The following is a 113,230-nucleotide window of genomic DNA, read 5'->3' on the forward strand; positions in this document are numbered from 1 at the left end:
AAGGGAAATCTCAGCTGCACCAGGGGCTGCTGAGGTGGATGAAACGGGAGAAGGGTGGATCCCCTCAGGTGGTACAAGAGTGACATAGACAGAGGTAGGAAGACAAACTCAAAACTTTATTGCTGGTGTTACTCATGGAAGGGGAAATCAACTGAATCAAGGTAAGCCCCACATGGAGCATTTCCCAACAGCCAGGCCAGTGGCAACTCCTGCCAGCAGCTCCACAGGATGCAGCGGGGATCCATCTGCAATGGATAGGAGACGAGTGTCAGGGAAAAGGGCTGTGCCTCACCACACACCGTGTGTCCCCCAGTCCTTCCCTCTCCACCCTGCATGAGGTTCCCAGCAACATCTTGCTGTAGGACAGGTCACTTTTCTCACATGTCCATGGCCATTTCCCCACTGCAGCAACCCTGTGTCGGTAGGAGACACTCTGGGAAGCCTTTTGGCCATGTGTGAGGGCAGCTTTATAAATCAGCACCAGCACCCCCAGCTTACCAGAATGTGCCCTGCTCCTTCCTGCGGTTGATGTCTCTCTTTATTTGGCAAACAGAGCACACGGGGCACCACAGGGTGATACAGAAGTCAGAGCAAATGGACCCCTGTTAGGAAGAAATTAGTTAGGGACACAGGCTTCCCAAAAGCCATGTTCCAGACAAGGAAATGTTAATCCCATTCCAGGTCGTGTGCCCTTTGTTTCTTGGCTGGCTGCAGCATCCTGGGTAGCAGACACTGAAGCCCAGGGCTGGTGAAACCCTGGCACTATGGAAAGGAAGAAGAGAGTCCTTTGCAGGTTACGGATAGCTACTTACCCTTTGACTCCTGAGGTTCACACTGGGGACAAAAATGCACACAGAAAGAGACAATTTGGGCAACGTGAACTTGGGCCCCCGTGATTTGCACTTGGCATGGCACCAGTCCACCCCCTGCAGGATGTAAACCCTTCACATATGTACTGTCCACCTTTCTCCCAAATCTCATTACAGATCCTTACCTGTATAACCAATTTCATCTATTTTCAATCTGCCCACAATTATCTCAAATCTCGCCCATCTTTCAAAGATCAAAGAAAGAAGCAGCAGCCCAGGCTCTGCAAGCCACTGTGGTCAGCAGCAGCTGAAGGCAGGACACGTGCCTCCAGTGAAGGAGCTGTGTCCAATTTACATGTGTTGTTGGATACCAGCGCAGGGATCAGCTCAACTGAGGATGTCCCAGCTCCTGTTCCGTGCTCTGGCATCATGCAGGATACGGAAGGGAAAACAATGGGGAAGGGAAAAGCACTGCTGCCCTGTGCTCATCCCCCATAGAATCATCGAATAAACCGGGTTGGGAAAGACCTCCCAGATCATCAAGCCCAACCCTTGATCCAACATTGCTGTGGTTACTAGAGCATGGCCTGAAGTGCCACATCCAGTCTCATCTTAAAAACCTCCAGGGACAGTGCATCCACCACCTCCCTGGGGGTCACCTCGCCTTTCAGCCTCGCAGCAGGGTGAGGGGGCAGGTCACCCACTGACCGGGATGTTGTATCTGGTGCGGTAGAGGGTCCTCATGGCCACGCTGGTCCCACACAGGAAGCACTCGTTCATGTCCCCGGCCACCTTGTACCCCAGGCATGGGTAGCAGAAGCTTCCACAGAGACCTGTGGGACAGTGAGATATGGGCTTGGCTGAGGGGTTCAAAGACTGAGGAAAGGGGGAAAGGCCAGCCAGGAATGTGGCCATGGGAGCTGTGACTCTTGACCTCAGCCAAGAGCTTCTCTGCTGCTAGTACCCACAAAAGTAGGGTTTGCAGAAGGGGCAATGCTGCAGAAGGAGCAGGGAGAACACCAGAAACACATCATGAACCAGTAGCAGGAATGAGGAGTATATATGTACTCACACACGCCGCAGTCGGAGCAGCAATCCATCAGCCCAGTCTGCCACCTGCCTGGTTGTTGGGCAGTTGAAAACTGGGGCTGGATCACAACCACATTTTGAGAGTCCATTGCCAGCACAGCGTTAGGTCCCTCTGGGCAGTTTGTGGTCTGGAAAGAAAAGCCATGAGAGAAAGATGCTGCAGGTGTTTCTGAAGTGGGTATCTTGCTCAGGCTGCTGCATTCAAAGAGAGGGCAACACAGGTCTCAGGGGCATTTCCACTGCCAGGGTACTGCCACCCCCACCACAAAGTGAGGGTTGCAGCACTGCCAGGAGCTGCCGCCGCCCTCTGAAGCAAAGCCCTCCCCAAAACCAGCCTCCCACCAAAGGCAGCAGGACCTCGTCCCCTGCCTGTGCAAGTAAATTGCTTCTGTGAAGGCAGAAGTCCTTTTGCTTCAGAACTGCAGTGCTTCAACCTTCAATCCTGTCTTCTCATCTCCAGTTCATCTTCCATTATTATCTGCTTAAAATGTTTTGGGTTGGGTATTTTGTTGTTGTTATGATCACAGTCTCCCAAAGCTTAGTTCTAGCTTCCCCAGGCTCTCAGTAGTTGTTCCATGATCATCTCAGTCTATTTGCCTCCCCCTCTCCCTTCTTTCTTCACCTGCTTTCTTAGCGGGCTTCAAGGCAGTGGGTTTTCCTTGTTTCTTTCCATCGTTCTTAGCCCAGTCACCAGTTCCTATCCCTCCTCCACTTGACTGATTGTGCCAATGCATCATCCTCCTCTTCCTCAGTCTCCTAGGGTCCCCATAGCCCCTATAGAGGATACTCCCACAGGAAGTCCCATGCAGACACATCCCCTGCCCTATGCCCAAGCTCAGCACCACTCTGTTAAGCAGCACGGGGCTGAGGTGCAAAGGCTCCCATGTCTTACAGCTACGAGAGCTTTCTCCCACTCCCAGCACACACCATACATCCTCAGCAAAGAAACTATCAGCGAGAAAACAGCCTGAGCTTTGGATCCTGTAACTGCAAGCTGCTGCTTCTTGCCTGGGAAGAGTCCCAAGGCAGCACCTCAGGGAAGTCCTGTCCAGCGGCCACATCCTCGCACAGCACTCAGGCATTTCTGCGGCAGTCACTGTGGATGTCTAACAAAGCATCTCCAGGCAGTTCAGGTCCTGCTTGCCCCTGCTCACCTTTGGCACATTTGTCCTGCTTGCACAGGCAGCACTCCCTGTCTGGGTGCCAAGTGGGGGTGCCCACCAAGCAGCACTCCCTGCCCTACCCCTGTGTGACAAGGGAGTGCCTGAGTTTCAGGATGCTGAGAGGAGCAGAAAGAAAAACAGTGGAAGCATTTAAGTTTTGAAGAAAAGGATGATGGCATTAAATTCTGTCAAATTCTGTAAATTAAAACGCTATAAGGGGAAATGGGATTGTTTTCATATAAGAGTTGCACATTTACACAGAAATATTTAACACCAGAAATATGGTGGAACAAATATTTTACTATGCCCAGCACTCAGATGATGCCATTGAGTACATGGTACCCACATCAGGGAGACATAGGCTGTGGTATTGCATTTTTACTGACTATTGCCAGTAGGTGGCTGTCAGGGTTGACAGTGGGTCTGTTAGCTCTCTGGGAGAAGATGCTGACCTGGGAAATTTACGGATGTATCCTTGAGATAGGAGAGGTATGTACGCAGCCCTAACAAAAATAAGACAGCTGTGGAGTGCTTAGATTCGGTCCTGCGAGAACTTAAATTTTAGCCTTGAGCTTTGCCAAAAATATCACTAACAAATAATAGCCAATTAAAATACAGTTACTTGCTAACCGTCTAAAACTGCTGCTTGCTACTAACATGGGATATAAAAAGACTCATGAGAAATAATAAAGAGACTGGTACTTTGCTCGGTACTAGACTGTTCATGTTTTTCTTTACTTTCAACTGCCGCAACAATAACAGGTGGCAAAGGGGTTGATGGCTCCGCCAGCAGCTCCTGTGGTTCCCCACCATTTACAGACTGCCCCAGACACATCCCTGCTGTCAGACACAGCCTGTTGCTGGAGGGCGAACACTTGTTTCTGGCAGTTAAAGGAAGAGGAAAAAATTATTGAATTATGCTGTAAGAGGGAAGAAAGCTGGAAAAAAGTCTCCATGTGGTTTGCCTCTGACTTTTTGCAGCTTTCTGCAGGCAGTGGAAGTGTGGCTGGGCTGTTCCTTTCTGGAGATACTGGCACCTGCTCCCATTTGGTGATGAGTGGCCTGAAAGGGCAAAGTGACAGCTGGTGGGAGTGTCTCAGTCACTGTCACACTGGGGGCTAAAGATCAGGCTGTTTCCTGCTACTGAACAAGGCTATCGAGCTGTAAAAATGCTGTTGTGCCCTCTCTGGGGCAAGTCACCCCACTGCTTGCAAGGAGCGACCTTTGGAGCAAGCTCAGGTAACCCCAGCAACCGTGGGTGCAGCAGGGGCCCCTGCACCCACCATCCCTCACCAGATACCTCCTGGCCCTGCCCTGGCCAGCCAGCCCTGCTTGTTCATGCACGAGATCCCAGGTAATTCCCACCACTTCTGCAGCCAGTGTAACACCTCCTGGCATGCCAAAACAGCAGCCCCTTCAAGGAGTCTTGACACATGACAATTTAAGAATCAGGAACCGGGAGGGGCAGGAGAGGAGACAGACCACAGACAGTGTGCAGTGGGGACACCAGGGAGGGACAGCACAGGGGTCCCACACAGGGACCAGCAGCAGGCATGACCACAGGGAGAAATGTGCACAGGAGCAGCAGCAGGTTACGTTTTAGGGGCAGGACCCCATCAGCCTCCCCTGCTGCTCCTGCACTACCAGATGACATGATCAATAGTAGCACCTCATAAAAACGCAGCCAAGTGGTGCTCACACACACACTGTGGCCTTTGCAGGCAGGGCTGACCACGAGCTTCCCCTCCTCGAGTACGAGCACACCACATCCCTGCACAGATGGAAGCTGCAGTGCAGAGCAGGCAGCAGCCTGGAGAAGCCTCTGGTACACAATCACCTCCCAAGAGGTGGCCCAGTTCTACAGTTCCAAACATTATCACCCCCGGTGCCCCCAGTTCTACAGCTCCATGGCATCGCCAGCTGTGTTGAAACAACTGACAGGAACAAAAGGATTCTGAGAAGCATGCAGCCACATTTCACCCATAACCAAGGTCACAAAGCAGCAATTATAGGCCCATGTATATACGCACAAATGAACAATACAGTGCAAAAAGCTGCTGTCCTATACCCCTGATGCCCACTTCTGTTGAGATGCCCATCAGCAGCATCCAGCATGCCATGGTTTAGCTCTGAAGTAGTTTTCCAGGTAGGTAGAAAACCTCACCTTTGTCTCCACCCCTTCCCCAGCACCACTGTTTCAGCCACAAGCAATTTCCATAGTTCTGTACCACAACTGAAGCAAAGCCATGCCATACATACTTTCCAAGCCGTCCTTCTCCCAGAAGCACGTATGTCCTTTTCCTGGTTGTCATCCCTTATATACTCTCTGGCAAACGACCTCTGCTCTCTGACTCACAGACCAGACTCTGCTTTAGGTGCTGCTCTGTGCAATTGCAGCTCCCTTGCTGCAGCCTGCCTGCCTGCTGCTGCCAGGCTTCTGCTGCCCGCCCTCACCTTTCCCCACCCCAGTATTCCCCAGGCCCAGAGCCCCAGTGGGACATACCGCTTTTGGGAGACGTTTTCAGGGAAGGGCAGTTTGTTTCCAGGCTCCTGTTGTCCTAGTTAGGACAACTGAGACCAGTTCATCAGGGTATGGGTGTAACCCAAAACTGTGTATTCTATAGCCTTCCATGCCATTTCCCAGAAACTGTTATCAATGAACCATTTACACCATCTGCCCATAGAGCCTGACTCCTCAGGCTACAAACTAGGTGTTAAGAGGCCTGTGAGATAGGAGGATGCTCCTGTCCTCACACCATTTGTGGAACTCCCCGCCCTGAGGGAAGTGCTGAGCATTCCTGCCTGAACTGCAGGATATATAATCTTGGAGTCTTGGAACATTTTGGAACCACTCTGTGGGATCCAGAGAAGGACTGCAGGCTCATCGCTCTCAAACAGACGTGGATCACCCTATACTGGACTCCAATCACCACTTTGACCCGACTGCAACAGCTCTCCCCCCAGCATCTCACTGCAATCACCACTTTTTGACTAGACTGCAACAGCTCTCCCACCAGCAGGTTCTTCCCCTCTCCCTTTACTTTGGACTCAAGCGGGGCCCAAGGAACACCACGTTGTTCATGCCCCAGGGTACTGGGTTATACATTTGGGTTTTGTGGGTTAAGACCAATTGTTTGTTTGTATGATTGTACTTACTGTATTATTTTAGTAAATTGTTATTCTGACTTATAATCTCTCCTTTGAGTTGAGTTCATTTCCCCTGCTGGTTAACTCTTAAACCAGCACACCTGTGCTGCCCTAAGCCATATTCTGCTGGAACTGCAGTGCCTTTCCTTCATTAACCCTGAGCATCAGCAAGAGCTGATTGTAACTACACTGGGTGACACAGGTGCTGCCTCGAGGGACATCTACAAAATTGTAACACACTGTGCTGGGATGAGGCAGCAGCCTGGTCTTTTTTCTCCTCTCCCTCTCCACTTTCCTGGCTTTTACTTCTCTTAGGCTGAAAATGCATTTTCTGTACGGCCACGGATCATCCATAAGACTGTTTGGGCCATCTGGAGTTTAGGCAGGTGGGAGTGCCACCACACACACCCACCCCACAGCATGGTCAGAGCCACTGCCTGCCCTTTAAAAGTTTTGTGGTGAAGGTGAAGGCACACACTTAGCACTGGGTGGCCTGCAGATGTCACTTGTCTGCGGGAAGCCCCACCTCTACCCTGTAGTCATAGTCACTTGTCCAACTTCTACAACTTGAATGAGCAACACTGACTCCTCCCAGGTATTCTATATCCTTTCTAAAAGCTGATTGAATAACAAAATACTCGTGAAAATCTTTCTCTGCAGCAGGCAAGGGAAATCTCAGCTGCACCAGGGGCTGCTGAGGTGGATGAAACGGGAGAAGGGTGGATCCCCTCAGGTGGTACAAGAGTGACATAGACAGAGGTAGGAAGACAAACTCAAAACTTTATTGCTGGTGTTACTCATGGAAGGGGAAATCAACTGAATCAAGGTAAGCCCCACATGGAGCATTTCCCAACAGCCAGGCCAGTGGCAACTCCTGCCAGCAGCTCCACAGGATGCAGCGGGGATCCATCTGCAATGGATAGGAGACGAGTGTCAGGGAAAAGGGCTGTGCCTCACCACACACCGTGTGTCCCCCAGTCCTTCCCTCTCCACCCTGCATGAGGTTCCCAGCAACATCTTGCTGTAGGACAGGTCACTTTTCTCACATGTCCATGGCCATTTCCCCACTGCAGCAACCCTGTGTCGGTAGGAGACACTCTGGGAAGCCTTTTGGCCATGTGTGAGGGCAGCTTTATAAATCAGCACCAGCACCCCCAGCTTACCAGAATATGCCCTGCTCCCTCCTGCGGTTGATGTCTCTCTTTATTTGGCAAACGGAGCACACGGGGCAACACAAGGTGACACAGAAGTCAGAGCAAATGGACCCCTGTTAGGAAGAAATTAGTTAGGGACACAGGCTTCCCAAAAGCCATGTTCCAGACAAGGAAATGTTAATCCCATTCCAGGTCGTGTGCCCTTTGTTTCTTGGCTGGCTGCAGCATCCTGGGTAGCAGACACTGAAGCCCAGGGCTGGTGAAACCCTGGCACTATGGAAAGGAAGAAGAGAGTCCTTTGTGCAGGTTGCGGATAGCTACTTACCCTTTGGCTCCTGAGGTTCACACTGGGGACAAAAATGCACACAGAAAGAGACAATTTGGGCAACGTGAACTTGGGCCCCCGTGATTTGCACTTGGCATGGCACCAGTCCACCCCCTGCAGGATGTAAACCCTTCACATATGTACTGTCCACCTTTCTCCCAAATCTCATTACAGACCTGTATAACCAATTTCATCTATTTTCAATCTGCCCACAATTATCTCAAATCTCGCCCATCTTTCAAAGATCAAAGGAAGAAGCAGCAGCCCAGGCTCTGCAAGCCACTGTGGTCAGCAGCAGCTGAAGGCAGGACACGTGCCTCCAGTGAAGGAGCTGTGTCCAATTTACGTGTGTTGTTGGATACCAGCGCAGGGATCAGCTCAACTGAGGATGTCCCAGCTCCTGTTCCGTGCTCTGGCATCATGCAGGATACGGAAGGGAAAACAATGGGGAAGGGGAAAGCACTGCTGCCCTGTGCTCATCCCCCATAGAATCATCGAATAAACCGGGTTGGAAAAGACCTCCCAGATCATCAAGCCCAACCCTTGATCCAACATTGCTGTGGTTACTAGAGCATGGCCTGAAGTGCCACATGCAGTCTCATCTTAAAAACCTCCAGGGACAGTGAATCCACCACCTCCCTGGGGGTCACCTCGCCTTTCAGCCTCGCAGCAGGGTGAGGGGGCAGGTCACCCACTGACCGGGATGTTGTATCTGGTGCGGTAGAGGGTCCTCATGGCCACGCTGGTCCCACACAGGCAGCACTCGTTCATGTCCCCGGCCACTTGGCAGGCGAGGCAGGGGAAGCAGAACATCCCACAGCAGCCTGGCAGGGGGAGAAACACAGCAGGGGGTGAGGATCTGCCTGCCCACTCAGAACTGGGAGAACCAGGCTACATGGCTGGAGCCATTGCACCACCAAGCTGAGCAGCAGGGGCAAGAGAATTGTCTCTCGAGGGTGTGTGACTGACTGCAGCACACCCCTGATGAGGGCCAGGAGAGGGGACTTCCCACAGCACTCACAGACGCTGCAGTCCGAGCAGCAGTCCATCAGCCCCGTCTGCCAAATGCACCTCGAGGCCGCGGGCCTGCCATACTGTGGCTGGATCGTCACGATCGTCTGGGAGGCCATTCCTAGATGCTCTTCTGAAAGAGACAGGTGGGGAACAGTAAACAGGTTACTTAGTGAAAAACCTGTGGTTGGTCTGAACCTCCAACCAAACTGTGGACTGTCACCCTTCAGCAGGCTGCCTTTTGCCCAGCTCTCTTGCTGTTGCTGGCGGTGATAAAGCACAACCATATCTTACCTGCATTTGTGTCCTTTCAATGCTTTTGCATTTTCTACCACTTTATCCAGCCTTCAAAACAGCACCAGGCCACTGGCACTCCCCACTCCACCCCAGAAAGGTTTCGCTAGTGCTTAGACACAGCTCACTGATTTCCCTTGAGCCAAGCCAGGCTAGGCAGTGAACCCAAGCTAAAGGGAATGACTTGGGCATTTCAGTTGTTGAACTTGGCTTATTTTACACAAGATGGCTTTGGTATGGGGCCAAAACATGTGGGAAGCACCTGTGGTCTCATGTCCTCGTACCAAAGCCAGGCTCCATGCAAGAGAGATACTATAGAAAACTCATATCTCCAGTTTCTTTTCATAGAGAGTCAAAAAGACAGAAACTCAAGGCTGTGTCCCAAGTCTAATGCTCTCTCCTTGCCTTCCTGTGGTTAAGCAAGAAAGTAAATCTTGAAAACCAGTAAGCCTCAGATCTAAAATAGTAATAATTATAATAATTATGGTAATGACAATAATGGTGGTGATGATGATGATAATAATAATAATAATAACTACTCTTTCTGCTTCTATCTTCCTGTCCAAGTAAAAAAAGTGCAAAACAGTCTTAGATAACAATTCAAAGAAAGTTTGGCTTTGGGGCTAGGTTTTTCTAGATAAGATAAACTGCCTGCTCACATCTATTAAGACTTAAAAGAAGTCTTTTTTCTACAAATTCGGTTGGTTTGTTTTATCTCTTAGAAACAGCAGCTTGGCAAAGGCAGAACAGTGCTGGCTAATAAAGCTCTTCCCTGTGCAGTTTCTGAGCTCAAAAGCCGGAATAGAAACTGAAATTAAGTAGGGGGTGCTGGGGGAGGGGGAGTACTCTCCACCCTGTGGATTAACCCATGCTTCTCCAGAAATCCCACTCCTGCCTTCACCTGGCAGCACAAGCCAGCCTGCAAGCCCGGTGTGAATCACAGAAATCACAGAAGGTCCCGAGTTGGAAGGGAATGCAGCTGGAGGCAGTACCAAGTGTGTCCAGAGGGAAATGTGAGCGTGTGATGCCTTCGAGGGCTTCCCTCTGCCGATCCACAGCCGTGCTACCAACAAGTGGTGAATCTCTCTACACTTTTACAAATGCACAGTATTCTGTATACGAATATTATTCACATATTTTCTCCTCTCTTAGCTGCAAACATGGAAACAGATCTCCTAGCTGTAAAAATTAAGACTGCAGCATGAAGCTGCTCTTCCCACCAATAGCATACCCCATTGAAGGGACAGCAAACACTCAGGGAGATCAGGCAGCAACCTATAGAAGCGATCAATATCCAACCTGGTGGCAGGACAGCCCGGTTTAAACAGAGAGTAAAGTACCAGTCAGATTCCTTTAACACAGTTATACAATTCTGTCAGCAGGAGAAAGCAGCAAAGAAAAGGTAACTGCTACAGAATTCAGCTTTCATGCATAGCTTTTTAAAAGCCTCCCCCTTCCCCAAGTAGAATTTGCAATATTGTTTGATTTAAATTATGTGCTAAGCAGGAAAAAAAAATCCTTACTTTATTTACTATTATCCCACTTTCCCAGGCTAACAAGTTATTAATATTTCCATGCTTTAAGAGAACCAACCTTCTGATGAGCAGCCTCTGTAAGAGCACGCTTCTTTGCCAGCCGGGACCCTGCAGAAAGAGCTCTGGGGATGGTGAAACTAAACTTGCTCACACTAGGAGGTTTATTGGCAGCCAACAAACAAGTATAGTGGGTGGGAGGTAACTTGAAGGGGGTGGTGTGGACATGTGCCCTGTCGTTAGGGTTACAGATTTAATAAGCCTGCAGAGCACAGATTTCCTTTTCCCAGACTTAATTTTTCATCTTAAAAAATAAAAAAAGTTACATGTTCATTGTCTATTCTTTATTCCCTTAACTCTGCCTCCACGTTGTTGCTCTTCAGGGGAGAACAGCTCTGAATGATGTGCGTTCATTTGGACAGATATTTTTCCAACATTTTTCCACCCAGAAAAATTGTACTTCTCATATCCCGGACCAGACTAACGGCAGAGCACCTCCGACTGCTTCACTCTGAGCTCTTCCCTTTCCTTATGGAAAAAGCTTTGGACAAAGGGGTTGGTGCAGACCTGTTTGCTTTAACAGCAAGGCTTGGCAATGGTGGGTGGGCAGTGTGGTGGCAAAAGGGGCGGTGTCAGGGGGTTCTGGGTGATCGAAACCTCTCTGTGGAGCTCAGAACAGCCCCTGCCCCAGCCTGCTGATGCAGGGGGCTAAACAGGGCACTCTCAGTCAAAGCCAGCAGCAGCTAAACCCACCTGCACCAAGGGGCAGCTCCCCACAGGTCAGCACTCTGTGCCATGACCCTGACATGAGGGGAAGCCCCAGCCCCAGCCATCCTACTACACTTCCATTCAGCCCCAGACAAGGAGGCAGCAGGGAGTGATGACACCTTTGATTTTAATCCCCTTCTCAATCTGCGGTGTGCTCCCTGCTCCTTCTCAGCAGATGCATTTGGGTTTTAATTTCTGACTTAGTAAATACACCCCACATGGAGGCTTTCTAGAAAAATCGGGCTGATTCCCTAAGTGCTTGTCACAAGCCATGTAGCCCAGCCACTTTAAAATTAACTAAGTACTTACCATACACATATCAATTTCCCTCTTTGAGACTCAATATTTACTGTTTGTTCACTAACATGCCCCAAATATTTAACCACTCAAGCCCTGTGCTAGTCACTGAAAGTTTGGGATACACTTCCACCTTATGTAGAGAATCTGTGGCAGCAGGACAGCATTTTTTGTTTCCCAGCAGGATGCACAGATTGTTCAGAGAGCCCAGAGAAGATCAAAGCAAGTGCTTGATCAGGAGCAAGGCAAGTTCAGTGCATCCCAGAGGAAGTGCTGATGGTGTGTTCTCCTTCTCTCTCACCCTCAACAAGAACAGGGAAAGGGGAAATTCAATTAAACTGCAATTTAGGAACTTTGATAACAGGCTGGGATTTATGGTGCTTTAAAGGAAATCTTTTAACAATAGTCCTGAGATAACAGTGAGCCGTGCCCTGGAATGCTTCCCTCGGCTTCCAACAGCTCCAAAGTTTAACTGGGGCTCTCCCTGCTTTAAGATGGGGCTGCCTGGCCACCCCCCAGCTGAATCATAAATGATTCATTTCTTTTTCCAAAAACATTGCAAGAGGCTGTGGGAAGTGAGGTTTGCAAAAAGTTGTAGTTCCTAGAAGAGGGGATACGTGACATCCCACTGGCTCAAGCAAATACCAGCTGGCCTAGGAGAGGAGGGAAATGGGAAGCTGAAATGCACAGCCAGTATGGGAGATAACACATTTTAAAAAAGCACTCATCACCAACATTTTAAGGATTTTAATAGCTCATCCTCCATTCAGAACTGGGGTGAAACTGACTGTCTGAGCAATCAAGCCATGAAAATACTTTTCTTCCACAGAAAGGCCACCCACTCCTATATGCGATCCTGGTTCATCAAGTGTATCTGCTCTTTGTGACAATAAAAAGTCCATCATAAACACCTACCTCAGCTCGTTCCCTTCATCTGGCATTTAAGTCAGACAAAAAACCCAGCAAAAATGTCAGCAGTGAAATCAAAATGTGAACTCCCAAAATTCACAGCAAGAGCACCACCCTTGCCCAGCTGGGCAGGAGGACCCGTTGCCTCCTGTTGCAGCTGGTGTGGCCAGAGCTCACCACAGGGCCCGACCAGGGCTCTGCCGCTGGCTGGTGGCTCCGATGCCCTTCATGTGTGGCTTCTGCAAGTCTGCAACGTGGCTCTGCAAGGAGACATGGTCGGCTGCAAAGTGTGTATCTCTTAGCCACAGCAAGAAGCAAAAAGCAGAACATCTCAATAGCTAGGGAGAAAGGAAATGTGCTAACAAAACCAACCCTGTAAAGCCTTTTTCCAGGTGCTAAGAACAAAAGGCTCCAGAGAGACCTTATACAATTGTCCAGTACCTAAAGGGGGCTACAAGAGAGATGGAAAGGGACTTTTTACAATGGCATGGAGTGATAGGACAAGGGGGAATGGCATTAAATAGGCAGAGGATAAGTTTGGATTAGATGTTAGGAGGAAATTCTTTCCTGTCAGGGTGGTGAGGCACTGACACAGGATGCCCAGAGAAGTTGTGCATGCCCCACCCCTGGAAGTCTTCAAGGCCAGGTTGGATGGGGCTTTGAGCAACCTGGCCTAGTGGGAAGCATCCCTGCCCACAGATGGGGTTTGGAACTAGATGATCTTTAAAGTCCCTTCCGACCTAAACCATTCTGTGATAATTTCCAAGCAGATAATGGAAAAATTCAGCTGAAATTAATATTCACCAGTTTACTAGAGTAAATGCAATATTGATGAAGATAAAGGAGCACAGATTAAAAAAAAAAAAAACAAACACATTTTCTTAACACCTTTTTGCTTTCTCTGCAAAGAACAAAGTATGAATTATGCAGTCTACCATTGTATTTTACAGAGCAGTTGCAACCAGAAAATGGTTTATTCCATTTTAGGCCACTCACATAGAATCATAGAATCATAGAATCAACCAGGTTGGAAAGGACCTCTGAGATCATCAAGTCCAACACTTCATTTTTTTTCTTAATTTTTGGGGTTTTTTTTGGGGGGGGGGGAATCCAGTCTCCAGAAAATCCAGTCCGGGTTTTCCCCCATTCTGTACTCCAGAAAAATCCAGTCCGGGTTTTGCCCCATTCCGTACTCCGGCCAAAATCCAGTCCGGGTTTTGCCCCATTTCCTGCGGAAATCCATAAAATGATTTGGATTAGAAGGGACCTTAAAGATCACCTGTTTCCTGCCATGGGCATTTTATTTGCTTTTTTTTTTTCATTAACGATATAACGTGGAAAGGTTTGGGAGACGACACACACGCTGAAACACCAACACGTTATGTCCCGGTGATGACAAGGGAGCCCGGCCCGCCACAGCCCCGGCCGCGGGCGCTGCGCATGCGTGGGGCCTCGTCGCGGCGCCCCGCCGGGGCCAAGATGGCGGCAGCGCTGCTGTCGCGGCTGTGCCGGGGCCCCGCCGGGCTCCGGGGCCCCGCCAGGCTCTACGCTGCCCGCCCGCCCCTCGCCGTAGCCCCGCCGCTGTTGCTGTCTCGCCGCCGCCCCTGCGAGCACCCGCGGCCGCGCAGCTTCTCGGCGGCCGAGCTGGTGCGCGCCGCGCCGGGCCCGCTGCAGCCCTACCTGCGGCTCATGCGGCTGCACCAGCCCGCCGGTGAGCGCGGGGAGGGCCGGGGCCCCCGTGCCCGCGGTGGCCTCCCGTTCATCCCCCGCTCACGCCACCCACGGGTTTTGTCTCCCCGCAGGGACGTGGCTGCTGTACCTGCCATGCACCTGGAGCATCGGGCTGGCGGCCGATCCCGGCTGCCTCCCGGACTGGCACATGCTGTCCCTGTTCGGCGTGGGGGCCGTGCTCATGCGGGGCGCCGGCTGCACCATCAATGACATGTGGGATCGCGACTTTGACAGAAAGGTAGAGGGGCCCCCGAGGGCTTGCAGAGACGTGGGCAATGCTGGTCGATGCTGCCTCCCAGTACCTGAAGGGAACTTACGGGAAAAATGGGACAGGATTATTTACAAGAGTGTAGCGCCAGGACAAGTGGAAATGGGTTCAAGTTGAAAGACAGTAGGTTTAGCTTAGATATAGGGAAGAAATTCTTTACTGTGAGGGTGATGAAGCACTGGAACAGGTTGCCCAGAGAAGTTGTGGACACCCCATCCCTGGAGGTGTTCAAGGCCAGGCTGAATGGGGCTTTGAGTCACCTGGCCTGGTGGAAGGTGTCCCTGCCCATGGCAGGGGGGTTGGAACTAGGTGATCCTTAAAGGTCTCCTTCCAACCCAAACCATTCTGTGATTCAGTGAACCAAACACATGTCCACTCATCTCCAGCATCACAGAACCATTAGGGTTGGAAGGGCCCTCAGAGATCATCAAGTCCAACACCCCTGGCAAGGCAGGGTCACATGGAGCAGATTACACAGGAACACGTCCAAGTGAGTTTGGAATGTCTCCAGAGAGGAAGACTCCACTTGAACAGATGCTATTTTAGTAGATGGGGCTTTTTTAGCCAGGCACCAGCGATCTTGAAGGCACCGAAGTACGTGAACATCACCAGTGCTGCCTTGCTGAGTGCAATCATAGGGCTCCAGGTTCAGAATCTCCTCCATGTTTCTCTCTGAGATGCATACAATTAATTTGTCTGCGTTTCCTCCTAAAATGGTAGAAATTGTTTTGTATAACATTTCTCTCTAGTACTGTAATAAGTCGTCTGGAGTACTTACCTCCAAATAGGATAAAACACATGCAGTTGTCAGCTGTAGGTAGTATGTAAGTTTATTTCTCAGCATTGTTTTGCATGACAACAAAACAAGTAACACCTTTTTGCTGCACTAAGAATCACTTTCCCCCCCCTCCCCCTTAATTTCAGGAGCAGTGTTTCCTTGTACTGTTAATTTCTTCATGAGAATGGCTATTTAGGGTATCATGCCTAACCCGGAGCTAATCCCCTTCTATTGTGTTGTATTTTTCTTTTATCATCTCCTTTTTGTTCAGGAGAAGGAAATAAGCAAAAGGCAGTGCCCGGTGTCAGGTGTTGAAAAGTATCTTGGTGATGTGTCACTGTTTGCTGGTCCTGTTTTCTGTTCCTATATTGTTTCTCTGGTTTTGGTTTTTGGTGCTGGCAAGAGACAGAATAATGAGCCAATCCAGCATGTGGAGTTCTTACTACAGCACTGTTGTATTGTTGGGAAGGCAGTGAGTCAGTACAGGCTTTGTGGCAGCTTGGATGGTTTAGGCCTTGCAAGATACTAACAACTGCATGTGCTAAACATATTTGATGGGGGGGATGTGATTAGTATGAGGAAATTTTCAGTATAGTGATTTAATTTCTCCATTATGTGATGTGGTGAGATGTAAAGGTTTAAAAATTGCCTCCTTGGCTTTTTTTGATGTACCTTAAAGGCTGCCTTCAACAGAAGTGTGAGAAGCTGAGTCAACAGCAGGATGTTGGCTGGTGTTGGTGATAGTGGTTTGGGGGTTAGATTTTGTGTTATTTATTATTTGGTAAATGGTTTTTTTAAGTGAAATGTCCCATCTCTGTTTGCAATGTGCAGTGGAATTGGTGACAGATATGTTAAGTGAATGTTTAATCTGCAAAAGCATATGTAAGACACTTCATACATACATGATATTCTGTAACAAGTTGGCTTTTGAACCTCTTCAAATAGACATTTTACACTATTTTCATCAACATGCACAATTTCACAGAATCACAGAACTGTTAGGGTTGGAAGGGACCTCTGGAGATCATCCAGTGAAACTCTCTTGCCAAGGCAGACTCACCTGGAACAGGTTACATAGGAACACATCCAGGTGGGTTTGGAATGTCTCCAGAGAGGGAAACTCCACAGCCTCCCTGGGCAGCCTGTTACAGGGCTCTGCCACCCTCCGTGTAAAAAAGTTCTTCCTCATGTTGAGGTGAATTTCAGTCATTTGAGTTTTTTTTTTAATTGGTTGCCTTCGGCAAGTAACTCACCATTCATATAGTTTTAACTTTTTTCTGATATTTGTTTCTTTCTTCAGTTTGCCTTGTATGATTTATTATTCCAGACAGAGTTTTGGAACTCCTTTGTATCCCAACTAGGATTAAATTATTTGTCTTTTCATTGTTATTAACCCTAGATTGATGGGACTGGATTCTGAAAATCCCATTAGAGAGAAACAAATGTAAAGAATAGAACTAGGGCCCTTTCATTTCTCCCCAGAAAATAGAAAACAAATGTTTTAAATTGCCCATCAGTTACTCAAATGCAAATATTTGATGTTCTTTTCCCTGCTGCATTTACAGAATCCGTGCAATAAAAGATTATTAAGGCCATACTTAATGGCCTTATTCATAGTTCCAAGCCAACTTAATTTAAAAATTAAACCTACCAGGCTGTTTGGATGTAAACTGCAATGCTTTAGAGTATATATAAAAAAAAATATGTGGTAACATCATCAATTTCAAGTATTTTCAGACATGTCTTTTCCCATAATTTCTGTTATATCAGCTTTACTACTCACTCTTTCTCTCTCAACTAGACCATTCACCCTTCTTCTAGCAATGCTCTCAGTGTGTTTTTCCCATTCTTGGTTGAAAAACTCTCCAAATGCTACTGTGGTGGTAGGGAGGAGGAGTTGCCTTCCTGGAATCTGCTTACTTAACCAGTATGAACCTCAATGGCCTCAGAGCAAAATCAGTGCTGTCAGGCCATTACAAGACAGCCTTCTGAGATCATTAGACAAAGCCTGACCTCAGTTCTGCCTGCACAGAAGTGCTTGATGGTACATAACCATTAGCTATGGTTGTGTGTGCTTGAGGAGCTCTGCATCTTCATGAAATTTTACGTGGTAATCATATTAAAGCATTTAAGCGCAGAAGTGCCATTTGAAATCAGGATAGTTAGCTCACAACTTTTTAAGTCTGATTTTTTTTTCCCCTAAGGTGATAAAATTCATTATGCAAGATGTTTGCAGTGTTTCTAATCAGCCTCACTCCATACAAGTGGCACCTTAATGCTGCACTAGTTTTTAAAGCCTTCATGCTTCGGTTTTAGGCACTGCTGCTTAGAAATCCTTGATGTATTTCTGTGTTTTATCATTGAAGGAACCCCATCTCATGCATTCTGTGACCTGTTTTTGCTTATTTTCACACTTACGTGCCAATAGTGTGACTGTTAGTTACAAAAGATACTTTGGGATGTGTTATGTTGGATGGGGCTCTGAGCAACCCGGTCTAGTGGAAGGTTCTCTGCTTGGAACTAGATGATCTTTTAGGCCCCTTCCAATCCAAACCATTCTGTGATTCTGTGTTGGATTTGGTGTTAACATAATTTCTGTTTTTCAGGTTGCAAGGACAGCAAGTAGACCCCTGGCAGCTGGAGATATCTCCACTTTTCAGTCCTTTGTTTTTCTCGGGGGGCAGCTTAGCTTGGCACTCTGTGTGCTTCTGTGTCTGAATTACTACAGGTGACGTATGAGTGATCTTTTGGTTTTTAAAATTTGATTCTGGGTCCAGAGTTAATCACAGACATTTTCAGCAGAAAAAGTGTTAGGGGCAGAGGGAGGGGGTTATCAGTAATGGATTGTATTTTAAAGTAAAATAATTAGTTCAGTACTATGTACAGCTCCCATAATGCTGCACTACACCTAGTGATCTTCAGCCTGGCAAACAATAATCCTCTTGGTACTTTTTACAGTATCGTTCTGGGAGCAGCCTCTTTGTCTCTTGTGGTCACCTACCCTCTGATGAAGAGAATAACGTATTGGCCACAGCTGGTTTTGGGTGAGCTGGAAATATTTTTACTATTTTTTTCTTCAGATGTAGTTTTTGGGGTGTTTTACAAATTAGTATTCATACTTTTGCAATCTGATTTTTTATAACTCTATATCAAAATAGAAATACGTTATAGACAAAGCTCTGTTGTATGAGAAGCTTAATTTATAACATGCATGAGTTGATGTGTGGGTTTGGGATTTTTTGGTTAGAAATCAATTCTTTGTTTTGATGGAGTGATAGGAGGAAGAAAGGGAGCAAGAAAATAAATATTTGTCATTTGAAAATGAGATTTAGTTTTGGGGTTATCTCAAAACCTTTCTTAGATGGAAATTTGTCCTGTGTTTCAGTCTTCATCCTCTAAAATAACTCCAGTACAGATTCTGATGATGCTTGTATTTCAGGCTGAGCTACTGAAACATATCTATGTACATTGTCTTTCACATTCCAGCTGTCTTCAGAGTGTATCCTTACCAAAATTGTCATTTTTAGCCTTGAAGTACCACAGTTGGCTGCCATGTAGTGTTTTGCAGTCAGTTATGCTGATACCTTTTGTTATACTGACATTTATGCATTTTAACTTTGGTCCTCTTGTTTGAGTATACTGGAATATTTCTGTGCAAATGTTTCCCTACACTAATGAAGTCAAATTTAAATTAGGGAAAAATGTGTGGCATGTGTATTTTTCCTTGTATGTCCAGAGTATTTAATGCCAAACTAATTATATTTATTACTTGCCTGAAAATAAGTGATAGAAAAATAGAGATCCTGGTATTGTACAAAAAGGTGCTGACATGATATTCCCTTGAACAAATAATATTTAATTATGTGCATTCTTGTAACTTTTTTCTCTTTCTTTTAACTCTTTGTGTTTTTAGGACTTACATTTAATTGGGGAGCCCTTCTTGGCTGGTCTGCCATCAAAGGGTCGTGTGAGTGGTCCGTGTGTTTGCCCTTGTACTTGTCTGGAGTCCTGTGGACGCTGGTGTACGATACCATTTATGCACATCAGGTAGAGTAACACTGAGAAATTTCACATCTCTCTGTTCAAATACACGAGTTTGTGTGTTTAATTACAACATTGTTGTCAAAGAGCAGAACTAACGTGGCAGTTCTTCAGCCTCAGCTGAGCTAAAACAGCACCAAAGAAGTCCCAGCTCTTTGGTGTTTCATTGTCGTTTGCAAATGTTTTATATATCAGATAGAAAGATGGAAGTAAAATGTCCTTTGCACTCTTATGCATTTGCATTGTGTAAACAAATTTGATGTTGGTATTAGCTCTTGGCTGCTAAAGCAGCTCTTAGACCAACCTTCTAATTTAAATTTTAATGTAGAGGCCTACAAATGTACTTAAATTGGGTTCCTAGTAAGAAGCATTGGGAATTTAAGCAAAGCCTCCCTTTTTATTTTCATTATGAAGCAACATTGAATTGTAGATTTTTTTTTTTGCTAAACCATCCTTTCATTCTAGGATAAGAAGGACGACATCATGATCGGTGTGAAGTCAACTGCATTACAGTTCAAGGAGGATACAAAACAGTGGCTTGGTGGCTTCAGCCTTGCCATGCTCCTGAGTTTGTGTGTGGCAGGGATGAACTGTAACCAGACGTTCCCGTATTACTCAGCTGTGGCTGCTGTAGGGGCTCACCTAGCACACCAGGTTTGATGGATTTATTCATACTTTTTCCATGGGAAAGTTCTTAATAAGAAATCAGAGCACTTTTCAACCCACATCTATTCACCATTTACTTGAAAAAAACCAGTTCCTATAAAGAGGACTGAAATCTTCTGACCATAAGCTTGCTTCTCTTAAGTACCTTTTGCAGACCTTTTGTTTCAAGAGACCTTCAGTCCACAGATTGTGGAGCACTGTGTTTCAGTCTGTTCCTAACCAAAAGAAGTGCCTCACGTTAAGTTGTGATCTCAAGGAGATGGTTTTTGTCTCACTCCCAGTAGCAGCTGCTGCTAGAATCCACCTCAATATCCTGCAAGATAAAAAATTTTACTATTCTGATACAGCTGTTACGATAGCAGATGTTAGTATCGTGATTTTGTGGTAATTGACAGTTCTAATTCACAGTTCTTCTTCTAGCAGAGAATAATCTGGTTCAGTCTTACAGTTGCATTAGTTCAGAAATTTTAGTGAATAACAGAAAGAAAGAAATTGGCTTTGTCAGTAAAGGAAGCAGATAGGATCTTGCTACCATGTTCTTTCTGAATCCTAACAACTGTGTTGCACAGTTTTGTAGTAACAAATGAGCCTACACAAGAATCAATTGTTGGTCTTGATGGCAGAGGTTTGTGTATTGCAACTATTGAAAGCATTGGCCGTTTGAGAAGTCTGTGGTTAATGTGGACTTTGTAAAGCACATTCGTTTTATGTTACATTTTTATGGGTGGAGCTCATGCAGGTAATGGATATTAACCACACCTCTGAGTAAGAGAATTCCTGTGGTGATGTAGTCTGGCACTCAGCCACTGCTTTCACAGTGATTGTGCTTGGAAATCTATGAGGGAAAGAATACTATGTCAGCTGCATGACCATTTACAGTTTGAATTGTCAGAGAGGCTTCACACTGTAGTTTTGGCTGAAATGAAAATCACTTTGCTGCAGGGAGGATTTTTATAAGTGAGGATGCAGAGCTATTGAATGTAACTGATGGAGAATGCATGACTGTGGACTGCCAAAGTCACAAGAGCAGCACTGTTCTGTGTACCACAGAGTAGCTTCTTTTTGAGGGATTGTTTTAGTATTAATCCTGCTTAAACATTCTCATGCTTATCTTCTTGTTCAGGGCTTCTGATCATGTGCTTAATGGAGTTTAGAAAGCTGAGTAAGCTGCTTGAGGGCTAGGTTTTCCTTAATTCGCTGAATTTTTGCATGAGACAGAGGAATTTGGGTCATGATGATGACAAATTATATCCCTCTCAAGACGTTCACTGATAGAAACATGACATCTTTTACTTTCTTTGTGTTTCTGAAAGTATTTCTCATGGCTTGGCTGCCGTTGAGTTTTATTTGTCACTTCAGTGTTTCAAGTTCACAGTGTTTGAGGGGCTAACAGGTTTTTAGGGGTGTGGATAACACGACTTTGAAGCTTGTGAACAATGTTTCTGTTTATTTGATCAGGACCCAGCCCTGTTTTCTCTGTACACCCACAAATGGCAGAGAAACTCATTTCCTGGAGAAGGTTTCACTTCTTTTACTTGAATATGTTCTAACTTTTTCAAAGGCTGAATTGCAAGGTTTGAGGTTTTAGGGGGTACTTTTCCATTAATCCTTTCACTTGGTTTGCTTAATATTTCCTCTTGTCTTCATTCTCCAGACATTTGCACCAAATTTTGATTTTGGGAATATTTTTCAGTAACTTTGCTCTTGCTATTCCTTGTGGGTGTTTTTTACCTTTAGCTGTGACTCACAGCAAACAGCTGCTCTGTTGGGTAAGCCAAGCCTTGGTTCTAGCTGCTGTTTCAGGTGTCCTGGTTCTTGTTTGCAAAGGAATTGAATGGACATGACTAAGAGCAACTGGACTGAACCAGCTGTGTGTGACAAGGCAGGGCCTGGCACTTTCCTGTGCTTTCCATCTAGCCTGGTTAACTTCTGGCTCTCCAGTGCCTTGCCTCTACTGAAACGTGGGACAACACCTTGCAGCAGGGATTGAAAGATGTCGGCATGTTCTGGGAGGTTTATCTTTAATTAAAGTTCCCACTGAAGGATTAGGTGGCTACCTACAAAGGAAGATCTCAAAAAGACTTATTGACATGCCCAGATATTTTCATACGTTTAAATATCAAACTGGACACACCAGTAACCAGGCTGTTCATATATTCTTTCATTGAGACGGTCTGGGAATCATGTTCATATGTGATCCTTGGCTTTTCTGCTGTATGTTGAATAAATCTGTCAAACATAGATGCCAGTTATGCAAAAGCTCTTTTTTAAGCACAGGGTATACCTGTTTCTTGTGGTGGTAAGGGTAGACTTTAGAATTTAAGAATAATTTTTTGAAGTTACATACCTTTTTGTGTCATTTTGTGATGTATCCAATATTTACGAGTCTGTAGAATAACAATCCTGTAATGTTTCACTGTGCTTTTGCAGATTTACACTTTGGACATAGACAAGCCTGAAGACTGTTGGAAGAAATTTGCTTCAAATCGTACTGTAGGAATTCTGCTCTTTACAGGGATTGTACTTGGAAATTTGTGGAAACAAAAGGACTTAAAAAATGTAGAAGAGCCTTTAGAAAACAGATAGTTGAAATTATTATAAATACTGATATTTTAGTCCTGCTAAAATGTAAGTACTGTAAGAAGGAAAAAACTTTTAATATAAATATAGCTGCTTTATACTGTTTATTTATAAAAGCTGGTGAAAACATTCTTGTTTCTAAAATCATGCAGTTGAGATGATCCTACAATGCAAGTTTTGATTATCTGTCAATAACTTCAATCTCCGTAGAAGCTTCAATAAGTGAAGCTGCTCTGCTGGTCCTGTGTAGTGTCAAGAGCTTGTGTCAAGCTCTGAAGACCGAATGCAAGATTTTATAGAAAACATATGTCTCTTAGTGATGGCACGTGCAAAAATGCAAAATTATTTCAGGATGTAAATAAAATCTGCCTGTACATGTTTGATGGTCCGGTTTATTACAAGAATAATTCTCAGTTTGAGTTGGAGCTTGCTGCATGAAAGAATTGCAATAGCGGTTTTCATCCTGAGATGTCTAAAAGCAGTCAGGACTTTTGAGTGTGTGAGGTTCATAATAAGTCAGTAGAGAAGTATTTAGGATTACCTTTTGCTCTTGCTGTGATTGCTGACAGCGGGTGCTTCTCACGTGAAAAGAACAGGCTTCTGTGAAGTTGCCTGCACAGAGTGGGCTGAGCTTGTTTGTCAAGAGTGACTTGAACACAGACTACTGACTTCGAACAAAAACAGAGTAGCCCAGAACTATTGCCAAGTGTCCATGACTGCTGGCTGACCCTGAGCTACAAATTTGTCATGCTACGTGTTGTCATACTTCTATTTTTTAATTCCGTTTGTTTTGACTTATGCCTACTGGTTTTATTTGTAGTCTTACAGGAAGAACTTGTTTCTAGGAGGATGAAACAATAAAAATAGCCAGTGCAGGCTAACAGTTAAATTGCTTAAAACTGTTCACGTTTTCAGCTGGCTTATGCTCTCCCAGTTCCACCATGTGCACAGTGTTTAGCCTTTTCTTTGACTCCTGGTGTTAAAGAACTTGTATGATGTGTTGTGAAGTCAATTTCTGTGGAAGGAGGAGCAGGCACAGCTGTTCTGGGATAAGGATACAGCGGAGCTTACCTGAGTTTCCGTACTGGTTGGCAACGCAAGCACACTTTTCTCCATGGGTGACTGTGTATGCCTGCATGTGGGGCTGTGGTTTGGTGATACAGAAGGTTTGGTTGCCAAGCTCATTATGGTATCCCAACCACCTTTCCTGATGTCTGCTCTCCTCCTTGAGTGGTAGGGCACAAGTTTTGTGTGTAGTCACAGCAATAACAAGGCTCAGTACTGCTCTGGCTCCAAAGATGGAAATGATATTATTAAGGTTTTTTAAACCAGTATTTCTGAGAGACCTTGCAGTCCAGAGCCATGTGTCCAGGGTTTGCTAAGGGTAATTTTGCATTACCAGTGATGGTGAACAGGCGAAGCAGCTCTTGGCGTAGGAAAAAGAAAGCATCTAATCAGTCAATGGCTTTGGTCACAGAAGTTCCTTTTTGGGGCTGGAACTGCCAGTTCTGAACACTTCATTTTAATGTACATCCTGTAAAGTTGCTTTTTCTTTTACTATTTGCATCAGTGATGTCAAATACATTTTAAGCAAATCAGAAATAGTAGATTTTTCAGCCTGACTGCATATAAGATAGAAATACATGAAAATATTAGGAAGTGTGACTGCTTTTAGGGCATCCTCAATCCTTACACAGAAATTGTTCTTAAATAAGTTTTATAAATTTGGGGTGGAGGAAGCATTAAGTTAAAAAAAAAAGGACAGTTTAAAAATACTATGTTTCTAAACAATTATGTGACGAAGTTGCGTTTGTAGAGGGAGAATTGGATGCATCCAACTCCCTGTTGAACTTTGTTTATAAACTATTAACTAGTAATTAAAAAGTCTTGTGATGCAGTTAGGATGGATCAGTTTCTTAATACTACTTAGTATCATCTCAAAGAGGTGGCAAAAGTTATTCATCCATTTTTAATACACTGCAGTGTCTTTGAGTAGCTCAGATTTGGGAAGAGCTCCCATTTTGTAGTGCCTTTGAACCTACTGGTGTCCTTCCTTCGATGATGGCTTGTCACAAGCATTTGTCTTGTAATGAGAGGAAGAAGAAGGTGTAGCTAAACAGAGTAAAAATCGAAGTTCCAAAACAGTCCTCATGTCCTAAACTTGAAAATCATTTCATGTTTTCTGTGGGAGTTTTCCAAGTTCATCTCAAAGTGCATTTTACAAAGATAAGCCATAGCTGTGTTTTAGGTTAATTGCCTGAAAAACTAAGGAAGGTTGAGGTTCTAGGCTGTATAGTACTGAGGATGTTATTTGTTTGAGCATTTTATGATTAATACACGGAAATAAGAAGTAATTTTTCAAGTGCAAAACAAAAAAAGCTGAGCTACTTCCTGAGTAAAACCCTGTTTGGCAGGTGTAGGTGCATCTTCTCCTTTCATTCCCAAGCCATTCTATTTCTAATCTTCACAAGGACAATCTTCCTCTCTGCTGTATTTAGATACAGTCTACTAAAAAGTTCTCAAATAGACCTGTCTCTAAGCATCAGCTTTATTATTAGGTAGTGTGCTTTTGCATAAATAAACACTGTCCTCTGGAAGTTTCTCCTCCACTGTCAAACCTTGCCTTTCTTGTTATCTTCCTTTTCCAAACGTTCCTCCACAGGATATTGAGATGATAAATGCTTTTGCAGGCAACAGGAAGGTCAGATGTGCCTGGCAAAGGCCTACTGAAACACTTCCAGTTCCTCTGTGGACCAGAAAACTGGGTAACTAACACCAACCTTTGCCTGTGCGTGCTCCCATTGTACTTTGTAGAAAGGTGTATCAAAGCAAGAACAGCTCTTTGTCCAGGATTAGCCCTACAGAAGTAGGGTGCTGGTTCCTGCAGGGATGCAGGGAGAGGTTGCCAAGGCATCCCTTCATGGTGGGGCTGGATCTTTTCCTTAGGAGCCCACTTAACACAGTGGCACATGAGAGGTTTCACGCTCACCTTTGACAAGGGAGGGACTCTCCATAGGGTCAGCCAAGGCAAACTGTGCCTGGATTTTGCTATTTGTGTGTTTCTTGGTAAATATGGAGGTGGTGATGCAAGGGGGCCAGATTTTTCCCTCCGTTTGAAAGTATTTGCTGCAGGTACTTGGCTCCGGAGCTGCAGGGAGCAAACAGCTTGAGCCAGAGCACCCAGGCCAGCCGGTCTGGCTGGCAGGAGCTCAGCCCCCGGGGCCACCAGGGCAGCAGGTCAGGCGTGTTGCCAGCCACTGGTAACGTGGCTTGGCATTGAACAAAGGACAACAGTTGGTTCAAAGGCACTACAGAATGTGAGCTCTTCCCAAATCTGAGCTACTTAAAGTCATATCACATAATTGTTCAGAAACTTACTATTTTTCGTTTTTAATGAAAAGGGGGCTTGACTAGGTCAGAAAGGTGTGTCTGTGTGGAAAGATCAGAGCATCCTCTGGGTCACTAAAAAGCCAGCTGAAAATTAAGGTACCACATCACCTGCACCAGCACGGCACTGTGATTAGCCAGTATTCAAGGGAGACACTGAAAGCACAACTGTTGTGATGAGGGACTGGTGTGGTAAGCAAAATGTAGAGAATGTATTTTGTGGGCACTTGGTTATTTCCTTTTGGCAAAAGCTGGGAGAGGGCCATTAGTTTATTTCGAAACACTTCACAATACAAATACTGTGAAGACAAGCTCTGTTTAAGCTTCAAAACAAAGCAGACAAGAAAAAATGGGGACATTAACTGGTCATGGATAATGTGAAGTTTTAGGTACTAGCTGAAGGCTCCTGGTGTACTGAAGAGGTGAGTTTCCTGCAGTGCCTCCCTGTAGTTTGTGGCAGAGGCAAAAGGCCAGAGCAAATTTTAATGGAGTGTACTACATGCAGTACCAGAGTTACAAAGAAAATCACAAAAGAGACAATTTGTTTTACAGTACTTCTCTTTTCCTGCCACTTCCAGGCAGCTGTACATATGTGATTTTGTCTGAACAGACCAGAAAGGTCTAGTACAATTAAACCAAAACGAAAACAACAACAAAACCAGAATTCAATGCCAAGTTCAAAACTTCTAAAAATACAGCTTTAATTTCTGGAAGAGGGAGTGTAAATCCACATCCTAATGAAAAACAAACGAAACCCACTCCCGAATGCTTACATCAGCAGAACACAGTTCCTCTAAATTGCAGAGCTTGGCTATGGCAGGTAGAGTAATAAGGAAATACACCTAATATAAAGAAGTTGCTTCAACTGCGTAAAGAACAGAACCAAGCCTGTAACAGGCTGTGAGGGCAGTGGGGAAAGCAATGCCCATTCTGCAGGACCTTGGGGTTTTTTCCTAGACTGACATCAAAGCATTTGGAACCTTCAGCTCTGAATGAAAAGTATCTCGCTCTCAACAAGTCCCTGAAAGGAGGTTGTAGGCAGGTGGGAGTTGGTCTCATCTCCTGGGTAACAAGTGGCAGGAGAGAAAACGGTCTCAAGCTGTACCAGGTGAAGTTTAGATTTGATATTAGGAGAAACTCCTTCACTGAAATGGTGGTTAGGCATTGAAACGGGCTGTTCAAGGAAGCGGTGGAATCACCACCCCTGGAGTGTTCAAAAGGTGTGAGGATGTGGCACTTGAGGACATGGTTTAGTGGTGAATATGGCTGTGCTGGGTTAGAGGTTGGATTCCGTAATCTTAGGGATCTTTTCCAATCTTAATGATTCTATGATTCTATATAGAAGGGAAATAATTTTACCTCCAGCTTAACTTTGCAAGCAGCAGCACGTACATAGCATCAGGGGAGTGTTTTGAGGAGAAGCTTCGACAGCATTAGGTGGCTGCTTAATAGAAAAACCTGCATGCATTTTGTGTTGCCTCTCATGCGGCAGCATGGCCAAATATTTATCAAACAGATTTTCCAGCTTCATCAGAGCTTATTTTCCCCCAAAAGCTGTCATGTTATTAACTGCTTTTTCAGGGGATATGTATAAATGGCAATAAAAGTACTTGAGAGAAAATAGAGGAAAGCACAGATTTTAAGTGCATTACAGTTGTGCTTTACTTAAGGGACCTTGAATTTATTTGCTTAGAGATGACATGATCCTTTTTCCCCCCTACTTCCGCGTGCATGACACTGCACAGTGGGTGCAATAAGGCAGTAAATGACACTGCACAGTGGGTGCACCAAGGCAATAAATGAAAGGTTTGGCAGTCCACTGGAAAGAATTGTGCTGATTGTATCTGTCAGGTGAGGGGCTGGGAGTTCCCTGCCTCCTTCCTCCTTAGGAGGAAGACCCAGGGCAGAAAGCCGAGGCTGTGTAAGCACAGGTTGTCCATGGAGCTGAAGGGGCTGAGGTTGCTCTTGGCTTGGCAAAGGACAGGCTGAAGGTCTGGTGCTGCAGAACAAGGATGTATCACTCATAATGGGCACAAAGAATGCATATTTTATAGTCCACAGAGACATCTGGCAGAAATCCTAAGATGAGGAAGAAACTAACTGAGCCAACTCGTTTCAACTGTGCTGAAACTGCTGCTGAAAGATTTCTTGGGGAGTTCAGTGTCCCTGTAGAGGATAACTTCTTTTTTATTCCACACTTCCTTCAGCTTGAACGACTGACACACTGACAAAAAAAACAAGGGAAACCGTTTTGAACTTTAATTTCCAAAGATGTTGACTGCCAGGAGGAAGTGAAAAATGGAAGTGATGGAGAAGAGACTTCCATGTTTTGCCATTTACTGTTTTAGTGAGCAGTACTTTACAGTAAAATGACTTGCACAAGACAATAAAAGAAATAGTTGCTCAGCTGTGATGATGTGTAATTAATACTATCTTTGTGACCTTGGCTCCATTTCACATTGACAAGGCCAATTGTGGGCTTTATTCAGGTACAGACAAGTGCCTGAGGTGTGTTTGAACACTGACTCCTGGCAACAGATGTCCACAGTCTCTCTGCCTGCTGTGTCCACAGGAACACCGATACTCTGATTTTCACCATGTGGGTGCTCCTCCACAGACACTGTTTTTGGGGGGGTTTCTGGGTGTGTGTGATGTGGCAAGCAAACCCCAGACTGTCTACAGAAAACTTTTAAGGAGCTCATGAAAATAAAGCAAAAAAGTTAACTTACTGCCACTAGATTTATATTCATAATAAACTAGCCTGGCCCTTCCTTGAAAAATATTCTAGGGAATAGCTCATTTCAGACTTCAGAAAATCACCAAAAGCTATTAAGACCTCACTGTCTTGTTTGGCTCAAATCTGAGTTGATGGTCAAATTGCTCCTGACTCTAAGGAGATTATCAGTTTCCTTATTTTCACGTAGAACAAATATACAAAAGTACAAATGTACAAAAGTACAAATGTACAAACTGTACAAAAGTCTTATGGTGCAACTTACTCCAGCTTCCAGGAAGTAAAACCTACAGTAAATCCAAGGCAAGTAATCCGACCTCCAGAGTCAAAAATGCAAAAGTAAATTGGAATGTGTGTGAGATATAATAATTGTCCGTGTTCTCAGATAAGTATACACACACACACACATATTCAAGGTTTGCAACATTCATAGAGGAAAAAAAGCCTCAGAGATAAGGTGCCTGTGGGGCAGGCATTGCTGCTGTGGATGGGCCCTGTGAGGGTGATGTTTGCTTCTGTTTCAGACCGTACCTGTCTTGGTGTGCTGAGATCCAGCATCTTTCCAGTCTCCTTCACTTACCTCCCTCCTGCTTTGTTTGTGTAGAGCTAATGGCTGCTATCAGCTAAATATACAACACTTCATAAGGAGAAGTCACCTGGGTGTGTGTAAGAGAACTTTTTAAGTTGAAGGCGTTTATGTGAACTGTAAACCCCACCCTGTGAAGAACCATGTCCTTGTGCTCAGAGGAGGAGACATGGTAGGGAGCAGTTGTCATTTGCATGCCCGGACATCCCTGTGCCCCTCCTAGTACTTCCTGTGTGCCAATAACCAACACATGTTTTGAGTCCAAGTCAGACCCTGCGGTGGAGGACTTGTGAACTGGTGGTCAACTACAGTTGAAACGCTCCAAACTGGGTATGATTTCTTTCATTTTCATGTGCTTGGGTACTCTTGTTGGTAACCAAAGTACAGGTGATGTATGACCAAAAGAAAAGTAGGGAGTGTTGTGGTATCAGTGTGTCAAAAAGAAGTTTTAAAAAAACCCCAAAGATTGCCAAAAGCTGGTATAAATCACTTTAATTAAAATCTTCAAATATAAAAGTCACAAGCATTGGAATAAACAAAACTGTTAGGAAAGTTCTAAAAAGAAACTACCAGGCAAATAATAACTTTTATGTTTTAGTTGTAAATTACATAATAATAATAACAATAATAATAAATTATTCACTTTATGTAAGACTTTTCACTCCATCTTACACTCTCTTCGCTTCTTTTATGGAACCTGGACAGTGTAAACAAACAGCCTTTCTCATTTCTGATCTGTTTTATCCCCTGATACATAACCCTTCACAGAATGCATCTGCTCTATGGATGCAAACAAACACTCCTTTGACACACTAAACTTTAACATATCCCTTTTATTGTGCAGGTTTTCATCACAGCTACAAAAGTACATCTGTTTTTAAAGTCCTCTCATTAGAAAAGGTTCCCTGCCCTGAGTTGAAACCCCATGTGGCTGGTAGCATCTTTTTAAAGCTTAAAAAGGAAAGTACAGTGGTGTGGTGTTGTTTTTCCCTGCTGTGCTCGCAATATCATAAGGCATTGACAGTGGTAGGGATTACATATCTTCAAGGAAAGCAGATGCAAATAAATGTGTCTGAAGGGCCACAGGTATTGTCCAAGACCTTTTGTTACCCTGCGGACCAGCGGCCGGTGGCACATGGAACTGCAACAGGGTGGGCATGGGGAAGGCACAGCTGGGGGGAAAAGCCACCACCAACACAGATTTTTGGGCAAAATGGCTATTTTCCCAGCGGGAAGGATGTCAGCCTGGCTGGGAGTTTTGTCCTCAGGATCTCTAAGGCCACTGACATCCCTCTGGTGGTTGAGGGAGTGAATGGTTTGCTCAGTCTCTTTACTATTCCATTTCCTCGAAGAGACCTTAGTGAATTAGGGAGTGTAAAGCAGACAGATCTTCACCTGCAAATAGGTTCAGGGAAGTCCTTTCCAGCTGAACTGCCTGTGGGGTGGTGAAGGTTGAGGAGTTCTGAACTCTCACCATGGAGCCCACTGACCACAGAGGGGTGCTGGTGGGCTCCTCTCCTTTCCTCGCCGGGATGAAGCGCGTTACGGCAGAGGTAAACCACCCCACAGGAACGGCCTGCATTTCATGTGTCAAAAACTTGCCTTTGGAAGGCACATGGCCACAGCTCCATCTTGTGACTGAACTCCACCAGTTGGGAAAAATGTGTGTTACTGCCCCAAACCTGATAGAGGACCTGGTTTCTCCGCAAGGTCTTTCCCCCTGCTGGCACCCTGACCTTGGATTGCTTTCCATGTCCACACTTTCCACCCCAAGATGCCCTCAGCAACTACAACCCCTTCTTGGGCTTCCCCACATGGTATGGGCAGAGTCACAGCTGTACAGCTAAAATAAAAACTCTGCTCATCCTTTCCAAAGGCAAGCTTTTGAAGAAACTGCTTTTAGAGCTGTGCTTGCAGAAACGAGAGAGAGGGGAGATTGCAGTTCCCAGGCTGACAGAGCCCCAAGCACAGTGTGAGAAGCTGATGTGGCTCTGTGCGTGTCCTGGAGAAGGGCCCCCTGCTCAAGTGCAGCGACACAGGCTGGACCAAGAGCAAAACCAGCCCCTGCCTGGTCTTGCTCTACCTGGATAATTCTCCTGGGAGCTGAATAAGCATCTTTCACGTACAAAATTACCCAGTGGGCCCTCATGTCTTGCCCAGCCCACAGATCGTATCAGTGCTGCCACATTTGCATCCCTTACCGGAATTAAATCCCATGGTAGAAAAGTGAATTTCTAGGATTAAAATCCCCTACTAGCCAAGTGCTTTACATTTATCCTTTATCCTGCATGTGTGTATTAATCATTTAAATGCAAGCAACAGCTTTGGCGTTTTTGATAACATAAAAGCCGTAAGAGAAGGCTGGGAGGCCGAGTACACTGCCGGGACCAAGGGGCTTTTCCATAAGCTCTGGCAGCGTTTTGTCATCCACCATCCGTAGCACATGGCCATTCAGCTCAATAGACCTGGAGAGGGACAGAGAGACTGTTTGGGCAGCTGTGCTCTGTTTGCCATCAAGCACAAATAGCTCCGGACCTGAGTGTAAACATTAACTCAGCCCAAAGCCAAACTAAACTTCCCTCGAGGGAAGAGCATCTGCAGCACTCCCTCTGCGAGGAGTCCTTTAGAGTGTAGCACAAGCACAATGAAAACTACATGTTTCTTAGTCTTCCAGTGAGGTAAGAGCAAAGCGGGCTTTGAAAAATACAGATTTTAACTGCCTTTTCTCCTGTAATTATTAAGGTATCTTCTATGCCCATGGAGAAGATCCTGCCAATGCAGAAGCCTTAGCGATAACAAAAAAAAAAAAAATCCCCAACATACAAAACCTGAACATGTTGCTGTAAATCAGGACCCAGCATTTGGGAAAGCAATATTCCTGTGCTTGTGCAAAAGAAAAAGGACTTTGGCAGCTGGTCCAGAGCCCTGAAGCCTGCCAGAAAAAAACTTCCCAATTAACATCAAGTAAGTGTCCTTGTACCTTAGAAAGCTTTCAGCAGACTGAGTTTAGGAGACCTGATTACACAGAAGTCAGATTTTACTGAAAAAAAACCAGATGACTGAATGGTAACCTCTTCCTCCCCCTTGCAAATTGAACAAGGGGAGGTTTTAAAGACCATCTACCTCTACTCACAGCCCTTTCCACGGGGACAGGAGGAATTGCACACTTACCTGGAAAGTATATTCTCTTTGCCATGAGGCAGTAAGAGGTACTGATCCACGTGCTTGCTGGATAGGTAATCCGGTAGCTGCAAATGCTGGGTGATGTTGTAGAGGTTTAGGACAAACAGTGTCACATCCCCTTCTCTGTACTTTGGGCTGCAAGGCAGGAGAAGATGATGGTGGGGATCAGGAGAGAAAGAGGTTTCACATAAATGATGTGCGACCTTGCACCGTCCCAAATCGCATTTGTTGGCCTGGGGGTGGCCATGGGCTCAGTTTTTGGGGTATTTGGCCCTCTCTAGAGGCTTACTTGAGGGTGTTTGTGCAGTGGAGGTAGACACGGAGCTTCCTCTCATTGGCTCCTGCCAGGCCGACCTGCAGCACCTTGGTACCCACCAACCTCTTGTAGAGCAGTGAGAGCCAGTAGTCCTGGGAGGCACAAAAACACATGTAAGCCCTTGTGTACATGCCAGGTACTCCACATGGTGCATGACATAAAATGTTATTCATTTTGCTCTAATTTCAGGGGGGTTTCCCCCATAGCTTTCTGCTTTACCAAGTTTTTCACCGTATCTATTGAAATTCTCACAAACAGCATAACTAAAGAGGAAACCTGCCTCCAACCTGCAGAACAACTGTGTTTACAAGGTACCTCAAAGTCATTTTCTCCTTCATATGCAACTATCAGAGCTCTTCCTACCAGGGAGAGACTGTTTAAATCTGGGAAGCACCCTACTACAGGGCTCTCTGTAGCACCTCAGGGCTGAACACAGGGAATAAGCTGACCTTCCTGCAGGAAAGCTTGTGCCTAAAGTACAGACACGATGCTAGGAAGAAGCCCCCAACAACTTTAACCCCTTTCATTAATGATGTGCTTTTGAATAGGTCTCAGAATTGATTTCTGAACCTCAGTGACACCCCAGAATGATGCCTCAGAGCAGGGTGACGCCCAGTGCAGACTCATTTTTTCCAGATCTTTCCAGGCTTTCAGAGAGCTTCTCCCAGCAAATCTGTCTGTCTTTGAGGCTTTTCTAGAAGGAAAACTGTCGTGTTTCTCTCCTGACTCACCATGAGCCTGGGAAATTACTTTTCCTATCAGCCTTCATGCTCAGCCCCTCTGCAAGGAGGTGCAGCCTTCAGACACTGCTGTGCTTCTTTATTTCTGTGCTAACTACAACTGATGGACCTCGGTCCAGATTTCCCTGCCTCAGAGGCATAATTAGCTTGATTAGCATCTGTACTACCTGTAGGTGAGGAACAAGGCACATAGTTTCGGTCCAAATTAAATCTATTTTAAATGAAGGAATAAAAAGCCCAAAGCAACAAGCCTGACAATGCAGCCTCTAGCATAAGGACCAGCTGAACAAGAGTGATGGAAAGTCCCCATATGCTGGGTTTTCTTTCAGGTGGTCTCTATGGCCATCTGTGAAAATCACAATTTGGAAACAGAAAAATGAGAGGAAAGCTAAAAAGAAAGATGCTATCCTCTCACCCCAAGCTAAGTGCTAGTAGTGCAAAGAAACATGCTGTACATGCAAGAACAATGTATAGTTCAAATAATGAAGTTTCATCACAACAGAATGTTATTTCCTAAGGAATCAAACTATACTAAATGTATATTTCAATTTAATTATCCTTCAGCCACTACTGAAGGCTGAATATGCTCATGAGCTAAAAATGCTTGAGTCTTGACTTCATGCTGGCCTGGTTTTTACCTGGGATATAATTTATTTTAATAACTTGTATCACTTCTGTTTAAAAATTACTCATCACTCAGCTGAGGAGTACTCGAACAAAACCAGTCCATCTAGAAAAGCCTTATGAGCTCCAGAAGTATCTGCATACAAACCCGAGCATCATGTCCCACAGATCAGTCTCTGCTGTGCTGAAGAGTGGCTGCATTCCTGCAATTGCAGTAAATATCTTGTATATATAATATTTATGTAATATGTTAACCCATAATGAAACGAGATAACTTTAGGTACAAGGATAACTGCCACTATTCAACAAAAAAAAGGTGCTGTTAAAATAGCTGACTTGTGCCTCCCCAGCCAGTGCTGCCTGTGCAGAAGTACCTGCTGCATTCAGGTGATGTTAGGGGGGTTCCTCACGTACCGGCAAAGGCTCAAAGTTGGCATCCACCAGGTGGTAGGTCCCTGCGCCGAAGAAAACCTGTCTCATCACCACATCAATCCCCTTCCTGGCTGAAAGCCCGAGTTTGTCCAACCACCTGCCAAAAAATGAGGCAAATATTGTGCAGATGAAATTGCTGACCTCAGTTGCACTCTGTTGCCCCTCTCCGACCAGCTTGGGAAGCAGAAAAGCAAGAATTAGCACATGATGATGACTTCCTTAAAATCACACAAGTAATTTCAATTCAAATCTTCCATGATTACATTAAAAAATAATTCCAGACCACCTCTGGAAGTCTGAGTTGGTGGGAACAGTTGCTCCACTCCCTTGTCTGCAGACAGTGGAAAACAGGAGCGGCAGTGGATGCTCCTGAATTGGCCAAAGGTTTGAAGGCTGAGGGAAATCATCACACCAATGACAAGGTTGCCTGTTGTTAACCAGCTTTGACTTCGTGACCTACCAGACCCTGATGAAAACGTCATCATATTCCAATGCAATTTTATCTCCCTGAATGTGCAAACTGATCAAAGTTCTAATAAAAGCATGAATTCTTTAATTTCAACCAAATGGCGTCCTTGGAGAAAATTGTTTTTGTGACTAAATTAGCTTTTGATTGGTTATTTCATGGTGATCAAAGGATGGCATAAGATAAGGACACCTGTGTGTCTTTCTTTCCTCACAAAAGGACAGAGTTGGCGTCGCAGATTTGAGGCCAGAAATACAGCCTTCTCATGCTTCTCATCCCCCATTTCCTGTGGGAATCTGCTATTGCCTGGGTGTACATTGAACCTCAGGCACAGGGGAAGCACAGAGGGAGTGATGGGAGGGTTACAATCCTCAACCCACCCACTGCCTGCACTCCCCAGGAAGCCTGAGGAAGCCACATTCCTCCATGGTGCAGGTACACAGGCCCTTCAGCAGGTAAAATGTGTAATTCCCCCACATCTAGAACATGGCACTCACATAAAGCCAGCAACATAAGTGTTGGACAGTCTGGGAGCTCCCCCTCCATAGGCAGAGCTCGTCTCTCCCAGCCAGACCTTCTTGTTGGGAACGGTCCCATCGACAATCTGGCCAGTGTAGCATTAGAAAAGAAGAGAAAGGGACAACAGTTAAGTTTTTGGGCTGATGAAATAAGTGACATTTTGTACTTTAGCCAAAAGCCTTTGTACGGTGTTTGCATTTAAGGGATATCACCAGATGAGATGGGATATCACAGAAATTTTTATCAAAAAGACTAGAAGTAGATTTACATCCCACTGCCTCCAAAACCCATGTAAAATAAGGCAAACATCGCTAAAATTCAGGTTCTGTAAATCTTCTTGTGCAGAGTAGTGCTGTATTCTAAGTTATAATGTTCTCAGGATCAAAAAATACAAAAAAATGGGGTGGGGGGATGGAACGACCAAAAATCACATCCCTGAGTAACAACTACCTCAATAAATGGGAATGTTGTAGGTGTGAGATGCATCTGGCACCATGCTTGCTGCCTGGCAAACTGTTGGAGCTCATTCATTATTAGTATAGTTAATTTTAATTTTTTATTTTTTTTTAAGTTTACAATGTCAGCAGCAACCAAGCTTTGAGGACCCCTGTTCATTGCTAGGAAGAAATTGTGCTTTATTCTGGAAAGTTTGCTGACCCCCAGGAAGAATGGGCACAGTGTGGCTGGAGAGCAGCCAGGCAGAAAGGGACCTGGAGTTTGGATTGACAGGAAGCTGAACATGAGCCAACAGTGTGCCCAGGTGGCCAAGAAGGCCAATGGCATCCTGGCCTGGATCAGGAACAGTATGGCCAGCAGGACCAGGGAAGTGATTCTTCCCCTGTACTCAGCACTGGTGAGGCCACACCTGGAGTGCTGTGTCCAGTTCTGGGCCCCTCAGTTCAGGAAGGATATTGAGGTGCTGGAGCAGGTCTAGAGAAAAGCAATGAGGCTGGTGAAGGGACTTGACCACAAGTCCTATGAGGAGAGGCTGAGGGAGCTGGGGTTGTTCAGCCTGGAGAAGAGGAGGCTCAGGGGAGACCTCATCACTCTCTACAACTCCCTGAAAGGAGGTTGTAGCCAGGTGGGGGTTGGTCTCTTCTCCCAGGTAGCTCTCAGTAAGACAAGAGGGCATGGTCTTAAGCTCTGCCAGGGGATGTTTGGGTTAGATATTAGGAAGAATTTCTTTACAGAGAGGGTAACCAGGCATTGGAATGGGCTGCCCGGGGAAGTGGTGGATTCTCGATCCCTGGAGGTTTTTAAGATGAGACTGGATGTGACACTTAGTGCCATGGTCTAGTAACCACGGCAGTAATGGATCAAGGGTTGGACTTGATGATCTCAGAGGTCCTTTCCAACCTGGCTGATTCTATGATTCTATGAAACTGAACATGGGAATGATTGAACAGGACAAGGTACCTCCAGGACTTCATGTATGGCTGTGGCAAAGGTATCCAGCACTTCAGGGCTCAAGAAATCCCTCCTTGTTGCACTCCGTCCATTCACATAGTAACTGAAAATAGGAAAAAAAAAACATAGCCAAAATTAAGGAAAAATACCACCAGTGGTACAAAATACCACCAAAAGTATTCAGCTGCTTGATACACTTATCCACAGCACTATTTTTTTGTCCAGGTCTTTTTATTATTTTGCTTTCCAAATGTGTAGATATTTCATTTGTATTTAAGGGACTGTCAGGTATAACTACCTCAATGGAGGCAGGATATCACAGAAATCACCAACAGCAAAAGTAGTAGGTTTGTTTGCCTCTACTCATTTAGAATTAGGAAAACATCACTAGGTAAAAGCCAGCTTCTGCAAACCTTCTCTTGCTGAGGAGTCCGACACTCCTAGATGAGTACTTGCATTACTGTATCAAGTTATATATTAAAAATATCAGATCCCAGCTTCTGTCCCTCTGTTGGAATATTTTGGCCATTTGGAGGGGAACAGGATGTAGGCATCCCTATGGGATGAAGGTTGGCCTTCACTAGGAGCAGTAGAGCTTTTAAGTCTGGTTTGTCCAAATAAAGAACAGGAAATTGGGATCCTTGTGGGTTTTGCATTTTTTGTGCTGTCACTCAGTTCTACCAGAAGTAGCTGAAGTCTTCTAGCCACAAGGGGAAGCTAAAACCTGATAATGCTAAATTAGTAAAGAAAGTAACACATGTCCACTTAAAGCAAAGGCAGCCTCAGGAAGGGCAAGAACAGCCCAGGACGGGGAGAAGACAAGTTTCATGCCTTTCTAGCAGTTCAAAATGCATAGACAAGTCATATATATATACACATATGTATGTAATAGAAGTATGTGCATCTTTTCCCACTCTCACCTGACTGCTGCACGTCACTGTGCTGCATTTGACTCTGGGAAAAAAACCTGCCTTCGCACAGAAAAGTCTTTCAAGCATGAGGGCTTCATGGCAGGTGCCCTGCTGCCAACTTGCCACCTGAGCCTTTTAAACCTGCATATCTAAGCCAGGCATAAGAGCAAAGGGCTGGGACTGTGCCGGTGCTGCTTGCACTGCAGGTGGGATCTGAGGGCCAGTTACCCACACAGAGCCCACACTCACTTGGAGAGCAAACCTAAGGGAACAGGAAAAGCTACTATCCCTTCTCCATGGGTAGGGGTCAGCCAGACCTGCAGGGCTTTTCATTTATATCAAGTAGAAATAAACAGAGAGAAAAAGGCAGCACAACATATCGGCTCACGAGGCTTCTGTTGCACTTTTTAGAAGGAGTTGGGTGCATTTGTCAAGAGGATTATCAGTGACTCCCTGAATTTGCTTTCAGCAAGCGAAGCTTTCACTTAAGCAGGTTCAGCCTTTCTAAAGCCAAGAGAAGAATCAATGTCAGGGGTACTGACTCTGTTTTAAAAGTCCAGCCACCCTTAGGTTGTTTAAAACTTTACATCAAAAACCTTCCGCTCTCACAGAGGTTCAGCAGAGGTATCTCTGCTGAGTAAGCTTGAGCCATCTTATTTTCCTTTTGTACAACACCCCCTTCTTCCCATGGGAAAGTGCATTTTATTTGCAAGGAGTGGCAGGTGGGAGCTTTGAAACAACCAGGACTGCAGCTCAGATCTCACTAGCTTTTGGTACGTGTTGAAATGCATATGCAAAAAGGCTCAACCTCTGCAGAAACTCTCCTCGTGCAGGAGAGAGCCATATGACTGACGTAACCCCTCACGCTCCTGTGAGAAGAAAAGCTGCTACGTCATCTTTTTTCCCACATCCCACTTCTGTTTTTCTCCATGCACGTATTTAGCAAGCAAAATGACTGTCTTGCACACATTGCATTCCCTGCAGCTGTGCCTATGTTACAACCCCCCACCACTGCTTTTGGGTCTCTGCACCAAGTAGCCTCTTTGGAGGTTTCTGCACTTCTCTAGTATGCTCCCTCAATTCCTCTCTTATTCTGAACAGAAAAGTTTGTGGAGAGGCCCCCGAGGAACTGCTGAAAAGGGTATTTCACCCCCCTCCTTCCTGCTGAGATGTTCAAACCGACGTTTTGTGAAGAAAACAGGCAATAATCAGTGACAATGGCATTCAAGTGGTACTTACTGGTGCCACGTGACAGAGTCGATCACCTTCCCTCCCGATTTCAGGAAGCTGCAACCAGAGGGAATGTGGTGGAGAGCAGGGGGTTAGGAGGTACTGGTGATGGGTCACAAGTAAGCCACCATGCACAGCCCTCCCCTCTGCCCCCGGCTGGTACCAGTGATCGTGAATGCTTTGGGACCACAGGCTTTGGGCAGCCTGGCTGCCTCAGCAGGTTGCTGGGTGGATGAATTAATGTTTAACACACAGGGGTTTCTAGGGCAAAAAGCCCTTGTTAGCACAGCAGTACAGCCAGTGCTCAGTGGAAAAGCATGCAGACCACTGACATATTGCCAGCAGCTGAGTTTCAGCCGGCTGAATGTTTAAGTCTTGAGCTCATGCATGCAGGTAAGGCTTTAGCTGTCCTCAGTCAAGGGGAAAAAAAATCCATGTTTCTAATTTAAGGAAATATGCAATGAAATTGTTCTCAAATAGACCAGGTGTGTCCATTTGTACATTCGTACTATTGATTTGGAACAGAAAATCCTTAAAACCCTGCTCAGATGCGTCCTCATGCCCCCTGCATCTGGATGCAGATAAAGTACCACTATCCACACCTGCCCCACCCTGGAGGGTGCTGCTGGTGCCCCATAGCCCTACCTTCTCAGCAGTCTCTGTGTGTGCTTCCTGGGCTGCCCAACATCGGGACCGTAGAGCTTTGCATGCTGGTAGAGGGTGTAGTTATTCAGAAGTTGGCGTAAGTGAATAAAATCTTGCCCCAGCTGGGAGCCGTCGATGTGGATGCCAGATTTCTTCCTGAAGCTGTTGGGCTCTGGGAAAGACACGTGCACATCAACACCCCACTCTAGTTCTGGGACACAAAATAGGGCAGCTTGTTCCACATGGGGAGCACCAGTCCCCTAAGGCTTCACTTGATCTGGCAGGGTACGAGTGAGATATTTGAAGGTAGTAAGCATGAAATCAAAAGCCTGGGGGATGCAGCGTGCTGCTCTCCAGCACTCTATCCTAGCCAGTCTCGATAGGTGACATCCTGCACCTTGAGGAATATCGTTCACCTGATCTAAAACCCTAGGTAGGAGAAGCAAAATCACCTCAATTTGCTCATTCATTGGATCTTCTCATGAAATCTCTCCTTGCAAATTAAGACCTTAATGTTTCTTAATAAAACATCACCTTGCCTTTATGTGCCATCATCCAAATGATTCAAAACTACCAGCCCATACCCTGTGGTGGTACTTTCCCAGGTTACAGCTGGCCTGGCCAACAAGTAGGCTTTGCACTTACCATTCCCGAGCTCCCAGGAGATGTTGTAGCTCTGTGAGGCACAGTAGTCCAGCAGCGCCTGGGCGTTCGAGCTGTCCCACTGCAAACCACCTTTCCGCAGCAAGGCATTGAGTCCAAAGATCAGGTGAAACCCTGAGCAGTTTGCAAAGCTGTAGAGAATATCCAGGGTATTTTCTGCACAGAGGAGAAAGGGAGTATGCTTATCCCAAGGTTACACTGTGCTAGTTGAGCTCCAGCCAAGCAACAATTGTACTACCCATATTTATTTAGTCTGATGCTGCAGATGTGCAAACAGTAGAAAAAGAGTTCTTTGAATATTTTTCTAAGGAGGTAAAATGTTTATTTTTCAGTGGTTTCAACTCCTGACAGCCTACAACCCTTTTACTGTGGGGCAGAGATTTGCACCTCCTTGTTTATAAACCCTACAGAGAAATCCATCAAAGTCTTACTTGTAATGGTGGTGTTTTTGTGCTTTTTCCAGTTCTGCTCAGCAAGAATCAGCTTCTCCTGGCTGGGCCACTGGACCAGCAGCAGCTTCTCAACAGCAGAGAACACAGGTGTTGAGCCACAAGCCTCTGCAGGGTAGAAGGTTGATAGGAATTAAGTCCTCATCTTCATAGCCAGGGTCCAATGCGTGAAGGGCTGCATCCCTCAGGAGGAACCACAATTCCTTGGTTCCAGCCTGAGAGCTGGTCATGCACTTCTATGAAACGCATTGCTACTTCCATAGCATTAACGACATAGAAAAAGAGGGCTGGCTTGATGCATAAATATGTAAAAAACGAATATTTTTCAGTTTGAGGTGATGGAGATAGTGGGGTGAGGGAAGACTGAGCTGTGCTTCTGTAAGCTGGTATTGTGGCAGTCAACCCCCAATAAACTGGTTTTTTGGAGCACCATCCGGAAACCCTCGTTCCAGTGACCTGACAAAGCATAGGCTGCCATGCCCAAGGAGCAGATAAGCTGTCTTGGCATGCAGTGGTGTGGCTGGGATCATAGCCCACCTTGCTGTGGGCACAAACGGGGCAATGCTTCCTGCACTGCCCATCCTGTGCAGAAGAAAGCGCTGCATCCCCCGCATGGCTCCAGCAGCAACGCTGGCAGGAGTCATGAGACACTTGTTCTTCAGAGCTCATGTTTTTTCTTGGCACACAAACCAGAAACAAGCCACAACCTGAAGAGGTTCCTCTTCCTAAAGAGAGGAAGGCACGAGCCAGGGTCACAGGAGGCAGCTACTTAGGGAAGTGATATGAAGGGAAAAGTACCACTCAACCTCAAAACCGAGCATCCCTGGTTGTACAGTAAGGTATGATTGCACTGTTGTGCTATGTACCACAGGAACAGATGGGAAATTTTTCATTGGAAACACCTCTAGAAGGGTTTACGTGCTTTTGCTAAGTTTAAAGAGAAAATACCAAGCTCAAGCAGTTGGCAGTGGTCCAGTGGATCCGTGCTTGCCCTGTCAGACACAGGAGGGCAAGGCTGCACTCCCCGCCTAGCTCTCTGGCTTTGGCCGGCACAGAGAAATCATGCACTGTGTTCTCCTCAGATTATTTCTTCCATCTCTTACTTGATTTTCATAATGAAGCCACAGCTTTTGAGCTGACCTTGAACACCTCCCAGGCAGTGTGGGAGGTCCCAAGACTGCTGCAAGGAGCACAGGGCAGCAGGGAGAGTCTCAGCAGAGATGCCATGGCAGATTTCAGTCCCCCACATTCTTTCTCACTTTCCAACAGCTGGCACAGCTCTTCCCACAAACTGTGCTGAAGGTCCACGGGTCTCCTCTCCATGGAGGAGAGGAATGATGACCCTGTGGAGGATACTCAGCACTGCTGCCGTGCCCTTGCAGCATCCCCAGCCTGCATCAAAGTCCTCTCCTAAACCCAGGACGGTTTTGAGTCTAACACATTGATGCTCATTTTACCTTGCTGTGCCTGAAGTTCCCAGAGGATTTTTTCTTCTGAAGTTGAGTCTTTGTTGGGATCAAAGATAAGAAAATCTGTCTCAGTGCCGCCGAACCTCAGGAAGCCTGGGGACAGGGCTGTCGCCAGTGCACGCAGTTTGGGATTGCTGAGGAAGGAACATTGAGAAACAGAAAACCACTGTAGCTTTGGTGTAGAGGTTAAATATGGGAAGTACTTGGAGGAATATGCTGCAGTGACTTGGGGCTATCCAGTTCACTCAGGGCACTCCTGACACCTGCCTGGATCTGTGTCCCAGCCCTCTGCACTCTACAACAGGGACACTGCTGGCCAGGTGAGCCAGGAGAGCATTAATGAGGCAACAAGGTGAAGACATGCCTGAGGGAACATGGGCACAGGCAGGGAGCCAAATCCTTGAAGAAAAGTAAGGCAATATTTCAAAACAGGTATTTTTTTTATCCTAAACATGCCTCTCACCTAGACCTTTTGGTTTTGTTTATGCAACACTAACATAACAGTCCCCTGAGAAGGTGGGCATAAAACTGACTTTACTTCATCAGTCCCCCTTTCAATCAAAAACAGCCAAAGCAATCTTTTTTGTACCTAAGAGAGATTAAGAGTCCATGCTGGGGCAGGTGTTAGCTTTAGCAAAGCAGGTGCACAAAAGAACACAACTCTGCCTCTGTTACTTGCATACACCCCGTGCAGGATGCGCAGCACTGACACCCAGCCCTCACTGGGGGATGAAGGACACCAGGCACATCAGCCTTATCTGCCCAGTGGTGACAAACAGCAGATTAGAGGCCACTGAGTACTTCCCACTCAGCTTGGTGGCAGGGCTGGCCCCAGAGTGAACCCCAAGGCGTGCGGTTGGGGCTGGAGGTTGGGGACCTGAGCCCTCTCCAGTAAAGCTGGTGACTCCTCTCTCCCCACCTCGGTGAGGAGGAAAAGATGAAAGGGGTGAGAGGAGGGAAATCAGGACTGGAGAAATACAGTGGGGATGAAAAATGGGATCAGAGAGACGAAAAGGGAAGAATTAAGACAGTTTCCAAAAAAAAAAAAAAAAAAAAAAAAAGAGGAAAAAAAAAGATAAAAAAATAGAGCAAAAGCAGGGAAGAAAAGGCAGAAGAGAGGTCAGAGGCAAAAGAATGGGCAGGGAACACCATCACCCAGCAGTCCAGAGTTGTTTAGTGTTACCCAGCGAGAAAAAAGACTTCATGTGTTGGATCTCTCGGTTCAGCTTTGGTGGTGACAGACCCTCCTCAGCATTTATTTGACTTCATGTTGACATAAGTCTGCCAAGCTACCTGAGGGCTCAGATGATTTTTATCCTGTGGAACAGCAGGAATAGCAGCCCCCAGCCCCTCCACACATAATGCCTTTGTTCTGTATAATTCACAGAATCGTTAAGCTTGGAAAAGAACTCTAAGATCATAAAATCCAAACATTAACCCAGCACTGCCATGTTCAGCAGTAAACCACATAAACTATGTCCCAAAGTGCCACATCCATAGGTTTTTTGAACACTTTCAAGAATGGTGATCCTATGGCTTCTCTGTTCCGATGCCTATTTTACTTAATATCCAATCTAAATCTCCCTTGATGTCGTTTCCTCTCCACCAGTCACTTGTTACCTGGGACAAGAGACCGAACCACACCTCGTTACAGCCTCCTTTCCGGTAGTTGTAAAAGAGCGATAAGGTCTCGCCTGAGCCTCCGTTTGTCAAACCACCCCAGTTCCCTCAGTTTCCTTCTCCTTTTTTTCTGCTCGCAAAGGAGCTCCTCTCCCAGGTTTATCCCCGAGTTGCCCCTTCCCTGCATCTACCCAGCCCAGCTACTCATTCCCCGAGCACAATCGAGCCGGCGCGGTTCGCACCCGCGGAAGGTACCGCCTTGCTGCCCTGGGAGGATGGAATTGGTGAATCCCGAAGGAGAAGTGATCCAGCAGCCTCCCCCGACCCCAGTTCCAGGGATGGGGGGTTCCCCGTTTCCCCCATCTCGCTCCGCAGCGCATTTTCCTGTTCTCCGTCGGGATGACAGGGCTCCCCCCACATCCCCGTGGCTGCGGACTTCTCTGCCTGCCGAGGACCTCTCCCCTTGCCCAGGGGGACCCCTCTGCCGTGCCCCTCCTCTCCCCAGGACCTTTTTTCCTTTGCCCAAAGAAGCGAGACGTGGCTTACCTGAGCAAGGCGACAAAGCGCGGATCCCGGGCCAGGCTGGCATCCAGAGTAAGGGAGAGGAAATCCGGGCTCACCTCGCCGCGGGGGCTGCCCCGGAGCCCCAGCCGCAGCACCACCGCCCCCTGTCCCCCCGCCAGCGCCGGCAGCAGCAGAAGCAGCAGCAGCGGCACCATCCTCCGCTCCCGGCCCGCCGCCGCCGGCACCACCCCCGCGGAGGGCGGGCCAGGGGGCGCAGCCCTGCGCTCCCCGCCGGGAAGGACGGGGCCGGCGTGAGCAGGACCCTCCTCACCCTCTGGAAGCGGCTTAGGGCTGCAATCGCATCTCTTCGAGCCTCAAATCAGGTCCAGGACACCTGAAGCTGCCTCAACCCTTGAAGCCTCAACCTTCCCAGCTGCCTCAACCATTGCAAAATGAAGCTGTGTTTCAAGCTGGTTCCTTACCTGCTCGCGCCTTTGCAGCCTTGCAGCCGATCGGCCGCTTCTTACGGCATCGCGCCCTGCCCGAGCGGCCCTCGGCAGCTGCCTGCACAAACAGCGGGCTGGAAAATCGCTGCAGGATGAACGCTGCTGCTCGAGGGCTAAAATGTCGGGCTGGCAGCCCAGCCACGGGCCTCCGATGCGGGAAACAGAGTCACAGCCAGGTCAGATTGAAAAACACCTCCCCCTGCTACAACGCTGTTGGAACAGGGATGTTTCTTAATTACAGAAACATGAAACTTGGAATTACTGTTACAATAAAGATTCAAGCGTGCTCTGGGTCTGCCCCCAAGGTGTTCCTTGCAAAATTCCTTCTTCAGCAACAGCTGGCCTTGCAGGGACTCATGTCGGGAAACAGCCAGGTGCAGCCCTGGAGCAGGTATTGCTTAGTATCAGGGAATGATTTGGGTTGGAAGGAACCTTAAGAATCATATAGTTCCAATGCCACTGCCATGGTCAGGGACACCTCCCACTAGGCCAGGTTGCTCAAATCCCCATCCAACCTGGTCTTGAGCACTACCAGGGATGGGGCATCCACAACTTCTCTGGGCAACCTGTGCCAGTGTCTCACCACCCTCATAGTAAAGAATTACTTCCTAACATCTGATCTAAACCTACCCTTCTTCAATTTAAGGCCATTCTGCTCTTGTCCTATCACACCGTGTCCTCGTAAAAAGTCCCTCTCCAGCTCTCTTAGGTCTCAGTACCCTGTTAGGTACTGAAAAGTGCTGTAAGCTCTCTCTGGAGCCTTCACTTCTCCAGACTGAACAACCCCAACTCCCTCATCCTGTCTTCATAGGAGAGGTGTTCCAGCCCTCTGATCATCTTCATGGCCTCCTTTGGACTTATTCCAACAGGTCCCTGACCTTCTTATTTTGGGGGCACCAGAGCTGGATGCAGTACCACAGGTGGAGTCTGGAGTAGAGGGAGACAATCACCTCCTTGGACCTGCAGGTCCTGCTTCCTTTGAAGCATCCCAGAATATAGTTGGCTTTCTGGACTGCAAGACTGATCTATGTTTCTGAGTTTCTGTGCATGCTACTGAAACATTTGCAGTTTTTAAACAAGTATGCTTTACATCTCCATTACATTTCTCACTTGTGTCAGTTCATCCTGAAGCATCCATGTTTCTTGCTGAGTTTGTTTTCAATCAGTTTTCTGCTGGAACAGGCTGCAAATCTGTTACTTTATTTGGGTGCAGTGCTTCCCACACACACCGAAGTTGGAGCATTAATCAGCATGGCACAAGTGCTCGCCTGCCTGGCCCTTCCTGTTCCTGCTTGCTCTACATTTTTGTACTATTAAGTAACTCTCCACCGGAACTAGAAGAACTGGACCAAATTAACTCAGTTTTTGATAAACACATCCATGGCTCTGCCAAAAAGGAAACATCAGTGACACTCCTGACTGCCTCAATATCTTAGTCAGGGTAACACTTCCCATCTTGGGGGTGCAGCACCAATTATATACCTACGCCCCAGGAAGGGCTGGGGTGACTGTCTGCCAGAGGACTAATTCGTCTATCAGCAGGTGACTGGAGCACCACACAAACTACCCAGCCCCATGAGCAAACCAAGGGTATAAGAATGTAGCTCAAGTGTGTGACAAATCACTGCTGCAAACCTAATTAAGGTTGCTACTACAGGTAGCTAGTTAAGGTTGCTACTACAGAAAAGGTTAACAGATGTCAGGGTGGATGAAGCCTGCACACAGTTTTTTTTCTGTTGGAATTCACTACTTCTGCCTTCATTTCCTCAGTTTGCTTCTTCGGGGAGAGATGCCTTAAACCACTTGCCACTGTGCTGTATTTCTAACAGCAGAGGCACAAGGTGCGTATTTCAAATGGCCAAGGCTATGTTTTGGATTCAGTCACTGTGAACGGATGTGTGTACATAAGGTCTAGCAGGTGTTTGGAAAATAATGCCTTCCAGCATTTGCATGAGAGCTAGAGGTACTAAACAAGAATTTGCAGCTTTTGCCTGGGTATTTTTCACATTAATACCCATTTTTAAATATTGCAAAGTAGGGGAGATCAGTACAGAGGTATTTGGACTCCCATGGAAATTTGGGCAGAATTTGAGTGGTGCCGCGTGAACTACAAGGGGAACGCTTAAGAACCAGGACTAGGCTTAAGCTCACTTGAGTCTTATTTGAAGCCAGCTCTGAACGAGCACCCTATCCCACTTCCTCACTCCACAGAAAGCCTAGTCCCTGCCTTGTGACATTCAAATGCTTTGGTTATGCAGCTCCTAAAGCAGTTCTGCTTCTCCCATGCCAGCGATGCCATTAGGCACATTGTGCTGACTAGGTTTTTATAACTAGAGAAAACTAAAAATAAAACTTTCCAGGAATTTCAACTGTCTAACAGCAGCGGCACCATGCTATTGCTAACAGGGACCCCACTGCTCTTCCTGGGCAAGCACCAAGAGCTGATATATTTTCATATATATCAGTTTTATATTATATATATATATATATATATAATCAGTGTTTCACCTTCTGCATATTAAGGGAATTCTGAAGGGAAGAGTTATACAAAAGGCAAACAATTCTTGTGACATAGCAGTGTTCATAGATGAACAGAGCAGACCTGTGCCAGAGTAGCACTCTGTTTCTGTATAAGAAGCATCAGGAAGATGAAACTAAGTTGATGCCAAGAAAGCATGGAAACTGTAAAAACAGAGATGCCTATCAAAGTGGTTTTGTAAGCTATCCTTACTCCCTGCCCCCAGGCCCCCGGCCAGACCTTGTCCTGACAGAGACAGAGCACACAGCTCTCAGCACTCTCAGTTGCTTTTATTTCTGAACTCAGCTGGTTACAGGAGGCTGAGACAGCACACGCTCTGTTTATCCAGAGCTGGAAATAACACCGTGGGTCTAGCTTTTAGCAGTTCTCTTTGAAGTGCACACAGCTTTATAGATAGTTCTAAAAGACTGTTTCCACCGAGTGTGCAACTGACAGATTCAGGTGCGGTGGGAGCTGTGGAACACACCAAAATCACTCCGCCTCCCACTAAGCAGAACAAAGCTTTTAAGTGAGAATATTTGCCTCTCATTGCAACTGATGCACAGAGCTGGACCACCGTGCTGAAAGAGATGAAATGAAGCTTTAAAAGGACGGACAAAGTGAGAGCTGCCTAGGCAGGACTAACTCATGTGGAAATGGCTTTCTAGAACAGAGGAACACAATAGGTCTTGTTCACACAATAGAAATTAACAGCTAAACGTTAACCTAAGGCTGACCCTCTTACCAGTCTTTGCAGAGAGACATTTTAAATAAGTTACATACAGGGATTCCTAAAAGCACAGAATTATGACTCAGGAGAAGGAAGGGAATCACACATACACAAAAAATTGGTCTCTGTGGATAAGTTGGAAAGTGGAGTGAATAGGCACAAAGACTAAGAAATACGCTCTGAGGTTTTAGGTCAGAACACTTATTTTGCACCTGAAGAGACTGCACACACCATAGCTCTGATTCAATTTACTGGGGGTTATGAAGGCATTGGCTGGAACATCCTACAGGGCATATTTTTATGACCTACCTTAGCTTTGAAGCACCTGCTGTTATTTCACATAGAAGTAAGATAAATTCATCAATGTTGCTTCTTTCCCTTTAACACAGGCTTTAGGATAGAAACATCCCATTGAAGCAAGTGAGAAATCTTTGCTTTACAAAGCATCCTGAACTCATCCTTACCACAAGCTTTCCCATAGCACATCCACCAAACCAAACCATACCCATTCCAACACCTACATGTTACATATATATATATGTGTATGTATATATATAATGAGCCCAGTAGTGTACTTGACACTGAAGCACTTCAGCATCATCCGGCAGCACAAAAATATCATGACCAACATCTGTTTTATACCTTTTTTCCCTTTTCCCATCTCCACCCAGGGGAAAAGCCCAGGTAAGAAAGCTTTATATGAAAAGCATTTGATCATACACTAATACATATTGTAGAAACAGTAAGCAGTCTAAAGTGCACGTACTGCCTTGCTTGACAAGCTTGATTTCAGAAAAATAAGATAAGCTACATATATCAGAGTTTCAGTACAAATTAGAGCAGCTTCATTCATTTCACTTCTGATGTTCTCAAAGGTCACAGAGAAAGCCTTGGGGGAGTTGCACTCATCCATCTGGCAGAGCACAGCCTGTGTAAACAGAACAGCAGAGACAACAAATGTCAGCCTCTTTTTCTTTCCAGACCAGCTTCATGCAGATCTGAAACCACTCACTTGTTTCAAACTAGCTTTTCCTACCATTTTCAAAGAAGATCCGACATTTCTAGGGAATACTTGACTTCCTTTCCAAGCATCCATCAGGTCAAAATCTGAACTCGCAACAGTGCTGGTTGTTAGTGATGGACAGTGTGAGGTTACAGTTAGCAACTGGTAGGAAAAAATATTCTTCCTGTTCCCCTCCGCTGTATAAAAATAAAAACGTACACTCTGATAAGCATGCAAGTACAAATATCATTGTGACAGAGGTTACTGCCTCATTAACTACTCGTAGTTAACGCAGTAATTAATGGATTATTCCCACAACATCAGTTATTGCAATAAATCACTACTCAGAGTGAATAATTTTACAGTAACTTGCTCCTTGTTTTGTTTTTTGGTGTTTTTTTCCCCCCAAAATCCATGCAAGACTGTACCAAACTCTGGAGAAACCACCAATAAAACTTTAGAGCAACTTGGTTAGACCTTAAGAGCATCACTAAAATTTTCTTATATGTGTACTACATCAACTACTTAGGTACATACAGTTATGCTGGAGTGAGCATCATCTGTCTTTTGAATGTAACACAAATAAACCAATAGAGAATTTAAAACTATCTATCATTTGGTGAAAAATATATCTCAATTAGAAGGGTAAGGCATTAAGAGACAGACTTACACAGCCTCAAGTCATGGCAAATACTGCTTCTGCCCTTGAGGGCCAATTATTGCTAGAGTAAACTTAATTTTCTGTTTCCAAAGCCATTTATGCCTCAGCTTTCAGGATCAGTAACAGGATTCCTCTAGAGGAACTCAATCAACCAGTGGAAATGAATCATGCTGCCTCTAAAAAGTGTTGGGTTTAAATTCTTGACCTGGTTTAATACTGAATGCACTCAAATATTGCACTTATGCAAACTTCGTAAGCCACTATGAATTATCATAAGTAGAGGTATGTTTTTGCTAAATAAAGAATTTATTCAATTGCTACCTATGAGCAGTACAATACTAGCATTTTCATCAGTTTTTCACCATAACTCCTTTCAATCAAGCATTCAACATTTAATGGCCCCACTGGATTTAAAACCATTCTTGTTTATTTCCAGAACGGCAACATAATTAACCAAAGTTGAGTAACAAACACACAGTTTAAATAAGGTTTATCTTAATTTTGCTTTACTGAGAAGAGACACCTGATTTTGCAGAGAAATGCCATGTTCAGGTGTGCCACTATACTGGCTACCATAATTCAAAACTACTTTTGTGTCCTTGTGGACCCTACCTGGAATACTACACCCAGGTCCGGGGTCCTCAGCACAAGAAAGACAGGGACCTGTTGGAGCAGGTTCAGAGGACGTCATGAAGGTGATCAGAGGGCTGCAGCCCTTCTCCTATAAAAACAGGGTGAGAGAGCTGGGGTTGTTCAGCCTGCAGAAGGCTCCAGGACTTATAAAAAAAGAGGAAGAGAGACTTTTTACACAGGCAGATAGTGATAGGACAAGAGGGAATGGAGGTATTTAGAGTGGATGTTAGGAATACATTTTTTTTCTATGAGGGTGGTGAGACACTGGCACAGGTCTCCCAGAGTGGTTGAGGATGCCCCATCCCCGAAAGTGTTCAAGGACAGGTTGGATGGGGCTCTGAGCAACCTGGTCTAGTGAAAAGTGTCCCTGACTAAAACAGAGATGAAACTACGTGATCTTTAAGATCCCTTCCAACCCAAACCATTCTATGATTCTATGACTTAACCCACCACTCTATCCCAGCTTTCAAGTTTGTCTTAATGGGCAGTGCTCTACCATTGTCCAGTACTAGACACCAGCTTTGCAAAGTTTACTTTATCACAACTGAGGAAGTTTCAGGCATCCTCAGAACTACTTCCACGAGCCCTAACTTTTTGCTGGAACAAATCTGGTTCAGATATCTTTAGAAATCCTAACTGTGACTGACACATGCCCATGGAGTCTCAGAACTTGATACGGCTTCTCAAAAGTCAGTTCTTCAAAACTTCGTCTTTACATTTAAGTAAGTAATTAAAAAAACATTTTAAAAAAAGTAAACTTTTTGTTTGGAAGACAGCTACAGATACATCCTGAAAAAATTATTTCAGGGAATGGCCAAAGGCTGAATATGAATTTATATTTGCATCTTTTAAGAAGGCTTAAACTAGGCATCATTTACAATTTCTTGCACAACTCTGGGACAGCTTCTTTATTAAGAATTGCAGCTCTATTTCTCTCCTTCTGTTAGCTATACCTAGAGAACAAAGAATCCTCCAAGTAGGAATTTTGGAGTAGCTCACTCAAGCCCATGTGTCCTAAAGGGAGTATCCAAAATAAAGATATTATTTAAGTCAACTATGAACCTAAGCTCCCAGCAGAAGTACACACCAGGCAGTTAGTCCAATCCCCAAAGCACTCCTAGGGCTATGTTTGAAACCAGGAATGAATTAAGATCACATCTTCTGACTCTAGCCTACTGCTCATAATCCAACCATTCAAATGAAGTCAACTTTCCAAGAAACATTCTGAACTCAGAACTCACACAGAATTGTGGTATACAAAAGACATTAAATATTTATTACATTGCAGCAGCGTTACACGGGAAAGTTAAAAAATTTAAAATATCCAAATTTTGGACATGATTTTTCTCCATGACAGTTGGTCAGTGGGTCCCTGGGATATCTGTAGGCACCTTTAGGAGTTCTTCAACTTCTTCTTGTAAAGCCTCAGCTTTTTCACTCAGCAGCATCTACAGTGACAAAAACAAACAAAAAAAATTAGAAAACAAATACAAGCATTAGATGTAATTGTTAGGTTAAAACACCAATGTTTCTTTCCAAAATTGCACCTGGTCTGTGAAAGACCTCTGCTGCTGCCCACAGGACCACAGTGATCACAGGACCTTTGCCTCAAAGGACTAACTTGTGCACAAGTACTACTACCAACATGTCTTACTGATTAGTATACACCCATATAAAAAGCAGTCACATAAAAATTCATACAGTACACAGCTGTTTTTCTCAATTCTGCCACAGTACATAAAATTTACAGAACTAAACAGTTTTGTCTGTAACTACTAAGGATAATCTTTAACCTTAAACATTTATTTTCCACATTGGAATAAACACTTTTAAGTTGTGCCTGACAAGTTGCCAATTTCTTGCTTTATATGAAATTTCTTACTACAGCATTTTACACCAGACATAGAGGAGTCCCAGTATCAGCAACTGAGCTGTTTGTTGCTGGCAGCTGGGGAAGAACAGGCCTCCATGCAAGCACTCTTCCAACTTCCCAGTTAGAGAAAACTCCATTAATTTAATATCTGAGCATGAGCGTAAGCTAGATTGTTGGATTTGACATTGATGTGGATGAGGAATCTGCATATATCCCTCTCTTCTGGCTCACAAAGCAGCATAAGAAAAAAAAGAGCAGCAAGAAGCCTACAACAACATTAAACAAATGTGACCTTTCAAGTGCATAAACCTCAAAGTTAGTATGTTTACTCCATGAGAATATACAAACCAAGACTTCGTTATTGACCGTCTCAATTTTACACCAACCCCCCATTCATTCATTCTAGACATTTCCTTACTTCACCAAAATCCTGTTCTTTCAGCAGAATCCAACATGAAGCCAATACCATTGTAGCAGCAGATGATTAATGGAGATAGAGGAGAGAAAATGCTACCATTGATAAAGTACTTCCTGTATATTTTTTGTTTAGACAAAATTCAATGTTTGTTACAGAACCTTTCCCTTTGTTTATTTATGTGTGTCAAAGGCAATAAGGGTACCTTAGAGGCAGATACTAAGTGAAGGCTCTTCTCGTGATGCCTATTCAAAATGGAAAAGGAAGGAAAGAATAACAGGGCATGACAAAAGCAACTACATAGGTAGTTGCCTATGCCTTGTTGGTTTACATTTCTAGAATCCTGAAAATACTGTTATGTTGCCACAACTACCACTAGAATTTCTGTAAGGTAAGTCCTGAGATATTGGCAGAATCAAGCATTTCCACTTACAACAACTCAGCAGGGAGATCAGTGTAGTCATTTAGTTCCTGTATTTTATCAGACAAGCCGTCAAACATTTTTTCCTTTTGCTTCCCCTCTGAAAAGGAGCACAACTTGGAACTATCCTGTATGTAACAGGTTGTTCTTACTACAGATCAGTATTTGGATCACAAATATCCACTAATTAGTAAACTGAATCCTTCACTTTTAATGTCATTCAAACATCCACTTTTGACATGCTGGAGTTCTGAAGCAGGTTTTTATAACTTTGTTTCTAACTTACCTTTGCAGATGAAACAATTTGTTTGGCTTGACGTCGTGACAAGTGCTCAATCATCTTTATCAGAGTTTCTGGATTTGCATTAGCCAAGTGTGCTAAAGTTTTGTACCCTGCATTATAAAGCTGTTTTGCTCTTGCCTGAAAGTACAGAATTGTGTTAGATTATTAGAACAGGCAGTAAGAATTACTGTTAAGTGCCAATCTCTGCACCAACCTCAAATATTTTATTCTGTGTATCAATCCAATTCTCTGTTCCCTAATATGAATACTCACTGAGAATTTACTCCTTAAAAGCACAGCTTTTTACCGCTAAAATCTACCTCCCCCAACAATTTCCCCCAGCTCTTAGGAACCCCTTATTTTCTGAGCCTAGATGATACTGACTCTGCCATCTTCTCTTGTTATCAGGGTTTCTGCATTCACTGTCACTGGCACCAACAACTGTCTCACATTCTTTGGAGGTGTCTAAGTGAAAGGAGGGCTGACTACAGAGAGAGTTTTCACAAAATTCCAGAAGAGGCTACACTTTCTGTTTCAAGCTTATAAATAATTTTTCCTTTAGTATCACAGTAATCTTTTTTATTTCTCCAATTTTGTGCGAAGTCATGGCTGTGAATCCACATACACAGGAGAGATGCACATCACAGGAGTAATTCTCTGGAATGTGATTATCAACAGTGTAAGAGGGTGGGCATTATCTGCTTCTTTTGACTCTGATCCTGTTGCCTATGTAAAGCAACCAAGCAGAATTTGCTTAACGGAGGGTCTCTGGGCAAACAAATTTCTTTTGCAAAACAAATAATGCTAGAACTTAAATTAAAATGAATTTCTACAATAGTAGTGGAGTAATGTATCATACCCAATATGAGTTATGAAATAAATGCCCATTCGAGGAACAAACATTTGGTTAATTACCTTTTGGGTTTTTTCCCCCCTCACCTCTTTTAAAGACAACAAGGAATAGAAAAACTTTGATGGCTAATTTGGGGTCTTTTAGCATCCAACAGGCAATAGTTTACAATATATAATCTTCCTCCATGCATGTTCATAGATGTGAAATAGGTGTCATTAATTTCACCAGAAGTAGCGACTAATTGCCAACAAGTATTTCCTGTGCCCTATTTGGCTGTTATATGCACAGTATGACAAATAACATAGAATCTTTTCCAACTAATTACTTAAATCTCATGAAAAGGGTTTAGATTGCTCTTTGAAAACTGCCCAAGTAAATGTGTAAATAATTCTCTTTCATGACAATACTCTCAAGACTGATTCTATCATCTCCTCCACAGAAATCTAAGCAAGTTACATCTGTTCAGGAGGACAGTTTACCTGCTACAAATATCAGCTGCTGGTATAATTTAAACTCCAGGGCAGAAGTATCTTGGTTACAGCAATAATTTTTTTGAAGGGTCTCCTTCAACTTTATCAGAATCAAACACAACTTTATCAGAATCATGCTGTCCAGGCAGTTTTTGGCCTTACACAGAAATGGTTTCATATGGAGTGAGCCATGAAAAAATTACTACTTATCTTTTTCAAAAAATTTGATATATATAAAAAACCCAACAGCTGATTAGATTTCAAGTCTTCATTGTTTAGCTTTTGAGAATAAAACCTTATTGCCACTAAATTCAATGGTTTCCTGACAAACTGATTCTATAACAGGCTGGACAGGCAAGTTAAATCATTTTGCAGAGAGTATAACCTTGGACTGAAGCCCCAAAAGATTTTATACTTTAATAGGAATCCTTGATTCAGAAACTGGTTAAATTTCTTATTTAAAGTACATGTAGCGCTGCAAATGATTTGCAAAAGCCTAAGTTCCCAATAGGACTTCACATATTTCTGTGAGGATCTTCTAATTTAAATATGTAAATTCTTATTCCTCTTTACTCTTATGAACTGAAGAATTCTTACCACAAAAGAAACCTGGACTCTGTTTTCCAACTGAGGATACAGCTAAATTATTGTCCAAATAGAGGATTTTCACTGTTGCCGTGGCAGCAGCCAGAAGAAAAACATTATTGGCTCCAGCTCACATTTCCTCAACAGACCACTTTTCCCCCAACCTCCAGATTGTTGTAGAATATCTGCATTTTGCTGAATTCTCCATAACAAACTAGCCTGATCTTCCAGATATACTTGAAAGGCACAGTAACATTTCACATACAAGTTCACACTGAAAAATTTCATAAAGCCACGTTTACTAACCTCTAGAACCCCTGCTACCTCCATCAGAGGGATGAGTTCTGTCTTAACACAGTATGTCAGCTGCTTGGTAAGTTCTGTCAGCAAGGCTTTATAAACCCAGAATTCTTCCAATTCCTGCAGAGACAGAGATCACTAAAAATCAGATCTTAAATTCTGTATTTGGGGGACACTACTGATAAAAGCTCTGCTACGGTAACAAGCGTATATTTGGCTTTTGGACAGGGGAAGCACTGTTATTTCTAATTATCCTTTTAGCCAGTTGCAGAGTTGTGTTCAGCACTCCAGCTGAACATCCCAAGGTTGGGGCAGTTTTGAAGGACAAGCAATGCATTATTTCAATAGAGGAAAGAAACCCAAGAGAACAAGACAACTCTTTTCCCGAGCTGACGTTCCACAACCAGATGACCTTATTTCCAAGAGAAAGGTAAAACTGCCATATATTTCACCAACAACACTGATCACTGCCCCATACAGTTTGCGTATTTTCACATTCTCAGTGCATAAAGCTTACTTCTAGTATCAGAAAAATGACTTTACAAGGCTGCTTTTCTCAACAGGAAAAATAATTTTGAACAGGAAAGATGAAAAGACAGTTTTGCACGGGAAAGGTGAAATACAACACCCGAGTTCAGTTCTAAAGTAAGAGAACAAAACTCCAGATTTTGCAAAACCAACCACAGAGGATTTATTTACATTCATTTAACACACTACCTCACAGAAGTGTAGAAGACAGGAGGCGAACGAGGCAGCAGAATTAAGAAGATTTTGCACATATCCTCGAGACATATTAAATTTCTCTGAAACGTTCCATATATTGGTCTCTTTCACCAGAGTATAAAGGACAAACGTCAGGTAGAGCCTGTTTACCACAGCACTGTCCACATTCTAGGAATAAAACAAGCTAAAATTCAGACCTCATATCAAACTGCAGATTTTCTGTTACTACTGTAAGGAAATTCTTTTCATCTTTCTACTCCTTCACAGCCCTAAAACATTTCTATATTATACCCAAAGACATTAAACATTAAGAAAACCAAGCAATGAGGTTAAAAGAACTTTAATAATTAGAACAGTAATAGGGAACACTGGCAGAAAAATAATCTAGAATTTGTAAACAATCTAGATTTTGTAAATAATCAAATAAAATTACTAAACAGTCATCTTAGGTATGAGAAATCTCCAGCCTACCTTTCTGATGGCTTGACCAGAAGCCTTTTTTGTAATAAAGCTTTCAGGCACTCCCACAATATCTGCTACTTTTTGCTCTGCTGCACTTAGTTGGTTGAACTAAAATAAGATTTCACAAAGAATTTTCAGATGTTTAGTTCTCTTAATGTTATAGAAAGAAGTGTATTATTTACACTTTTGAATGTTTTTCAGTATCTCTACAGAGTACTTCATCACTGGACTAGTACTGTAGTCACTAGACAGTCAGATCTGTAGTCTCTTTTCCCACTTATCTGAATTATCTGTAAATGCCCATCTCTGAATGCCATCACTAAAATAAATTTTAGTGCTCCCCCAGTACACAACACTTTACAGAAAGCAGAATAGTTGAATTATGGGTGGATCTTGCAAAGCATGCAAGACTAGAATGAGGGCAGTGCTGCTTAGGCTGACACAAACATAGTCTGTAGGAAAAGTATTGGCCACAGTGTAATAGCTACAGTCATGGCTGGAGTTTAGTATTAGACTCATCATTAGACATATCAAAAAATGGTTAAATCTCTAGTGGATTTTGCTCCTTAAATTACACATATAAATGAATGCTCATCAGAAGGTAAACATGGCTCTTGATTAATTTAATAGTGGTTTTCTTGCAGGATGACAGTGATGTGGCTACATATAACTAGTTTATAGGAAAGTCTTGTTTAAGATAAACCAGACTTTGGCAATGCAAGGCAAGTACCAAGGTTAGAGGTAGGATTTAGAGTACTGGCAACTCTAGATATGTTTCATGCCACTGTTTTCCCCAAACAGGGTCAAATATTATAAGTACAAAAGAGAACTTAGATTTTTATGCAGCACAGGAAAGCAGTTCTGCCCTGCCTCTGAAAATAAAACAACATATCTTGTCATTACATTGCTACCCTGCTAGCTACATTTCCTATGCATATAAACTCACGGCAAATTTAATAAGCAGGATTGTTCTATGTCCCAATGCATGTTTGCTAGCAAATTCTCACCTGTCTCAAGTATATCATCCAATCTGGGCTACAGCTAGAAGTCACATCATAAGGAGTTGCCAGATACAGGAGATGAAGATTGCTCTCAAGAATTAGCCCCTCCAAACCTTTCTTCAAGTCCCTGTACAGAAGATTGCAGTATGCCAAGTCTATAGATCCTAGAATAAGTACAGAGTGTATTGCAATTATAAACAGGCACGCAGTCAAGTGCAATAGATTTTAACATAGTCAATATTATCTTTATCTTCCACAAAAGCTTGTTATGCCATCTGAATTGAGGAGAAATAACCTGTAACCTGAATAATTGTTCTAACCTAACACGAGCAGTGAAACAAAACTGAGGAAAGGTAGCCACCTATTTCCATGTCTGTCTGTTCTGTGTGGTAGACACAGGAACCTTTCAGATTCATCTTATTCCAGTTGTGTTCCATACCCCAAAATCTTTATGCTATGCCAGGAAAACAGAACTTCCTGATACGTTCTCTTCATTATTACAATTGGTTTACGTCATATGCTCCTTTTCCATCTTAAGCTTCCCTCTAGTCAAGAAATCCCTTTGTTCACAATGACTGTTCATAACAATGAATTATAAAACAAGGTCCTGAGCACTTTGATCACAACCACTAAATCAAATTTTTAAGTAATTTCTTTAGGGGTACACTTCTGGTTTTGCTCCCACTGGGATCAATATTATTACACTTCATTCCCATCCCATTCAGCCATGTGCTACTTGTTCATTCCCATTTTCAGTTCAGCACATCATTCAGTAAAACTTTCTAAACTTATTTTTTGTTGCAGTTTCAGACTGAAGATGGGAAAAAGGACCAAACTGAGATAAGGCTGAAATGAAGGATTTGTTGGAATATATATTATAAGAAGAATAAAAAAAGCCTCACCTTTATACGTAGCTTTTCCCAACGGTGTGATTGTTAGTGTACATTTGGAATTGTGGTCCTTCTCAGATATTCTTCCTTTTAGGAGTCCTTTTTCTATTAGATTTTCTAGTCCATCTTTAATTACCTCTGAGAGGCTCTTCTCTTTAGACAGCAGCTGCTGCTGAACACCCAGCAATGTACCGCACATAAAATTGTTGACCTCCTCACAGGTAACTGCTATCTGCAACAGTATTGGAAGTGATAATTTCATAAGATATAGGAAAAAATTTACCAAACAGAGAAGAAGTTTGATATCCTGTTGATGTGTTTCTATAGGAACACACGACAACAAACAGCATGATAGGCAGCCTATGGCGGATCTGATGGGACTGCTCTCTACCTGGTCTATTATTCGAGCTACTACATCATGTTAATTTGTTTCCACTGTTTCTATTTGAATCAAGTATCAGAAATAGAAATATTAATACTGTATTGTACAATAAGGTAGATACCATTTTTGCTTTTACACATAAGGAAACTGTCATATTACATTATTTTATTTAACTCAGCTATTAAGTAAAGACTAATCAAACCTTTGCCCTTCTTATCTGACTGGAAGCTGTTTTGAAGTTTAAGAAGTCTGCTTTTTTTCTACAGAATCAACAGGTAACATTTTCTTCACATTTCCAAGCACTTAAGTTACTCACAGAGAAGAGTTAACTGATACCTTCAGTCCAACCAAAGACAACAACAGGCTCTGCATTCCCTTGGTCAACTCCAGCAGAAGATTGCTGTAACAATTCTCCAAAGGACTATTAACTAAATCCCGAACCTAAAAAGAGCAAGAAATGTACTTGTACAGGGGAAATATTTATGCATTAATTTTACACTTTAAAAAACCACACTGATATGCAAGATTCAGCTCATAAAGAATAAAAGTGTAAACATCTAAATTTTACAGTTCAGATCTGAAAACAAATCACATAAAGGTCATTTAAAGGTATTATTATATAAGCTAAATATTTGCAACATTAAGAAGTGAACAAAAATTAAGCTAGGCAGCCCAGCTCCTCCTGCTTATTTCACCAACTTAACACAGCAACTTAAATTACCAACAGTTTTGTAAAAATTACCAAGTGTTTGTCTTTTTCTTGCACTATGAGAATACTTTCTCCAGCATCGTCAATACCGGCTCGACCAGCTCTGCCAATCATTTGTTTATACTGGTTCTTCTTCAGGAAGTCATTAGCAACATAAGGAGCTCTGAGAATAACCCTGTAAAGAAGCCTTTAATAAGTTATACTTTATACTCAAATTACTAAAGCAGCAACAAAATGATACAAATTCATTCTTTACATATGCTCCTTACCTAATAACTAATAAAAATCTACTGCACCTCTTTGAACAGATGCGTAAATCAGATGCAAAGCATTTAACAACTTAAGGTTTATTAAATGGTAAGCCATGTTCATTATGTTTTGCAGAACCTTTGAAACTAGTTTTTACATGTACTTAGGCCTGAGTTTAAGATGAAAATCACTGAGATATAAAATAAATCCTACAGAAAAAAACATGCTCAACACTGACCATACATGAGTTATGCTAAAAAGACAAGACTTGTCCCTATGAATTTTGTTTCTCCCCTCAGAATTCCAACACACAGAAGTGGACTCTTAGCAAATAGTCTTTGGTCATGCAGAGTACAGCAATCATATCATCAACACTTGTACATGAAAAGATAATGCATTTTTGTGTTGAAACTAACTTTTTGTGTTCAAACTAACTCCTTAGAAAATATTTATTTTCCAATTTAAACACTGTTCTTAGGTCAAATTCTAAAGAAACCACTATACTCCTGAATAACATTAGTAAAATACTATAATATTTCTTCCATTTATTAACATTTCCTTATTCTATTTAAGTAAGTGCTCTTCAGCTATGCATTCTGAGGGACTTGCTACTGACTCACATTTCCTACATAAAAACTTTGCAGTCTTGTGTCCCAAGTTGAGCACAAAATCCCTTATATTTCCAATTTGCTAGTAAAAGCAGAAACACACTTTAAATAGCACTGATATTTCCAACTTATTAAAGCATTTTTTTTTACAAAGTAAAAATTTATTAAAAAAATGAAATATGTTTTGGTTATTAACCTTCTAGCTGGCAAGTTGACTCCAGCAGCCAAGGTAGCTGTGCAAGCAAGTAGACACAGGACACCTGAAGAATATGCTTCCTCTATGCTTTTTCTTTCATCATTTGTAAGGCCACTGTGGTGATAGGCAATACCAAAAGGGATTGTTTGCTTCAGAACAGGACAGACACTTCCATTTCCAATATTCTTTAGGTTCTCGACGAGATCTTGTTTTTCTTTCTCCCTGTGAGCTCTAAATTCTCTTGGAGGAGGAAAAGTATTTCTTTAGACTTTGACCAACGATTAACTAAAAAAAAAATAAATTAAGAAACATGCTTACTGTCTATTTCTCTTCATTATCCATTCCTCTAACATCTAGGTTGGAGAAATGGTTATTTTCAGTAATTTTAAAACAGCAATACACAGGACTGATTTAGTTGCAATAGAACTCTCCTCTCATTTATAAGCACAGGCACAAAAGGGAATCAAACATTTATTGATTGTGTGTGGGTATTAAATGCACCAAAGAAAGGAAATAGGGCCAGTAGTGAAGATTATAGCTACATTTAAAAATTGTTTCAATTTTCATAGCAAGGGAGGGGGGTTGTTTATTTTAATATAATTTCTTTCTACACCAGTGCCAAAGGGATACAAAGTTAAATTACGTTTCCTTTTTTCTTTAGCATTTGTCCTCTGATAACCATTTTTCAACTAATTTGGTTTAAAAGCAAGAATTTTTAAAAAAACCTTTTTTTTAATAAGCCTTCCATGGTTTGCTGTCACTTATGCAGTTAGCAACTTCATATGATTCCATAGTCAGAGTATTTACTTCTAATCACCAGGGAAAGTCACTTGCAAACTAGTGACAATAAATCCTTTATTCAATATATATATAATTAAAAAAAAACCCCATCACATACACTTACTTCTTGAGGTACTTGCACACCATTGAAGCCACATTTTCACAATTCTTTTTGGTGGGACAAAAGATTAGGCAGGAATAATTAGGAATAACTTCAGTAACCAGTGCAATGATGTGGTCAGGATCCGCTTTCTCCAGACAACTAGAATACTATAATAAAGACAGAATTTCTAAGTTTAAATATTTGTTAATAAGTCATAACCTAAGTATGCAATACTAAGTAATACTTGTTCTCAACCTTTGCTAGAATACACCTATTTATTTTAATGTGGCATAATTTCAAGAAGTTGAACGATAAGCTTTTCTCCCAATTCTCACTTGAAAGAGTTTATTAACATATCTAGCTTGGACTCAGGGATACAAGGATGGACAAATCAAATTCTTCGCTTTTTCCTCTTAATACTTCATTTTCTTTTAGCAACACCATAGAAATACTGTGATACTGGCAGTCTACCATAAGACACATTTTTCTTTGTAAAGGTTGAAATGAATCCCTACAAGCCAGCAATAAGCTGGAAACCCCCCCAAAAAGTATCTTCTTTCAGTACTGTCTTAAGTGATGAACCATTGAGAAAATCTACTCCAAAACATAAAGCATTGGGTATCTGGAATACTCAAACCCATTACTCTTCACAGGTCAAAATACTGAAGAAACTTCTACCTCAAAGAGTGAAAATAAAGTGAAAATCAAGTTAAGTGTTCAGTATTTTAAGGCCTTTTTCCTCCCCAAAGCTCACCATTTTCTTTCTCACAGGTACTACAAATGAACTATAATGTTTAAGCAATTTCTCTAGTAAAAAGCCTATTAAAAATAATCAATGTATAATAATACATTTCATAAAAACAGTTCAAAGAAACTATAAGCACTTTGGTTTTTACCTTGAAATTAAGGAGACGTGAAAACGTAAAGCCGTTTTCTGTTTTGCTGTCAACTGCATAAATGGTGTCTCGTATCTTCACATACTCCTTTAATTCTACCTAGCAGATAGAAGCCATGAACAGAAACTTTAATTAAATTACTAAGTTTTCTCTCAAGCTATTGCTTATGTACAGCTAAAGCTTTTTTCTAAGCATCACATGACATATACATACTTACACACAAGCACACACTTCAACCCATCAAGAATTTTTTAGATAATTGTTTTAATTATCTGCCTTGATAAGGCACTGAATCATGATGAAGAATGATAAATACAGTATCCCATGAACTATTAAAAACCACTGTCCTGACAGCATACAAGCACCAGTAATAGAGATTCTAGTTACATCAAAAGAACTGATTTATCACAGTAGCTGTAATTTAGAAATTGGTTTAGTTAAAATGACACAAATGTCTTAACAGGACAATATAAAGGTTACTACATTTGTGCATTTAGAAATGCACAGTGAAATTTATTGTATTGGTAACAACTGCAAGCAATAGAACGGATTATATTACACTGTACAGTGAAATTAAGCAAAAAAGCTGTGATGCAATCCTAAACAGATTTACTGTAACTTTAAAGCCAAATATCTTCTTTACTAGTCTATGGTATCTTGCATACAGACCGGTCTAAAATTACTGGTGTAGTATTCTGCTCGCAGGAACTTCTGCAGGTCTCCAACATTATTTAACGTTGCACTCATTCCAATGATTTGTGTGTTTTCTGTAGAACAGAAGTTGAGATGAATTTATTGTCACATGACCAATTTTTAACACTTTTGCTCAGTAATTAATTAATAGGCCTGCTTCTTCATCATTAGTCTTTCGTAAATGCTGAAGTAGACGGATTAAAGGGGGATCTAGGCTAAGAAATACTACTTGAGATGTAAAAAAAGAGCATTTAATTGGAATGGTTAGGGGCTCCTACAAAGAAATGGAAGACAACTGATGATACTCAGGATTTTGCAGAGAAGTATCAAAAAAGTTTCAAGAACACCCAGCCCATCGTTAGAGGGTCAATGAACATCATTACTGCATGGAGTCATGGCATGTTTTTCAAAAGCAGCCAGAACACCATAAATCCAGAAAGCAAAAGCATGACTCCCCTCTAGAGATGCCATCACTACAATATGTTAATAACATTAACTGCAGCCATGACTTACCACTGGTGTAAAGGATTTTCGCAAGAGTAATTTCCAGTATTGCTCCACGACTTCCCTCACCAAGCATATGCAGCTGTGCACAGAAGAGAAAAAGAAAATGCAAGAATGCTACTAAGAGTATTTCTAAAAAAAAAAACCAAACCCAAAAAACCAACCTAAATCACCCCCAACAAATTATGTAGACCTAAACAAATACTACAGGATTCTTTGTTGGACTTCTGCTTGTAAATTTTGACTGCTAAGCTCCTTCCAGAAGTACAACCTCAATGAAACAACATTTAAGAATCAAGACCAAATGTAGACAAGATCTACCTTCCAATTAACTAGACCATAATTGACCCAAACAGTTAACTCCTGACAGTAAAAAGTCAGTGCGGAGATTTTTGTATTCACCAGTCAAAAGTAATTTTCAACAAAATGCATTTTAAGCAACACTCAGAGTAAAAAATTTCTAGTAGGCAGCTCCCAGAAAGAGTAGAATTAAATGCTACAGCTGTCTTCTGTTTAGAAGCTCCTGTGCTAAAGTAAGGTCCGTCAGCCTGAGGCATTCCATGAATTAAACAGCCTCCCTATACATGTTATTTAACCCCACAATCAACCCTTAGTAGCACAACTCAGCCACACCACTAAAAAGCAGAATAAGGGGCAATCCTCACAGCCAAATGTCACTTGATATTTTTCTTTTTTTTCTTTTAATGTTCCATTGAGTTGTTAATACCAGACACAAAGTCACATGGTTTCACACTTAGGAGCTAAGTTCTGGGTTTCATAAAATACATTCCATACAACTAAAATGATTTATGCTTTTTGGTAATCTGATACAGATGTCTAATTGACAAGTAGTTATTAAACAATTCACCAGCAATCATTAACACTGTAGATCTCTCGATATAGAATCATCCTGATACAGCAACAAGTGCTTCAGTTAATGAAAAATAACTTTCAATATTACAGAATTATGTACCAATGCAGAAAAAAAACTTAGTTAAGTAGTAGTAATTCCATGATGAACACCCAAAGCAAAACCAAGCAATCAAAGAACCACTGTTTGCTAATTATATTAGAAAAATATGATCAAACTGAGTAAGTCTTGTGTCATACCTCATCTACGACAACCAGACCAAGGTCACTGATCCTATCTGTTTCAATTAAGGAATTCACCAGAGCATGTCCTTTCTCTATGGTAGCAATATAAAGAGATTTTTTTACTCTCCTTTTGATTGGTGGAAATCTTCCTTTACTTCCTGCATATTCTTCAACCAGGAAACCGAGTTCTACCCCAAAACTCGATAAACCCCTAATCTGTAAAGAAAAAAATCAGAGAACAAACACATGCTCATTTTGGATTTCAGAGCTGCCTCAAGAACTCAACATACAAATAATCAACCCACACCACAATCAACGGCTTGAATTACTGAAAACATATTAGCTATGACTATCTATGCCAGCTGCAAAACTGAAGTGTCTGCACATATTATCAGGTTGTGTTTCATCTGTTCTCTAAAACTAACTTTCCCTTTACACCAAAAAATGATAGCTTTTATTTCAAGACCATTTCTTTAGCGAGTTGGACAGCTCAGCTCTTGGGCTGCAGAACTATACAAAACATTAAAAAAGCACCATTATTTCAAAATTCACTTTATATATAAATATACGTACATAAAATTTACTTTACAACTCAGCATCCTCACCTCACGATTTATGACTGTTCCATTACAAAATTACTGACCCTCAAAACAGCATCTAGGAGGGGTCATTCACTTCACTCACTTCCCACCACATATTCATAAAAATCATGGAGCTTGCTGAAAACCAGCCAAGCGACAAGGTAACGAAACATATCAGAAAATGTAAGTATCAAACAAAGCAGTATCAGAAACACTGTATCCAGACCTTTTCTTGGACAATGGCAACATATGGCAGGATCATCAGAACATCCTTCTGCCTGCAGAGTAGTTCTTGGAGAATCATTATTTCAGCTACCAGTGTTTTTCCACCACTGGTTGGCAATGAGTATATTAAGTTCTTTCTTTGCTGTAGAGATTCTAACATTAAGCAATCATGCTGCCACTCTGAAAAATCAAAAAGGAACTATTAGCAATCCCAGGGGCATGTTAGCCAATAGCACAATGCCTGCATTTCCCATGGAATACTTTAAGCCCAGTGTTTGAGGATTTTTCCTCAATAAACCACTAGAAGTCTTCAGCAGTGAAGCCTTCAACAGTATATTCTATAAGCCATATAAACCTTTTTCACCCACCTAAAACACCAAGAAAGCCATTTACAAAACCAAAACAACTATTTTCCAACATGGTTTACATCAAAAATTACCTTAAATATTTTTATAGGGTAATGGGTGAAAGAGACAACACTCCATTAGCAATTTTTTTCCAACAAACCATTAGTTACACTACCATAAAGTGTTTCAATCCCTCGAAGTTGTCTGAATAAATCTTTAACTTTGCTAGGTAATCCATAAAAAGGGCCTATATCAACAGAAGAAGATTCAATAGCTTTCCTAGCAACAAAAATCTCTTCAGATAAAACAGCTTCTTTAAGCTGCTTGGTCTTAGAGACCTGCAGAGTCTGGGCTTTAGCATTCCCAGTCATAGCACTTTTTAGGTGATCTTTAAGACTCTCAGTTTTCAATAAAACACACTTGGAGTCTGAGGAAAAGTCCATAGGTCTGTTCCTGTGTTCAGCATCAGCACAATAAGACAACGGGCTCCTGATTTTGTTCGAGGAAGAATTCACACATTCACTCCTCTCTTTTGAGTCTGGCGATGTCCTAAAAGCAGAAGAAAGTTCATCCATTTTCTCAAAATACAAAAGTTGTGATGATGGCAAGTCGTCTAAAAGAGATTCAGCTGGTTCTCTACTGCCATCCACCAGGTCTCTGTCCTGCACTTGGCAAGCACCCTCTTTGTCAGCTTTAAGGACAGATGCCTTTTCTGAAGCAGAGAAGTTGTCTTGTTTTTTCTGGTGAATTCCTGACTGAAGATTCCCAACTGTGATTTCTCTAGCTGCTTTCACATCCATGTTTTTATCCTGCAGGTACTTGTGTTCGATGTCATCCACTTGAGCTAGCAAAGAATCATTTCCACAGAAGCTGTCATAGTCACCAAACATGTCTTCCTCACTGTCGTTACAGCACTGTAAAACCAGAACAGTGAGCATCAATACTCTGAAGCAACGCCACAGGAGGTAGCATAACTTGTGCAGCACGCACATCAGATGCAAATAATCTAGGTCTTCCCCAGTTTAAAAGAAAATTGCCTTTTCTGATATTGTCTGTGGGGGAAACCCAGGTCGAGTTCTAAAGGAACACACACCTTGACTCAGTGAAACCAAACCTACAAGCAGGATGGATGCCTGCACAGAGAGCTGATGGAGATGAGCTTTTTTAAAGGTAAAGCCAAACGGGATCATCCCCTCTCGTACAAAGCACGGCCCTTCCCGACACACGCCACGCAGGCTCGGTCTGGGACATTCCACGCTCCCAGATGGAGCTCCCCCGCCCCGATACCAGCCCTAGGACCCCGCCATCCCCTACCGGGGGCTCCGCCGGCGGTGGCCCCTCGCCACCAGAGCTCGGTCTCTTGGGAGCCACCGGCGAGCTGGTGGCGCTGGGCTGCACCGGGGCGCCGCTCCTCTTGCGCTCCGAGCTGGGGCGGCTCTTCCTCCGCACCGCGAGGCCGGGCTCGGCCATGCCCCGGTCCCAGCCCCAGCCGCCGCCCTGCGGCCGGGGCTGCGCGGGGCCGTCACGGCCGCGGCGGGACAGGACGAGAGGACACCCAGTCGCGCGGGCGAGGTGCGGCCGCCATGAAGCGGGAGCGGGCACTTCCGGCAACAACCCGCCGCGACGGGCACGTGACAACGCGACGGCCAATCGCCTGCCCCGAGCGGGGCAGACCACTCCGCCATTGGCCGGCGGGCGGCAGTGACGCGCGGGCGGAAGTGGCCGTGCGCGGGTATCATGGCGGCGCGGGCCGTGTCGGCGCAGGGTTATTGGCGGCGGCTGGTTCCCGGTGCGTCCCTTTCGCTCCCTCCTCCCCCCGTTCCTCACTCCCCCCGGCCCACAGCGCCGCCACTAACCCTGTCGCTCTCTCCCTTGCAGCGGCGCTGTGGGCGCGCCCGCGCCGCCTGCAGCACGAGGGGCAGCCCCAGGCGCAACCCGAGCACCCCGACCAGGTGAGGCTCCCCCGAACCCCCGTCCCGCCGCCCACCCTGCGCAGGAGCGGCTTCGGCCGGGCTGAAAAAGCCCGATTCTCCGTTTTCAGCCGTGTCTGAAAAGGCTTTGCCCTGGTGGCTACGGATCCGTTGTGTTACAGAACAGGAGGTCACCGGGTGCTGAGAGTTACGGCACCATTGACCTGTATTTCAGAATTCTAACTATAGTCCTTAAACCTGCTGCCTCAGTAACCCGAATGTGGAGCAAAAGCTTTGGTGGCACCAGCTAGTTTCCTCTATATAGCTGAGGGAAAGACTTAAGAGAGTGCACTAGGTTTACATTAAAAAAATATGTGGGTTTTGGCACCAGCAAAAACTTCTTAAAATATTCCTTTTCTGCCCAAATTCTACCTGTGCCTGCAAAGTGCATATAAATACCTCAAAGGCAGGTGCCCAGAGGATGGTGCCAGACCTTTTTTGGTTGTGCCCAGTGACTGGACAAGGAGCAGTAGCCATAAACTGAAACACAAGAAGTTCCACCTCAGCATGAGGAAGAACTTCTGTACACTGAGGGTGGCAGAGCACTAGAACGGGCTGCCACAACAGGGTGGTTGTAGAGTCTCCCTTTCTGGAGACATTCCAAACCCACCTGGATGGCAGTCCTGTGCAATAGGATGACCCTGCCTTGGCAGGGGTGTTGGACTGGATGATCTCCAAAGGTCCCTTCCGACCCTGACAATTCTGTGATTTCTTGCGAGGATTTGGTGTTGGGTGTATTCTGAAGCTTGAGGAGCCTTTCAGTCCTTGGAAATCTCTCTTTAAAGTGTGCGAGCAGACAGGAGCTCCCTCAGGCCACTTGCTTTGAAATTCTTTTCAAAAAGAGACTCTTGTGACTTATCAGACAGAGCTACCTCACTACCAGCTTCTGCAAATATTGACTTCTTAGTAACAGGTGTAAGCACCATCTCACTGAATGCTTTAATAGACTTGTTACAGTATCATTATTACTAGAATATAAAAGGCTGTTTACATGTGAGAAGTCTTTTAGATGGCTCTGTACCAAACAGTGTGTTAGGGAAACAGAGTTAGGGAAGTTATTTAAAAAGTTCAGTGGTGCCCTAAATATCTCTTTTGGTTTCAAGGTCTATCTTGCCTGAAGGATTCAAAGTAACAAATGTTCTTTATTTTCTGGTGAAGCTTAAAGATGTTAAAAATTCTCTAATTTCAGCCTATACAAATGGAGAACCCTTATAAGGAGCCTCCAAAAAGATGTATCTTATGTGAAATAAATGTGGACTACAAGAATGTGCAGGTGAGTGAAAACTCATGTCCTCGGATGAAGGTAAGTGGTTTATGATTTTTAAATGTGTGTGTCAGAAGTCCACAAGAACTGGAAAAAACAAACAAACAAACAAACAAAAAAACCCCCCAAACATAAAAATCCATTCATATGTGTAGGAGTTTAAAACTTGAAAATGTGTGCAGATTAAGGGTCAAATAATGTAGTTATAAGCTGATCAAGCTACTAGTTCTGTGTGTTAGTGTGACAATTTTGTCATTTACCAAATAAGGGTCCTTGGTTACAATCCATCTGTCATACAGCTTAAATGTTATGCCATAGAAAATACTGTTTAGTTCCAAGCTCTACTTTTTCTTTAGGTAGAACTGTGTTTTGTAAAAACAGATGGGGGAAAAAAAAAGAAAAACAAGAGGGCAAGTAGTAACATAAATATCTAAAAAAAGTTCTTAAACTGACTTTGATTTTCTTATTTTTAAGTAGCTTCTTTCCCAGTTTGTTTCTCCTTATACTGGCTGCATTTATGGCAGACATATAACAGGTATGTGAAGTATTAAATTAAAAATTTACTGGTTAATATTCATGTTCTTCTAAGTAACTGCGCATCAGCAATCTTTCCAAAAGTAACTGCTACCAACTCTATATGTTTTGTAAGAGTATTCCTCTGACTTAGTAGCCTGCATCAAGGAATAAAAATATCCCTTAGTTATATGCATTTTGTATGTAACAGTAAAAGCACATGTGCATTTTTCTAGGAAGACTAGACAAAGATAGAGGGAATTATCAGTAATATCCCTTTCACCCTTTAGACTAATGGCTTGTTTAGTGTTGAAAATAATTCATCTCCTTAGGCTTGTGCCACAAGAAGCAGAGGGAAGTTACAAAAGCCATTAGAAGAGCTCAAGTACTTGGTAAGTACGATTATGCTTCCGAGTTTTCTAAGGCAAGCTTACTTTTCTATTAAGAATACCTCCATCTTATCTTTTTACAGGATTTATGCCAGTTGTGCTTAAGAACCCACAATTTCTCACAGACCCCAAGATATGTAATATCAAGTATCCAGAGTAAAATGCTGTAAAGAAATAAACAATAAAACTGTGTTTCATGTTCATATACTTGCTTACTGGAAATGTGGTTTTCTAGCATAGTGCGTGGTTGACTGAGAGGTGGATGTCAGTTGGATTTTTATTAATTTTATGAAGTATCTAAAATTTATTTTCTGAAGGAAGTATGAAATATTAAGGCAGTAAGAGAAACTGGCAGCTTTCTGGACCCCTTTCTGAGCTCACAGGTCTCGTTAAACTTTAGGTGGCTGTTTTTTATCCTCTCTGGATTTTAAGATGGGGGAAATGAACAAGTACTGGTTTCCTAAGGATAAATTAAAAGTATTTAAAATGTGGCAGTTCAAGTAGACTGCTGATTCTAAGTTATCTGTGTTCATTTGGTGCTGCCTGCATCAGCTTCTGCTGAGAAAAGGATAGTACTGCTTCTTCAACAGCAGCTTGAAGTTGTATTAGTTTGAGGCAGTATGTGCTTATCTGACTGCTGGCATAGTCTTTAAACCCTGAGAGAGAGACTACAGATGGAACTCTGGAAGGCAAAATGAGGGAATGTCATCTGGACATTGTTATGCTGAACAGGATTCATGCACTGGACAGAAACCCCAAACAAACCCTGTATGTTTTGCAAAAATGGATTAAGTTATATACATCCCTGCAGTGCTAAAAATTGACACATCACTTGAATATGCTGGCAGTAGCTTTTGGTGTGAAGTCATCTGACAAATCATTAACAGATCAGAAAGTAGGAGAGTGTGGGTATTCATTTGTGTCTCTATTTTTTTCCAACACATCCTCGTCTGATTCAGTGCTGCTCAGTGTAAGCTTCCTGTCCTGGTCACTGTCCTCTGGGTCTGCAAGTGATTCTCGGTGAAGCTGCAATGATCTGGATTTCTTGAATGACTTTGATACTGTTGTGGTCCCTCTGACTTTACGCTTGGTTAGATGTCTTGTTTCAGCTTCAGTGAAGTCTCTTTCCTCTACCATGAGAGTCAGTTTGTCCGTGACATTAATATTATGGTTAATGTTACAGCAGTTCTTGGATATCTGTTGGCCTTTGAAGGAAACAATACATGTCTGAAGTCCAGAATTGGGGAAAAATGTTTGCAGTGCCTGACAAAGGAGAACATTCTCCTTTGGCTCTCCTGTGTAGTTTCTGTCTTCTCCTGGGGGGGAAAAAAAAAAGTTACAGTTGCAAAACCTCTTGCACACTCCTACCCCTGCTGTTTTGGCTGCCTCAAGTTCAGAAGTGTTTTCTGCTTCTGCCAATTGAACAAATTTTGGAAGTCTAAAGCTGGCATTACATTTGGTTAACTTACCTGAACAACCTTGTTGCTTTTTCCTCTTTATCTCTTCTTTTAATTGCCTCACCTCTGCTAAAAGTTTCTCTACAGATCGTTCACTGACTTCTACTGTAAAGCATATTTTCTGCAAGAAAAAGGGCATTTGATCAGATTAATAGTATTCACAGAAGCTGACTTTAACCTTGTTGCAAAATCCTTAAAGATACTCACAATTAAGTTGGACACAAAGTAGTAAAAGCTTAAGTAATGAAGTTGAGGTGGATTTTAGAGATCACTTCAACCTTGTGTTGAATGAGGTGCAGGTTGTTTTATTTGTTCCTATCTAAGCAAAGAAGATCTAACAAACTACAGATAGTACTCCTTCAAAATAATCCTCTTCTGAGAATTTATTAGCGAACTTGAAGATTTATCAGTGTACTTCTATCAAATGGAACCTTAAGTCTTCAACTTTGAGAACATAATGTGCAGCTGCTGATAGTAAATGGAACTCCCTGATCTTTCGGATGCCCTTCCAAGACACAGGTTTGTTTCTCATGTAGTGCAAGATGTTGTACCCTCTGCTTGACTTCAGTTTTGTAGTACTACCAAAGGTGAGGCAGGTATGCCTGGCTTACCTTGAGTTCCTCCTGCAAAGTGGCATACATCTCATTTATCTTATGAACCTCTTGCAAGGATCCATCCTCATGAAAGAACTCTGACCTGTGGGCCAAGAATGTAACACTATAATTGCAAGTTAGTTATCCCAGTGCTTACTTAGTAGGAGCTTTAAAGAATAAATAAGCATTTTGAGCTTCAGTAGCAGGTGCCTATGTTGAGACAGACAGCTGCTCTCCTGGCAGAGTATGGGACTGAACTAATTTCCAAGTGTGGTGGAGTGCTAAATAATTGCAGATAAAGGACAAAAAGTGAGCAGGATATAGCTGTAGCATTTGCAAAAACACTTAAATGCTTTTATAGAAAGGTAAGTATAGTTATGTTAACGGGAAGCAACAGCTGTCAGTCGATATGTCATTGTACCTGTGTTGTCTTACTGCTCTCACAAAGCCAGAAGATACGCAGGAGCCAGACACTGTTCTGTAGCCTTGCTGTTCTGCCATACCCAGATTGGTAACCACCAAAGGGACTTTCTGGAAAAGACTGAAAAAGCAGAAGTATAAAAACGTGATCTATTAACATCCAGAGGCCTCTTTTTAATAGTTAACAGTTCTTGACTGTTAAGCATCCCAGATGGGGGTTTACAGTATAGTTCGTCCTTGCTAAATGTATTACATGACACAGAGATGAGGCTAAAGGCAAACTCCAGGAGCAACCAGACACTGAGCCTGTATTATTTCCCCTGTTTGAGTACAATACACAATAATGCAATACTTGCTTGTTAAGCCTAGCCTCTTTCTTGTTAAGCCTAGCCTGTGGGCAGCATGTCTCTGGAAATAGTTACCACCAATTTAGATATCTTAGTCAAGATAAACACCATGGATGGTTGAAGTCCTAAAAAGAAAACCAACTTGATCAAGAACAGCTTATGTACATAAATATGCTGACAGTGTCTGCCTGGTGATGCTGGCACTACAGATATAAAGGGACATCCCAGAATAGAGTCCCAGGGTAAGCTTTGAACTGTGCTCTAGCAATATAAGGAGGGATCTTACCTAATGTATAAGTTTCAAGGGTAAAATAAACAGTGTTAATAATTCCTTTGCAACAAAGTGAAAAAAAACACAACTGTTTCAAGTTAGAGCACACACTGTAGAAAACAAACCAATTATTACCCTTCCTGTGGCCGATGTAAAGCATGTTCCAGTCTGTAAGTAGAACAACTTTCTGTCATCACACTAGAGGTTAACAGAAGGAATACAAGACCCTGATTTGATAGGTGTGTCTGCAGGTTCTTATGGAGGAGTCTCTCCCGGAATGTCATGGTCTGGTCTGTGTTGCGTCTGAATTTGTACCATCCTATTACACTCTGTAGGCAGAAGAAAAATCATTGTTAGTGTTGAATTCTGCTGTCCCTGTGTGTCACAGTGAAGCAAGGTTGATACAGTACAAAGTCACAAGTCTGAATTGCTTGGTGATATGTACATATTCAAGCAGTTAGCTTGAAACCCTTAAAACATCTAAGCCTAATTCCAGTATTGCAGCTTCTTTCCTTCAAAACCATGTGTTGAACTGGCCTGTTTCTGAGCTTGTGCTCAAGCTGAAACTCTGCAAACTTTGTTCTGCTATTTTGTGGTTTGTTTCTTTTCAGCTTATACCTTCCCCCTGTAAAAATTTCTTCTGTGGAGAAGACTAATTTTTTTTGGTCAAAATGGTGCTTAACCATTTGAGCGAGCTGACCTTAACTCATCTTAAGCTAGAAATTGATAGAAATCCTTTGGGATACTTGAAGCGTTCACTTGGGAAATTAATAAGAACAAAAAAAGTTGTGACGTATATGTGGCAAACCCTACATATATGTACCAAAGATAACCTAATCTGGTTTTCTAGGGGGAAGAGATGATGCATCTGCCTTGACCAGCAGCATATAGGGCTAGATAAAAGATTTAAAATGAGGAGAGAAAAAAAGCTTGATGCAAAAGGTATCCAGAACAGCCTCCAAAATTTCAGTAAGCTCCTCAGTATGGTTTAGATTTGAAAATAAAATACCTTCTTACAGCCTGATAGTATTTTCTTCAGGGCAAGTTCATTCAGTTCTCCTGCAGAATTATAAAAGCTAGAAGAAAAGTAGGACAATTAGAGGGGAAAAAATGCTACTGTAGAAATAACTATTCACTAACATTCTGGTAATCATCTCTAATAGTCTTTTCCCCCTCCTATTAAGCATAACAATATGCTGCCACAGCTTCTCTGCTGGGACAGAGCAGGTGATTTCATTATTCAAATAGCTCTGTAGGAGGTCTTGTACAGCCCAGATCCTCTTCTAGCATCAGTGCTGCTGGGATATAAGTTTAAAGTAGCACCTGTGTTCTCTGAACTACAAAAAAATAAGATGCCTTCAATTTGATATAAAATGCATTTCTAATAAGAGCTGGGTTTATTAATTTTCAGAAAGGTTTGAGAAGGAAACTGTGATTCTCCCCTTACAGGGGTGTAAACCTGCACAGCTGTGTTTCCATCTATGATGGAACTCTGAATACCAACTTTTGAAACTACTCCTGCTATGGGGCTAACAAGTTCTTTTATGGACCCACTTAGAAGCCTATGGCTGTACCTTTTTATTTATTTTTAAAATTTTTATTATTATTATTTTTGAGGGTGAGTGGCGAGAATGTATGCTTTTAGTAAAGCAATGTTTTTTTCAGTATGTTGATATTATTCTTTACTTTATATGGTATCATAGCTCACCAGAAGGTGCACTGTGTCATATCTCTTTTTCCATATACATAGGCAAAGACCAAAAAAAAGACATAATAAAAAAGAATAGGAATAACATAAGGCATTTTGCATCTGTTATTCCAAGAGGTTGATATGGCTACTATAGTTACATTGTGTGATTTTTTCAAGTAATGTAATATAAGTTTAAATCCTGAAGAGTTCAAGTTAGGCATTTTGTATCTGTTTACTTAAGACTCTTACCTGAACAGCTGGTAGCAGGGAATATGCTTCTGTATATCTGGAAAGTGAAAGTAATATTACACCAGGTTCATCAGTTCATGATGTATATTCTTCTGTATGCTATGATCAGTATTAAACTCATAGCAGAACCAAGAAATAATTTTATATAATTTCTTAAAAACAAATGCATTAATAAGGTGAAGAAAGGAAATATTTAAAAAAATATTCTAATTAATTTGTTCAAATGTAAAGGGAACCACTTCTGTAAACTGTATTTTTTTGTGTATTTTGTCAAATGAAAAATCAAGTTGGGCATTTTATTTCTCTCTCCCTTCTGTCAAAGTACAGGAGTAGTATGTAATATGAAAGATTTCCCTTGAGTTACTCTGCAACAAGGCATAGATGCCGTTAGTAAGATGAGGCTGAAGAACAGAAACCCACAGGGTAGATAAATGGAAGGCTGACAACCAGAAAAAAAATGGCAGGTGATCTAATGGCATTCTAAATCCTTTTTTTTAACCTAAATTCTCCACTGTTTTCATTTTCACAAGATAACTGAAAAAAACCTCCAAACTTTAGAGCAACTAAGTCTGCCTGTGAGAATGTAATGACGAGACTCTGGGTAACCTGATCAATGCCGCTGCAAAAAATTCCCCACATTTTTGGTTCAGCTGTGAGACTCTGTGAAGGAAGGTGTTACACCTTAATTGTATCCTAGAGTAAAAGTAGAAAATGAGTTGTAATTTCTCCCTACCTTATTTTCTGGAAGATTGGCAAGAAGGCACATGCTGCATTACCTTGTTCTGTTTCTTTTTGTATAACTGCATTTGAAAGGAATGGAGTTAACTGTGTGTGCATGTATGTATACAAATGTAAGGGCCAGTATAAAATGCACATCCACTCCAATCCCGTGAAGACTATAAAAAAAATACATCTGACATCTGCTTAATGAAATCAATAAACAGCTTACAGCCTTCAGACACAGTATTTTATAAGCTCCCAATGAGGTAATAAATGCTAATACATTACAGGTCACATCACTGAAATAGACCAAGTTTTTCAGGAGAGTTTGTGTTGTGGCCAAGACAAAGTAGCAGTCTAAACCCTAAATTACCTTTAATCTGATGAGATACTTGGTAAAGAGCAGCTATTCAAGGAACTAAGAACTAGTATTTATTTAAAGTTACTCTGTTTTCTGCAGTAGTATTGTAACTTTTGTAGCAATTAAAATGTTGCAAAATAATGTTCTTTTCACCAACGTTCACTCCTGGATCTCACAGCTTTGATATTGCTCTAAGTTTCTGACTGCCCTCCTTCAAAACTAAAGCATTCATATATTGCCTGAAACCAAGCAGGGTATTAAAAATATGGACAGACTAACCTATTGTATAAACAACTTCAACATCATCCATTTGTGAGTCAGTAATGCTGTTCTTGGCTTCACCTTTCACATCTCCAAGGAGAAAACCTTCCTGTAAAGGGGAAGAGGAAAAAAGTGTTCATGTTAACTGTAGCATTGAACAGACACTCCTGCTGTACTCGGTGCTGGTGGGGCCTTACCTCTAATCCTGTGTGCAATTTTGGGTGCCACAATATAAGAAAAATACAAAGCTATTAGAGAATGTCCAAAGAAGGACCATGAAGATGGTGAAGGGCCTTGAGGGGAAGCCGTATGAGGAGCGGCTGAGGTCACTTGGTCTGTTCAGCTTGGAGGAGACTGAGGGGAGACCTCATTGAAGTCTACAGCTTCCTTTTGGGGGGCAGAGGAGGGGCAGGTACTGATCTCTTCACTCTTGTGACTGGTGACAGGACTCGAGGAAACAGCATGAAGCTGAGTCGGGGGAGGTTTAGGCTGGATAAAGGAAAAGGTTTTTCACCCAGAGGGTGGTTGGGCACTGGAGCAGGCTCCCCGGGGAAGTGGTCACAGCACCAAGCCCGACAGAGTTCAAGAAGTGTTTGGACAATGCTCTCAGGGACGTGGTGTGACTCTTAGAGCTGTCCTCCTATGCAGGGCCAGGAGCTGGACTTTGATTATCCCTATGGGTCCCTTCCAACTCAGGATATTCTAAGAGGATTTTCCCTCTCATATTAAGTCCAAATGCTGTCTTCAGAAAAGGAAAAAAAGGTGTCAAAATGAACTTTTTTTTTTTTAAACAGACGAGGTTTTCACTAATTTTTCAATACTAGCCCGTAGTTCCGAGGGGGAAAAAACCAAACCCCAACAAGTAGTGATGCATCCTCCTCGGCTGTCTCCCGTCCCTCCTCGTTCAGCAGCGAGCAGCCCACGGCTGTGCGGATGCTGCCCGCCGCCCAGGCTCGGGCTAGGCGGCCATACCAGCCCTTCGCTCGCTCCTGGGCAGACACGGCGCTGCAGCCGCCACAGCCTCCCGGTTTACCGGGAAGACCCCGCGTTTCCCCGCCGCTCGCACACAAAGCGACTCCCGTGCGCGGCGGGGGCGGCAGAGACCCGCAGCCCTGGGGCCGCGCCGGGAGCCCGGGCAAGGGGGAGGCCCGGCGCCGGCGCGGCCACGGCGGGGGCGGTCCCTCCCTCCCTCCCTCCGCTTCCTCGGTTCCCCTCTTCCGCGGCACCCACCGTGTCCGAGTCGGTGCTGAGGTGCTGGAAGGCGAGCGCGCCGAAGACGAAGCCCGAGAGCAGGGCCGAGGTGCTCTCGCCCTCCATGCCCCGGCAATGGCGGGACGGGCCGCGCCGCACGGCGGGAGCCCCCAGCGGCCGCTGGCGGCAGCGCCGCGCCGGGCCCGGGCGGGCACAGCCCGGCCCCGCAGGGACGCGGGATCCCCTCAGCCGCCCGCGCCGGGCGAAACGTGGAAAGCGTAAACGTTTTCTTCAGAAAGGGTGTCCTCTGATGTTTGGTCTTTGTGTGCTTTCAAAGCTAATCAACAAAAAAAGGCGATTTGATCGGTGAAAACGGATCACAGAATCGTGGAATCAATTAGGTTGGAAAAGACCTCTGAGATCATCGAGTCCGACCTATGACCGACACCACGGTGTCAACTAGACCATGGCACTAACTGCCACATCCAGTCTCGTTAAACACCTCCAAGGATGGTGCCTCCACCATCTCCCTGGGCAGTCCATTCCAATTCCCAAGCACTCTTTCTGTGAAGAAATACAACCTAATGTTCAACTTAAATCTCCCCTGGCTCAGCTTAAGACTACAAGATAGCAGCTAACAAACAATCTCTAAGTGGTGTCCAGGTGTCAGAAAGACAAATTACTTGTTGGTAAAATTGCCTTGTTAAGGTTTAGGGCTGGACATGCTTCAACGATCTCAGCCCATGGGGAGGTTAGCAAAGCTTGGAAAGAAGGATGTATCACTCATAGTGGACACAAAGAATGCAATGTTTATGGGCCACAAAGACATCTGGCAGAATTCCCAAGATAAGGAAGAAACTAATGAAGACAACTCAGCAACTGTGCTGAATCAGCTTCAGCTGCATGAAAGGTGATTCTGTCAGTGGTAGATGGCAACCACTGACTTATGGCCACCAACTCAAGAAACCCACTGGCCCAAAAGAAGAGAAAGACCGAGCCTGTGGACTAATTGGCATAAGAAGCAAGAGAATCATTAAACAATAGAAGATACAATACTAATTAAAAGGACAACTATGTAACTTGTAACCAATGAACATTAATACTTTTGTTTGCTAAAATGTATAAATAGTGAAAAATTTTGATAGTTGGCGTGCTTGATTTGTGAAATACCACCGAGGACCCATGATTGTGCAACTCTGAAATAGATAATCAATATCTCTCTCAAGTGTGTAGTGTAATTATTGGCTTATTACACACTGTGCAATGAATCCGATTTTGTGAACAATAGCACCAGACCTCACCTCCTCTGTGCCTGCTTCTATCTTCCCTCACTCTCCCAGCCTCTTCCTGCCACCTGCCCAGTGAGACTTCTGGAAAATCATCCCTTGCAGTTTGCCTTAAATGGCACAGTTCTTAAGTCTAAATTCCTGCAGACTGAAACAATTGAAACACTGCTCTGATTTAGGAAGGCTGCTTAGTCCTCTGCATCTCTGTGAATGTCTGTCAGTGCAGCCCAAGGGCTTGTCCCGAGGGTGTCCTGGCCCCATTCATGGCTGCCAGTCTCCTGCCTGCAAGCTCTGGGACCTGATGCTCTAGCTCTAGGCCGAAAGGCAGGATTTGCGCTCATGGAAGTGCCTCATTGAGCTGCACTACGAGCTTTAGTTTGATGCTTTCATCAAAATGACATTTAAACTGAGCTGCCTGGCCCACATCATCCTGCTGGGAGTGTGGGTGGAGTGAGCTGGGCTCATGTCTTGGGAGTGGGAGGATTGTGTCATGCCAGCCTGCAATATGAAAAGGCATGGCACTGGCTGACCTGCTGTCCATAACAAGGCCATGCCTTTCAAAACAGGCCATGCAGCTGTGAGGATGTCTGGAGATGCACTGTACTGTTTAGGATTGTGGTGAGAATTTTCTGAGTTAATAACCTAATAAATTGTGATAAGGAATTAATAAAATGATAATGCTCAACAATGCTGAACAGTAAATTGTACAACTTCTTCGTCAGGTATAGACTGAGTTTGCAGAATATACGTTCTGTATTTTTTCAGTTGTCACATTTTACTCATTTTTAATACTTGTAGTAATGTATTTTTACCCATTTTAGCGGATGTTCCTGACATAACAGTCAGAAGAAAGGTCTAGAAAACAAGTTCAGGAAGGGAGAGTTAAAAGTGACAACATTCTGGTCTAAAGACCGCAGGAGTTTTACCCCTTCACATCAGGCAAGCAAATGTTTGATTTCATCCCTCACCAGGACTATAGGTAAGCACATTCTTAGCCTTAGACATTAATTGCCTGACTCTTGAAATAGAATGTATGCTCCTGTGGTCTTTTAAGTTGTATTTCCATGCTTTTGGGATCTCAAATATGTTTTTTTATGTTGCATATAAAATTAATATTCTTAGTGTAATATTTTTTCCATTAAAACTTGTTGGCAAGATTTAGAAGGAGAAGGGTTAGTTCTGGTATATTTAAATAAAATTCTTTAAGTATTATTTAAAATATATGTGAATGGTGCCAAAATTTAGAAGAGGAAAATTGTTGTGCTTCTTAGCTGTTGTTACAGTGGAGAGAGGGACCAGCTAGGACTTTTATTTCTCAACACACTCATAAATGATCTAGATCTCTGGATAAGGGGAACACAAGTCTCTGAATGATACAGAATGATGGACGAGGGTAATGGGAAAGAGTTAGCATGCATTTCTTACAATGCAAGCCATGTGGTATTAAAAAAGGGGTAATAAGTACAATGCAACTGAAGTGATATATTGCGAAAAATGATTCCATTATGGACCATGTTGCCGTGGCGAAGGCAACAAGAACTGATGGATGTGTCCATATTCCATAGCTGTTTGTGGAGAAAATGATGAAAGGGGATGAATGCTGACGTCTTTCAGGAATTGCCCCAAAGGACCCTGTGCTGTGTTTGCAGTCACTCCTAAGCCAGAGCCGGGAGAAAATGTTATGCATTTAACCAATGCAATAAATGTTGGGCATTGACAAATTATTTTATTGCATTTAGCATCAGTGATACACAAATCATATACAAGATTTATATGGACAGTATGTGAGGTACATATTGAAAGTCGTGTAATGCCTACACACCTGTGATATCCATGCATTGCTAAGGCAAACAAATGTAGTCAGAACATGTAGTGGATTTCCCTGTTTTGTGATACAAAGACTCAAGCCTGTTGTAAGCTACAGGATACAATAAATAAGGTTCTATAATTGTTGAATTTATGTTGTGTGGAAACAATAATGCTTGTGTGGTCAGAGCTAAATGTATTACAGTCATTCTATGAGGGATACAGTAGTCAAACATACTTCTTCAATGTTTTCATAATTCAACTGTTGATGGCCAAAGATAAAGCATAAATAGCACAATCTTACTGTGGTCAGATATAAACACATATCTGTTTAGTGGTGTAGATGGGATCTGTACAGACCTTAAGAGCAGCAGACATAGATCAGTTCGAATGTTAATGCAGAGGAGTACAAAGATGCATTTAAGTGCCCAAAAACAGTGTAGTTTCTATAGATAAATATTGCACTTGACATTGCTATTACATGCAATAGGTGATCTTTAAGGTTATTCTGGCTTTTTGGAGGATTTCTCACCTGTAAAACATGAACCTCAGTCTTGATAAATATCAAAACAAAACTACCAGAGATTATTTCCCCCGTGAGTAGCAATCAGGTGTGGAATCTGAGGTTGAAACATAGAGAAAACATAAACAAAAAGGCCCTTTTTTTTTTTTTTTTTTTCTTTGTTTGGTTTTGGTTTTGGTTTTAAATTTTATTTTATTTTATTTTTTAATATCTGCAATTGAAAAAGATATATTCTTAGTAGTTTTCATGTGTAAGTACACACATCAGAATTACTGAAGTGCACAATGCTCTCATCAGTCCTGTTTGAAAGACTTTCTTATCCTGCAAAGCATAATCCTGGTACCCCTGAGTATTAACTGATGCTGGTTAATCAGCCCAGGTTTGCTCTCTTGACCCTCTGTCATTGACTTACAAGGCTTTTCTAAGTAGATCAGCCTGCTTTGTAGCATAGCAAAACTCACACAGAAATACCAGGGAGCCCTAAAACTGGAGGCAGAAGAGCATTTAGCAATAGTAACACCTTCGTGTGCCTAATGGCAATGCTTGTGTGTGCTTCTGTACTTCTAGATGTAAGCAGTTTTGGATCATGTTTCAACTCAAAACAGTTAAACAATATACCCTGTATATTTACTATAGAAAAAATACTATATTTACCATAAACAATATGCCCTGTATATTTACTATAAAAAAGATCAACTGATAGATGGTTGACCAGGATTGATAGTTGTGGTCATTGTCATTCGCTTCAGATAGAAATTTCTCTTTGTTAACCTTTAGGGAATGTATTACTTTAACATCTGAAGCACCATGTGGCTGAAGCTGATGTGTCAGTGCTCCTTTGGAACAGTATCTGCTGGGGACATACAATGTTCTGGTAGTCCGATAAGAAAGGCATTGTAAGAAAGGCAGGCTGCAAACTCCTGTAGGATATCCCCTCAGAGTCACTGGAATAGTTAGTACTGAACAGGAAGAAAGCATACCTGGAAAGAGTGGTTCCCAAAATTTCTGTGACTGTGTGATACCTTCTCTTTGAGGCCATGCCAAGTGTTATTTCCAGTCTGTGTCTGCAGTAGGGTGCGTATTGGGAAGGCAAAACCATAGTGGCACTTCTTGAAAGCTGTTATACCTCCTTGCTGTTTTTCATCTGTTCACAGTGTATATGCATCTGCTCGAAAGCTGACTGCTGTACAGGAAAAGGCTGTTTATACCTGATTTAACCCTTCCATGTAAGGCACTACAGATAGGCAGAGGTCAGTGCCGTGTTTGCTTCTCCTTGCACTGAAAAAATAAACGGGTCATAATTCTGGTTCCATGTGACAATTGGCAATTAGATATTAGGCAATGTTTTGCAATATGAAATTAGTAGAATGACCCCAAGGGATCAAGAGCCAAGAGTGGGCGGCTGACACCCATTTTGTCTCCTTTTCATTTCCCTAGGAGACCAGGATTGTTTCAAGTGAATTTCTTATGCTTGTGGGTGTCAATTTGAGATTCATTAAATTAAAGGGAGCTTTGCTCTTGAATTCCTCCTGTGTCACCAGCATCTCTTTCTTCTAAGTTAGATTTCGTGAACAGAGACTTTTGCACATTGTCTTGCAGCTTTTCTTGACATTCAGGGTACTTTGTGATAAAGAAGTGCTTGTGGCTATTTGGTATAAATTCATCAGCTGTTATATACTAGACCTTACAAATGAATGCTACATTCTGTTGCTGCATGTTTATTTGAATTATTTGCAATGCCTTCACACTTCCCTCTCCCAGCTTAGAAATGGATATGATTGCAGCATGGCTGGCTGTTGGTAAGAGGGACAAAGAGGGCAGAAGAATGACATGCAGAAGCTCTGTTTGGTCAGTGGCTGGCAGAATTAATTCTGAAAGAAATTACTGTGCCGAGGAAATTTGTGTAGCCCCATCACAAATTGTTGTTATTCAGCTCATACTGGATTTGACAAACGTATAGTTCAGTGGTTCTTTGGAAATAATAAAAGATCAATTATTGTGCTGGGGTGTAAAAAGCTATGCCAAATTTCTGACCAAAAAACAGGAAGCTGTGTTATGAATTGCCTTGAGAAATAAAAGATTTCCTTCCTTCTTCACATCATGAGCAAGTGCATCACCTTCATTCAGGGCAGAGATAAAATTCCAATCCATATGGATTTTGTAGTGCCTTTGGGCTGGATAGTTTGACCACCTCAGTAGAGAGGCTACTAGCAACTCTTCAATTCTTTCACTTGGAATGCCATCCCTATGGCCTCCTCTTTCATAAACCTACAAGGGGCTGGGGTTGCCAGGCTGGCCCATGAATTCAAGATGATGCTTTCACTGCAGTGGGTTGTTGCAGTGCTATGTGTCCAGGAGCAAACTGAGTGGAATAGGTGTAGTAATTATCTTTTGCTGTGTGGAAAATGTGACATGTTTGGTGAAAAGCAATAGACTGCCAAGATCTCTCTATTTATTCCCCCTCTAAACCTGTTTTGGTTTTTTTTTCCTCATACATCTGCGACAATTGTCTCAGCAACCCTCAAAAAACCTCATGTGTCTTGGGCTGAGTGGTTTGCCAGGGAAAATTATAGCTGACAATCCCATAATTCAGCATAATAGATGGGTGAACATGGGAGGGGGTTGCTTGCTCTCTGGTATTTTTAGAAAGTGGCAGGTAAGGATTACAGTGTCTGTGCTCATGGTGTAGTGGGGAATATGACTTTGTAAGAGTTAGGCAGTGCAAATGATAAGGTTTCATGGGATGGAAAACAATTCTGCTGTATTCAGGAGGGGAAACATCTTCTTACTCCCACCCAGGGTAGGCAAGTCTGTCTTCCCTTCTATCCTTTTAAGAAAGAATCCGTCTTTTGTGTGTCCAAACTTATTGCTGAGGCATCCCATTAAGCGAGTCACCACAACTTCCTGTTACTTGGTGGTGTCCTATCAATACTTAATTTTGCCCACCTTTCCTGCCTCAATCAGGTCCCAGAAACTACCTCCACCCTCCCGCCCACAAGGTTTTTAGCACCCAGGCGACATACATACCGATCCCCTGTGCTGGGGCTGATGGCAGCTCTTCAGAGACACTGCCTTGTGCCAGGCGCATCAGCGCCCGCCCATCCAGCTCTCCAGTATATGCCACCCTAGGGATCATGTGTTAGCTGGACAAGCCACTCGAGGAGGAGACTAGTAGTGAGAATGTAAGGAGTGGTAGCTAAACAGAAACGGGTGAGTAAAGCTGTTTTACAAATGATAAAACACTGTTCCCAGGGGAGCCTGGAACTGGAGCCTTTTGGTGGGGCAGGTGAGAAAATAGTGGTTGATGGTGTACCTGGCAGTGGCAGCATGATGGGAGAGTGAGGGGCTTGAGGTTGCCATTGAGAGAAAGAGCAATGGGAAAGCAGAAAAAAACAGACAAATCAGCAAGATTTTGTAGAAGATACAGAAAGCTCAGAAAGAAGCCAGAAAGGGGAGAGAAGGCAAAGAAGCTAAATAATGAGAAGAAGCAAAAGAAAAGTTAGACTGCTGAAAAAGATTGCAATATAGTTGCAAGACCCGAAGGATGTCATTCAGCAGCAAATCTGAAGATACAAAAGCTACTTGACTCACTATAGGGCACAAGAAGCATGCCAGAGATTCATGTGAGCTTGAGAACATGTCAGGATCCTGCTTGTTGGTGCCTGGGCATGTGGTATAAACTAGAGGATTTGGAGGTGGTACAGCTCACTCTGACACCTCTGCTTCTGTTACTGACTGGAGGGTACTGGGTGCACTTTCTACAGAGGATCTTTGGGTCTGCTTTCATTTCCAAGAAAATCCAGTTTGTGTGTACTCAGACTGCTCCACAAACCAAACAATAGTACATGGGAATGGGGATATTTTAAAAGGACAGCCCCAGCTTTAGAAAAACACGCTAATGTAAGTATGTGCAAAGGGAAGATGCTTTGTGGACTAGCATATCACTGTCTTGGAAGTTTTGCTTATTCTATCAAAGTTAGTTAATTTGTTCTGTGAGAAGGTTGTAAACAAGCAGCTGGTGGGCTCCCCTTGAATTCTGGAGTTATTCACCTCTTCTGTTGACATCCAAAATCATTCTGTTTGCATCCAAAAAGGCAGGAGAGAGGTGGCTGTTAGGGTCTGAACTGTGTCTTTCCTAAGAAATACTGAATTAAATTATTGACAATTGATAGGATAGAAGGAAAAACTGGATTATCTATTGCATTTCAATTCTGTAGTTGAATAGATGAAAAGGTTTGAAAGGATGAAAGGCTTGTTACTTCACCACGGTGTATTTTGTAACCCTGTAATACAGGCTTTTTGGCTAATTTCTGGTAGAGCAATGGAGAGAGCAGGTTTATCATATTGTCAATCCCTGCCTGCTGAAACTTGCGTCTTCATTTCATGTGTGTTATTAAAAAATAAAATAAAAAAGCCTGACTTGCACCTCAAGCTTCAGTTTCATTCCTTTGGTCAAATACCAAAATGAGGCAGTTATTTCCTCATGAAGTAGAAAATCTGACTAAATAAGTCACCAATTTGCACAAATGTCAGTTGGAGAAGTGTTTCCTGTGTATTAAATGAGGTTTAGAAGAGAAGATTTTAGGCAGTCTGAAAACCACACCCACCTAATTCTGTATTGTAATTTGTTGGCAGGACACCTTGTGAAAACTAATTGACACACTGAAAAGTTTTCTTATTGACAGTATCTAATTACCTAACATATATTATTACCTATCATGTTTTTTTTTTGTTCTCCCCTGGCGAGTAAATGCTTATCAATTACAAGGAAGTGGGTGGAGTTAGGGTGGGATAAAGGGTAGAAGTCACATTATCATTGAGAGTATCTGTGGTGTTAGGTTCAGAGAGCAGCAGCCTTCACCTAGACATAATTTTGGCTCTTAGAATGTGTAATTCTTATTTGGCTCCATCTCTGGAAGCTTGCTAGATTCTCCACTACGGATGAGCATATATTCTCAGAAAGGCAGCTGGTTGGCATTTTGGAGGAGTAAGCATGGAAGAAAATAGAGAGGGCCATGGTCTTGCAGAAAGCAAGATTTTGTCAATCTGGATGATTTTGTTTGTGGCGTTAGTTTTGTTGCCTTCGATGTTCCGAGTGTCATTGGGGATTTCTCATTTCTATGTGAATATTGTAATAAAAATATTAGAGGTAAGTTGAGAATTAGGTTCAAAAGGTATGTGTTTGCTACAGGACATGTTTAATAATAAAATCTGTACATTTTTTATAGAAGCCATAAAAGTCAGCAGAAAGAATTCCATTAACTTGGATGTGTTGTTTGAAGCTTTGTTTTACATGATAGACTTTGAGCGGTGTCTTTAATGATATCGAGTTATGTGCTGTCTTACATATAATCTGCTGCTGGTTTGAGGTTTTCCTGGATTAAAATAGAGACTCCATGATCTATTCTAGTTCAGGCTGGTTAAAGTACTTCATGCAAGTAGCATACTCATGAAAAGTCAGATATAAAGAAAAAGAGGTATTAGTTTATGGGACTTGGTAAGTAATAAGAACATGTATTTTAGATGTACATAAGATTCAGTGGTTTTATTTGGATTATTTTATTTACATGGTATTAATATTCTAGGTAAGAATATTCACTCTGTGTGTTGCTTCTTCCAGATGTAAATCTGGAGGATCAAGCAGTTACAAGTTCTGTTGTACGAGACTCGAGGAGTCTGTGCAACCTTCTAAAAGTGTAATTTTTCTAGGGATGAACTGATCATGGCTAAGATCTTAATTCTGCTACTATCAGTAAGAGGTTTCTGGGGGTTTTAATAAGCCATAATTCCATTTAGTTTTTCAAGTTTGACTTTTCGTATCCATCATTAGCCAGAAGTAGGTGCGGTGAATTCATCATACTGAACAGTGAAGGATTTCCATTTTCCAGTAGATTAACTTTGTGCTTCTGGCATAAACCTGCTTTCTGTGAATATACTTTCTACTTGTGGCAGAAAACACATTACTAGTATTATTGCTATTATTATTATTAAACTGTTGGAGTCATCTATTTGTGCAGTATAACATGTCTGTAGCCATGTGATATAGTTAATATCATAATCATCTTATCTTGCCAATTCTGTCTTTTTTTCTGTCTTATAATTCTTCTATCTCTTTTTGTTTGTTTGTTTGTGTTTGTTTGAGTGTTTGTTTTTTATTTTGTTTCATTTTAATGCTGATTAAGAGCTCTTGGGCAGGATCTGTCTTCAGCTGTATGAACAACATTTAGCATAGTGCACAGGACTGCAAAGTTTGGGGTTACTTGCTTTTTCAGATACCAGTGTTAATGACAAATGACTGCCTGGAGTGGCTATGTGTAATATTGGCCTTTATACGTCATATGTTTTTTTAATCAACTAGTGCTATGCTAATTAAATGCTTCTTGGTACCTTCTTCTTGGCACGCTTATATCAAATCTGAGAAGGTCTTTGGACAGGTCTTGCCGCTGCAGTTGCCAGACATTAAAATAACTTCCGTATTTTTCCCCCCACCCTGTGCACTTTCCAGCTTTGAGAGACATTTGACTCACTCAGTGTGTGCTTTATATAGGAAGGCAATTCTTTCGTGAAGCACATTAGATATTTCTCTTTCCACAGTTTTTTGTAACAGGTTATAAGCATGACAATTTTGTGTTCACAATGTGGAGGATCAATTTATCAAAAAAGAAATAATTAAAAAGTTAATTGTTATGTAATCAGGTGAGCCTTTTATGTTTAGTTCCCTGTGGCCACAGCAGCTAATAACAGGAACAGCACAATTCCATGCACTGCAGTTCAGACTGGCTTGTTTTGTGTTTTAGTTCAAAGTTGCTCCCTAATTGTTCAATGGGCAAAAAAGGAGTTTCTTCTGTTTTCATCTGACAGGTAATTCCAACGACTTTCTTTGAAGTATTGCTCAAATGCTTTTCATTGTGCCAAAAGAGTAACTAAGAGCTATTTTGGGGGGAAATGGGAGGGAGAGAGGATGGAGGGAATTTTAGGTCACCTTTGCTTGTGCTGTGGCCCACTAGGCTCTTTGCAGGGAAGAGTACGACTGGGAAATGCTGGGTTAAAGCTTGTGCATGTAATTGCTGGGCCTATTCTCTGAGTCCTGGGGCTCATTCCTCAGAATATGGCCAAAATTGCAGCTTGGGATACAGTCAGCTTTAAGCAGGCTTCTATGCACCGCTTGTTTGAGAAATTAACAACTTGACATTGAAAGCCCAGTGAAGGGTGGACTGGTTTCCAGCTGTGACATTATCTACCTGAGATATTGCTAATGGGGTAATGCATAGAGACAGACCATGTTTCCTGTTTTTATCCGCAATGGCGAAATAGGATGCCAAACCGGATAGCTAAGCTCAAAATGCTAAGAGCAGATGCTTAGTCATATATTAGCACACTATGGATTATATTGCAGGAATATCAGTGATTTAGGAAGTACCAAACAACTGGTTGGTGTTTCAGCAAAAAAATCCAACCTTGAGCACTATGACTGGATTCTCCATTATGTTGCATTTGATTTAGTCTGTTATGTAGACCTGCAAAATTAACAGAAAACTTCTCACCTGGCAACACTTTATATTTGTTTCTTACAGCTGTAGATGGCAAATAGGGAGGCAGAGGGAAAACATGTTTTATTTTCATCTATGTTTGTCAGCTTGAGAAAAATAAAAAAGTAGAGATTGAAATTGAGGACTTCAAAGTCAGAAAATATTTTTCAAAGAAATCATATCTGTAGCCCTTACTGAATTTGCTGGGAGCAAAAAAAAATGTGTTTTAGAATAAAGCTTAAGTTTTCAGATCTATTACTAAGCAATGAGTAATGGTGGCATATGATGAGATAAGTCAATTTGATTTCTTGACTTCACTGAAGTGTTTTAGCACTGTGAACAGTGACTGGAACAAATGGAAAAGATGTAATCATGTATGGAAATAATTTGTACCATCTAGAAGTGATAAAGATGAATGTGGTTTGATTTCTGATAAGGTTACTTTTTCCCATATGCTTGTAAACTTCTATTTGTAAATAATGTGTTTTCTGTGAGTTTGTACTTGCTTGTCTATATCAGAGTTTGATGGAAATGACAATACTAGCGAAGCCGTTCTAGGGACGGTATTCCAGCTGTTCCAAAAGAAAATGCCTTTGCTCTCGCAGTCCTGTGGAGAGTCAAAGAAACATATTGAACAGCTGTAGCTCTATTTGCCAAGAATCTTCTGGAATTTTGAGTTCTGAACTTCTGTATGAAATTGGAGCATTGTTGTTTCTTGAGAAATACTCACATGTAGGAAAGACATCTAATACTTGTGAATAGTCTTTGAATTGATAGCTATACGGAGGTAGCTAATATGCTGTAAACTCCCACTGGAGTATGGGCAGATGTTGCTGACACTTAAACTAGTGAAAGAAGCTCCCTGCCGTGCTTTCAAATACATGGCTATCCTGAGCTAGCCTCTGCAACAAAGCCCAAACAAGTTACACCTGTGCTCCTGTTCCAAACAAATGTTTGTGACCCTTCTCAACCTATTTCATCAGCTCTCACTAAAGCAGGCAGGAGATTTGTGAGTCCTTTTCACAATCTGATGGTGGACAGTCACATTCTCTCAGGCATGCAATGTAATACTCAGATCATTTGATCTGGGTTCTTGGTTGTGATGTGAAAGGGGAAATGAGGCCAGACAGAAAGGACTGTTGGATGAAAAGGTCCCAATTGCTTGATCTTAGATGGTGATTTTAGTTTGTGCTAAAAACCTACTGACCTTCTCTTTGCCATTGTATTGGAAGACTATGGGGAGTAAATGCCCCAAAGCCTTTGTCACACATGAGAAAAGGATTGAGAAAAGCCAGTGTAATGAGTGACTAGAAAAACCTCTTGTAAGAATATGGGAGAAGAGGTAGTAAAATATGGGAAGAGATGCAAAACTGAATTTTTACATAGTATAGAAAAATGGAGTACTTTAAATGGAAAAGGGAGGAAAAACTGCAAAACCCTCATAAAAAAAACCACAAAAAGTGAGATTTCAGAAAATCAATGTTCCATATTGTATAGTTTTTCCTGTCAGGTACTATGAAGAAAATAATTAATATAACCAAGTATTGGACATTCTTATTTTGTTTAGAATGTAATTACAGGAAGCTCAAAAAAATGGACTGTTGGAGTTAAGCTGTCAGGCCTTCAGTATTCCATCTGGGATCAACCACTGGATGTTTGGGCTCCTCGTGTCCTCATCACTTCAGAAATGGAAGTGAGGAAAGCACAGCAGCTGAGTTCTCGTTCAGTCAGCAAACTTAGGAATGAAGTTGCTACATTTAATACTTAAATTCTGTGTTAGTTGCAACATCTGTTTTTTTTTTTTTGTAAGGCATTTAAAACATCCTTTCATTACTGTTTTGCAACAAAGACCAGCATGACAGCTCTGTCTCAATGCTGTGCAATACAAAGGTGATCGCAAAGACTTATTTCATTTTTAAAAACAAATTATACGTACAGATGCAACTGAATGCAAAACAACATAGTAGCTAGTCTGCTGAGTCAGTCCAGAGTTTGACCCAGACAGACAGTTTGACAGGCTTCAATTCAACTGCTCGATGAAAAGCTGAAGAGCTGGGTGGTTGTATGGTCAGATTCCCTCCTCACTCCTTGTTACCTCAGTCTCCCATGCCAGTTCATGAGCTGGGAGGGTTTTGTGTTCCACAATAATTTTCATCCATGTTTTTTTTGTAACTGCTCCCATTTCAAACGATCTCTGGTGACATGTTCTGGACAATGAACTCACAACTTAACTGTGTTTTGTGGAAATATATTGCCTTTTTCTTGCTCATACACTCTGCCCAACACTTTTATATGATGAACCTCAGTTCTTGTATTAGAAAATAGATAACTGTACCTTATGCACTTGCCCTGTGCCAGTCCAGATTTTGTAGACCTCTGTCCCCTGCCATCTTGGCCAAGCTGACAAACCCTGTGTAACTGTTCAGCCCTTGAAAGCTCCTTCTCTTCTGCCTTGTCCCCTCGTCTTTGTAACCTTGACCATTTAGTTACCGCCACTTTTGTCTCACTCTTTCTCTGTTCTATGAGTCAAGACTTTATATTTTACTAGTAATCTTTATAAATTTTTGTTGGTTTTGTCTTGTCTTATTTAAATTAGTTAACATATATTTTGAGTCACCTTGGTCAGTAATTATCACCCTTTTTCTATTTGGCAATCAAAAGCCAGCTTCCTTGAGGCATTCCAAATCCTCTAGGACAGTATGAGCAAGCTCATTTCTCGCAGTGCTTGCTGGCTGCCAGGTGCCTCTCTGTGTAGGAGGACTGTGATAGGCAAGATAAGGGTGGTAGACAGGAGACAGGAAAGCAGAGAGTAAGGCAAAAAGGCTTTATTTGTCAAGCTCAGTGATTTTTTATTTATTTTCCTCCCTCATGCCATACAAGTATCCTAAAAGAATATTGGGGAAGGGGTGAGAACCAGCAGTACATTATAAAGAGGTTAAATTTGCCACATGTCTGCCTTTACTCTCTTTTGCAACATTGCTGTACCTGTTCCGGATGTTCTTTCATTTCTCAGTGTGTGGGCTGCTGTTTTCATGACATCCCCTGGCTCCACAATTCTGACTCTTCATGTGTTGCAAAAGATTGAGACAGGTGATGTACCAGTTGACCTTTTCAAGAGAGTAATTGGGAAGTATAGTGACGGGCTGTGGTGTGGGATTTTTTTTATTTTAATTTCTTCTTTTTTGATTTTGTTTGTTTGTTTTATGGTGTTATAACAGATGGTTTACATGGAGTTTAAAATACCCCATCAAAGCCTATTCTGCTTTCACTTTTTTCTTTTCTTTTAAGATGGCTGCTAAGAAAAAGTTCACGAAGGGTAACTAAAATATCCTAATTACGCCTTGGCAAAGTATCCCTTTTTTTACTGACTTTAATGCTGCAGAAGGAGCTGGTAGAGAGCATGCAAAACTTCAGGATGGCAAAAAAACTAATTGATATTGTTGGCACATGCAACACATTGTAGTGTAGTGAAGACTATTTGAGATCAGCTTTGTGGTGACTTAAATGGCTGCACACATCAGTAAGAAGGAAATACACTTTAAGCAGGAGTTTATCCTGAAGCAGATGGATTATCCTTATCTGTTGTAGATGGGTAGCTTTAATAGCAGGTGAAGGCATAAGATGAGTGGGTTGTTGATTCTTTGATAATGAGCAGAGCCTACACTCAAGCATCCGGTGTCCTTTGTTAGGCCAGATATCTTGACATAAATACAGGAAGATCTAGGACTCACTAGAGCTACTATTTATATATGTATGATGAAAACATTCAAAACTATGAAAACTTGAAAAATTAGGTGTATTGGTATATTTGATTTGCTAATGGAGAGTTTTATGATGTTCTGCGTATGGAGGAGAAACTTGGTTTAGCTCAAAAAGGTGAAGACAGGGAAGGGTGAAAACCCATTACCAAAGCTACTTCTTCAGAAATACCATGGATACAAAATGTTGCTGCCTCTGTTTTCTGTTAACAGAAATCACATTAATGCCCTAAAAATGAGGTAATCTCTTTTATTGTTTTAAATTAATTTTTTTAGATCTATTTTTTCAGCATCTCTCTGATGTCAGTGATAGTATTTTGCATAACTCTATTGCCTGAAGCTAAGTGGAAAAGAGAGAGTTTTGGACCCATGGATCTCATAGTCTTTCAAGTAGCTCAGTAATTTGTTGAGCCTCCAGAAGAAAAACAACTGTGTCCTGAAAAGAAGTTTGAACCAAACAATTTTTCCTGGAAATGGCAAAAGGTAGTCTATGTAACAAATGAAACCGGAGGTGTGCAGGACAGCCTTCAGGCTCACTTTGAAAAATGAAAATCTAAGACCGTGTAGGAGTAAAAGAGGCTCAGACAACTCACCTAAGGTAATTACAGAATGTCTAGAAATGATGAAATTAAAACCATCAACATCTACTTTTCTTGTTTTGGGAACAGTGGGCCACCCTGCAGATTGAGGAGGGAGTAAAAAAGCAGAAGGCGCTGGCACTTGAAAATTTAATCTCCACTGGTAAGATCTCTGGATGAAGGGGACACAGCACTATTCATCTTGTAAAAAGGCAACTATTTAAAAATCTTACTTAGAAAGGAGTTTGATGGGCAAATAACTGTTGAAGTTACAAAGCTACAGAAGGATGTTATAAGCAAGATAATCTGCAAATTATTGAGTCTTCTTGAATAAAAGGACCTAGAGACTAGTGTGGGTATAGAAAGACATTGCTGATAAGCATTTGGGAAGCTGTCCCTGTTTTCATGAGTATTTTGTTCTTTCTGACTCCATCAGCTCTCTCTTTACAAGACTGAATGAGTGTTCATTGCTCTTGACTTTGCTCTGCATGGATTCTCTTTTGTTTCTTGTAACTCCTCACATGCAAAAAACCCAGGGTCTCTCAAGTGAAGGAGTTACAGCATCCCATGGATCACAGTTAAATTTTGCATTCTTGTCTAGGCACGAGGATAAAATCTGAGTAATTTTTTCCCCCAAATATTTTTCCTTTCTTCTTTGACCAGAGGGGAGTGGGTTAAGTTCTCATGGTAATCCTTTTACTTGTAGTGCCATTTTTAGTCATTAGTCATGTAGACTGCTTGGTTTGTCAGCTAATAAGTTTTGGGTCTGATGATTTCCTGGATGTTGAAAGTTTGACTGAAGTGCAGCTGGAGGAAAGTTTTGTGATTCTGGTGGGGGGTAGTATATTGATTAAGATAAATTAAGTGTATTTTGAGTAATGCGCATTTAATGTCATCCAATACACCCCCTCCAAGAAAACCCCAAAATAAACAAACAAACAAAAACAAACAAAAAACCCCACATAACAACCAAAAGCCAAAAAAACCAAACCAAACAAAAAAAAAAAACAAAAAAAAAACCCAAACCAAACCAAAAAAACACAAACCAACCACCAAACAAAAAATTAATGAAAACAGAAAAAAAAAAACAAAAAACCAAAAACAACACAAAACAAAAAAAAAAAAAAAAAAAAAACAAAAAAAAAAACAACAAAAGGCAAACAAGAAGGCCAAGTGTTAGCTGGTATGAATCAAGACAATTTTAGTCACTTCAACCAGCCAGATAAGAATCTGGTCTCAGAGTGACCTCAGCAAACATACTGAAACTTGTTGTGTGGTTGTCCGATGGGGTGTAATTTTACAAATAGAAGAGCATGAATGTGTTTTTATTCTTCCAGCACAATGTGTCTGGAAGAACAACATGCAGTGTTACACTATGCATGTTTTGGGGCTTGGGGGAAATCTAGACTCTTCCAATTCCTTGTTAGTGAGGGGACTGTTAAAGGAGAAGGGATAGGGGAAGAAAGATGGGTCTGAAAAAAAGTACAGAGGAAGGAGTTTGTTACAGCTGGAAAAAAGTAAAACTAATCAACAGCAACAAGAACAATAAGTATACAAGCACTGGCTGAATCTGAGTCAGGGCACCAGGAGGGATCTGCAACCTTGGCAGTGCATTGTTGACATTTCTAGGTGTGTGTACATATGTTGTTTGGTAAATGACAATGAAGTAGGTGTTGTGCTCAAGATTTTATTTGCAGCTTGATCTGAATGCTTTTCTCTTTCCTCAGCAATTTAGGGGGGGTTATGTGGCATAGGGTTAGAGAAGTAACTTGTGGAATTAAGTGTTCAGTACGTGAATGAGGCATAACAATGCAATTATGGTGCTTGAGTAGGAGGAAAGCTATTTCTAAAAAGCACGTGTATTTTACTCTCTTTGGAACCCATGTTGTTCATTTCACCGTGTGGAAGGAGGACTCATTTCCTCATGCAGGGATCATCCAGAGAGACGAAACCCCCATGGAAGAGGAGATTGCTGGCCGGTGCCAAGGGTGCTTCAGCCTTGCTGATGTTATGTACTTCTCCAAGAAGGGGTGTGAGGCAGTTGCAGAAGATGAAGTCACTCGACGGTTCTCCTCTGAGGAGCTGGTGTCCTGGAACCTCCTCAGCAGAACCAATGCCAACTTGCACCGTGTCAGCTGGCAACTCACTGTTGTGTGGGTCATTGGGATCCTAATTCGGTATTGTCTCCTGCTGCCTTTTCGGTGAGCCAGATGTAATTTGCTGGGATCTGCTTTTCATGTTACTTTTCAGGGAAGTTGTGAAATAATATGGCTTTTGTCTGTTTTCCAAGATGCCATCTAAACTCAGATATCCCTAAAAGAAAAAAAAGAGGTGCCAAAGATGTAAATTTCTCATGTTCCATATGTTTGATTAGTAATTAATTAATAGTAATTAGTAATTCATTTGTTTTTAAAATCCAGCAAAACTGTATAGGAATAAACTGGATATCTTTTTGTCGGGTAAAGTAACAGCTGTTTCAACTGAAAGGATCAGGCTCCACTTGCCTAAGAGACAGGGAGACTGTGTGCTGAACACTTGGGATTTGAAGCAAAGCCAGCGTTCATGGGGCATAGGGCTGAATGGAGGGAAAAAAAGAGACATCCACTTGGAATGTATTAAATGTTCAGCATTTTAAAATTGTCTATTAAGCAAACCCAACCTTTGTCATATTGACCAAACCACTACAAATGTTCATGCGTTCTTGCAAACAACAGGAGCTTTTAAAATTCCTTATTCTTTTGACGGGTGGGCAATATACTTACAACCTAGCTGAAGTGCATGGTGGAATTTTGTACCAGTCACATAGCCAAGCACATATACCTGCCTGTAAACTTAGATATACAGCTTAAGAAGACAACATCTGTGTAGAAATGGCTTCAATATACTGGTTGAGTCAGCCATTAGTAACCAACAGAATTTAATTTTCATCCTTTTAGAGTGGAAATACATACTGAAATTTCTGGATAAGTTTTTAAAAATTAAATTCTGAGACCCTTTTGGCCCTGAGAAATCTTACCTGCATAAAAGAACACCAGCCACTACTTGCTGTCCTCTTTGAACACCATGGCTTCTTCACCATGTGATACTTTCAGATCAGAGCATGGTGCTTTTTGGAAGTTAGGCTCCAAGCAGCACAAGGTTTTGTAACCAGTGCAGGATTAATTGCGTGAAAACGTGCTTGTATTGTCCCGTTGGCCTTTAGTGGTTTCTATTGCTAGTTAGATGCTATTATGGTGGAGGGAAGCATTGTGAAATGGATCAAAGGGCCAAATAAAATGTTTTCTTGCTTACTCTTCCAGTTTTGCTTCTTAGCATTTAATTAAGATTATTTTACTTTGTAGCGTCTGCTTGTCTGTTTTCAGCATCCTGTTGCTGGTGTTGGCCAGTATGGTAGTAGGACAGTTTCCAAATGGCAGGTAGGTGTTTGCTGAGGGCTCTACTGATTTCTTTTCATTTCTTTAAGGATTTGAACTAGTAGTTGGAACACTCTGCTTGTAACCAGAGGATTAATGCGGACTATCATGGGATGACTTTTTCTCTACTGTAAACTTACAGAGTGCTATGAGAGAGAGTATGGCAATGGTATCTGAAAGCAGACATGCAATATAAGCCAGATAGATACTGCTGGAAGCATGTCTTAGAGCATAAAATAGAATATGCTCTACCTGAGTCAGAACAGGGCAATTAAATCACCTGTCCTGAGCAATTCCATATTAATACTTTGAGATTGTTGTGTCCTCTCACTGCAAGAAACTCGAATGTGATTCACCAGCTAGATACTGCTATATTAAATTTATGTTAGTGAATGAGAAGAAATCTATAAAACAAAACCCTATTATCTTCTCTGCTTTGAGTCTGGTGGATTTAGAATAGATTACAGTAAGAGAGTGGAATATCTCTCATACCAATGAGCTCCTTCTGTGTGGTATTGTTACTGCAGAGAATCCTCTTAGTATGGGCTTTGTAGTAACAGGTATTTGGAATAATCTGGAGAGTTTACATTGGAGTGTTCCATGGCTGACTATATAGAACTGGAAATGTATGTATGGCTTCATTTCTTTTAGAGTTAAAGGCTGGCTGAGCAACCAGGTTCAGATGATATGTGCCACACTAGGTGTCCGATGTCTGAGTGGTCTTGTCCATTTTCACAACAGGTGAGTGGTTCCAGTCTGCTCTCAATGGGTTGGTATTCATTCTTACAGTACTTAATGTCTCAAGTTTCAGAGAAGGATTCTTATTCCATTACTGCATGGATACTATGATGGCATAATTTATCCAAAAAGCTGTTTGGATCATCTAGACTCTGTCAGGATGTTTGCATGCCCTATTGTGTCTTCTGTTGTGTAGTGGCAGGGTATGTGTAGGTGAAGTAGTACTTGCGTTCCTGGTTAAGTAGACACTTAGACATTTTTCAATGTTTGCCGTGAACTTGTTTTAACCACATGCAAAAATATTGCCATAAAATGTTCATCTGTCCCAGTAGCCAATTTGTTTAGTAACTAATTCTTCGTGCTCTCTGCTGAAGTAAGTTATGGGAGGTATTTTGGTAAATCTTTGTAGTGTCTTGCTTGCTTAATGGTATGCTTTATGTCATGGAGGCTTCTGAAATATGTTGTTTGTGCTTTAGAAAGAAAAGCAAAATCATGCTGCAGCGCCTTTGCTTTTAGAATTTTGGTGTCCAAATATTCTTTGATACATGCCTCTGTGAATGGTAATATATGCAGCTAAAATGCATATCCAGGGAAATCTCGTATTTTCAGCTAAAAGGAAACTGGTTTTGGTGAAATGCCAGAACTGCTGAAATGTGAAGGGACTCTCAAAAGTATGAGGAAAGATGACTTATCTGCTGTAATGTACTACCAGAAATTTTAACATATATGTTGTAATACTAGTATTTTAAAATGTTTTGTGTTCTCTCACTTCCTACGGATTTGCAGATAAGCCATGGGCCTGAAATGCTTTTGTCACTCAGTCTTGATTGTGTATGTATGCCTGCTGGATGGGTCATCTGATGGGGCCTGTAGTCTGGAGAATAAATGTTTAATAATTACCTTTATGGTTGTCATTGCAGAGAAAACAGACCACAGCAAGGAGGCATCTGTGTAGCCAACCACACATCTCCATTAGATGTCCTAATCCTGGTCAGCGATGGATGCTATTCCTTGGTATGAACAAGAGAGTTGGTAAATATCAGTAACGTTGAGATGCCTGCAGATGTGGTGTTGGGGAAGAGGATAAACTAACTGGTCGAAAGAGGGGGATTTGATAGCATTCAAACTCGCATTTTGGACTGCAAGAAAGCACATGCAGGCAAGTGTGTGTGCATTTATGACCAAGAGAATTGGTACAATTTGTGATTAAGCTTAGAAACAGATGCGTGTGTGCATTTGCGTAGTAACAAGTTTCTTTTGGTCTTGCAGGTTGGCCAGGCACACGGAGGGCTTATAGGACTCATTCAAAAATCTTGCATGCGGACCGGTCAGCATGTCGTATTTGAACGTTCGGAAATGAAAGACCGTCATCTGGTGAGGAAAAAGTAAGGTAGTGTGAGCTGTTTGCTTAATTGTCTGGTCAAGTCTAGTAATTGTGAGGTTCAAGCGTAAGCTGAGGCTGCTCTTACCCTGCATTTCTCCTTGGTGGGCAGCTGTAGGTTGTCATTGGTGTAAGGTTTGGAACTGCTCTGTCAGAGAAGGTGCAGGGTGTAGCAATCATCTTTAAGGTCCCTTCCAGCCAAAACTATTCTAATAATTCTACTCCATGTTTGATCATTTGCCATGTAACCTCTGGGAATTTCCACATTGCTACAGCTGCCCTGTCTGCCACAGGCAGGACCCTATTCATTCAGTTTTGAGGCTGTGATTTGGGATGTCAGGACTGAAACCAGAGTTCTATCTGCACTTCTGCTTCCCAGATCATGGCTTGTCCTGGTACATTTACTCAGCAGCTCTGAGCATCAAAGCTGGTTGTATCTGCTGTTATCACAGTATAAAGGGAGAGTGATTGCAGCAAAGAAAAACCCCCAAAACCAAGGTACCACCTAGCTGCTAGAAGCTGGAAGAGCACCTGGAGTAGTATCATAAAATTTTTGCCTAATGCCTATGATGCTCTCAAGACATGCAATACTGATTCCTGGCAGAGATAACATGTTGGACTTTAAGGACATAAACAGGATTGACTCAGTATGACAGTTCTTATAGAATCAGGTGTTTACAGAGACTGTTCTGTCGTCCTAAATCTTCTTGAAAAAGGGTGCAACGCAGCTACATAAAGTATCTATGACAGTTTGTCCTTAGAAAATTGGAAAGGGTTCCCTATGCTAGATCATTCTCCTTTTTTAATTTTTTTTTATTTTATGATATCTGATATTTTGCTTTTGTTCTTTAATGGAGACTGGAGAGGAGCTGCATGCTCTTGAGTCATAGGAAAGATGAGTGTCTTGGAAAACAACAGATTTTGGTGTCAGTCATCTGCTTAGCGGTGATACATTTGTTTTTAAGTGATGCAGCTAATGTAGTAAGATAGCAGCCTGTCACTTGACTAGATGTAGAGAATCATTAGATACATGTAAAACTGATGCTATGTACCTAGAAGGCATGAAAACTAGAAATATGGAATATACTTCAGTCAGGCAAGTTCGACTGTGTTCATAGCTGCAACCTGGGAAGTTATTTTCAGGGACTTCAATTACCACCATTTTCTGGCTTCATGTTAACTAGGTTAAAATGGTAAAATGAAACTTCATACAGTTTTGTAAAAAATGTACTTCTGTAATTAGCAAGAGAGAGTTTCAGGCCTGTGTCTCACTATCACATGTCCCAGCTGAGGCTACTGCCTGGCAAAAGACAACAGGGCAAGGGCTTTTCTTGTCCTATGTAAGAGGTAATGGATGTTTAGATGCTTGGACAAATACAAATATGAAATATACAGTGAAATTTTATTTTCTCTCCACAGAATTAGAGAACACATTGCAGATAAGGCCAAATTACCCATTTTAATTTTCCCAGAAGGTAGGAAACAACTACATTGATTTTATTGCTCTTCTCACTTCTTGCCACTGAGTGCAGTTTATTATATCCAGTCTTTACAAGTGAGGTGTTTGTTTTTAGTTTGTAGAATTAATTAGCTCTTGTGTGATATTAAAAGTCAAGTTCTAGTATCTTACAACAGTTTTATGACAGTCTATTTGCTTTAGCATATAACATAATGGAAGAGAGTACAGGCTCTGGGATTTTGTTCCAGAACTAAAGCTTACTTTCTCCTTTGGCAACTTAAGTCTCCTTAAAACAGTTTATGATTCATTTGCTGATACTTTTCTCAGAATGGATTAAGCTCTTCATCTGTTTTAATTCTGGCCAGGTACCTGCATTAACAACACATCAGTAATGATGTTTAAGAAGGGAAGCTTTGAGGTAGGAGGGACCATCCATCCAGTAGCAATCAAGGTAATGTAACTGCAGTTTTCCAAATGTGGGAGGATTGTTTGCAAAAGCTTCTCATGTCAGAGAAGATGTTCATGTGTAAACCTTATAAAGGGGCTTGTTTGGTGTGATGAGGTACTGAATAAACCCTGAGAAAACGAAAACTTGATGGTTTGCAACGTTCAGTGCAGTATGGGAAATGTTTCATTGAGGATCTTTGCAACTGGTTAGGAGCGACCTGAAAAGTACAGTGGCCCTTGCCGTGTTGTGTGTTCAGTTCTGCTTGCTCATTCTGTCCTAGGGCTCCTGGCTCTTGTGAGCTCTGAGGATAAAGGCACTTTGCTTAGCACTTCCAAGTCTTTCTGAGTAGCTTTAGCCAAGTTGCCCTAGATCTAGATATGTTAGTTACTTTTTCTGGAACTCTAACATTGCCTAATGTTAAGGAAATCATTAAAAGTGGTGTGAACATTTTTCATTAAACCTTCATAGTCAGCATATCTGTAGATGACAAGTCTTTACATTTCGAGTAAATCTCTTGTTACAGTTGTGTTTCAGTGGGTCTGTTACAGTTTGAGGTCCTGCATGGCTTGTAAATGAAAAATGTTAGAAACTTATAATGACTGTTGGAGCTTTACTTTGAATTAACTGATGCTTTTAGGAGGTATGAGTAGATTTACCCCTTTTTAATAAGTTGAACTGTGACTTTGTGGCCGAAAAAAAGCAGCTTATGTGATTTAAACTAAGGTAGCAGATCATGCCCTTGTGCTTATTCTTCTTGTCTTCCAGTATGACCCCCGATTTGGAGATGCCTTCTGGAACAGCACAAAGCATTCTATGATGACCTATACTTTCAATCTGTTGACCAGCTGGGCTGTTGTCTGTAACGTATGGTACCTGCCACCGATGGTCCAAGAAGTACTTATGCTTTTCTAAGTTTTGCAAATGCTTTTAAAATGTTGTCTGTGTTACTATGCATAGTGTTTGTGAATTTTTATTGATAACTTAATGGACTAAGACCAGAAAGCAACACTACAGTCTTAAAATTGAGCATGGATTCATGTGGGTTAGTTATCTTCAAATAAAAACTAACCTTGAAAATATTCAGACATTCCTCCACCGTGCTCCCTATTGCTGCTAAAACCTTTACTTGGGTTCCGGTGCAATTGCTTTCTTCTGATCCTTGAGACTAGAAGAGACATAGGTTTATGCTGCAGGAGTCCTGCCCCTCAGTCTGGCACAGACCTCCTGTTTTTACTCTAGAAGGGATACATGGATTCAGGCCTTCTCTTCACTCCGTACAGGGTCGCTTCTGCCTTCTGTGTCCCCCCCCACTACCAGCATCTTCCCAACACCCTGTTCTCTGTAACAGCTTTCTCCCACCACCTTGTTTCTCAGCCCTGCAGCATATCCAGCTAATCCTTTTCCCAGCAGCTTTACCCCACAACTTGGCAGAGCCTCCCAGCCCACTGCCCTATATACCACCCTGACACTGACAAAGTGCTCAAGGCTTTTTCTCTAGCAAAGCCCTAGTTTGGTATTGTCTACCATGGTCTTTGCTCAGCCCTAATTTTGGCAGGGAAGCTGCTGTAATGCATGTATCTTCAGTCCTCTGAAGTTTGGGCAGAGTCCTGTGAGCTCACAAAAATTTGAATGCACCAGGCCCAACCCTGTTCAAGAACCTTGTCTCCTGCAAGGGTGATCCTGTCAGTGTGTTCCCAGCTTCAGACTGATGCTGAAGTACTGGGAGCAGACACATCCCCTGCTCTGGCCAGACCTGTGACCTCATACTGTGTGTTGTTTGAGATTGCCCCAGAAACCAGAGCGCCTCCACTTAGTTCTTTTTGGCACTGACTGGTGGCAAACTGGGCAGCGTTCCCCAGGATCAGCTGGAACTGCCCTGCAAGTCACATCTGGCTTGTGGGTCTGGAAGTGCCTGCTGTCTGACAAAATGTCTTTAAGTGAGGCACAGAAAAAATGTTTATGTTGTAAAGCAAATAATTACTATATTTTTCAGGAAGAAGAAGATGCTGTTCACTTTGCCAACAGAGTCAAGGCTGCCATTGCTGCTCGGGGAGGAATGTCTGTACTTCCTTGGTAAGAAGCAACACCTCTGAGATTGGGTTTAAAGCATTTTAAGGTGTTCTGTATTCTGAAACATTAGCCTGGAATCCTTTAAAACTTCTTCCAGATTTGCTTTGCTTGCACTGTAGTCCATCACCCTTACTGACTCTAAATCCAGAAAATATTCCTTGAACAATTCCATTAGAATAAATAGAATAATATAGTATATATAGAGAAATAGAGCTGACAGGTAGATCTAGCCAGCAGGCAGTGTTAGGTGAAAATGAATTATTTGACTGTTAAATGCTGGGTTAAGAAAGGGCATAGTTGTGTGGTAAGACTTGGCAGTACAGATCATTTAACATTGTTGTACAAAATCCAACATTAAAGAGTGGAAACTACGCGGTCTAAATATTGCAATGTTTTTCTGCCTTGACCCTGAAGTGAGCTCAAGGCTGTTTCTTTTCTGTATCTTTCAGGGATGGGGGACTAAAAAGGAAAAAGGTGAAAGAGTCTTTCAAGGAAGAGCAACAGAAAAAATATTGCCAGATAGTAATAGAAAATGGATCTGTGGGAAATGGAAATGTTTGTTAAACGGTATTTATTTTATCTCATTTTTCCATGACTTATCTCTACCAGAAAATAGACTGGTTTTTATAGGAAACCAAACATGTTTTCCTTCTGTCTCTGTAAGATATTTTGCATATGACACAGCAGGGAAACCATAAAGAGATATCCTTATTTAATGCAAAAGACTCTAATTTTATAAATAGGAAAATATACAATCTACTAGTAAAATTCTCTCCGATGTTGAGTGAGAAAAATTGGCAATAAAATTACTTAGGCTTATTAAAACACCATTTTAAAACATTTGCAATACCTTGAGGACTTAAATGGTTACCTGTTAGCTTCTAACAAAACAACTCTGTAGTCCTAGCCTGCTGTCTCAGTGACTTGGACTAGCAGTGTTCCTGTCAGCCACAGTAACCATGTTGCTGTGGAGAGCTCCTCACATCAGGAGACGTTAGGCAGTTCACCAAAACATGTTTTCCAAATTGTATGTTGGAGAGGAAGTGTTGGATGTCAGAGGGGGAAAAAAAACACGTGCTGACTTTCCTCTCCATGTCACAAGACCAGGGACAGCAATGTAGAAAGTTTTCTATTCTGACAAAGAGCACAACAGTGTCCAGGGCAGCATGCCCCTGATGCCTGGGTGTGTGATGCTGAGGTAAATCAGTCACAGCCACGGACAGTGTCAAAGAAAATATATTGTGGTTTTAAATTACATTTTATCTTCTAGTTTTGTTGTGTCCCTTTCTGTGTCTCTTTGTATGTATTACCCAAATTAAAGAAAACATTTGATGTGACATCCATTGTTCTCTGTTATCATTATTTCTGGAGAACCACCTGCTTATGTTACCACTCGATATGAAGGCTAAGGATTTGCTCTCTGACAAGCCCACCCTCCAGAAATAAATAGAACAACTGCACAAAAGAAGTATGAGATGGAAATATTTCCATCACTTACAGTATTTACTGGTATAAAATATTTGCTCTCCTGGTAAGTAGCTCCCATATGGAAGGATCTGGCTTCTTAAATGATCTGAATAGCCCTAATGAAACACACGCAAATAGGTGCTCTGTGACAGAGATGTTGGTAAGGACAGTTAATAAGGTTTACATGAGAGCCCATTGATGAAGAGATGAAGGATCTGTTGTGGTGATCACAAACACACCCTGCAGAGGCACAGATGCACAGATACAGCTTTGCCCAGCCCTGGAGAGTCTAGAAAACTAATATTCAGAGGAGGGGCTAACAGAGGTGATAACTGCCCTGAGGCTGCATGGCACAGAAGTGGCATGGAACTGAGCTCTCCTCTTCTGGGGCCAGGCTGGGCTCTGTTACAGGTATGTGAATCCTTTTGGTGGATCAGTCAGTCCAAATTTTGGTGCCATAGGTAAGCAGTAGAAGAAACTGCTCTTCTACAAAGCTTTTAGCCACTCAAGTAGGGAGAGTGCTAGCAGTATGTCTACAGAGGAGAACTGCCTCAGGCTCTCCTGCTGTGAAAGAGGGCTGTTGGCTCCTGAGTGTAGTAAGCTGTGCTTCCATGGCTGCTGAAGCTGCTGATTTATTTTCTAGGTATAAAAATGTGAAGAAATGTGGTAGACAATCCTGAAAACTGTTAAATCTCTTCAATGTGCCAGAGTTTAAAATTGAGAGATTTTCTTTCTGTGTGACTGCTGTCTGAGAGTCACTAACAGAGGCTGCAGTAAGACAAGTGTGGGGAGCATCCTTCCCACACTACTATGTGCTTTCTTCCTGCTCAGAGGTAAAAGGGGAAACTGAGTAAGCAAAAAAAAAAGGGGGCAGAGACAGGAAAATATGGGGAGATAAGACTGTTGGAAGAGAGATATTCTAATCTGGGCTCTGCTTCTGTAAGAAATTAGGAGATGATGTGCCTTTTTCCTCAGCCTACTACACTTCCCCAGCTAAAAAAGAGAAGAGGAGCCTTTGAACCTGTGATCCTCATATCTATGACTCCAAGTCTTGTAAAAGTATAGCTCAGACCCCTGAAGGTATGAGTATTACATGTCATCTGTGGGAGGATGGTGGGATTGTCAGTATTTCCTCTGCCATTTTTTGGCTGTCTTGACAAAAGAAGCTGAAAACTCTGAAGTAGGTACATACATATAGAATAGGGAAATGTAAAGCAAGTGATGAACACAAGAACTTCTTAATGATGAGTGAAGTGTGCTTTGTTAGCTGCTAAAAAATACCAGCCTAACTTGAAACACAGACTATTTTGTCTTGTCCTGCTTTAAAGAAATGTTTGTGGTTTTTAGTGATGCTTTCTTTACCTACCTTCCACCTCCTCCATTCTTTTGAAATGCAAATGAAATACAGAATATATCAGCAGTGACCTTGGCAATTACTTTTACCTGAAATTATATACTGCCCTTAGAGTGATAAGGTTATAGAGGAATTGATTACTATCCAAAAGGACACCACAGATAAGTGTGTCTTACACCTCCAGCAGGAGGGCATGGTAACAGTAAAATCATACCCTCTTGCTATGTGAGTGAGTCAGAGACAGAGAGTTGAACATAGCTGCTGTTTCTAACTTTCAGAGACATCACTGTTTGATCAGCTGTGCGGATGGAAAACCAGATATATTCAAAAAACTTCTCCTTTATGTCCTTAATAAAACTGCAGCATGGTCAAGGCACAGTGCAGAATCTTTGTACACAGTGTGGGTTCTGGGGTGGCTCCGGACCTCAAGTCACTTGGGTGCTATCCTGTTTCAGGCTGGAGCTGTGTTCCCTATATTTAGAGTCCTGAAGCCTTGAACAAGTAAGGGCACCCTACAAAATCCCATAAAGGCTGGGTCACTGCGTGTAACATGCCTCTTCTTCCTTAGGCAGGCTTCCAAAATCACAGCTTGAGAAGGAGTCCTCTGAAAACATGTTTTTGAATGTTTGCATTGCTATTACCTAATTTTTCCTCAGTTGGGAGTAGAACTTGTAAAGGTGAGTTATGTTTTGACCCCTTTAAACTAAATCTGCAGACTGAAATAGCTTCAACATCTGTTTCATTTCTGGCTTTTCATCTGTGGATTAAGAAGAGATTATTTGGATGTTACCCCTATTCATCTTTAAAGTATATTGTGCTGCTCTGCTGCAAGGGTAAAGTAACCTGAAACAGATTGTAATTATTCAGTGTTAAGCAGTGTAAGGTGAATTTCTGTGTAAATGACCACCATTGCCTTAATGTATTTGAGCCTGTTTTTCAGGAAGGTTCTCTAAATTTCCTGGGCCTCCGGGAGCGTATTTGACTCAAATACAAGATGGGACCAGGAGTTTTGAGGTTTCTTTTTATATATATTTACAAATAAATATTTTTTTCTGTCTATACACACACAGAGTATGTATATAAAGAGATGGTCAAGTGCCTTCTATCTATTAGGAGCACAGTGTGGACATGAGAAACATGAGTTACTTATAACAATAGAAATGTTGTGGATTATTAGAAGATGTAGTGTTAAGCAACTTGATGACCTCTTGTACTGTGACAACTGAACAGAAGTTGGCTAAAACGTGTGATAATCTTTCACTGTAACGTACTTGCATGTTAACAATTGATGTAGTTCAGGTCCTTAATTCCCTTGGATCCAAATGCGTTTTTCTAAAGCTGTGTCTTACCTTTGGGAACGTCTGAAATGCCCATCTCTCTTCGACTTCTGCTGACCAGCTCTGCGTTACTGGGAAGCTCTTTTTCCCGGCTCAAGGTACGTTCCCGTGGCTGCACCACGAGCATTAGAAGAAACGGGCAACGGGGGCCATCTGGTGGCGTCCACTCAACTAGTAGCAAACTCCGCCTTGCACAACCTGCTTGCCCTAAATGCCGATAAATGAGCCTGTTATTTCTCCTACATTTCCAGGAAACCATAAAAACATAGAAATAATGCTGTGTACCCCCAGCACGGGATCTTTGATTACTGGTCGTGGTTTAATACCAGCAAAGCTTGTGCTTGTTCGAAGTTTCGGCAGCCTGTGTTGTGTGGGGTTTCCCCAGGTCATCTCTACCCTGTGACAAACCAAAGTCAGAACTACTTCTGTCCTTCAGTTCATTCAAAATCAGGTATGAGTCTAACCCCTGGGCTTTTATTTGTATTTTAAAACTCAGTGGAGGTAACAAACCTGAAGGCAGTAGGACATTTGGATTTGCCGTGATGAGTTTCTTCTGTACCTTGATGCAGTTTGCTCCTGATCTGAGACTGATGATGCTTTCAGAAGAAAACAAGTTTTCAGGATAATAAGGGAGATGTTCCGAACTTGTTTCCTACCAGCATGCATTTCCTTGAGCTGTAGTGAGAACAGCGAACTGTTAGTGCCAAATTTAACAAGCCTGCATTTCACTGAAACTCTTTCATGTGCAGCTTGCCATGAACCAAACAAGGAAAGCAGCCTGGGTGGCTCCTCCCCTGGTGTTTGGTTGTAGCTTCAAGGAACATATTTTGGTTACACGTGCAGTCTGAGGCCTCATTTCAAGTAGGCCAATGGATTTAGGTCACAGATATGCTATGGGTGAGACCTCTGGGCTTTCTATCCTCTCTGTGGGATTTGGTTTTGGAAACGCTTGTGCTGAAGTGTTGTTCAGGCTCTTTTGAGCTTGTTTCCCAGCTGTGGTGCAGATTGTGGAGATGACCTGCGAGGGGTTCACAGGTTCATTTGGTTTTGGAAATGTAGGCTTAGAAGTTAGTGGAAATACAGTAGAGACAGAGGCCTTCCTGGCTCTTTGTCTTTTTATGGTTTTTGTTGTACACACAAGGAAGGACCCCAGCTTTGTAGCCATTTCTCCTCTCCCCTCTTCCTCTATTTATTATTCTGTTTAACGATGGCTCCTCAATTAGTGTACCAGACTCCTCTGTGAGCAGAGTTCATCGTGATCAATTGTCATCAAGGCCAGCGTTTGGTACGTCCAATCAATGATGTTCTATATAATGGCAGCAGTATTGACCGATTTCTAATTTTACAGTATGTTGAGCCCTGTTGAACTCTTTTAATATGATAATTGCTTTACTAATCAGTAGTCATGATTTGTGTGCAACAGCAGATTATTGACATCAGTTGATATCCCTTGGTATTTCTATTTGACTCTACGAAAGATGCATGTGGTGAAAGGTGATTAATATCTAAACTGTGGATATTAAATAGAGTAATTCTGGGGAAAATACTATATTCTTGCATATCAAAATTTTAAGAAGTAGGTTATTAAATAATATTGAAAGGTTTATTTCTTCTTTTTATAAGGGATAGTTATTAATAAGTACTTTTAAGTTTATACAGACAGCTGTTAAATGGCCTATTTTATAACTATGTGATAAGCACTCATTAGTTCATATGTTCAATCCTGTGTTTATTAATTATATAATAGGGATTTTTTTTAAAAATTGCTCATCATATATGGTTATGAGCAGTCTACTCATCTAATTTATAACTTCACATAAGATCTAAGTATGTACACACATTCAATAAAATAATCTGTATGTTCTACTTCAAATAACCACTTAATCTTGCATTTTATTAATGTAATTTTCTAAAATACACTTACAAGGTATTATAAGGAGGGATATCTGTATAAAAATTCCATTTCTGTTAGAAAACTGAGGCTGATTTCTATCCAGATGTTGTCTTAAACATTTGGGTTTGCAAGTTCTTCTTTGCATGTTGCACCCTCCCCCTTTGCATTGTATGTGTGACACGGGGATCTGGTACGTGCATCGAGCACATGCATTACACTGTGTGGCGGAACCAGGAGGTGGCACCCCTGTATGCGTGTCTAACATTGCCATGAGGACTAGAACCTTACTAATGCTCTTTTAGGAAGTGTAGGCTTTAATATCACTTAAGGAAAAAAAAAAAAAAAGAGATGCAAAGGTAAGTTAATTTACTGGCCATCAACGTGTTTTGTCCTTCCTTAAAATCCTGGCATGAATGGAAAAGAATAGGTTCTTTTAAGTCGTAATTCTGTTACACTGGAAGATTCAGTCATTAAAGAGATCATGACTTTCTGGAATAATACATATATATGTTTTTTCCTTCACTTTTCATCTCTCCAAATGCAGTAGAAAGCCAGGCTGCCAGGCCTCAGGTCATGGTGGACAGCAAAAGGGGGTGCCATCCGTGTGTTGATACCACAGATTCTAACACATCTGCCAGGTTGTTTGTACTATTTTTGCTCTGAAGATGGTGTCTGCATCTCCTCCTGTGCTTGACCCATAGAACCACTCAGATACTCACAAAGCTCCTTCCATGTAAATGCCAGGGTGAAGGTTTCTTCGTCGTTTGGTCAGATGCTGTTAAAGTCACAAAGGGAAGAGCGTTGCTGAATTCTGACACTCCTCTCCCACTGCAGAACCAAGCTTTAAGTGTACACTTACATATTTTGCTGTATAAAGGCCAGCATCTTTAGCAGCTTGCAAGAACAAGCTCTGAGATGTCCCACTGAAAAGTGTGCAAGCGTAGGGCTTGCTAGAAAGGTCTCAAGGTCCTGATTCCAAGACTAACAAGGAATCTCAGCTGTTATGCTCCACGTGATAAAATCCTGCTGTAGATGGGAGGCCAAATGACCACAAAACCTGTGCGTAGGGACTCCAAATGAAAAGTGCTGGGTGCTGCACTGGGATTTATTCATGTGACCATTGCATTAGTGAAGATCTCTCTTCTCTCTTACTCCCCAGCATTAAAGACTCAGTTTCTCACTGAGTCATCTCACCATAGGCACACCTGAGGTGCTCAAGATTGTGTGGAACATGCATGCAGTTCCTATGGCCTGCAATTGCCTTCAGTACAGTGTGTTTCCTATTAGCTGGTCTAGCTAGGATCCCCTCCATTTCGTCATATTTTCCCATTCATCGTAAGGAGTAAGTAAACTCAGGGCTTTTAACAGGGTTTGAATTGTAGCTGGATTGCTGAACTCCTAGAAACCTAAATTTCTAAATTATGGAAATGAGGTTGTTTGAGGTGGGGGTATGCCTGTGTGCTGTGTTCAAGCCTTCATTCCTGCTGGAGACAACACACAAGGCTGCAGCTCTGTCAATACACAGTTCTGGCCTTATAGGGTGCATAGAAGCCGAACTACTTGTATTTATTTTCAGTGTAATAAGAACTGGAGGTCCATGACAGCAGATGGTGAAATTCCACTTAGGTTCCTGGATACAAAGTGAAGCTGAAAACATCTGACTTCTTGTATAAAGGGTATCAATTTTTAGAGTGAGTTATAGCAAATACAGTGGTAGAGAAAAAGTATAACCTGCTTGCAGCCAGAAGACAGACAAGAGAGTAAAGAATTCCCCTGAGTGGCTTGCTGGCTACCTGCCATTCCTCAACAACAGAAGATAAAAGGGAGTACCAGGATAACTACTCTGACCCTATTTATTTCCAATACAATACAGGTATTTACATGAGATGAAACTGTTTGATATTCCGGGGCTACCCCGCTCCTGTGACAGGAGACAAATGAAATGCTACTTTTTATTAGATCTGACCTACCAGAAGCCAATAACACGCAATAGCTTAGCAAAGACAGAGTCGGACTGCCACCTCAGGTCCAGGCTTTCTTCCCAAGTTGGTTTAACAAGGCTTCCCCCTTCCTGGAAAACCAAGCTTGCAGCCATGCTTCATGCCACCAAAATTTGGTATGTGCTGATAATTAAGTGGGATAAAATAAGTATAGCCATAGGAACAAAAAAATAAACCATTTACAGAAGCAGTGGGGTAAAACTGATGAGAATTTTACAGATGCTTTTCTCTGTCGGTGATTCAATCCAACCCCCATTAAAGTCATGCATTACATCTACATCACAAAACCATGTATATTTAGGCAATAAATATATTTTTGCTACAGACATAAAAATACATTATTGCTAGTGTTAATAGAACAAAAATTAAGAATGTTGGTGACTTCTCACAAAGTTAAAAAAAAACCCCAAAACCTTTTGTATCCATTTGGAATATCTGGTTTAGACAAACATGAAGCATATAATTTCAACCAAAGCTTTTTTGGTATTCACTGTACTTTGTGAAATAAATTGAAAAATAAGGATATATGAAATTTTTTTCTTCCAAGTGTATAGACTCCAATGTATTCTCGTGGGATGTCTCCTTCTCACCATTTGCACTTTTTAGTGGAAAATACTCTATAGCAAGCATGACTAAATGTAGCCTTTGTACACAAAATAGGCCTTGAAAAAATGAAAGCATGGAAGATTGTTAAAACTAGCACTTTTTCCATGGCTTTAATGGAACCATGCCATGTTACCCATGCTGAAAGTATGGGCTCAGCGCTTGAAGAAAAAAGTCCTCCTCTCTTAAGAAAACAGGCTTACTGGTAAAAGTGAGGCAAAGAAATTGTATGTCCTCACAGGTTACAGAGCAAACAAATAAAATGTAATGATGTCATTCATTTGAAACTAATTTATCAGTAGATGGGTGATCAGTGGTTTATAACAGCTATATGTTTAAAAGGCAAAGGGCCTTTGGCAAAGAGAGCAAGCTGCTTGGTTTTTTTTAAACAAGTCAAAGTTTTTGCAGTTAACAGTCAGCTAATCTGTGATGGGAGTGCAAGATCTATGCAAGGGCTGAACTTCAGCACAGTCATAATAGGACTTTGCCAGCAGCTCTGTCACCAGGAGGCTGTCAGGTGAGGTGGCACATTTCCTCCCTGCTGTCCCAGGCAGAGAAGGTGGTTTTTCAAGCAACTCAATAACAGAAGTGATTATTTTTTTCCAATGTAATATTAATGGCTTTGTGAATTATTCATGCAAGAATGGAGGGGAAACCTGGATGCAATAAAGAAAGAGTTCCTGTTTATGTGTGAGTCTTGCATCTGTCCTGGTTCTGTTCAGCTTACACAGGATGGCTGCCTCCCATCAAAAGATGTTTTCACCAGTGTTTTTTTCCCCCTAGTGTGTAGTGACTGCAAGGATCAAACCAGCTGCCTTCCCCTGCTCTGAAAACACAAATGTTGGTAGAGACTGCTCCCTTCCTACTATTTGTTTATGGAGCCTGAGGACAGTGACAGTAGGACCAATAGCTGGGCTATTGCATAAAAAAAGCAATAATAAACCCTTAATTCCACACAATGAATATTACAAGTAGAGATCTCCAGAATCTTCTTTTGTTGCTTCAGGTACACTGATGGATTTCAGCCCTCTGAGACTCAGGAATTTGCCACACACCATCAAATTTGACATAGGCTGTGCCATTTTACTAAAGCAGAGGTTAACAAGCACATGGACTAAGTCAAACAAATTATTTTCAATTGTCAAGGTTTGTTTTCTCAACAAACACACAAGGCAACACTTTGCCTTGCACGGGATTATCTGTATTATAATTCTTGCTTCAGATGGCAATTTTAGATGTTACTATCTAAATGAAGATATTGAAATGTAATGGAGATGCAAATCTGTATGACATATTACTGTGAACGCTGTCCTGTTTTCCTCAGGATCTAGACAGCATCCACTGTTGCTGCTTGGGCTATATCTGTCCTTTGAATGGAGACTTTTGCTCCTTAAGGCCAGATAAAAACAAATCAACCAAGACTTTGGCCTCTGCCATTTGCACCCCAGATGAAAATTCATGAGCAAGTACTAAAAGACGTGTATCACATTCTGCTGTTGCTGTGCAACAGACACAATACAAATTTAAAATAAGCTACCCACTGGTGTCTGCGTTATGAATATCACCCAAATTAGAAACTAATGTTCTTCTGAATTGTTTCTGTTCCAGGCTTTGGGTACTTGATAATTGACTCGGATCTACACACCCCTGTAATGTTTGAAAACCACTTGTAGTGCAGGTCTTTGGAGTAGGGACTCTTTCTGTGTGTATGGCACAGGCAGGCTACTGCCTTCAGTCCTAACTGGGCC

The 113,230-nt window shown here is 42.3% G+C and overlaps 8 protein-coding genes across 17 annotated transcripts; 3 read left to right on the forward strand and 5 right to left on the reverse strand.

Moving 5' to 3' along the window:
* Positions 1-494: 494 nt before the first annotated feature.
* On the reverse strand, positions 495-1,987 carry LOC113990018 (placenta-specific gene 8 protein-like). The gene is made up of 3 exons (XM_027725085.2): positions 1,882-1,987; positions 1,518-1,642; positions 495-602 (listed from the first exon to the last, which is right to left on the reverse strand). The coding sequence occupies exons 1-3, from the start codon at positions 1,985-1,987 to the stop codon at positions 495-497; spliced, it is 339 nt and encodes a 112-aa protein (XP_027580886.1).
* A 4,981-nt stretch (positions 1,988-6,968) lies between these two features.
* LOC113990017 (placenta-specific gene 8 protein-like) lies at positions 6,969-11,169 on the reverse strand. Of its 3 annotated transcripts, XM_027725084.2 has the most exons (5): positions 10,586-11,156; positions 8,709-8,831; positions 8,387-8,511; positions 7,372-7,475; positions 6,969-7,118 (listed from the first exon to the last, which is right to left on the reverse strand). In XM_027725084.2, coding segments are annotated over exons 2-5 (339 nt in total). In that variant the 5' UTR covers positions 8,818-8,831; positions 10,586-11,156; the 3' UTR covers positions 6,969-7,117. The 3 variants fall into 3 exon arrangements, with proteins under 3 accessions (XP_027580885.1, XP_027580882.1, XP_027580884.1); XM_027725081.2 differs by lacking the exon at positions 6,969-7,118 and having other exon boundaries at positions 7,368-7,475; positions 10,586-11,169; XM_027725083.2 differs by lacking the exons at positions 6,969-7,118; positions 10,586-11,156 and adding an exon at positions 8,993-10,399 and having other exon boundaries at positions 7,368-7,475.
* Positions 11,170-13,875: 2,706 nt separating this feature from the next.
* Positions 13,876-28,362, forward strand: COQ2 (coenzyme Q2, polyprenyltransferase). Of its 5 annotated transcripts, none has more exons than XR_005567165.1 (9): positions 13,876-14,209; positions 14,301-14,467; positions 17,882-18,003; positions 18,234-18,319; positions 19,189-19,322; positions 19,782-19,970; positions 22,413-22,610; positions 25,211-25,350; positions 28,157-28,362. XR_005567165.1 is itself a non-coding variant. In XM_027725080.2 (8 exons), exons 1-7 carry the CDS (start codon positions 13,891-13,893, stop codon positions 22,566-22,568), a joined length of 1,173 nt encoding a protein of 390 aa, XP_027580881.2. In that variant the 5' UTR covers positions 13,876-13,890; the 3' UTR covers positions 22,569-22,610; positions 28,157-28,362. The 5 variants fall into 5 exon arrangements, 3 of the variants coding, with proteins under 3 accessions (XP_027580881.2, XP_039246989.1, XP_039246988.1); XR_005567166.1 differs by having other exon boundaries at positions 25,211-25,327; XM_027725080.2 differs by lacking the exon at positions 25,211-25,350.
* A 1,384-nt stretch (positions 28,363-29,746) lies between these two features.
* HPSE (heparanase) lies at positions 29,747-44,662 on the reverse strand. Its single transcript, XM_027725120.2, has 12 exons — positions 44,490-44,662; positions 42,312-42,457; positions 40,837-40,962; positions 40,388-40,561; positions 39,743-39,914; positions 39,107-39,154; positions 36,966-37,059; positions 35,528-35,634; positions 34,547-34,661; positions 32,742-32,860; positions 32,441-32,587; positions 29,747-31,734 (listed from the first exon to the last, which is right to left on the reverse strand). Exons 1-12 carry the CDS (start codon positions 44,660-44,662, stop codon positions 31,575-31,577), a joined length of 1,581 nt encoding a protein of 526 aa, XP_027580921.1. The 3' UTR covers positions 29,747-31,574.
* Positions 44,663-51,745: 7,083 nt separating this feature from the next.
* HELQ (helicase, POLQ like) lies at positions 51,746-67,691 on the reverse strand. Of its 4 annotated transcripts, XM_027725107.2 has the most exons (18): positions 67,457-67,691; positions 66,318-67,056; positions 65,797-65,975; positions 65,005-65,205; positions 63,904-63,976; positions 63,367-63,464; positions 62,698-62,796; positions 61,823-61,968; positions 60,919-61,158; positions 59,899-60,040; positions 59,493-59,597; positions 58,787-59,006; positions 57,891-58,048; positions 56,893-56,991; positions 56,416-56,589; positions 55,705-55,818; positions 53,494-53,628; positions 51,746-51,946 (listed from the first exon to the last, which is right to left on the reverse strand). In XM_027725107.2, exons 1-18 carry the CDS (start codon positions 67,610-67,612, stop codon positions 51,860-51,862), a joined length of 3,165 nt encoding a protein of 1,054 aa, XP_027580908.2. In that variant the 5' UTR covers positions 67,613-67,691; the 3' UTR covers positions 51,746-51,859. The 4 variants fall into 4 exon arrangements, with proteins under 4 accessions (XP_027580908.2, XP_027580914.2, XP_039247007.1 ...); XM_027725113.2 differs by lacking the exon at positions 67,457-67,691 and having other exon boundaries at positions 66,563-66,699; XM_039391073.1 differs by lacking the exons at positions 66,318-67,056; positions 67,457-67,691 and adding an exon at positions 66,235-66,306.
* Positions 67,692-67,851: 160 nt separating this feature from the next.
* Positions 67,852-70,485, forward strand: MRPS18C (mitochondrial ribosomal protein S18C). Its single transcript, XM_027725115.2, has 6 exons — positions 67,852-67,931; positions 68,021-68,094; positions 69,302-69,385; positions 69,854-69,911; positions 70,222-70,281; positions 70,362-70,485. Exons 1-6 carry the CDS (start codon positions 67,880-67,882, stop codon positions 70,436-70,438), a joined length of 405 nt encoding a protein of 134 aa, XP_027580916.1. The 5' UTR covers positions 67,852-67,879; the 3' UTR covers positions 70,439-70,485.
* On the reverse strand, positions 69,840-77,982 carry ABRAXAS1 (abraxas 1, BRCA1 A complex subunit). The gene is made up of 9 exons (XM_027725114.2): positions 77,878-77,982; positions 76,666-76,756; positions 75,306-75,342; positions 74,376-74,442; positions 73,502-73,695; positions 72,750-72,869; positions 72,347-72,431; positions 71,748-71,856; positions 69,840-71,594 (listed from the first exon to the last, which is right to left on the reverse strand). Exons 1-9 carry the CDS (start codon positions 77,962-77,964, stop codon positions 71,167-71,169), a joined length of 1,218 nt encoding a protein of 405 aa, XP_027580915.1. The 5' UTR covers positions 77,965-77,982; the 3' UTR covers positions 69,840-71,166.
* Positions 77,983-81,642: 3,660 nt separating this feature from the next.
* LOC113990052 (glycerol-3-phosphate acyltransferase 3-like) lies at positions 81,643-104,164 on the forward strand. Its single transcript, XM_027725124.2, has 12 exons — positions 81,643-86,602; positions 93,409-93,481; positions 95,249-95,519; positions 96,660-96,734; positions 97,383-97,472; positions 98,390-98,483; positions 98,739-98,854; positions 100,270-100,325; positions 100,675-100,760; positions 101,523-101,651; positions 102,751-102,830; positions 103,277-104,164. Exons 1-12 carry the CDS (start codon positions 86,447-86,449, stop codon positions 103,389-103,391), a joined length of 1,341 nt encoding a protein of 446 aa, XP_027580925.1. The 5' UTR covers positions 81,643-86,446; the 3' UTR covers positions 103,392-104,164.
* Positions 104,165-113,230: the final 9,066 nt, after the last annotated feature.

The sequence above is a fragment of the Pipra filicauda genome, unplaced genomic scaffold, assembly GCF_003945595.2.
Source record: "Pipra filicauda isolate LSUMZ 115617 unplaced genomic scaffold, ASM394559v2 scaffold8_size5757611_pilon, whole genome shotgun sequence".
Classification (NCBI taxonomy): Eukaryota; Metazoa; Chordata; class Aves; order Passeriformes; family Pipridae; genus Pipra; species Pipra filicauda.

Bases quoted from the DNA above. Each gene is read 5' to 3' on its own strand.
- LOC113990052 (XM_027725124.2), top strand. From the start codon at position 86,447: ATGGAAGAAAATAGAGAGGGCCATGGTCTTGCAGAAAGCAAGATTTTG. The intron at 86,603-93,408 runs GTAAGTTGAGAA...TTTTGGGAACAG, and splicing joins TTGTAATAAAAATATTAGAG to TGGGCCACCCTGCAGATTGA. The intron at 97,473-98,389 runs GTGAGTGGTTCC...TTGTCATTGCAG, and splicing joins CTTGTCCATTTTCACAACAG to AGAAAACAGACCACAGCAAG.
- ABRAXAS1 (XM_027725114.2), bottom strand. From the start codon at position 77,964: ATGGAGGGCGAGAGCACCTCGGCCCTGCTCTCGGGCTTCGTCTTCGGC. The intron at 73,696-74,375 runs GTATTTTATTTT...TTCTGCCTACAG, and splicing joins TACTATCAGGCTGTAAGAAG to AGTGTAATAGGATGGTACAA. The intron at 71,595-71,747 runs GTAAGTTAACCA...TTTCCCCCCCAG, and splicing joins AAAGCAACAAGGTTGTTCAG to GAGAAGACAGAAACTACACA.
- LOC113990018 (XM_027725085.2), bottom strand. From the start codon at position 1,987: ATGGACTCTCAAAATGTGGTTGTGATCCAGCCCCAGTTTTCAACTGCC. The intron at 1,643-1,881 runs GTGAGTACATAT...ACTGTCCCACAG, and splicing joins CTGCTCCGACTGCGGCGTGT to GTCTCTGTGGAAGCTTCTGC. The intron at 603-1,517 runs GTCAGTGGGTGA...TCTTCCTAACAG, and splicing joins GCACCAGATACAACATCCCG to GGGTCCATTTGCTCTGACTT.
- MRPS18C (XM_027725115.2), top strand. From the start codon at position 67,880: ATGGCGGCGCGGGCCGTGTCGGCGCAGGGTTATTGGCGGCGGCTGGTT. The intron at 68,095-69,301 runs GTGAGGCTCCCC...CTCTAATTTCAG, and splicing joins AACCCGAGCACCCCGACCAG to CCTATACAAATGGAGAACCC. The intron at 69,912-70,221 runs GTATGTGAAGTA...TCATCTCCTTAG, and splicing joins TTATGGCAGACATATAACAG to GCTTGTGCCACAAGAAGCAG.
- LOC113990017 (XM_027725081.2), bottom strand. From the start codon at position 8,817: ATGGCCTCCCAGACGATCGTGACGATCCAGCCACAGTATGGCAGGCCC. The intron at 8,512-8,708 runs GTGAGTGCTGTG...TCCCCCTGCCAG, and splicing joins CTGCTCGGACTGCAGCGTCT to GCTGCTGTGGGATGTTCTGC. The intron at 7,476-8,386 runs GTCAGTGGGTGA...TCTTCCTAACAG, and splicing joins GCACCAGATACAACATCCCG to GGGTCCATTTGCTCTGACTT.
- HELQ (XM_027725107.2), bottom strand. From the start codon at position 67,612: ATGGCCGAGCCCGGCCTCGCGGTGCGGAGGAAGAGCCGCCCCAGCTCG. The intron at 63,977-65,004 runs GTATGACACAAG...TTCTGTGCACAG, and splicing joins GTCTGGTTGTCGTAGATGAG to CTGCATATGCTTGGTGAGGG. The intron at 59,007-59,492 runs GTATCAGTTAAC...ATACTGTTGCAG, and splicing joins TGTCTTTGGTTGGACTGAAG to ATAGCAGTTACCTGTGAGGA.
- COQ2 (XM_027725080.2), top strand. From the start codon at position 13,891: ATGACAAGGGAGCCCGGCCCGCCACAGCCCCGGCCGCGGGCGCTGCGC. The intron at 14,210-14,300 runs GTGAGCGCGGGG...GTCTCCCCGCAG, and splicing joins GCGGCTGCACCAGCCCGCCG to GGACGTGGCTGCTGTACCTG. The intron at 19,323-19,781 runs GTAGAGTAACAC...CTTTCATTCTAG, and splicing joins ATACCATTTATGCACATCAG to GATAAGAAGGACGACATCAT.
- HPSE (XM_027725120.2), bottom strand. From the start codon at position 44,662: ATGGTGCCGCTGCTGCTGCTTCTGCTGCTGCCGGCGCTGGCGGGGGGA. The intron at 40,562-40,836 runs GTAAGACTTTGA...TCCTCTGTGCAG, and splicing joins CAAAAACACCACCATTACAA to AAAATACCCTGGATATTCTC. The intron at 34,662-35,527 runs GTGAGTGCCATG...ATTTTTTGGCAG, and splicing joins ACTTATGTTGCTGGCTTTAT to GTGGTTGGACAAACTCGGGC.